At 48.0% G+C, this 125,494-nt stretch overlaps 2 protein-coding genes and 1 long non-coding RNA gene across 8 annotated transcripts; 1 reads left to right on the plus strand and 2 right to left on the minus strand.

Moving 5' to 3' along the window:
• Positions 1-8,976: 8,976 nt before the first annotated feature.
• LOC129050735 (uncharacterized) lies at positions 8,977-27,107 on the minus strand. Its single transcript, XR_008514454.2, has 4 exons — positions 26,970-27,107; positions 22,222-22,371; positions 11,799-12,073; positions 8,977-9,105 (listed from the first exon to the last, which is right to left on the minus strand). It is a non-coding gene; the product is annotated as an uncharacterized LOC129050735 (long non-coding RNA).
• Positions 27,108-56,932: 29,825 nt separating this feature from the next.
• KDM8 (lysine demethylase 8) lies at positions 56,933-75,304 on the plus strand. 2 transcript variants are annotated; one of them, XM_002826263.3, is made up of 8 exons: positions 56,933-57,100; positions 63,593-64,121; positions 67,124-67,290; positions 68,418-68,550; positions 69,492-69,536; positions 72,538-72,687; positions 73,929-74,021; positions 74,102-75,304. In XM_002826263.3, the coding sequence occupies exons 2-8, from the start codon at positions 63,624-63,626 to the stop codon at positions 74,264-74,266; spliced, it is 1,251 nt and encodes a 416-aa protein (XP_002826309.1). In that variant the 5' UTR covers positions 56,933-57,100; positions 63,593-63,623; the 3' UTR covers positions 74,267-75,304. The 2 variants fall into 2 exon arrangements, with proteins under 2 accessions (XP_002826309.1, XP_002826308.2); XM_002826262.4 differs by lacking the exon at positions 56,933-57,100 and adding an exon at positions 57,142-57,709.
• A 3,153-nt stretch (positions 75,305-78,457) lies between these two features.
• NSMCE1 (NSE1 homolog, SMC5-SMC6 complex component) lies at positions 78,458-121,675 on the minus strand. 5 transcript variants are annotated; one of them, XM_054533055.1, is made up of 8 exons: positions 121,559-121,675; positions 110,290-110,436; positions 88,562-88,683; positions 87,576-87,653; positions 86,388-86,534; positions 80,141-80,320; positions 79,190-79,310; positions 78,458-78,700 (listed from the first exon to the last, which is right to left on the minus strand). In XM_054533055.1, the coding sequence occupies exons 2-8, from the start codon at positions 110,423-110,425 to the stop codon at positions 78,621-78,623; spliced, it is 864 nt and encodes a 287-aa protein (XP_054389030.1). In that variant the 5' UTR covers positions 110,426-110,436; positions 121,559-121,675; the 3' UTR covers positions 78,458-78,620.
• Positions 121,676-125,494: the final 3,819 nt, after the last annotated feature.

Raw genomic sequence — 125,494 nt, forward strand, 5'->3', positions numbered from 1 at the left:
GACACCTATCTCCACCAAAAATAAAAAATTAGCTGGGTGTGGTATCACATGCCTATAGTCTCAGTTACTCAAGAGGCTGAGGTGAGAGGATCGCTTGAGTACAGGAGTTCAAGGCTGCAGTAAGCTATGATCACACCACTGCTCTCCAGCCTTGGTGATGGAGTAAGACCCTGTCCCAATAAAAAGAAAAAAGAAACTTGAGAACTTGAGACTCAGTGAGGATGTATCCATTGGCCTAAGCTCATTAAAGTGGGATTGGAATCCAGACAGCCTCACTCTACCATTGTCTTAATTCAGGCTGCTATAACAAATACCACGGACTGGGTGACTCAAACAACATTTAGTTCTTACACTTCTGAAAACTGAGAAGTTTCAGATCAAGGTCAGTGTCAGCTGTGTGGCCAAATCCAAAACCATGTGCCTACACATTTGGTGTCTGGTGAGGCCTCTCTTCCTGGTTTGCAGATGGCCACCTTCTTACCGAATTCTCACATGGCAGAGAGACACATCACCTTTCTTACAACTCTTTTTTTTTGGAGGCAGAGTCTTGCTCTGTCACCCAGGCTGGAGTGCAGTGGTACAATCTCAGCTCACTGAACCTCCACCTCCTGGGTTCAAGCAATTCTCCTGCCTCAGCCTCCTGAGTAGCTGGGACTACAGGTGCGCGCCACCATGCCTGGCTAATTTTTGTGTTTTTAGTAGAGACAGGGTTTCACCATGCTGGCCAGGCTGGTCTCAAACTCCTGACCTCATGATCTGCCTGCCTCAGCCTCCCAAAGTGCTGGGATTACAGGCATGAGCCGTGGTGCCTAGCCTGGGCTACCATGCCTAGCCTGGGCCACCACGCCCAGCCTTATGACTCTTCTTATAAGGTCACTAACCTCATTAATGAGGGCTCCATCTTCATGACCTAATTACCTCCCAAAGGCCCCACCTCCTAATCCCATCACTTTGCGGGTTAGGGCTTCAACATATGAATAGGGGTAAGGAGGAACTAACACTCAATCTAAAGCAACCATTCACGCTCATGACAGTGTCAACCTGAAATAATCAAAAGGATCAAAAACCAGTTTAAAAGTGTGTATTCAAGCACAAAGCTGAGAATGGTCATTTGAGTAACACAGACTCCAAAGAACTAGGTTCAGCGATTCAAGATGAAAAGTTAAGATCTTGCTTATACAGGCAGAAAACAAAGAAATTTAGTAGGATTATAACATTTTCTATACAAGGCTGGTTCATGAGGTACAACAATTTTATTAGTTATAGTTTGTTTTCTTTTCTATACAGCTTGTTTTCTTTTCCTTTCCAATTTAAGAGGCTGTATTTGACAGACCATCTTAGACAATGATAGCCAAGAGGTCTCTGTGTGATTCCAATCCCACTTTTGTGAGCTTAGGCCAATGGACGCATCCTCACTAAGTCACAAGTTTCTTTTTTCTTCTTACTGAGACAGGGTCCAACTCCGTCACCCAGGCTGGAGTGCAGTGGTGCAATCATAGCTCACTGTAGCCTTGACTCCTGTGCTCAAGCGATCCTCTCACCTCAGCCTCTTAAGTAGCTGAGACTACAGGCATGTGATACCACACCCAGCTAATTTTTTATTTTTGGTGGAGATAGGTGTCTCACTATGTTGCCCAGGCTGGTCTGGAACTCCTGGCCTCAAGTTATCCTCCCATCTCAGCATCCTCACTAAGTCGCAAGTTTCTGTTTTCTTCTTATTGAGACACCCAGGCTGGAGTGCAGTGGTGCAATCAGAGCTCACTGCAGCCTCAAACTCCCATGCTCAAGCAATCCTCCCACCTCAGCCTTTTGTGTAGCTAGGACTACAGAAAGGGAAGTTTATCTAAAGTGAAGATCAACAGTTAAGAGGGAAAGGGTCTTCTCTGGAGCCCTTTAGTCCTTTACAACATTAACAATACAATGTAAGCAGGAGAAAGGCTAATCTAACCAGAGAAACAAAGGTGACAGGTGCCCAAGTTACAACTGCCTCTCATGTGGTTCAGGTCCTATAATCACATTCCCTTAAGGCTCAAAATGCTTTAAAGTTCCAACAGCTTAGATTTGAATTACTTATTTTCACAACAGTAAATGGTAATAAACAGAGAAGTCAGGATTTGAACTCTCTGTTAGCCTGAAGCCATCAATTACTAATCTCTACTAACTCTTCCGGCAAGGCCTGCTGCCCATGTCAGGGTGATGATAAGGAGAGACTTGGAGCTGAACCTGGGACCCAGAGACCATGCAGGTTTGCAGACCAGGGCAAGGCGAGAGCACGGATTGCCCACCCCAAGCAAAAGGCAAACAAGCCAGCAGGAAGCTGTGATCAGAGGATTGAGTGCTCTCATTGACCAGCCTTGATCTCATGCCCATCACGGGGCTACACATCCCCAAGGCCAAGTTCAATGCTTGGCACAGATTAGGCACTCACTGAATACTTGCCGATTGTTTCAGTTTACTCTTACTTCATAGTGAACCACCCAAAGCACAGTGGCTTAAAACAACTGTCACTTTATTTAGCTCATGATTCAATAGGTTTGCTGGGCTGGCTCACTGGAGCTGGATGGTCTAAGGTGGTTCACTCACAGGTTAGCAGGCTGGTTCCAGGGGACACACGAGTTGGGCCAGCTCAACTGTGCTCCACAAGGTCTCTTGTCATCCAGCAGGCTATCTTGGGTCTCTTCACATGGAGGTCAAAGGGCAGCAAGAGAGGACCAGCCTCAATGTGCGAGTGCTTGCCCAGCCTCTGCTGGCAATGCACTTGCTAAGATCCCAGTGACTAAACGTCATCACGTAATCAAGCTGAAATTTCAGATTTGGAGAACTGGAATTCACTCCTCCATAGGAGAGGTGCATTGCACACACAGGCATAGGAAGCATATGTGCCATTTTCATTGCAGTCTACCAAAATGATGGAGTAAATGAGTCAATGAATGAGTACAAGGGCAGAAAGTGACTCACGAAAAGGTTCTGTGCAAGTTGAGCCCCAGAATTCCATCCAATCTCAGAACCTCTTAGATTCCTCTGTCCATGGCAGGAGGCAGAGAAAAGAGCAAAGCCTTCCAATGAGACTCAGTGGCTGGAAAGAGGACTGCAGGAGCTAGGAGCTCACCAATGGTTCCACGTGTTCAGCCAAACCTGGGCCTCTTGCAAACTCTCTTCCCCAGGGCCTGGCCCCAACTGGGTGGGAGAGGAAACATGTCAGTGTGGTCAGCTGGTCCCTCTGCCCCGGATCCCTGCTGCCTGCCTCTTGCCCTAGCAGCACCTGGCCCAACTGGGAGCATTACTCCAAATCCCCACTATGCCCCCATGTGACGCACAACGCTGGGAAGTGTAATTGCCGTAGTGATTACTTACAGCCATTACATTGAGTTTTAAAATGTTCCCTTCAAATTGAACAATGTTTTTTCAAAGTCAACAGCTGGTTCGCAGCTTGAATGCAACCGTTAGGATAAATTAAATAAAAAGGGTAATAAAATCACAGCCTAAATTTAATTTCTGAAGAGTGCATAGGCTCCAAAAAAATAAGCATTTAAAAATGCCTTTAAAATACAGCCAGAAAAGCAGAAGTTAATTCACTCCCTGATTATGTCAGCTAATGGACACACTGGCACAATTAACTACATAATTGCAGTGGTATACACAAAGCCCTGAGCTCATGCCCAGGTTCTGCTCTACAGGCCTCGGACCATGGGAAGGACTTACCAGATAGGTGGCTCGTATATGCAGATGTCCCTACAAACAGGCTCAGAAAAGAGCTCCCATCTCTAGAAGCAAAATAACACCAAAGATGATATCCACAGCCTCCAACCCAGCACATCTTCCTGTTGCCTGGAGCTACCTGGAGCCACCTCCCGGGCAGGAAGGCATGGCGGCAAGTTGCACTGTGTTTGCAAAATTCAGCTACTGAATCCTTTTCACTCAAGGCAACTTACTTTAGTGATCATCAAAAAAGACCCATCCAGCGTGTCTCCCAGGCAACCCTACCTTCCAAGCTTAGGAACCTGCCAGGACTTGAATCCCACAGCTGTCATTTATTTGTCACGTCACTTTGGACAAGTGATCGGCTCATTTCTCTGCGCCTCAGTCTCTTCCTTTGTAGAAAGGAAACTCATTTGTTCTTTCATACATTCAAGATATATTCAATATATATGTACTGAGCACCTACTCTGAACTAGGCCCTGGCCCAGGTAGCCAGGAGATAGCAGCGAAGACAGAGATCCCTGCCAGAAGGGGAGAAGGGGCATAGATCCAAGTAGCAGAGATCAACAATGAGCAAGACCAGGAAGTACTGTGTATAGAATGGGAGAAGATAATGCGTGCTTGGGGAAAATAAAGCAGGGAAGAGAATAAGGAGGGAGGGAAGGAGTGTTGTAATTTTAAATAAGGTGTTTGGGGAAAGCCTCCCTGAGAAGGGGAGGTTGAAATAATGGCCTGATGAAGTAGGGAAGGAAGCCAGCCACGTGGATATCTGGGTGCAGAGTTCAGGCAAAGGAAAAGTGCAAAGGCCCTGAGGCAGGAGTGCACTGAGAGTGGTCCAGGAACAGCAAGGAAGCCGGGGCGCCAGAAGCACAGAGACTGGTAGGAAGTGAAGTCTGAGGCCAGACGCGGTGGCTCACACCTGTAATCCCAGCACTTTAGGAGGCTGAGGCAGGTGGATCACTTGGGGTCAGGAGTTCAAGACCCACCTAGCCAACACGGTGAAACCCTGTCTCTACTAAAAATACAAAAATTAGCCGGGTGTGGTGGCACACACCTATAATCCCAACTTTTCAGGAGGTTGAGGCAGGAGAATCACTTGAACCCAGGAGGCGGAGGTTGAGGCAGGAGAATCACTTGAACCCAGGAGGCGGAGGTTGCAGTGAGCCGAGATTGTGCCACTGCACTCCAGCCTGGGAGACAAGTGCGAGACTCCATCTCAAAAAAAAAAAAAAGGAGGTCAGGGAGCTAACAGGAGAATAAGAAGAAGATCTAATTCGAAGGGCTAATCATGCATCCACTCAACTAGTATTCACTGAGTGCTTAATCCATGTCAGACAGAGAGTTGCTGTGAGGATTAAATCAGATAAAGGAAAAGCACAGGCAGCTCCCAGCACACAGTAAGTGCTCAATAAATGTCACCTATAAGAAGAGGACGCCCCTGCACTCTGGGCAGGTGGCAGCATAGACACTGCTCAGGAGAACCTGGGTCCTGGCCCTGCTTTCTTTCCCGGGGTAAGGGTGCAGCCTCACTGCTAGGGAACCTGGTTCCAAAACCATTAGTGGTCAAAGTTAGCGCCCAGGTTGCTAGGGAAGTTCCTCCACTGTCAGGTTCAAGCATGTAAGGTTTAGGCCACAGCAAGAGCTCTGCTGCTCTCTCGGCTCTGGAAAGGCCACAGCTACAAGGAAAGGGATGCAGAAAGCTGACAACCAGGGAAGGAGTCAGGGGAAGGTCATGGCAAATAAACGGACTTTGCTCCTGCTCTGGGGAACCATGCTTGTGCAGCCTTGGCTAAGGAATGGGTCACTTATCAGGGTGTGCATGCATGTGTGTATGTGTGCAGGCGTGTGTGTATGTGTGTAAGTGCGTGTGCACCCTCGTGCATGTGGGCACGTGGTCTCCTTTCTCTAAATCTGTAGCCCACCTGCAATGCTACAATTATCTACTCTTACACGCTCCTTGTTCCCACTCAGCCTGGGCACACGCAATACCCAGGTCGGCCACAAGGGGACTCTCAGCCTTCCCCTTCCCCCTACCTCCACCCATTAACGCACTGGGCGGCGGTTTGTGGTGGTGGTACACAAAGGGTTAAAAGCGCCACCTTAGCGGCAGGAGGATCGCTTGAGGCCAGGACTTCCAGACCAGCCTGGCCAACACAGCAAGTCCCCCATCGCTACTAAAAAAATTTAAAAATTAGCCGGGCAAACCATTCAAACCGTCTCTGATGGGCCAAAACTCGGAGATTGGCACAAGAGCCGGTTACAGTCTGTTTACACCTCGGTTTAGGTTACAGTTCACGATGTACGGAGAACCCTTTAGGCCAAACTTAAAATACGTAAGGAGGCAGCGTTAGGCTAAACTTGATTTAACCCATATGAATACATGCACAGGAAAAGACCTGGAAATGATGCTCAAAGGGGTTAATAGTGATAAACTCTGGACAGAAGGAAAGGAAGCTATTATTTTCTTAGTTATGCGTTATCCATATTTTCTAATTTTTCTAAACATGTAAAGATAAAATGGTATTCTTAAAAATAAATAAGACCTCAGAACAACAAAAAGGAATTAAATAAAATATAAAATAGAATATAATCAATACGCTGGGTGCGATGGCTCACGCCTGTAACTCCAGCACTTTGGGAGGCCGAGGCAGGTGGATCCCTTGAGGCCAAGAGTTTGAGACTAGCCTGGGCAACATGGCAAAACCCCATCTCTACAAAGAAAAAGAATAGAATCAATCACACACATACACACACACACACACACACACACAGATTGTCAGGGAAGTGCTTCTCAATCTTTGTAGCGCATATTAATGTCCTGGTCAAATTCAGCAGTTCTGGCATGGGGCCTGGGAGTCTGCATTTCTGACAAGCTCCTGGATGTCTAGGCAGCTGCTCCAAGAATCCCACTCCCTATAGTGGTAAGGCTAGGGGCTTATTGTAATTTCTATCCTAGTGGCTGTCACAATCCCCTTTCTCTTCCCTCTCAGGTCAGATATCTGTCATGCACTGAAGCATCATTTATAAAAAACAATACTTTGTTGTTGTTTTTTGTGTTTGTTTGTTTTTGAGACAGGGTCTCACTGTCGCCCAGGCTGGAGTGCAGTGGTGCAATCTCGGCTCACTGCAATCTCCACCTTCCAGGTTCAAGCATTTCTCCTGCCTCAGCCTCCCGAGTAGCTGGGATTACAGGCGTCTGCCACCAGGCCTAGCTAGGTTTTTTGTGTGTGTGTGTACTTTTAGTAGAGATGGGGTTTTGCCATGTTGGCCAGGCTGGTTTCAAACTCCTGACCTCAAGTGATCCGCCCACCTCAGCTTCCTAAAGTGCTGGGATTACAGGCAGGAGCCACCATGCCCCTCCATAAAAAACAATATTTAAAATAACTCAAGTATCCATGTATGGGAGACTGACTATCTGAACCTTGGTATATCCATACAATGGGTGGTATGCAATAGATGTTTAACAACCAGCTGTCTGAGCAGGAAGCCCTGAGGTAGAGAGTTTGCCCATTTCTGTCGTGCAAATACTACCGCTGTGGCCTGTTTCAAGCCACCTATGTGAAATCAATTGGTTCACAAAATTGCTGAAGGTTTAACAATCAGTTCTTTGGAGCAAGCACACCATCAGCCAGCTGGTGCCAGCACACCCCACTCTACAGCCATAAATAATACAAACAACAATGAGGAAGCTGTCTCTGCACTGATATGGAAAGATCTTCACAATGCAGTACACTGTAAAGTGGGGGGAAAAAAGCAGATGTAAACCAAAATTAAATTCTAAGGCCCCCTCCTAACCATCTGAATGGACCACTTCTCTCGGCCAGAGCATTCCAAAACTAATCCGAAAAACTAGTTCAAGGCCATGATGGGAAGAGGGAGCAAGACACTCCTCGTTATATCCTCCTCCCTTTTGGAATTATGGATAGACAGGCTCTTTAAGTCTGATAAGAAACATTTGTAATCTATTCTCTCTGAAGCCTGCTACTGGGAGGCTTCATCTGCATAACAAAACTTTGGTCTGGGCCAGGCTCGGTGGCTCACACCTGTAATCCCAGCACTTTGGGAGGCCAAGGCAGGTGCATCACAAGGTCAGTAGTTCAAGACCAGCCTGGCCAATATGGTGAAACCCTGTCTCTGTTAAAAATACTAAAATTAGCTGGGCATGGTAGTGTGCGCCTGTAGTCCCAGTTACTGGGGAGGCTGAGGCAGAAGAACTGCTTGAACCTGGGAGGCGGAGGTTGTAGTGAGCTGAAATCATGCCACTGCACTCCAGCCTGGCGACAGAGTGAGACTCCGTCTCAAAAAAACTTTGGTCTCTACAACCCCTTATTGTAACCCAGACATTCCTTTCTATTGATAATAACTCTTCAACCAATTGCCAGTCAGACTTTGAATCTGCCTATGACTTGGAAGCCCCCACTTCCAGTTGTCCTGTCTTTCTGGATCCAACCAATGTACATCTTGTATGTATTGACTGATGCCTTACGTCTCCTTAAAATGTATAAAACCAAGTTGTAGTCCAACCACCTTAGGCACCCATTAGGCACATGTTCTCAGGATCTCCTGGGGACTGCGTCATGGGCCATTGGTCCCTCATATTTGGCTCAGAATAAATCTCTTTAAATATTTTACAGTTTGACTCTTTTCGTCAACACAGCTTATAGAAGAGTATGCAGGGTTTGCTACCTGTTGTGTAATTAAGGAGGGGGAACATAAATACACACACACACACACACAGTTTCTTTTATTTGCATAAAAACAAAACAAAAAAAACTGGAAGGCCAGGTGCAGTGGCTCATGCCTGTAATCCTAGGACTTTGGGAGGCTGAGGCGGGTGGATCACCTGAGGTCAAGAGTTCGAGACCAGCCTGGCCAACATGGTGAAACCTCGTCTCCACTAAAAATACAAAAATTAGCCGGGTGTGGTGGTAGGCACCTGTAATCCCAGCTACTCGGAAAGCTGAGGCAGGGGAATCACTTGAACCCAGGAGGCAGAGGTTGCAGTGAGCCGAGATTGCACCATTGCATTCAGGGCTGAACAAGAGAGCAAAAACTCTGTCAAAAAACAAAACAAAACAAATCCTGGAAGAAGATACAACAAAGTACTAAATGTGACCATCTACGAGCAGGAGAACACAATGGAGAGTTTCCAAAAGTTAATGCTTTTTGGAAATATCTTTTTATGTTGTTTTGATTTTTTGAGCGATGTAAATATAGCACAGCATCTATTCCAAAAATCAAATTAGGAAAGAAAACACATAAAATGCAATCCAGTGACCTTGACATTCTTATTGGAGCCACAGGCAGGAACTGCTCTAGAACTCCTGAGGGGCAAACCATCCCATTTCTTTACATTTCTGAATCAAGTCGTTCCTCCATTAGTTAGTGTATTAGTCTGTTCTCATGCTGTTGATAAAGACATACCCAAGACTGGGTAATGTATAAAGAAAAAGAGGTTTAATGGACTCACAGTTTCACGTGGTTAGGGAGGCCTCACAATCATGGCAGAAGGCAAAAGGCACTTCTTCCATGGCAGCAGACAAGACAGAATGAGAGCCAAGCAAAAGAGCCAAGCAAAACCATCAGATCTCATGAGACTTATTCACTACTACGAGAGCGGTAGTGGGGGATCCACCCCCATAATTCAATTACCTCCCACCGGTCCCTCCCATGACACATGGGAATTATGGAAGCTACAATTCAAGATGAGATTTGGGTGGGGACACAGCCAAACCATATCAGTTAGCATAGACAGTGAGTTCAACAATGGTCAATTTCCAGAGTCCTCTTCTCTCTGCGGATCTTACAAGCATCTCAGGATTTGGTTCAAATTAAAAAGGATTGAGTCTTCAGTTTGTGTGGTCACCATCCGCACAGCCTCTGTTGAGGCCAAAGGGCACAGGGCCAAGAATGGACATTATAGCTTACTGCCTAAATTCAAACCCTGGCTCTGCCGTTCACCGGATGAGTGACCTTGGGCAAGTTGCTGAACTTCTCTGTGCTCCCAGTTACCTCATCTGTAAAATGGGGGTAATAGCATAACAAGACCTATGAGTTAGTGTATTTAAGACAGTGAGACTAGGGCCTGGCACTTAGTAAGTGATTGATCATATTTGCTACAGATATTGTTGCCCTGATTGATGCACAATGCCTGTCTCAAAAATCACCCTTTGGGATGGATGATATATGCCCCTCAAAGGTCCTCTCCACTGACACAAGCCTGTTTCAGGCACCGTGAACAATATTCCCAAGGCTTCAGGACTGAAAGTTCAGCTTGCACAGCCCTCACAGAGCCACTCCCACCTGAGACCTGCCACTTTGAAGGGCCCTTTGCAACAAAGCCCATCCACATCCCCACTCCCTCTGCCTCTGCTTCCCAGACAAGCCAGCTAATTCTCCTGCACCTTGTAGCCTCAAACACCCAGTGTTCTTATCACCCACATCAGAGTCTCTTAAGGTGTCCATTAAAAATGCAGAGTGCTGGGTCCACCTCAAAATCTAGGGGGCAGGAGCCCAGCCAGTTCCTTGGGTTATTATTACGCATACTGGGATTTAAAAACCACTGAGTTTGGAGCAGGGTCCTAGGGAAATGGAAGGCAAGATTTCTCTCATTTCTTTCTGATAAACAAAAAGCAGTGAGAAAAAAAGGGGGGGAAGACCAATTAATTTTCAATAATTCAGTTTCCTGCAATAACTTTGACTCAGTTTAACTTTCATTAAATTGTTCCTCAACATGTATTAAGCTACTTTTAATATCAAATGATGATGACCACCCTCACCACTAATAGCAGCCCCCACAAATCTGGGAGGCCAGTACTAGGGTGTGAGCTTTTTAACCTTCAGAAACTTTCTTGCCCACTCAACCTTGTCGAGAATCCTGAAACAGTGCATCTCATTTTATGCAAATTTGCATTGTGTGACTTAGATATGAGGCAATTTAAAAATGTTAATAAAGACATGCCGTATGCTCCAATTTTGAAATAATGCACGTCTTGCTTTACATGTATCCCTCTGGGAAATTTAGTCTTAAATAATGCATAGCTTCAGGAATGAATCCCTTGCATAAATCTGATAAAAGCTGATCTATTCAATGGAGAGAGGTGGAAGGCGCACCAGCTAACCGTGTCTTCCCCCTCCCTCTGCTGGAATCTTCTGCAGGAATCTATGGCCTCAGTAAGAATTAGGTGTTTTGTTTGTTTCTTTGTTTTAGAGACAGGGTCTCATCTGTTGCCCAGGCTCTGGAGTACAGTGGTGGGATCATAGCTCACTGCATTGCTGAACTCCTGGATTCAAGTGATCCTCCTGCCTCAGCTTCCTAAGTAGATGGGACTACGGGCAAATGCCACCATGCCCAGCTAATTTTTTGTAGAGATGGGGTCTCGCTATGTTGCCCAGGCTGGTCTTGAACTCCTGACCTCAAGCAATCCTCCTACCTCAGCCTCCCAAAGTGCTGGGATTACAGGTGTGAGCCACTATGCCTGGCATTCATTTAGGGTTTTTTTGTTTGTTTCTTTTGTTTTGTTGAGACAGATTCTCACTCTGTCACCCAGGCTGGAGTGCAATGGCATAATCTCAGCTCACAGCAACCTCTGCTTCCCAGGTTCAAGCAATTCTCCAGCTTCAGTCTCCCAAGTAGCTGGGACTACAGGCGCGCACCACCGCATCCGGCTAATTTTTTTTGTATTTTTAGTAGAGACGGGTTTTCACTATATTGGCCAGGCTGGACTCAAACTCCTGACCTCAGGTGATCCACCCACCTCGGCCTCCCAAAGCCCTGGGATTACAGGTGTGAGCCACTGTGCCCAGCCAATTTAGTTTTTTAGGTAAGATTTCTTGAACTGGTCACTCTGCTAAGATCTGTATGTCTATTTTCTCTATCCAAATCTGTTAGGTGCCTACTGTTTACTCACACTGGAATGTGAGTATGTCATGGTAAGATGAACAGCTTCCTTCCCTCATGGGGCTTACATGCTGATCTAGTCGCCCCGACAACCTGAGAAGCCAGTATGATTACTGTTCATATTTCAACATAAGGAAACTGAGGCTCAGGCTGAGATTACACAACCAGTAAGTTGTGCAGAAGCCAGATATGAATGAACCCAGGAAGTCTGATTCCAAAGCTTAACAACTGCTCCATATACTGGCTGACCAGAAGGATGTTTGGGAATCCCAGATCCTGGATGAATACCGTGCCCTCTCCTTGAAGCATCCCTCTGGGCAGCTCCACGAATGTGATCCCATTTCCAGCACTGCACTGAGAGAGGAGAGCAATGCTCACATCTCAATGGCCAGGTCTGTGTCACATGACCACCATCGCTGCAAGGGAGCTTGGGAAGGTACTTGCTGAATACCCATTTGACTGTCCTCCGCGACTCTGCAAAAACAAAAAAGCAAACAAACAAACAAACAAAAACATATACAAGTTGAATAGCCTTTATCTGACATGCTTAGAACCAGAAGTATTTCAGATTTTTTCAGATTTTGGAATATTTACAAATATATAATGAGGTATCTTGGGGCTGAGACCCAAGCCTAAACAGGAAATTCATATATGTTTCATACACACCTTGTACACATAGCCTGAAGGTAATTTTATATAGTATTTTAAATAATTTTATGCAGGAAACAAAGCTCAGACTGTGTTTTGACTGTGACTGGTCGCATGAGGTCAGGTATGGAATTTTTCACATGTGCCATCATGTCAGCGCTCAAAAAGTTTTAGGTTTTGGAGTATTTCGGATCCGACTTTTTGGATTAAGGGTGTTCACCCTGTGAACTGGACATATCATAAGGGGCTGGGCACAGTGGCTCACACCTCTAATCCCAGCACTTTGGGAGGCCAAGGCAGGAGGATCTCTTGAGCCCAGGAATTCAAGACCAGTCTGGGCAACATAGAGAGACCTTATCTCTACAAAAAATAAAAAATTAGTCAAGTGCTGTGGCTCATGCCCATAATTGCAGTATTTGGGGAGGCTAAAGCTAGAGAATCACTGAAACCTAGATCGAGGCTGCAGTGACCCATGATCATGCCAGTGCACTCCAGCCTGGGCAACAGAGCAAGACATTGTCTCAAAAAAATTAATTTAAAATAAAATAAAAATTAAATTTAAATTTAAAAATCAAAAATTACAAAATTAATATTGGAAGGAAGAAATGAATATTGGGTAGGTAATTTCAAGTGTCTGCCACAGAAAGAATGCTGGAGGAGGAGTCTTGAGGAACGAGTGGGAAGAAGTTGAACAAGAGTGTGGGAAAAGCCAAAGGGTCAGCACAGTTAAAATTCCAGGAATAGAAGGTGTGTGCTGACTTTGGAGACTCAGAGAAGAAAGTGGAGTGACTGAGAGCTGCAGGCAGACATCAGGATGGAAGCCAAGGCTCCTGGGCACCTGCCAGGAGGAAACATCACCAGACCCTCCCATTCCCAGCAGGCAGGGCCCCAAATAGGTAAGGGGCAAGGGCCAGTGCTTCTCACTGCACATGCATGGACTTTGCATATGCAAAACCGGCCCTATTTTCCAACAATCTGGATGCCCATAGAACTGAAGCTTAATAAACTGACATTTGTATAATAAGATGTGTCTGGGCCGGGCATGGTGGCTCATGCCTGTAATCTCAGCACATTGGGAGGCCAAGGCAGGTGGATCACCTGAGGTCAGGAGTTTGAGACCAGCCTGGCCAACATAATGAAACCCCATCTCTACAAAAAATACAAAAAATTAACCAGGCATGGTGGCAGGTGCCTGTAATCCCAGCTACTCGGGAGGCTGAGGCAGGAGATTCTTTTGAACCCAGGAAGCGAAGGTGGTGGTGAGCCGAGATCGTGCCATTGCACTCCAGCCCGGGCAACAGACGGAAACACTGTCTCAAAAAAAAAAAAAAAAAAGCCTGCTGCCGGTTGACCAGCTTCTCTTCCTTATCCCACTTGTTTTTCTTCCCCACTATATAAACCCCTAACTTTAGTTGGAGGGGAGAGATGGACTTGAGGTTTGTCTCCCTCTCTCCAGCTGACATCGCCTGTAATATGTAATATAAATAATATATGATAAATATAACAGTATAAACATTGAATATAATAAAGCCTTCTTCCATGGCAATACTTGTCTCAGTGATTGGCTTTCTGTGCAGCAGACAATGGGACCTAGACCAAAACCCTAGTGTTGGGTAACATATGGATGAGCCACCCCCACACTGATGTGTTGAGCTCCCCATGGGTTAAGCCTCTTATTCAAAAGGGCATGGCATTTCTTCCTCAGAGTAGCCTGTATTCTATGAAACATTATGTTTCACTTTGTTTCTACAAAACTGACCCAAAGATTTTCTTGTTCTTCTTGCTTTGAATTCTGCAGCTATTTAGAGCTCTGTACGCTACTGTGGATAAAGCAAAACGGCAAGTTGCACTGGGATCCTGGTGTTTGAGGTGAGTGGAGCATCCCTGCTCCATGCCTGGGAAACAGCAGATGTTGAGTAAATGATCATCGCACCTGGGGTGGGCTCCCAGGCCTACTTGCCTTGTTATCAGTAGTGACTTGGATTTACCTGCTTTTAAAAGAATCTTTGGCCTCAAGAGTCCTATTTTTCCACCATGAGTATTTAGGAGGTTACCCAAAGGGTACATGCATGTACTCACAAATACATGTGAGCCCCCTGGGAGCAGCTGCTACCTCACCAGGTACCCCCCATCACCCCATACCTCCCGACATCACTGCTGTGTGGTGCTCTGCAGCAGGGAAGGGAAGTAGGGGAGGAAAACCATTTGTTTGTTTGTTTGTTTTTCTTTTTTAGAGATAGAGTCTTCCTACTGCAATCATAGCCCACTGCAGCCTTGAACTCCTGGGCTCACTTGATCCTCCTGCCTCAGCCTCCCCGAGTAGCAAGGACTACAGGCGTGTGACACCACAACTAACTAATTTTTTTATGTTTTTAGAGACAGGGTCTGTCTGTGTTGCCCAGGCTGATCCTGAACTCCTGGCCTCACATGATCCTCCCACCTCAGCCTCCTGAATAACTGGGATTTGAGGTATGAGCCACTGCACCCAGCCAGATTTTTTAAAATGTACTATGTCACAGTGGCCTCATATCAGAGCCACTTGGGCCCCACGTGTTCCAGTGTCTGCTGAAACTGCTCTTTCTGTCTTTAATTTCAGCTCTCTCCAACCCTGGAATGAGACAGCCTCCCACAGGGTGGAGCTGCCAGAAAGAGCTGAGTAGCCTCTTTGGCTTTAATAATAGAAATTTTCTTGATTATGGTAGACCCTTGGGGATATCTGTTCCAGCTCAGGATCAGTTCTACTTCCCTGGAAACTGCCAATGGGAGGGACCTTATCAGAAATATTTGCACTGTGTAATTCTGCTCCCTGGACACAGTGATTAGACCGAGCATGGCCAACTGACCCAAGTTGAGCCAACCAGATTTATTTCTCATAAGAATTTAGTGCTGGGGCCAAGATAAACGGGGCTAATTTCTGCGATGGTTGAAGCTTGTAGCCTTGGGGGCTGTGAAATATGGCCTCCATATGAACAGAAAATCGGAGAAAGTGTATCCGTGTAGATGGACAGAGAGAAACAGAGATGAGATGTAGAAAGCCAGACACAGTGGCATGCACCCGTAGTCCCAGCTACTCAGGAGGCTGAAGCAAAAAGATTCCTTGAGCCCAAGAATTCAAGACCAGACTGGGCAACACAGCAAAAGCTGTCCCTCAAAGAAAAAAAAAAAAAAAACTTGGGCTTCTTTCTTAAATTTATTTTCAACCTAAGAAAGATGAATGAAGAAACAGCAACAACCACAACCCAAAAAAAAGAGAGAAAAATGGCATGCTGATGCCGTTCCACTTCCCAGCTCCAGGCCTTTCTTAAGACTTAGGGCTATTCCTGCCTTAACTTTCGTGAGACACCTCCGTATCCTAGTCAGAGTCGTTGGTTGCCAGCAACAGACTCCACTATGGTGGCTTTAGGTCACAAAGGCATTCATCAAAAGACATTCATCAAGTCTCCAGAAGAACCAGAGAATCAAGCTTGGAGCCCACAAAGCCAGAAGTCCCCAAATTACACTGCAAGAATACTGCAACCAGGCCCCTACAGCTACCCTGCCCACTGCTAGTGTGAGGCCTCTCCTCACGCTGTTCCTGAGAACTGGGTCCTGTACTCCTGCTGCAAGGAAAGCTGCAAAACAGCACTCCTGACTTCTGACATGGACAGGCAGGGCTCCTAAATAAAGAGACTTCCCACGGCTATTCAAAAGAAACCACACTGGCCAGGAGCAGCAATGCATGCCTATAGTCCCAGATACTCGGACAGCTGAGGCAGGAGGATCGCTAGAGCCCAGGAGTTCAAGTCTAGCCTGGGCAACATAGCAAGATCCCATCTCAAAAAAAAAAAAAAAAGGAAGAAAGAAAAAAAGAAACAACATAACCACATTGCATTACAAATGTCTGCAACATCATTGTGGTAACTTCTGGCTGCAACAGAGTCTTATGATAAAACTCTGTGCCCCAGCTCTGATCACTGGAACAAGCTGGACAGGTCCATTTTCTTGCCAGGGTGAGACCAAGGAGGTGCCCAGGATGGAAAATTTAAGGAGGCCCTCACTCTCAGGCTCGTTAAAGTGCAGGGTCAGCTCCTGAGAGTGGGGTCTCCTTAAATGTTGTGCCCTGAATGCCTCACTTGCCTTATCCTCCTCTGGGCCCTGCTTCTTGCTGCTCCTAAAGGCCTTTGCTCTCTGGATATTTCTCAGTCCTCCTGCAAATGCAGATGGTAGGCCCACACCTACTAGTGTTCCGGGGATATCCCAACATGCCCATGTCCACTTAGAATCCACTGGAATTTCTGACACATTTGTTTGATGCACTAATTAGTTAATAATGGGCCAGATACAGTGGCTCACACCTGTAATCCCAGCACTTTGGGAGGCTGAGGCGGGAAGATTGCTTAAGCCCAGGAGTTGGAGACAAGCCTGGACAACATAGTGAGACCAGCATCGCTACCAAAAAAAATTGTTTTAATTACCTGGGCATAGTAACTTGTAACCTTGGGAGCTCTGAAACATGGTCCCCACACGAACAGAAAATCTGAGAAAGCAAATCTGTGTGGGTGGACAGAGAGAAACAGAGATAAGAGGTAGTAATGTGGGCAAGATGGCACATGCCTGTAGTCCCAGCTATTCAGGAGGCTGAGGTGGGAGGATCACTTGAGCCTAGGAGGTTGAGGCTACAGTGAGCTATGCTTGCACCGCTGCACTCCAGCCTGGGTAACAGAGCAAGACCGTGTCTCTAAAAAAGATAAAAACAAAATAAAATAAAAAATTAATTAACAATGATAACAGAAAACACTTCTTGCACACTTACCTTGTGCCAAGCACGCAGGTGTTTCATCAACACCACAGCTCTAGGCAGTATTCACTACCATTATCCCTGTTTTCTACCTTCTAAGGCATAGACAGGTGAAGGGGCTTGCCAAGATCACGCAGCAAGGAGCAGAACCAGGATTTGGACCCAAATCTTCCCACTGCCCCTGTCAAGCCCCTTCAAGGAAAGCAGCTGCCTGTCTTTGAAAGGCAAGGAAACAGTGGAAATGACAAGTGTTAACCCACCCGGGGCATGTTACAATGACTGTGGAGCTATTGAATCCTGGGCCCTTAAATCCGCTAATTACAGTTACAATCAATGGCATTAGTGTAAGTGCTCATTCTATTACCGAGACTGTGACGATGGAGCCCACCAAGCCCACCCACTCCACCAACCACAGGCTCTTGAAATGAGCTGAAATCTGCCTGCTTCTGACCGGTCATTTGGGGCCGGATTCAAGCCTCCAGGCTCAGCCTCTCTTTCCTCTCTGTGGCCTGGCCGGGAGGACAGGTTATTTTCTTCAGAATCACCACCCAGACCCAAAAGACAACGGCCTTCCAGAGGCCCCACACAGCCTTGGCAATGGGAAGCAGATTTTTGCCATTTTCTTCTTTTAGCCAAGGGACATTTAATTAAGGCTCACAAAACCTGCCTAACATATGATCATAATTATATCAGTATATTGGGGCTGGGAAGCTTTAAAGCCCAGTTACAAGTTGGTCAAAGACAGGCATGCAGAGGCCTGGAGAGGGATGGGAGAGAGGGGAAAATGTACTCTCTGGTGACGCCAAAGCAAAACCAGTGAGGGAACGGTGGGTGGGATTTGCCTGTGGCATAAGGGAAGGGGAAAGGCAAAAGCTGGGCTCTGGGGCGTGTTTTGATATTGGAGAAACTCACACGTTTTACAGGATGCACTTCTGCTTAAAGCAACTGTTTAGGCAGGGAATGGTGGTGAATAAGGCATGAATGAGAGAGCCCAGTAATCGCTGATGATAGCAATGACGGAAAACACAAATCACAGTCCTTTTCATCAGCATGTTTTCATCTTTGGCATTTAACACGTGCCTAAAGCCCAGGAGAGACTCAGAAAGTGTTCGTGACTTGTGCAGGGTTGTATTGGTGCTGGTGAAAATATTGGTGATGGCGGCCAGGAACCATGGCACACAAATGTAATCCCAGCACTTTGGGAGGCCGAGACGGGGAGCATCGCTTGAGGCCAGGAATTCGAGACCAGCCTGGGCAACATAGAGAGACCCCATCTCTACAAAAAAAAAAGTTTTTTAATTAGCTGGGGGAGCGTATATTCAGGGCAACTTGAATGTATGCTCCCAGGTTACAAAAATTAAAAATAAAAATAAAAATTAGCCGTGCATGGTCATCGCACACGCCTGTTGCCTGGGTGTTTGAGGTTCTAGTAAGCTATGATCGTGCCACTGCACTCCAGCCTGGGCGACAGAGCAAGAACCTCTACCTTAAAAAAAGATAAAAAAGATAGGTGGGGGGACAACAGTGATGTCAAGCACAGTGGAATGATCGTGACAGGGCTGTGGGTGGTGAATGAAGTTGATCACTGAATGGTGGTGTGAATGGTGATGTGAACAGGCTCAGAGTCTGGTGGTGATGCTGACAGTGCAGGTGGAGATAGTGGCAGCAGAGAGGCAGTCATGGCAGGGGGATGGCAGGGTTGATGATGCTGGTAGCGGTGGTGATGAGGGTGTCAGGAAGACGGTAGACATGGAGACATTGACAGTTTGGTGATGGCTCGGTGGTGGTGGTAGTGCCCAGGGTGATGGTTATCGTCATGGTCATAATAAAGGACGGTGGGCTGGTGATGGGCTGGTGGTGACATAATATGAAGAGGACAGTGGTGCATAGCGGCCCATGCTGAATGAGGATGGTGATAATAGGGTGGTGGTGATAGGGATGGTGACAATGGTAAGGAAAGAAAGATGAAGGAGGATGGAGGAGGGAGGGAGGGAAGAAGGATCCTGGAGCACCGGCATCATCAGGCTATGGACAGGAGGTTAGTTCCGTTTCTTACCCTTTGGTCACTAGAAGTCAAAAAGCTCATTGTCTGCCAGGACAGGGACCCCTCCCCTGCCACCGCTTTGGCTGAAATGCACAATCCTGCCCTGCAACAACACCCTTCCTGGTGGGAAGATTGGCACAGACCGGGTTTCATGAATGCATACACACCCTCCCTCTCGCTATTGTCTAAACCATCAATTAAGTTCCCCGGGGAGTAAAGACAGCAGTACCGTGTGGTAGTTAAGAATCTGGGCTCTGGAGTCCTCTTCGATTTAAATTCTCGATGGTGCTGTGTGACCTTGGATGAGTTGCTTAACCTCTCTGAGCCTCAGTTTGTTCATATGTATGATGAAGCTCATAACAGCATCTGCCACTCAGGATTGTAGTGAGAAGGATGGGAGACAATGCTGCAAAACACATGGCCCATCGGGAGTCATGGCCCAGTGCCCCATGGGGAGTCAATGATGTTGGTTACCATTGTTATCATCTACCACTGCTTTTGGAAAAGCAGGAGGGAGGCTGGGCGCGGTGGCTCATGCCTGTAATCCTGGCACTTTGGGACACCGAGATGGGTGGATCACCTGAGGTCAGGAGTTCGAGACCAGCCTGACCAATATGGTGAAACCCCATCTCTACTAAAAATACAAAAATTAGCTGGGCATGGTGGCATGCACCTGTAATCCCAGCTACTCTCTACTCGGGAGGCTGAGGTAGGAGAATCACTTGAACTCGGGAGGCAGAAGTTGCAGTGAGCTGAGATCGTGCCACTGCACTCCAGCCTGGGCAACAGAGCGAGACTCTGTCTCGAAAAGAAAAGAAAAGGAAAGGAAAGGAAAAGGAAAAGGAAAGGAAAGCAGGAGGGAGATACAATAGAATCTGATCTCCAGGATTCTGGGAGATGAGGGAGTTGGCATCAAAAGTCCCCTTTTCCCAGACTCTGCAAGCTCTTCAGCGCCATCTGTCTGTGCAAACACACTCAGCGGGTCACAAGAGGCAGGCTACTTGCACAGCAGCCGCTGCAGAAGTTAGGCCGGAACCCCATCACAACGGGCATCAATGAGTCAAGCTGGTTTGCCTCTGGCTGGAAACAGTAGGGACAGGCTCTCCACTAGAGCAGTCTGGTGGTGTAATTTAAGTGCCCCACTTGCGTACATAGTCTCCAAATCTGATCATAGCCCTCTGGAAGTTCTGTGACCTATTGAATCATGTTGTATTCTTCCTGTACTTAAGTTTGCTGGTGTGGTTTCTGTGGTTTGCAACAAAGAATCTTGAGTGATAAAGCTGAGTTCTAGCCTGACTGATAAAGCTGAGTTCTGGCCAGGCATGGTGGCTTATGCCTGTAATCTCAGCATTTGGGAAGTCTAAGGCAGGAGGGTTGCTTGAGGCCAGGAGTTCAAGACCAGCCTGGGCAACATAGCAAGATTCTGTCTCCACAAATAAAAAAAACACAAAAATTGGCCAGGCATGGTGGTGCATGCCAGTAGTCCCAGCTACTTGGGAGGCAGAGGTGGGAGGATCACTTGAGCCTAGGAGAGCAAGGCTGTGGTGAGCTATGATCACACCACTGCACTCCAGCCTGAGCAACAGAGCGAGATCCTGTCCCCCACCAACCAAAAAAAAAAAAAAAAAGGCTGAGTTCTGGGGTTTCGAGTCTGTCTCCCTTGATCAGAAACTGTCCTTGTTCAAGCTGCAGTTTCATGTTAGCCCTAAACCCTCTGCAAGGGGGTGGCACTGTCTGGAGAGCCTTGGTAGGCCAAGCCCCAGAGGACTGGGCAGTAGTTACTGCTTCATTCATTTTCAATCAACCAAAATGTATGGAAAGCCTGTTATGCATCAAGTACCCCACAGTCCACTGGAAAAGTGTCACTATGGCATTAGTGTATGGTGCATGCTGTGACAGGAGCTACAGAAAGAATAGTGATAATGTCACCTGACACTTATTTAGTTCCTGCCATGTAATTCTAAGTACATTTGACTCTTAAACAATGCAGGTGTTGGGGCACAAAATCCCCAAACAGTTGAAGTCTTAGTATAACTTTTTTTCCCCAGAAATAGGGTCTCACTCTATCACCAAGGCTGGAGTGCAGTGGCACAATCCCAGCTTACTACAGCCTCCGATTCCTGGGCTCAAGGAATCCTCTCGTCTCAGCCTCCCAAGTAGCTAGAATTATAGGCTGATACCACCAACCCCGGCTAATTCTTCTTACTTTTTGTAGAGACAGGGTCTCACTTAGTTGTCCAGGTCAGTCTCAAACTCCTAGGTTCACGCACTCCTCCTACCTCAGCCTCCCAAAGTGCTGGGATTACAGCTATGAGCCACCGCACCCAGCCTCAACTGTACTTTAATTCACTTAATTTCCACTAAATTTAATTCCCACTTTATTATGAGATAAACAATATTATTATTCTCATTTTACAGATGAGGAAATTGAGGCAGAGGGAGGGTAAGCTACTTTCCCAAAGTCTCATGGCTTATTCGTGATAGGCCAAGACTTGAGGCCAAGCAGTCTAACTGGGTTCAGCTCTTAACTGTATACTGTTTCTCTAAGGCTATTTAGTGCCACATAATAGAGGCACCTAAGCTGGTCTTGGGGGACAGAGGAGCAAGGGAAGTTTGCCTGGAAGCACTGTTGTCTACCCTAAGGCCTAAAAGATCAGTAAGAGACAGTGAGGTGAAGAGATGGGAAAACAATGATCTTGGCAGAGGGAACAGGATGTACAAAGGTCTGGAGGTGAGAGAAAGCTACAGCTAGCACCACTCATTTTTCTGAGCTGTTTCACATATGAAAGTTTATGGAGAGTATAAAAATATAAGCTGGGTATGGTGACATGCACCTGTAGTTCCAACTGCTCAGAAGGCTGAGGCTGGGAGATTGCCTGGGCCCAGGAGTTCAAGGTCAGCCTGGGCAACATAGTGAGACCTCATCTCAAAAAAAAAAAAAAAAAAAAAAAAAAGAAAGAAAAGAAAAAAGAAGAAGAAAAATATATAGATAACAAGGGAATCTATCTTTTTTTTTTTTTGCTTACTATGTGCATATTAGTCAGGATGAGTAATACTAGCTGCTGTAACAAACAAACCTACTATGTGCATATTAGTCAGGACAAGTAATACTAGCTGCTGTAACAAACAAATCACAAAATATCAAAGATTTACATGCTAACTGTTCATTTCTCCCTTATGAAGAGTCCCACGTGGAGATTCCCAGCAGCCAGCCATGTTGAGCTTCCAATGCTGCTACTCACAAACCAGGCTCCTTCTATCTGTGGATCTCCCATCTTCTAGGGCAAGCATCAGCGAACATTTCTATAAAGGGCCAGATAGTAGAAGCTTTTGCCTTTGTAGGTCACAGGGTCTCTGACACAGTGACTGCACTCTGCCCTTACAGCACAAATGCACCAACAGGGAAGACACAAATGAATGGATGTGGCTGTGTTCCAATAGAACTTTACTTATGAAATCAGACCACAGGCAGGATCTAGCTCATGCACCATAGAGTGCCAACCCTGTCTTGGGTATTAGAGCCTTCTGCCAAATCCTCACATTCAGCCAGCAGGCAGGGGAAGAGTAGAAGGGGTCTCGTGGGGAAGGTTTCAGTAGGTCAGGTCTGGAAGTAATGACATTACTCATGCCTGCATTCTACTGGCCAGAACTTCGGCACATAGCCACATGTGACAGCAACGTGGGCTGGAAAATATAGATTATGTACCCAGGAGGAAAAGGAAAGGGACTTTGGTGAATGCACAGGAGTCCTTGCCATGCACACTTTATGTATTAATACATCCTCTCACTCACTAAGAGATAGGAAGGAAGAAGTTATAAGTGGCCCCATTATACAGGTGAGCATATCGAGGCTAGAGGAGGCCTAGAGACTAGCTGAGGCCACAGAGTCAGTGGAAATGTCTGTCTATAATTAACCTCCACAAGCAGAGTCTTGAGGGTGAAGATAAAAAGGCACATAACTCGGGCTGGGCACGGTGGCTCATGCCTGTAATCCCAGCACTTTGAGAGGCTGAGGCAGGTGGATCACGAGGTCGGGAGTTCAAGACCAGCCTGGCCAATATGGTGAAACCCCGTCTCTACTAAAAATACAAAAATTAGCCAGGCATGGTGGTGCGTGCCTGCAGTCCCAGTTACTTGGGAGGCTGGGGCAGAAGAATCACTTGAACCCAGGAGTTGGAGGCTGCAGTGAGCCAAGATCACACCACTGCACCCCAGCCTGGCTGACAGTGACAAAGTAAGACTCTGTCTCAAACAAAAAAATGGCAAGTAACTCAATCTTAGGGGAGGGGAACTCCACAAAGGACCATGAGTTTGGGCTAAAACCTGCCTAAGCCACAAACCTAGGTGCTGTGCTGATTTTTCCCTGTCCCTCACCTAATACAGCTTATAAATCCAGGCAAGAGGGGTCCCACACCTTGGAGAACACTGGGCGGCTCCCCGCTGCCCCCCACATCCTTAGCACAGAACCCAAGGGAGTCAGAAAAGACCTGATGCAAACCTGGCCTTCCAGGTCACTATGAAGAGAGATTTCTCAGGGCAGGAGGACAGAACGGATTTCATGTCATAGTGTTGTTACCTTGATGTATAACTTGTAAATATTGTACACAGGGTATGTGGACCTCCATTTACACACTGAGCCTCAACCTGCCAAGAGTGGGGTTGAGGGTTGCTCTTGGTCCCCCCAGGCACAAGGCAGTGACCCTGAAGCCAGACCACCTGGATCTGAACCTCAGCTCTGCCACTGCCCAGCTGTGGGCTCTCAAGTAATTTACTTAGCCCTTTTGTCTCAGTTTCCCCATTTTAAAATGGAGATAATAATAGTTCTAACCTCATAGGGTTGTGGTGGGGATTTAACTGAGTTAAAATTTGAAAAGCGACCCGGCATGGTGGCTCATGCCTGTAATCGCAGCACTTTGGGAGGCCAAGGCGAGAGAATCACTTGAGCTTAGGAGTTCAAGACCAGCCTAGGCAACATGGCAAGACCCCTGTCTCTATAAAATATTAAAAAATTAGCCAGATGGTGGCACACCCTGTAGTCCCAGCTACTAGGAGGCTGAGGATGGAGGATTGCTTGAGCCCAGGAGTTTCTTCAATCTGGCAGACAGAGCAAGACCTTGTCCTAACGAAATAATAATAATAATTTGAAAAGCATTTAGAATTGTGCCTGGCATGTAGTAAATGATCTGTTAAATAAATAAATCGCCCCCTGCCCAGCCCGCTGCTGCAGATCCCAGCCTCTCCGCTCATCTGGAGGGCAACATCAAGTGAGTAACCAATGTCATCAGCTTGTGGCGTTTCTTCTCTCTCTGAAAGTCATAGCCCTGAGATGGCAGTTACTGTCTCTTGCTGGTCCTGCAAAGCAACCTGTTCAAATGCCAACTGCCACATGTCACCTTAGCTGGCAGAAGTTGTTCCACCTGGTAATAGCCCAGAAATTATGATGCTTTGCTGTTCTACACAAAAGTACAGGCTGGGGCTATTTGTAAGCTTTGGCACCTGCCACTCTCGGCAAAGCAGATGGCAGAGATGAAAATCCAGGGCCAGGCAGGCTGATAAAGAGCTGGCCTTCATTACACAGGATGCGGTTGAAATGCATCAGATCTTTCCTGCTGCAGACGGATCCACCTGCCCTCCCACGCCTGGCTGAGGAGGGGTGCAATGGATGGAGTATATTATCTCTTCTGTCTCATTCAGCTTCTGGTGAATGGAAAGGGATGGGCAGGAGGTGACCCAGGAAGGGGCTCAAGGTCAACCTCAGCCTCAGTCCAACCCTAAAATCCTCCCCCAAATTCTAGACCCTGGACCCCTTCACTCCTCAAGTAAGGAGGAGATATTAATTGGTCCATTCTGGTTGAATGTGAATGTCATAGATCAGGTGGTTCTCAGGCAGGGCTGCATATTAAAATGACCTGGGAGATTTTTATAAAGTGCTTGTGTTCTGACCTTACTCCATGAAAGTGAATCAGACCCTCTTAGGGTGGGGACCTGACATTGGTCATTTTTAAAATCTCACCAGGTGATTCAAATGCGCAGTCATGGGTGAAAGCCTTGGACCTAGATTTTAATTCTGATTAAACCTTCACTATCATATACCTGCTCTAGCCAGGCTGTGGTATTTTATTTCATCCTCACAGATAATCTGACAAGATGGGTCTTATCATCTTGGTATTACAATAAACCAAGGCTCAGAAGAGAAGCAATTCAGCCAAATGCATGGCAGATGCACCTGAGAGCAAGCACTTAACTGGAGCAATACCCTGAGAATGACCCTATGGTCTAAGAAAAATGTGTGTTCAGAGTTCCAAGCTAAGGAATCTGGGAGTGGCCAACGTGCACATTCATTCCTTATCTACGAGGAACATCTGAACCCAGCCCATCCCATGAAACATAGGCCGTACGGGGGATGGAGGCTCTTTGTTTTGGGTTAAATGAAGGTTGTCAGGAGGAGGCTGTTAGGGGTGCTAGCACACTAAGTGAAATTGCTAGAGTGCTAAGTGGAAATACTATATAATCTGCAAGGTTTTTACAAATGGTAGTGGTTCTCCAGTCTAGCCCACCACCACTGGACTGCCCAGTATGTAAGTCCCCTTAATAAACCCTATGTCTTATTTGCTGGCTCCAGTTCTCTTCTTCAGCCTCTTTTTATTTTATTTTATTTTTTTGAGATGGAATCTTGCTCTGTCGCCCAGGCTGGAGTGCAATGGCAAGATCTCGGCTCACTGCAACCTCACCTCCCAAGTTCAAGCCATTCTCCTGCCTCAGCCTTCTGAGTAGCGGGGATGAGAGGTGCCTGCCAACACCCAGCTAATTTTTGTATTTTTAATAGAGATGGGGTTTCACCATGTTGGCCAGGCTGGTCTTGAACTCCTGACCTCAAGTGATCCACCCACCTTGGCCTCCCAACATGCTAGGGTTAGCATGCAAGCCACCACACCCACCTCTTCAGCTTCTTGAACATGGTCCCATCCCTACTGAAATCAATAGAAGTCTGGCACAACACCAAGGTCACACAGCCAAAAGTAACAGCAATAGTCTTAAAACTCCACCTTCAGGGCCCCCTGTCACCTCTAACGTAGCTTCCCACGCCTAGATTTTGGGAGCCTGATTGACAGTGTTCACCTTACTGTTCTCAGGTTTTTCCATTCTGCTTCTCCCCTCTTCTTCTGTGGAAGTCCAGGAAACACTGTGCTGAGGAATTAGGAGGCCTGGGATTGAATGCCAGTTCCACAGCTTTGCAACTATGTTAATAATATCTCCTTCTGGGGTTTAAATGGCATCAGTGCATGCAAAGAGCCTAGGCGGAGGCCACCATGTGGTCAGCGAATCTCATTTCCAGTTTCCTCCGGGGACCTAGATAGACTACACATCTCCCACCCTTCCTTGCAGTCAGGCATGATCATGTGACCGAGTTATGGCCAGTGGAAGTGAGCAGAAGTGACCTCATCACTTCCAGACCCCACCCATTAGAGCCTCCCACGTGAGCTCCCTCTCTTCCAGACTCTGCTGGTTGGATGAAGTGGATTCACTTTCCTCGTCTGTAAAATGGGATGATGAGGATCACGCACACAGTGAGGACGGAACGAGTGGATCACGTGAAGCACTTGTTCGCAGTGCCCTGCACAGTCAACAAGGTAAAAGGGTAAGCTATTATTATTCTCTCCACCCGAGAGAGGAAGCAAGGATGGACACTCTCTCCTCCCATGCCCCAACTATCCCTCCTCCTCAGATACAGCAACTCTGCAGGGCCAGGGATGTGCTTGTGAATGGGATTGGCTTCCCGGGAAAGGCAAACAGAGCGGGCAGTGGTGACCGTGGGCAAATTAACCTGTTTGGCCTTTCCTTCTTCTACTTGAAAAGAGAGAGAGAGAGAGAGATGATAGACCAGGTGTGGTGGCTCATACCTGTAATCCCAGTGCTTCGGGAGGCCAAGGTGGGAGGATCACTTGAGGCCAGGAGTTTGAGACCAGCCATGCAAGACTCCATCTGTACAAAAAAAATTAAAACTTAGCTGGGCATGGTGGCACATGTAATCCCAGCTACCCAGGAGGCGAGAGGATTGCTTGAGCCCTGGAGGTTGAGGCTGCAGGGAGGCAGCAGTGGACTTGCTGGCCAGGCACAGTGGCTCACCCCTGTAATCCCAGCACTTTGGAAGGCCGAGGCAGTCAGATCACCTGAGGCCAGGAGTTCAAGACCAGCCTGGCCAACATGGTGAAACCCTGTCTCTACTAAAAATACAAAAATTAGCAGGGTGTGGTGGCACAGGCCTGTAGTCCCAGCTACTCAGGAGGCTGAGGCAGGAGAATGAACCCAGGAGGAGGAGGCTGCAGTGAGCTGAGATCATGCCACTGCACTCTAGCCTGGGCAACAACGTGAGATCCTCTCTTTAAAAAAGAGAGAGAGATGCTAGACTCTACATAAGATTGTGACAACTGATCAGGGTAATTCTCTAAATCAGTGTTTCTCAAAGCATGGTCTCCAGACATGCAGCATCAGCCTCACTTGGTAACTTGCTAGAAATGCAAACTCTTGGGCCCCACTCCAGACCTGCTGAATCAAAAACTCTGGGGCTGGGCCCAGCAATCTGTGTGTTAACAGGCCTTCAGATAATGTTGATGCACACTCAAGTCTGAGAATATAAAGGGCTGACATGAAGGGCTTACCACTGTGCTTGTCCTGTGCATGTGACAAGCCCTCCTAAAAATTGTGTCTTTTGTCTTTGAAGGGGATAAGCTGGACCCTGAAGAGTAAGTAAAATACGGCAGCATCTTTGCATCTCATCCACAAATTTGAGTTGCTCAGAAATACATCACTTCTTAAAAATGTTCGGTGACTCACTGAATCTCCGACTCATATCCTCCACGTTGCTGCACTGGCATAAAAGTAAACTTCAGTCCTTCTTGACTTTTCCATGCCTTTCTGGGGTTGGGTGTTGGTTCTTGGGTTTCACACAGTGCTAAGAGGCGTCTGGGTCCTCCATCCACTTGGGTAACCACTAAGCTCTTCATCCTTGTTGCGGGAAGTCAGGGACCCCAAACAGAGAGACTGGCTGAAACCATGGCAGAAGAACCTGGATTGTGAAGATTTTATGGACATTTATTAGTTCCCCAAATTAATACTTTTGTAATTTCTTATGCCTGTCTTTACTGCAATCTCTAAACATAAATTGTAAAGATTTCATGGACACTTATCACTTCCCCAATCAATACCCTTGTGATTTCCTATGCCTGTCTTTGCTTTAATCTCTTAATCCTGTCAGCCTAGAAGGATGTATATCGTCTCAGGACCCTGTAATAATTGCGTTAACTACACAAATTGTACAGCATGTGTGTTTGAGCAATATGAAATGTGGGCACCCTGAAAAAAGAACAGGATAACAGCAATTGTTCAGGGAATAAGAGAGACAACCTTAAACTCTGACCGCCGGTGAGCCGGGCAGAACAGAGCCATATTTCTCTTCTTTCAAAAGCAAATGGGAGAAATATCGCTGAATTCTTTTTCTCAGCATGGAACCTCCCTGAGAAAGAGAATGCGCACCTAGGGGCAGGTCTCTGAACTGGCCCCCATGGGGCGTACCTGTCTCTTATGGTCGAGATTGCAGAGGTGAAATAAACTCCAGTCTCCCATAGCGCTCCCAGGCTTATTAGGAAGAGGAAATTCCCACCTAATAAATTTTGGTCAGACTGGTTGATCTCAAAACCCTGTCTCCTGATAAGATGTTATCAATGACAATGGTGCCCGAAACTTCTTTAGCAATTTTAATTTCGCCTCGGTCATGTGGTCCTGTGATCTTGCCCTGCCTCCACTTGCCTTGTGATATTCTATTACCCTGTTAAGTACTTGATGTCTGTCACCCACACCTATTCGCACACTCCCTCCCCTTTTGAAAATCCCTAATAAAAACTTGCTGGTTTTTGTGGCTTGTGCGGCATCACGGATCCTACCAACGTGTGATGTCTCCCCCGGACGCCCAGCTTTAAAATTTCTCTCTTTTGTACTCTGTCCCTTTATTTCTCAAGCCAGCCGACGCTTAGGAAAATAGAAAAGAACCTACATGATTATCAGGGCAGGTCCCCCGATACATCCTTCCTGTCCACATGACCCCTTCCAAAGTAGAAGCCTCAGCTGCTCTCAGAGCTCGCTTGGGTCCCCAGGCTCTTCACTGAAGTTGCCTTCAGCACCATCATCCAGAGCCAGAGACTCAGATGCCCAAAGGGACCAGGTTCATCAAGGAAACAAAGTGGACTGGCTGGCCGGGCGCGGTGGCTCACGCCTGTAATCCCAGCACTTTGGAAGGCCGAGGCGGGCGGATCGCCTGAGGCCAGGAGTTCAAGACCTGCCTGGCCAACATGGTGAAACCCCATCTCTACTACAAAAATTAGCCGGGCATGGTGGCATGCGACTGTAGTCCCAGCTACTCAGGAGGCTGAGGCAGGAGAATGAACCCGGGAGGTGGAGGCTGCAGTGAGCTGAGATCGCGCCACTGCACTCCAGCCTGGGTGACAGAGCGAGACTCCGTCTCAAAAACAAACAAAGTGGACTGGCTGTGACCCAGCAGCAAGAGGTGGGGACCGTGGGGACGTAGCATGTTTGTGCCAGCCTCACAGGCGCGCCTCTGGAAACACAGGCCTAGTGCTACCAGATCTCTTTATCCAGACAAGCTGCAAATCTAAATCTGAACTTTCAAGAGAAATTTGAAATAATCAGTCTTTTATTTTTGATGTTGTCGTTGTTGTTGCTTTGGTTTTCTGAGACAGGGTCTTTCTCTGTTGCCCAGGCTGGAGTGCAGTGGCATGATCATAGCTCGCTGGGCTCAAGTGATTCTCCCGCCTCAGCCTCCTAAGTAGCTGGGACTACAGATGAGTGCCACCACACCTGGCTAATTTTTTATTTTCGTAGAGATGGGGGTCTTGCTATGCTGTCCAGGTTAGTCTCAAACACCTGGCCTCAAGCAATCCTCCCACTTTAGCCTCCCAAAGTGCTGGGATTACAGGTGTGAGCCACCACACCCAGCCTCAATCTTTTAAATTTTGGAAATCCATCAGAAAAAATTAAAACACTACATGGGCCAAACCAAACGGCTGTGAGCAGGATTCAGCTCAAGAGGGGATGAGTTAGGGTTTCCGGGCTTGGGGGCAGCCTCTTCTCCAGGGTCCTGCTTCCTCCCCAGGGAGGTGCCAGGAAGCACAACCCCAAGACCCACAACCCCAAGACCCACAGCCCAGGATCCCACTATTCCCTCTCTCTCTTCTCTCTCCCCCAGCCACAGGAAGTCTCTCTGCAACTGGGGAGAGGAGTTCTGTTCTCCCCTCTGTGGCTCCAAAACCCTTGGTGGTACCTCAAATCCCCTCCAACCCCTTAGTTCTTCTGAGAACTCTCTAAATTCTCCTAAAAGAGAAGAAAAGCCGGAAGGATGTATGAGCTATTTCTTGTTCCCCTTCTGCTATATCCCTCCCCTGAGGCAACAGCTGCCTGTTTTGATGAGAAGGAAAAGGGAGAACGAGAGGAAAGAGAAACAACCGAAAAACATAAAGTAGTATATCAAAGCATTATGATGCTTTGTGCACAAAAGCAGATGGGAGGAGGGGAGGGAGGGGGACAGAGCACAGGGAAGTTAGGTCACAGGACCACAAATGGGATTGAGGCCATTCCTCCGAGTCCTGGGGCTCTCTGTGGAGGTGGGAAGATGGAGGGAGAACTGGGTTAGATGGGATGGTCGGGAAGTGACATTTGAGCCGAAACCTGAAGGATAAAGGAGCCAGCCATGCAACCAACCAGGAAGAAGGCCCGTTCCTCTGCTTCCTTCCCAAGCAGACGCTCTCTGCTGCTCTGAGAGCTCACCTGGGACCCCAGACTCTCTTCCAGGAACAGAAAGTGCAAAGACCCCAAGGCATTTTCAAAGGGAGCAAGGAGGCCCAGCACGAGACGGGAGAGGGAGGGCAGGTGAGGCAGGGGGCAGCCAGTCATGGTAGGGGGTTTGGGTTTTGATGTAATGCCATTTGCAGGTTGGTGAGCCCGCAAAGGGCATGAACTGATTATTTCATAGTTTTATGAGATCACGCTGGCTGCAGTGTGGAGAGTATCCTGTAGGGGGCGCAAGAGCGGCAGCTGGGACCCAGTTAGGAGCTGTGGGAGTTGTCTGGGCGGGAGGTGGCGTTGGTTCAGACCCTGACACTAAAGCAGGAACTGGAGCCTAGTGCTCAGCTGCAAGGCGTATTTTGGAAATGCTGCTGGTTGGACCCGCTGATGGAGGGCATGGAAAAAAAGAAGGATTCAGCGACGAGTCCTTGTTTCTTGCCTTGAATATTGTTGAGTGTCAACTTGTGTCATTCACTCATCTCTTTATTCAGCAAATATTTATTGAATGCCTACTACGTATGAGGCATTGGGCTGGATCCTGGGGAACTACAGAGATCAGGAATACAGGGTTGATGGCCCCAGAGAGCAACCCTTCAGTGACCTGGGCTTTCTGTGACCCCCGAGTTGCAAACAGGGAGAGTCAAAAGGGACAATGTGTTCTCTCAAATGAAAAATCCTGCATTGATTCAGCAAACATTTACTGAGCATCTACTATGCGGCAAGTACAGTTCAGGGGCAAACGAGACAGACAAGGCCCCTGCCATCATGAAGCTCCTATGGAACAGACAGAAAGCAAACATTTAAAACATCTATGTGTTTTGTTAGAAGGGTTCTGTTAGGGGGAAAAAGAAAACAAGAGAGGAGGTGCTAGGGTTTGAATGTATGTGTTCCCCCAAACTTCCTATGTTGACACCTAACCCCCAAGGTAATGGCATTAGAAGGTAGGGTCTGGAGGAGGGGATTACATCAGGAGGGCCCCACCCTCATGCATGGGATTACAGTGGTGAATGCCCCCATCCACGGTTTCAGCTCCCTGTGGTCAACCACCATCCCAAAATATTAAATGGAAAATTCCAGAAATAAATATTCATCGGATTTTTATTACACTATATTGTTATAATTGTTCTATTTTATTATTAGTTATTGTTGTTAATCTTTTACTGTGCCTAATTTATAAATTAAACTTCATCACAGGTATGTATGTATAGGAAAAAATGTAGCATATATAGGCTTCAGTGCTAACCGTGGTTTTAGGTATCCACTGGGGGTCTTGGAAAATATACCCCTGGGATAAGGCAGGGGCTACCGTAATACCCTCATAAAAGAAGCTTCAGACAGCTGCCTGGCTCTCCCATCTCTCTTGCTATATGAGGACAGAGCATTCGTCCCCTTTTGTCTCCTTCCACCATGTAAGAACACAGTAAGAAGGCACCGTCTAGAATCAGAGTGAGCTTTTACCAGGCACTGAATCTGCCAGCGCCTTGATCTTGGACTTCCCAGCCTCCAGAACCATGAGAAATAAACTTCTATTCTTTATAAATTGCCCAGCCAGGGGTATTTTGTTACAGCAGCACAAACAGATTGAGACCAGAGGGAAGTGGGTTGGAGAGGGAGGTTATAAGAAATAGTTCTAAGAAGTGACATTTGAGCATGGATTTGAAAGAGTGAGCCCCATGAAAATGGAGGATGGATGAGGAGAGAAGAGCCTGAGGGACCCCAAGGAGGAGGAGCACCTGGCATGTTCCAGAAGCAGCTGGAGGTGGAACTGCTGGTGCACACCTGAAGAGGCAGCAGAGAGCAGGGATACAGGGTGGAGGAATAACAGAGGCCACATTGGTAGTGCCTTGCAGACCATGGTGAGCTCTCTGGATTTCATCCTGAGCGACATGGGGACTCAGCAGAGGGTCCAGCTCACCAAGGTCCACTACTCTCCACTACTCCACTGCCCTCCATCCCATCTACCAAGCCCCTCAAGTCCCAGGGAGCGCCAGACACAGCCCCTGACTCTCAGGAGCTTCTCCAGCTCACCCAGATCATCTGGTGTCTCTCTGGGGCTGCAGCTGGCAGAGCATGTGATTTACTCGTCCCTCCCCGAGCTAGTGTATTTGGGGGCATCTGTTCCATTTTTACTGCTTTTGGCCGGGGCTTTGGTACTCCTTCACAGATCAAATCACCGCCTCCCTTCCCCACTAATCCCAACAGCTGGTTACCACTCACCGATTCCCCTGCTCTGATTGTCAGGGGAAGAATTATAAATAAATGTGTATAAGCAAACAGATGCTGTCATTTAAAAAAATCGATCCATCTAGCAAAAATGCCCCACTTAGGACTGAAGTGGCATACTGCAGAGCATGTGTCTTGGTGGCATTTTAATGAAATCAGAAAAAACAATGGCGGAGCTCACTAATAATAGATTCCAAAAGAGAAAATGGACAAGGACGGAGGGAGAGAAGTACAGACACACTGTGTGGCTCCGATGGCCGGGACCCCAGGCCATAGAAGACAGGCAAGTTTCCCTCTCTGTCCCCTACCTGCTTCTCACTTTCTCCCTTGTTCAGCCTTCCTCTGCCTCTTCAACCTGTTTATGACATCAAATCAGACTCATTTGTTATCTTTTTTGTGAGTCTCAGAAGCAGGTGGCAAAGTTTTTGCCCACCTTGTGGTTTCTAGAAACCTAAATCCAGCGTGAAGTCCTGCTTGTCCTCCTTGCTGTCCTAGGCACACAGCTCCCAGCCTTGCTTGTGGTCAGCAATGTACTGACAGACAAATGGAATAGGAACAGAAGTCACCATTGCCTGGTCTGTCGCATAATAACCTCCCACATGAGATCTGCCATTGTCTTACCTCAGTCATGGGCTGAAGGAAGAGGACTTGGAGACCTCTGCAGGGGTTAAACCCTCAGATGGAAGAAGTGCAGATCCCTGAATGACTGCACGGAGTAGAGCCTCCTTTCCATCCACATCAGGATGCGATGGGAGGGAGAAATAAATGTAACATGTCAGGCCACTGAAATTTTGGGATAGTCTGTTACTGTAGGGTTTATACTCTAATACACAATTAGTTCCAAAATTGATTCATTTGTTCTTTATTCACTCTGAGCATCTGATAAAAATAGCAGACATCACAACAATCTGGGGAAAGGAATAGCATGAGCCTATTTTTCAGATGGAGCAGCTGAGGTTCAGAAAGGTTAGGTAACCTGCTGAGATTTACGCTGCTGATACTTATCACAACAGCTGCCACTTACTGAGCTTTTACTATGTGCCAAATACTGTGCTAAATGCTTCATATACAGTATCTTCTTTACTCCTCATAAAAAGGTATTGTTATCCCTATTTTACAGGTAGGGAAACTGAGGCTTAGAGAGATTAATCCAGTTGCTCAAGAGATGGGGGTAGGGAGGGAGAAAGGGAGGGAAGGCAAGAGAAGGAGAGCAGAAAGGGGGCAGAAAGAAAAGGGGGACACAGGAGAGAAGGAAGGAATAAATAAATGCAGAAGTCAAAACAGAAAGCTAATACTGCCTGTTCTTCCAATCCCAAGAAGGAGTCTCTAGTAATAATCTAATCAAATTGCATCTTAAAAATACCAGCATGTTTCAAATCAGGCCAGCCTTAGAGAACTGGAGAACTACATACACACACACACACACACACACACACACACACACACACACACACACACAGAGGCACGCGCACGCGCGCGCGTGCTCCATAAAGGTTAAAACCATTACATCAAAATAAAATATATGGCCACCAAATCTGCATTTATTACATCTAATTGGAAGAGACACAGTCAAGTACATGAACATTTCAGCAGTTTCCAACATGCAAATCACCATGCCAGGACCCAATTACTCGCTAATCGGCACATGCCCGGCTTTTGGTGCGCTGGACGGGAACAACACTCCATCCTTTCCCCACTGGCTGCAGTGTCTGGGTGGCTTCTAATTCTGAGTCACTTATCATTTGCTTCTGCCTTTAAATAGCACCCTATGAACAGAAAGACTTGAAAACCCTCCTTCTCACCAGGTTATACCCTGGATTAATGTTTGGGGAATACTATGAGCAAAGGCAAGCTATTTGGTTCTAAAATCAAATGTAAAATTCAGATCTTTTAATGTAATCTCTGACCTAATCAACGTTAATGTAAAGATTTTGGTGATGTTGTTTAAGCCACAGGACATAGAATGAACAAATGGGAATTAATGGAGATTGATTTTCTGGCCAGTTCCCATAAAGGCCCGTGTTCCCATGCAGAGCGCAAGATGAGAATACAAGAGCAGTATTTTCCAAAAACACTGGTCATTTGGCCCTTGGTTGATCATTTGGATTTTTGCCCCCAGGATTCTTACCATGTCTAAGTATCACCAAACAAATTATGCACCTGATATTTTTCTTTGAACCAACTCCCTTTATGTTTATTTTTGGTAAATTTTGCATTATTATGTAAATATGAATTCTGTATCACTTGCCCTGTTTAGAAGGCATATTAGTGGCCAGGCATGGTGGCTCATGCCTGTGATCCCAGCACTTTGGGAGGCTGAAGCAGGCAGATCACTTCAGGTCAGAAGTTTGAAACCAGCCTGGCCAACATGGCGAAACCCCAACTCTACAAAAAGTACAAAAATTAGCCAGGTGTGGTGGCTCATGCATGTAGTCCCACATACATAGGAGGCTGAGGTAGGAGGATCACTTAAGCCCAGGAGGTGGAGGTTGCAGTGAGCTGAAATCTCACCACTGCACTCCAGCCTGGGCGACAGAGCGAGATCCTGTCAAAAAAATATGTGTATATATTAGGAAAGTTTAGTCAATGCAACAAAGACCACTGACCCCAGCCAGGTGTGGTAGCTCATAAATATAATCCCAACATTTGGGGAGGCCACGGCGAGAGGGCTGCTTGAGACCAGGAGTTTGAGGGTGCAGTGAGCTGTGGATCACACCACTTCACTCCAGCCTAGGCAACAGAGCAAGAGCCTGACTCTACAAAACAATTTAAAAATTAGCAGGGCATGGTGGTGCATGCCTGTAGTCTCACCTAATTGGGAAGCTGAGGCAGGAGGATTGCTGGAGTCCAGGAGTTCAAGGCTGCAGCAAGCTATAATCAAGCCATGCACTCCAGCCTGGACAACAGAGTGAGACCCCAACTCTAAAAAATGAAATAAAAAATGATCCCGAGAGTTCAAAGGTTTAACATAGCAAATGTTGTGCATCCAACATGGGCTGACGGAAGGCTCTGCTTCATTCAGAGACTCGGGCAGAGGGAGATGTCCTGAGACTGGGTAATTTACAATGAAAACAGGTTTAATTGGCTCATGGTTCCACAGGATATACAGGAAGCATGACAGCTTCTGGAGAGGCCTCAGGAAACTTTCAATCATGGCGGAAAGTGAAGGGAAAACAGGCATGCCATTTTTTTCTTTTTCTTTTTTTTATTTTGAGACAGAGTCTCACTTTGTTCCAGGCTGGAGTGCAATGGCGCGATCTCGGCTCACCGTAACTGCTGCCTCCTGAGTTCAAGCTATTCTCTCACCTCAGCCTCCTGAGCAACTGGAATTACACATGCATGCCACCATGCCTGGCTAATTTTTGTATTTTTTTAGTAGAGACGGGGTTTCACCATGTTGGCCAGGCTGGTCTTGAACTCCTGACATCAAGTGATCCACCCTCCTCAGCCTCCCAAAGTGCTGGGATTACAGGCATGAGCCACCACACCTGGCCTGGAAACAAGCAGGTCTTATGTAGCCAGAGCAGGAGGAAGAGGCAGGGGGAGGTGCTATACCCTTTAAACAACCAGATCTCGTAAGAACTCTATCACGAGAACAGTAGAGAAGGGGGATATCCGCCCCCATGAGCCAATCATCTTCCACCAGGCCTCACTTCCAGCATTGGGGATTACAACTTGACATGAGATTTGGGCGGGGACACAGACACACGCCATCAAGAGGCAATGCCCTCTCGGAACGCCTGGCCTCCTTGGTCACTGAACAGGAGATGACAGAGCTGGAGGGCCACTCGCTGACATTTAAATCTTCCACCCAGAGTCCATGGGCCAAGAATAGTCGTCATGTGGCCCTGCCTAACTCAGGCGACTGGGAGATGTGGGGGTGCACATGCATTCTGGGAAGTGGCAAATGTCTCTGCTGCAGAGCGTAACTGCAAAAACACATAAAGCCATATGATTAAATTCCACCTAGGATGCTGTACTGTAAGACTGCTCTGAGCCAGAACATTAAAAAAGAAATTAGCAAGAGTTATAAACATGGTAAAGACATTTGTAGCACCAAGCTGAGACCTTCTCCTTGACTCCAGCAAAGGGATTAGGAGAGAATTGAAAAGGAAATTACTTTCACAATATGACTCAATGTTATTTAATGTATGTCCCTGTATCAACTAAAATTACCTGCAGGAAAAACTAAACCATGGAAAGAAAGTCTCTAAGGCAAAACAGAAACCAGACAGGGAGGAAAGATGTGTTACGTAAAGTAAGAATTCTTGGGTGGACAACATCAGTGGTGTGACAGATGGTATTATCCAAAGATGACAACACCAATCTATCCCATCTCACAAGCTCTTACAATGTGACAATGACAGGCTTCCTTCAAAAGGGAAGGAGCAGTCTGCATCCTCTCCCCTTGATTCTGAGTGGGCCTGAGATTATGGCAGAAGAGAACCCCATGACTTTCAAGGCAATGTTTTAAAAGGTCATATACCCCAAGAGTATACCCCAAGAGTAATGAACACACCTAACACCTAGATCTTGATTTCTGATACCATTCTCCAATAAAAAAAAAAAAAAAAAAAAAACAGCCTTCTTGAAAAAAATGGCTGATTCCAGGACTGGGGCAGGAAATATACGTGATGAGCCTGGAGCATATTGTAGCATCAAAAACTAAGGAAGTACACACATACGTGCACACACACACCACAGGTGCCAATGTGAAGAAGCTTCCAATGGCCAAAGCTAGAACAATTCAAACAACAAAATTATAAGTCTTGGCTGGCCGTGGTGGCTCATGCCTGTAATCCCAGCACTTTGGAAGGCCAAGGCAGGCAGATCACTTGAGGTCAGAAGTTCAAGACCAGCCTGGCCAACAAGGTGAAACCCCATCTCTACCAAAAATATAAAAATTAGCCAGGCATTATGGTGCATGCCTGTAATCCCAGCTACTAGGGAGGCTGAGGCACAAGAATCACTTGAACCCGGGAGGCAGAAGTTGCAGTGAGCTGAGATCACACCACTGCACACCAGCCTGGGCAACAGAGCAAGACTCGGTCTCAAAAAAAAAAAAAAAAAAAAAAAAAGGTAGTCTTGGATTATAACCCAGAGTGCAAAATAAACAACCATGAGTCAATACAGGCATTAATAAATGATTACATAAATAAATAAATGGGAAAGAGAATGGAGAAATCTTCCATGCTGTATAATTCCAAATAATTTTTTAGATACCCCACCCTCCACCCCTGAGGAGACTGAAAATAACGTCACTCAGGTGCAGCGGCTCACACCTGTAACCTCAGCGCTTTGGGAGGCTGAGGCAGGAGGAACGCTTGAGCCAAGGAGCTGGGAGACCAGCCTGGGCAACACAGTAAGACCCTGTCTCTACTAAAAAAAAAAGTTTATGGCAGCTAAATAATGAGAACACATGGATACATAGAGGGAAACAACACACACTGGAGCCTATTGGAGGGAGGAAAGGGGGAAGAGGGAGAAGATCGGAGAAAATAACTAGTGAGTACTAAGCTTAATACCTGGGTGATGAAATAATCTGTACAACAAATCCCCATCACACATGTTTACCTATATAACAAACCTGCATATGCTGTACATGTACCCCTAAACTTAAAAGTTAAGAAGAATTTAATTAAAAATAAAATAATTTTAAAAAGACTAACATCAACAGTGGTAAGTCATGTTGATAGTATGTACCCTTTTTTTTTTTTTTTTTTTGAGACGGAGTCTCGCTCTGTTGGAGTGCAGGCTGGAGTGCAGTGGTATGATCTTGGCTCACTGCAACCTCTGCCTCCTGGCTTCGAGTGATTCTCCTGCCTCAGCCTCCTGAGTAGCTGGGATTATAGGTGTGCATCTGGCTAATTTTTGTATTTTTAGTAGAGGTGGGGTTTCACCATGTTGGCCAGGCAAGTCTTGAACTCCTGGCCTCAAGTGATCTGCCCGCCTCGGCCTCCCAAAGTGCTGGGATTACAGGCGTGAGCCACTGCACCCAGCCAGATAGTATGTACCCTTGATATGATGTGATGAGAAGGGTACTTCACCCCAAAATGAATAACCCCAGCCTAACCATTAGAACATCAGAAAAACCCAGCCAAGGGACAGACTACAAAATACCTGCCTAGTACTCAAGACCATCAAAGTCATGAAAACCAAGGAAAGTCTGAGAAACTCTCCCTACCAAGAGAAGTCTAAGGAGACATGGCCACCAAGGTAATGTGGTGTTCTGGATGGGATCCCAGAAGACAGAAAGGACGTGAGATAACAACTCAGGAAATCTGAATGAAGTATGAGCTTTAGTTATTTAAAAAAAGTATCAATATTGGTTCATTAATGGTGGGAGATGCACTATACCATGTAAGATAGTAATCACAGGGAAAACTGCATGCAGGATATATGGGAAATTTCTGTACTAGCTTTCTGATTTTTCTGTCAATCTAAATTTATTCTGAAATTAATTTTTTAATTTAAAAAAGTCATACAGTCTGAAGCCATCCTGTTGAACAGACCATGCAGAGAGAACACAGTGGAAACAGAGATGCCCCACTGGGTGTGATGGCTCACACCTGTAATCCCAACACTTTGGGAGGCTGGGGTGGGAGGATCGCCTGAGCCAAGGAGTTCGAGACCAGTCTGGGCAACACAGCAAGACCTTGTCTTTACAAAAAAAAAAAAAAAAAATTAATTAGCTGGGTATGGTGGCTCATGCCTGTAATCCCAGCTACTTGGGAGACTGAGGCAGGAGGATTGCTTGAGCCCAGGAGTTTGAGACCAGCCTGGGCAACATGGAGAGACACCGTTTCTACAAAATAGAAAAAAAAAATTAGCTGGGTGTGGTGGCGTGGCCCCGTGGTCCCAGTTACTCAGGAGGCTAAGGTGAGAGGATCGCTTGAGCCCAGGAGTTCAAGGCTGCAGTGAGCCTTGTTCACACCACTGCACTCCAGCCTGGGGAACAGAGTGAGACCCTGTTTCAAAAAGAAAGCAAAGTAAAGTAAAGGCAAAGCAAGGCAAGGCAAGGCAAGGCAGGGCAAGGCAGGGCAAGGCAGGGCAAGGCAGGGCAAGGCAAGGCAGGGCAAGGCAGGGCAAGGCAGGGCAAGGCAAGGCAAGGCAAGGCAAGGCAAGGCACAAGGACCCCCAGCTGTTCCAGCTCCCAGATATTTGAGTCTTCCCAGCCCAGGTGCCAGACATGCATGTGATGGGGGCCTTTCAGATAACTTCAGTCCCTGGGCTTCTAGCTCCCCAGCTGACACCAAGTGGAACACAGACAAGCTGTCTCCACCAATCCCTGTTCATATTATAGATTATTGCTCAAAATAAATGTTGTTTTAAGCCACCAAATTTTGTGGTTGTTACTCAGCATTAGATACATGGGACAACTGGTCTGCAAACCGACTTCAGTGGTTGATGTGTCTTCTGTACTGACTTCTGCTACATGCTGGGCACTGGTGACACAAGATTCATAGGATATGGTCCCTGCCCTTGAAGAACTCACATTCAAGTAGAAGAAATCAAGTGCCATGAGAGTAACGGCAAACAATGACAATACTGGATTACAGGGATCAATACAGCACTTCAGAGATGGAGAAATGAGTGGATGGCTCTAGGGGATCCTGGGGATACTGATGCCAGTGGCGCCCTGTTTGGAGCAGCCGCTGTGAAGACGCTGGCTGCAGTGGGGGAGAGGCAGCCAGGGCTGTGCACTCCACGGAGCTGGTGGGAGCCAGGAACAGGCAGGGCTCCTGCCTGCCCTGTTGTGAGTTGGTGGAGTGGGAGCCCCGTGCTCTTCTGGCACAGCTGCAGCCGCCCAGCCATGGCTCCAGACCAGTGCATCCCTAAGCTTTCAGGAGCCAGGGAAGCTCCCACCACAACAAGCTCAGAAGTTCCTGCTCCAACTGTCTGGCCTCTCCCTACTCCCAGCGCTCACTTCGATTTCAGAGCAAAGCTGTGGCCAAGCCTGGGGACTGTCACAACCCGGCCAGGTGTTGCACACCCGGGGCAGTGCTGACATACCAGCCTCCTGCCACCTCGTTCCCCTCCAGACTTTGGTCACTGACAAACATGGTAGGGAGGCCAAGGGGGAGCTGAGGGCAGCTTGGCACGGGCCTGCAGGAGCCCCTTTGCATAAACAGCCTGGGCACCGTGGATGACATGTATTAAAACAGATGGCAGCAGGAGGCAGACAGGCTCCCGGGCAGAAAGGGGTGGGTCTCCAGTGAAGCCCCACCTTCAAGCCAGGGACAGGCCGGCCTGAAACCTGGGGACTGGGCTGTCAGTTCCAGGTGGAGTCTGCAGCCCAGAGTGAGAACGGTGCTTTTTCTGGGCCCATCCATGGGCGGAACACACTTCCTCCCTTCTGAAGCCCGTTAAAAACCCCAGACTCTGCCAGACTCGCAGAGATGTCAGGACAACCTGCCTGAGGATAGGTGCTACCCACTTCGGGTCTCCTGAGAGCTGTACTGTTGCTCAATAAAGCACCTCTTCACCTTGCTCACCCTCCAGTTGTCCTCGTACCTCATTCTTCCTGGACGCAGGACAAGAACTCAGTACCCAGCAAATGGCAGGACTGAAAGAGCTGTAACACAAACAGGGTTGAAACATGCCCCCGTGCTTGCCAAATTGCGGGAGACGAGAAGGAGAGAAGAGCTGCAGCCCTTCGGGGAGCCCAGACCTAGGGGCTCCCTGAGCCAGAGCTGTGACACCCTCTTTGGGGCTCTACGGCATCTCCAACCTCCCGGGCACCACTACGTTCCCCTTGTCTAGATGCGGGTGCCCACAGTGGAAGCCACTTGCAGTGCATCAGACACAGCTGTAGGCTTGCACAGAGTCAGCACCTGTGCCAGCGCCTGGAGCTGCCCACCCTACCACAGCAGCCGGTGTGCCTAGCTGTGCACAGTGGCCGGACCCCATGCTCGCTCACTCACACACCCCTGGCTGCTCCATGCCTGGCTCACCTTTGGCCGGTGTGGGATCTGGTCCAGTAGCATAAGCCAAGTGCAGCCTGCCAGGCTGAGTCAGCAGAACAAGCCCACCCAGCAGACCCGAGCAAAACTCGGGCAAAGGTGCTACCAGCCACCGAGGCTTCTGGCTACAAATCTTACAACAATATGAGGAGAGAGGAGAGAGAATAAGCACTTATTGAGCACCTCCTATATTACACTGTTCTTTTTTTTTTTCCAGACAGGATATCACTTTGTCACCCAAGCTGGAGTGCGGTGGCACCATCATAGCTCAATGCAGTCTCACGCTCCTGGGCTCAAGTGATCACTCCCACCTCAGCCTCCTGAGTGGCTGGAACTACAGGTGCAAACCACTGTGCCTGGCCAATTTTTAAAATTTTTGTAGAGATGTTGTCCAGGCTGGTCTCAAATTCCTGAGCTCAGGCGATCCTCCTGCCTTGGCCTCCCAAAGTGCTGGAGCTATAGGCACAACCCACTATGCCTGGCCTACCCTGTTCTAAATATGTTACAACATTTATGTGAATTAATCCTTCCAATTAACCCTATGATGTCATTATTATAAATATTTCAGAGATGAGGAAACTGAGGCACAGAGAAGTAAAGAGATTGCTCAGGGCCTCCCAAGTGGCAGAGATGGGATTTGAAAGGTGTGCTCTAAACAGAACACATCTTTCCCATCTATAAAATGAGTGTATCAGACAAGATGAACTCCATGGCCCTTCCTGCCATCAAGGCTGGTGTTCGGGACATGTGTGGGTTTTGCCTGACTCACATCTGTTCTCTCCTGCTCCTAGTAACACCACCTCAATTTTGGTGAGTGGTACTGCTCAACTTCCACTCTCAGTTAAGGATGGACACGTACTTGGCCTTGGCCAGTCACAGCATCACAACCATCATGCACAGTGATTGGCTCAGGCATCTGCATGTGACATGCCAAGCATTGGCAGTCTTCTCAGGGACTTTTGCTAGAACTCTCAGGAAAGAGGCACTCTGTTTCCTCTGGGGTTGCTAAGCAAATATGGGGCTGTCAGGGGCCACCATAAGAAAAGAGTCTACCTGGGAATAAGGTCGGCTCAGAAGAAAGGAGAGGCCAGGAGATGACGCAAGAGTGGCGAAGATGTGACAACATCCTCAGCACCTAGATTCTGCCGTGCTTGAAGCCAGACCAGTCCTAAGATTTTCTGTCATATGAGCCAATAAATGTCTGCTTTCTTGCTTAGAATAACTTGAGTTGGATTTCTGTAATTTAAAACCCAATGACGTCTAACACAATTCAGTGATGATGACATGCACTAGGGTTTATGTTTTTGTATGTATTTTCCCTAGTAATGGTAATCTCCCAGAAGGCCTAAAGAGTACATTTTAATCTTTGTAGCTTCACTCCACCCCTAGCAGTGTCTAACAGTGCCTAGCACATAGGAGGGCTTGCGAAAATATTTGTGAAATTGCACAGATAGGCATCATTGATCACTTTAACCCCAGCTTCTCTGGTTCCATCGCTAGATATAAGTCCTCTGAAGACCTGAGGGCACTTAGCATTGACCTGATTCCTACAGAACATGAGGCTGTAAGTAATCAACAGTCTAAGAACTCTATAGTTTTTTCAACCAGCCACATCTAGTCATAGGGAATGGACATGACATGATGGCAATGCAATGGTTCTTAAGAGCACAGGCTTTTTTGTTTTGTTTTGTTTTGTTTTGTTTTTTGTTTTGTTTTTGAGACAGAGTCTCACTCTGTCACCCAGGCTGGAGTGCAGTGGCACAATCTTGGCTCACTGCAACCTCCATCGCCCGGGCTCAAGTGATTCTCGTGCCTCAGCCTCCTGAGTAGCTGGGATTGCAGGTACGTGCCACCACGCCCAGCTAATTTTTGTATTTTTAGTACAGAGTTTCTCCGTGTTTGCCAGGCTGGCCTCGAACTCCTGACCTCAGGTGATCCACCCACCTTGGTCGCCCAAAGTGTGAGCACAGGCTTTTAAATCAGACATATTGGCCGGATGTGATGGCTCACACCTGTAATCCCAATAGTTCAGGAGGCCAAGGCAGGAGGATCACTTGAGCCCAGGAATTCAAGACAAGTCTGGGCAATATAGTGAGACCCCAATCTCTACTAACGATAAAAAATTAGCCAGGCATGGTGGCATGTGCATGTGGTCCCAGCTACTCTGGAGGCTATGGCAGGAGGATTACTTGAGCCCGGGAGTTCAAGGCTGCAATGAGCCTTGATCGTGCCACTGCACTCCAGCCCCAAGTGAAAAAGTGAGACCCTGACTCAAAAAAAACAAAAAAACAAAAAAACAAAAAAAAAGAGAAAGAAAGAAAGAAAAGGGAGGGGGCCGGGCGGCGCAGTGGTTCACGTCTGTAATTCCAGCACTCTGGGAGGCCAAGGTGGGTGGATTACTTGAGGCCAGGAGTTCAAGACCAGCCTGGCCAACATGGTGAAACCCCATCTCTACTAAAAATACAAAAATTAGCAGGGCATGGTGGTGGGCACCTGTAATCCTAGCTACTCGGGAGGCTGAGGCAGGAGAATTGCTTGAACCCACTAGGCGGAGGCTGAAGTGAGCCAAGATGATGCCACTGCACTTCAGCCTGGGTGACAGCGTAAGACTCTGTCTCAAAAAAAAAAGAGAGAGAAGAAAAGAAATCTGACATATCTGCGGCCATATCTTTTCCCACGTCTTATCAGCTGCGTGACCTTGGGCAGGTTACTTACTGCCTGGGCTTCAGTGTCCTCCTCTTTAAAATGGAGCTGTTACTGCCAGTGTCTCCTGTACCCTGCAGAGATAAAACGAGACATTGTATTAATACATAGAGCACCTAAATCATGGTAAACTTCAAGAAATGGTGACTCTTTCTAGTGTTAAAAACAATCAGAGTCAATATCAAGGTCCCTTCAGTCCCCGTGGAAAACCAGCCAAGCTGTTTGTCTTTATGCACCCCTCCCACTATGAAGGCCTCTCCTGGTGGACGCAGGATAGGACAGGACATATGCTCCACCCTTACTTCTGCAGCCTCCACAGGATGAACACACCAGGTTGGATGCAGCTCCCAGAAACCTCCTGCAGTGGGGTCAGCAGGACAAAGAGGCAGCTGGGTAGCGCCCAATGTCTTTCCAATAGTGTCCAACGTGGAGGGGACTAGAGTGTTCTAGAATGCTAAGGACCAGGCACGGTGGCTCATACCTTTAATAATCCCAGCACTTTGGGAGGCTGAGGTGGGAGGATCACTTGAACCCAGGAGTTGGAGGCTGCAGTGAGCTATGATTGCGCCACTGCACCCCAGCCTGGGTGACAGAGCAAGATCTTATCTCTAAAATAAATAAATAAATACAATATTGAGGAGCAGAGGCCAGGTTGTTCCCTCTTGCTTTATGTTGCTATAAAAGAATACTAAACAACTCCATCTTGGATGCTAATCTGCCTTGTTGACTTCTGATTAATTCCAGTTCCAGGAAGGTCTCTAAGATTTCCAGTTTATCTGTTGTTCCTCGTGTAAGAACAGATACTTACTGTAAATCCTGCCCTTGGGTCATACAACCTTGATGTTAATCATACTTCAGTTTTCCTGCACATCCCTTCCGAACCACCCCTCCCCTACGGTAATAAGCCCTGGGTCCAGGGGGTAACTGTGTGGGGATCCACCATCTTGACCCACTGCTGCCCAAGATACAGACATGGCTTCTGTTTGTAACTCCCTATTAAATGTTCCTTTCTAAGAAACTGGATTTGTCAGCCTCTTTCTTTGGCCTCTCAGCTTCCTCAGACTTTGGGGTAGGTTTGCATAAACCTGTCTACCATGAACACTAGGTAATTTATAAGGAAAAGAGGTTTCATTAGCTCATGGTCCTGCAGGCTGAGAAGTTCAAGGGCATGACCCTGGATTCTGGTGGGGGCTTTCAGTCTTCATCAAAACACAGAGGAGAAGGCCAAAGGGGAAGGAGATACATGGGAAGGGGGAAAACATGAAGGGTATCTTGGCTTTGAAACAACCCACTCTTGCGAGAACTAATCCATTCCCAAGAGAACTAATCCAGTCTTGCCAGAGCAAAAACTCACTACCATGAGAACAGTGCCAAGCCATTCATGAGGGATCCACCCCCATAACCCAAACACCTCTCGCTAGGCCCCCTCCCAACACGGCCACACTGGGCATCAAATTTCAACATGAGCTCTGGGAACAAACCATATCCAAACCACAGCACCCCTCAAGACAGCCCAGAGCTTTAAGCTTCCTCCCTGTATTTGTCTGTTCTCATGCTGCTAATAAAAATATACCTGAGACTCAGTAATTTATAAAAGAAAGAGGTTTAATTGTCTCACAGTTCCACATGGCTGAGGAGGCCTCACAATCATGGTGGAGGGCAAATGAGGAGCAAAGGCACATCTTACATGGCAGCAGGCAAAAGAGCTTGTGCAGGGGAACTCCCATTTATAAAACCATCAGATCTCATGAGACTTATTCACTACCATGAGAACAGTACGGAGTAAACCACTGCCGTGATTCCGTTATCTCCCCCTGACCCCATCCTTGACATGTGGGAATTATTACAATTCAAGATGAGATTTGGTGGCAAAGACCCAGCCAAACCATATCACTCCCCTAACCTCACCCTGCCCTGCTCCAGTCCTGTCCAGGTTTTCAAAAGAATCCTGGTGAGCATTGGAGATACAAAAAGCACTGGGACAGGCCTGGAGGCTGCCAGACCTGAATCTGGTGCTTGCTGCCTATGGGGCAGTTTGCAGGGGTGTCGAGCAAGACTATCTGCATCCAGCCATCTCCCTGGCTTCCTGCCATGTGCCCACTCCCAAGCCATCTTCCCCTTTGCAATACTTGCCACATTCTGCCAGCCCCCAATATTATTTACTACTCCTCCTTATCTATTCTCAGGGGCATTTTTTTTCACATTTTAACATATGAAATTGGAATGCACCTTGCAAACAATGATGTCATGTCATCACTATAGACTAGGTGGCCATTGTAACATAGTTGTCATTGCCTGAACATGTGCAAACTTGGTTGAAATTCCTCACGGAATGACTGGACAACAGCAATCCATCAACACCTCCTTGGCATGGAAGAAAATGCTTCCCAGTCACCCTTTGTACCACCAGCAGGAGCATCCAGACTTTGGGGAATTTTGCTCTAAATCACTGCCACAGTCTCTCCTGCCTCCACCCCAGCAGACCAGCTGTTTTTTCTTCCTGGAAAAATCTCCCCTCCGTGGCGAGGTATCTGAATTACCCCCTTTCCAGTTATTTGTTGTGGTGCTGTCTTAAAACTTAGCAGGATACAATAACCATTAAACCATGCTTGCAGACTCTAAGGGTTGGGAAATGGCACAGAGGAGACAGCTTGTCTCTGCTCTATCATGTCTAGGGCTCAGCTGGGAAGAGGCATATGGCTTGGGGCTAGAACCTTCCAAAGGTTCATTCATGCAAGTGCCCAGCTCCTGGGCTGGGAAGACTCCTAACGAGGGAGTGCCAGGCTCCTGAGTGCTCCAGCAAACGAACAGAAGCTGCACCGCTGTCTATGACCCAGCCTCAGAATACCCACAGCCTCTGCCATACCCTACTCAAGCCTGCCACTCAAAGGGAGGAGCATCAAAGCATTTGCAATCATTTTTTAAAACTGCCACACCCTTCTTTACCTTTGATCTGAACCTGTGACATGTGCCTGTGGTTCTCCACATGTCACCTAACATGACACACTCCTCACAGTTATTGCTATTTATTATTTCTTTTTTTTAGAGTCAGGGTCTTGCTCTGTTGCCCTGGCTGGAGTGCAGTGGCATGATCATAGCCCACTGCTCACTGCAGCCTCCCTTGAAGTTCAGGGCTCAAGCAATCCTCCTACCTCAGCCACTCGAGTAGCTAGAACTACAGGCATGTGCCACCACTTCCAGCTAATTTTTTTTTTTTTTTTGGACAGAGTTTCACTCTTGTTGCCCAGGCTGAAGTGCAATGGCGCCATCTCTGCTCACTGCAAACTCTGCCTCCTGGGTTCAGCAATTCTCTTGCCTCAGTCTCCCGAGTAGCTGGGATTACAGGCATACGCCATCACGCCTGGCTAATTTTGTATTTTTAGTAGACACGGGGTTTCTCCATGTTGGTCAGGCTGGTCTCGAACTCCCAGCTTCAGGTTATCTGCCTGCCTCGGCTTTGCAAAGTGCTGAGATTACAGGTGTGAGCCACTGTGCCTGGCCGAATTTTTGTTAGAGAAAGGGTTTCATCATGTTGGCCAGGCTGGTCTCAAACTCCTGACCTGAAGTGATCCACCTGCCTCGGCCTCCCAAAGTGCTGGGATTACAGGCATGTGCTATCATGTCTGGCCTTTTTAAATTTTTTTGTAGAGATAGGGTCTTGCTATGTTGCCCAGGCTGTTCTCGAAATCCCGGCCTCAAGCAGTCCTCCTACTTCGGCCTCCCACAGTGCTGAAATAACAGGTGTGAGATGCTGCGCCCAGTGTATTTATTAATATTACATCTTTAATTGTCTAGGACTGTGAGTTCCTAAAATCTAACTCAGATCATGTCACTCTTCTGTTCAAAACTCTCCAAGGGCTTCCCATTTCACCCATAACAAAAGCCTAAGTCCTAACGACATCCAGTAAAGCCCTACAAGAGTTGCCCCCAAGTTATCTCTCTGACGTCATCAGCTTCTACTCCCCAACTTTTGCTCCCCACCACCAACCATGATGACCTCTGTGCTCCTTCTTTAGATGCCCAGCACACCTGCTGTTCCCTGTGCCTGGAACTGTCTTCCCACACATGGCCCCATATGACTTACTCTCACCTCCTTCAGGTTGCAGCTCAGGTGTCACCTTATCAGAGAGGGTCTGAGCACTCCATGCAAACCAGTAGCCCTCACCACACACACATACAGCCCCAATGTCCCCCTTCCCCTGCTTGAGTCATAATATATATAACAATGCATATAATTTTCTAATTTCCTGTTTCCCACCACGAGAACATGGGCAGGGATTTGTGTGTTTGTCCACTGCAAAAATCACACCAAAACTTGACATCATCCTTCACCCATATCCAAGCCTTCTGACATGTGACTTAAAGCCTCTCCCATCAAGTAATAGATTCTCTGTCAGCTGCCATGACTTATTCCTGTAATCCCAGCACTTTGGGAGACTGAGGCAGGGGGAACACTTGAAGCCAGGAGTTTGAGACCAGCCTGGGTAACATAGTGAGACCCCTGCCCTTGACTTCTATAAAAAAATTAAAATTAAAAACTGGCCAGGCTGGCAGGGTGCGGTGGCTCATGCTTGTAAACCCAGCACTTTGGGAGGCCGAGGTGGGCAAATCATGAGGTCAGGAGTTTGAGAACAGCCTGGCCAACACAGTGAAATCCCGTCTCTACTAAAAATACAAAAATTAGCTGGGCGTGGTGGTGTGCACCTGTAATCCCAGCTACTCGGGAGGCTGAGGCAGGAGAACCGCTTGAACAGGTTCTCAGGTACTGCTTCCGGATATTTCAATTCAGTCGTTCTAGAGTTAGGTCCAGCTACCAGCCAGCAGGCTGGCCAGGGTTTTGCATTTTCACTGGCTTTCCAGAAAATTCAGAGGGAGATGGCACCCACATTTTTGGAAATGTGGAGGTTGCACAGGAGCCAAGATTGTGCCACTGCACTCCAGCCTAGACGAAAGAGCTAGACTCTATTTCAAAAAAAAAAAAAAAACTAGCCAGGCATGGTGGCGTACATCTGTAGTCTCCGCTACTCAGAAGACTGGGCTGGGAGGATCACTTGAGCCCAGGAGGTTGAGGCTGCAGTGAGCTATGATCACACCACTGTACTCCAGCCTGGGCAACAGAGTGAGACCCTGACTCTAAAAAAAGAAAAGAAAAAAGATAGTGGATTCTCATTCCTTAACTTTGGAATCTGACTAGTTTTGTGACTTTGGCCAATAGAATGCTACTGGATTTAGCCCACTGAAGTGCTTTGTGCCATTTATGGGTTCAGAGGCTTACAGTTCCTGGTCCCCCTCTTGGAAGCCACTGTCATGTGTACAAGCCCAGGCCAGCCTGCTGGCTGGTAGCTGACTACTAGTCTAGTGGTCTCATTGCCCTAGCCAACAACTAGCTGATGCCAGACAGTGGAATGAGGCCACCCTCACATGAGCAGGCCCCACCAAGATCAACAAAGCCTGACCCAGATGAGTAAACTTCCCAGCCGATCCGTAGACTTTTGTTTTACACAGTTGAGTTTTGGAATGGTTTGCTACATAGCATTATTTCTGGTAACAGACAACTGATACAAGCACTTAGCCCAATGCCTGGCATGAAATAGATACTCAATAAATATTTACAGAACAAATAATTCAATAAATGAGAAAAAGAAAAATATGCACCTTATGGGGTCTTTTTTTTTTTTTTTTTTTTTTTTTTGAGACAGGGTCTCACTCTTGCCCAGGCTGGAGTGCAGTGGTGTGATCATGGCTTACTGTGGCTGCAACCTCCAAGGCTCAGGCCTCCTAAGTAGCTGGGACTACAGACGTGCACTGCCACGCCTGGCTACTTTCTGTGATTTTTAGTAGAGACAAGGTCTTGCTATGTTGCTCAGGCTGGTCTAGAACTCCTGAGCTCAAGTGCTCCTCCGCCTCAGCCCCCCAAAATGCTGGGATTACAGGCATGAGACACCACTCTCAGCATCTTATTTGTCACTTAATAAATGACCAAGCACATCAAGCACCACGCTTGACAAATATTTGTTGAATTAGTGAGTTGAGAGGCACTTTGGAGGCAGGTGTGGGCAAGCAAGATCTTTTGTCTTTTAAGGGCTTAAAAGAATGTCTCCTGGGGTGTGCTGGGGGAAGGTAGTAGTTTTGTAGTGTTTAGTCTATAAGGAAGCTAATGCTTGAGCCTGTCTTGACCAGGAGCTTTGGGCTGGCTGTGGCCTGGATTGTGGCTGTGGCTCCACGTGAGGACACAGGGAAGTACTGATGGAAAAGGGTCTTACAACGGCAGCCAGAGGACCCAGCCCCAGCCATGAAGCTCTGGGCCTGACCTTTAAGTCAGCTTTATGCAGTTTCCAGAACCCTATTCCACCCTTAGCTCCACTTCTCCAGGCATCGGCTACATTTCCAAAAATGTGGGTGCCATCTCCCTCTATGTTTTCTGGAAAGCCAGTGAAAATGCAAAACCCTGGCCAGGCTGCTGGTTAGTAGCTGGACCTGACTCCAGAACCACTGAATCGAAATATCCAGAAGCAGTACCCAAGAACCTGTATTTTAAGAATTTCCACACTGCCCACAGGGGTCCTTGGACACAGAACCGGAAGGGCAACCTGTGCCATTACCAGCAGGTGAGTGGAGGGTTGGAATAAATAGATTCTGGGACAGAGGGAAGAACAGAGAGTGTAGCTTGAGACATTTAACTGCCTTATCTAACCATCACTGCCTCCTGGGGAGGTCGGTTATCATACTGTGAAAGGAAAATAAATCTCAGGATCCCAAAATCGCTAAGCCAAAGGGAAAAGTCAAGCTGGGAACGGCTTAGGGCAAACCTGCCTGCTATTCTATTCCTAAAGAAGATGGCTAGTCAGATAAAAAAGCCACATACCTCCTCACAATTTGTCCACTCGGGATTTTCTTATGGACTCAGGACAGACAGAACTCACAGTCATCCCTCTGTTCACTGAGATAAATGCATATCTGACGGATTCCTTTGAAAAGGCTAATCAGAAACTCCAAAGAATGCAACAATTTGTCACTTATCCACCTATGACCTGGAAGCCCCTTCCCTGCTTCGAGTTGTCCTGCCTTTCCAGTCCAAACCAATGTACATCTCACACATGTTGATTGATGTCTCATGTCTCTCTAGAATGGATAAAATTAAGCTGTGCCCCAACCACCTTGGGCACATGTCATCAGGACCTCCTGAGGCTGTGTCATAGGCCCGTCCTTAACTTTGGCAAAATAAACTTCCGAAATTGACTGAGACCTGTCTCAGATATTTAGGGTTCACAATAGCTATTTCATGGAGATGATATAGAAGTTAAGAAGAAATCACTTAGGCAGATAGCCTTTTACCCTTTTAAAAGGCTTTTCTTTTTCATGAAAAGCAGCCCCAAATCATTTTCTAACAAAGAGCAGCCTGTAAAGTTGAGCTGCAGATATAGACAAGCAAGCTGGGAGCTTGCATGGGTGAATGAGGGCAGGAACTAACAACTAGACATTTTCAAGATGGTAGCTCCATCTTCCCTTCTCTGCCAGCCAGGTGTACTGTAAGGAGCAGACAAGATGGCGCTGATCAACTGGAAAGCCCATTTGCATAACAAGATTAGGGTGAGGTGACTAGCCTTCTGCACGCACTATGTAAACGTCACACCTGATCTAACCAATCTAGGAGCCCCATGTAAATCAGACACCGCCTCCTCAAACTGGACTATAAAATTTGTGCATTTGCTGCCAACCAGTCTTTTCCATTCAGACACCCCTCCCTCGATAGAGAGAGCTGTTTCTCTTTCTCTCCCCTTCTACCTATTAAACCTCCGCTCCTAACCTCCTCATGTGTGTCCATGTCCTAAATTTTCCTGGCTGCAACAATGAACCCCAGAGTATATATCCCAGACAACATAGCCACTTCAGAGGTGGACTCTGAGGCTCAGACAGAAAGTATCCTGGTCTGCCTGACTTTATGTTGGGGGCTTTTTGCTTGTACCCCAGGGGAATCCACTCAACAAAACACCTGGTATTTTGTTCTCAGTCTTTACGAAAGGTCATTTTAGGCTTACTAGCTCCCTGCTGAAGGTCACATGCTGAAATGAAATTGAAAGCACAGAATAACTAAGTGAGGAGGACCTCCACCTGGAAAATCCAGGTGGCATCAGTGGAAGAGCCAAGACGTGGGAGGTTTTCATGTCTATTTTTAAGCAATTGAAGTAAATTAAATGTCTCTTTCATGGCCAAGCTAAATGTTGTTTGCAAGTTTGGAGCTTTGTTTGCATGTATATATTTTAAATAAATTTGATAATTAAGTCACGAGTGTTCCCAGCACACTTGGATATATTTAAATTAAGGCTTCTGATCAAATGGAGAAAAATCACAAATATGGGCCTAAATGATGCCTTTTTCTGTTCAGTGCCTTTTGCAGCATTCACATGGGTCTGTCAGCTTAATGGCCAATTCTAAGGCTGCTGGGAATGACAGGAGGCCGGGGGACTGGCAAAGAGACTACAGGAAGTGAAACCCTGTGGTGAAAAATTGTGGTTCTTTTAAGAAAACATTTCATCTGCGCCTGTAATTCATTTCAACAAGCCAGTTTTGAAAACACAAACAAGCTGGTAAAAGGGGTGTTTGTCTCTGCCTAACTGGCAGCACTCCATACCCACCATTAACAGCCAGTTCCTGAACATTGTGGCTTCTGGAATCAGGGGGTCCCAGGTCGAATCTCCTTTGGCCCTTGCTGTGGTGCCTGTCTTGGCAAGTTGGAGATTCTAGTGCCTGCCCTACTGCAGTCTCTGTAGAGTAACTGCCCATCCACTGTCAAAACAAATTCAGATCTAGTAAAGAGTGGCTTTTCCCACCCCTATGTCCTGAATGGTATTGCCTAGGTTTTCTTCTACAGCTTTTATGGTTTTAGGTCTTACGTTTAAGTCTTTAATCCATCTTGAATTAATTTTTGTATAAGGTGTAAGAAAGAAATCCAGTTTCAGCTTTCTGCATATGGCTAGCTGGTTTTCGCAGCACCATTTATTAAATAGGGAATCCTTTCCCCATTGCTTGTTTTTGTCAGGTTTGTCAAAGATCAGATAGTTGTAGATGTGTGGTGCAATTTCTGAGGCCTCTGTTCTGTTCCGTTGGTCTATATATCTGTTTTGGTACCAGTACCATGCTGTTTTGGTTACTGTAGCCTTATAGTATAGTTTGAAGTCAGGTAGCATGATGCCTCCAGCTTTGTTCTTTTTGCTTAGGATTGTCTTGGCTATGCAGGCTCTTTTTTGGTTCCATATGAAGTTTAAAGTAGTTTTTTCCAATTCTGTGAAGAAAGTCAGTGGTAGCTTGATGGGGATAGCATTGAATCTATAAATTACTTTGGGCAGTATGGCCATTTTCATGATATTGATTCTTCCTATTCATGAGCCTGGAATGTTCTTCCATTTGTTTGTGTCCTCTTTTATTTCCTTGAGCAGTGGTTTGTAGTTCTCCTTGAAGAGGTCCTTCACATCCCTTTTAAGTCGGATTCCTAGGTATTTTATTGAATGGGAGCTCACTCATGATTTGGCTCTCTGTCTGTTATTGGTGTATAGGAATGCTTGTGATTTTTGTACATTCTACTATAAAGACACATGCACACGTATGTTTTTTGCAACACTGTTCACAATAGCAAAGTCTTGGAACCAACCCAAATGCCCATCAATGATAGACTGGATAAAGAAAATGTGGCACATATGCACCATGGAATACTATGCAGCCATAAAAAAGGATGAGTTCATGTCCTTTGCAAGGACATGGATGAAACTGGAAACCATCATTCTCAGCAAAGTAATACAAGAAGAGAAAACCAAACACCGCATGTCCTCACTCATAAATGAGAGTTGAACAATGAGGACACATAGACACAGGGAGGGGAACATCACACACCAGGGCCTGTCAGCGGGTAGGGGGCTGGGGGAGGGATAGCATTAGGAGAAATACCTAATGTAAATGACAAGTTGATGGGTGTAGCAAACCAACATGGCACATGTATACCTATGTAACAAACCTGCACGTTGTGCACATGTAACCCAAAACTTAAAGTATAATTTAAAAAAAAGAAAAAAGAAAAATCCTATTTGAAGGAAACAAACAAACAAACAAAAAAAAAGAAGAGTGGCTTTATTTGAAAGGATTATTGCAAGGGGCAGGAGGGACTATTATTTTCTTTTTTTTTTTGAGACGGAGTCTTGCTCTGTTGCCTAGGCTGGAGAGCAGTGGCATGATCTCGGCTCACTGCAAGCTCCGCCTCCTGGGTTCATACCATTCTCCTGCCTCAGCCTCCCCAGTAGCTGGGACTACAGGCGCCCGCGACCACACCCAGCTAATTTTTTGTATTTTTAGTAGAGACGGGGTTTCACCGTGTTAGCCAGGATGGTCTCAATCTCCTGACCTCGTGATCCACCCGCCTCAGCCTCCCAAAGTACTGGGATTACAGGCGTGAGCCACTGCGCCCAGCCAGGAGGGACTATTGTAACAGGGGAAGGGAGACTATTGCAAAAGAGAGTACGCTGTGGCCACTCGGGTTAGGACAAAAAGAGCTTTTCTTTTATAGGAAGAAGAAAACAAGGCTAGAAAGAACCTGGAAGTGGGGTGAAAGGGTGACATGAAGGGTTAGTAGATCAGAGAATATATCAACCTGAGGCCAGCCTATTCTGAGGAGGGGCTGTCTGCTGGCTCAGGCCCAGGATGAGCCAAAGTTCAGGGGCCTGGAGGAAGGAAAGAATCTTAACCAAAGTGGTTGACAAGTGTTTTATAAGGATTGATTAGTGGGACAAACAGTTCAGGTAATCACTTATAAGACAATGAATGAGAATTGGAGGGTCTGTGTCTTGTTTACCTGCTCTGACAGGTAAACAACGGGGATGGTGTCCTGGAGTCTTATCTAAGTTCTCTTGGGGGGTGGGGGGTGATTCTTTGCAGTAAACTTTTTTCCACAACACAAAAGGGTGAGAGCAATTCCTTTTATCTTTACTTTTTCCCAGGGACACAAGACTCAGGGAAAATTCAACATTGTCACTACTCAAGGGTGGTTACCTAGTGTAGCACATAACCATGAGGATTCTAAACCTGTGGCTGCTGAGTTCAAACACCAGCATCCCAGTGAGCCTGGTGGGTTAGGAGATCTTTCTGTGCTTTACTTGCTCCCTCCCTGATATGGTTTGTCTGTGTCCCCACCCAAATCTCATCTTGAATTGTAGCTCCCATAATTCCCACATGTTGTGGAAGGGCCCAGTGGGAGATAACTGAATGATAGGGGAGGTTCCCGCCATACTGTTCTCCTGGTAGTGAATAAGACTCATGAGATCTGATGGTTTTATAAGTGGTTTCCCTTTTCACTTGGTTGTCATTCTCTCGTCTTCCACCATGTAAAACGTGCCTTTCACCTTCCACCATGATTTTGAGGCCTCCCCAGCCATGTAGAACTGTGAATCCATTAAACCTTTTTGTTTGTAAATTGCCCAGTCTCAGGTATGTCTTTATCAGCAGCATGAAAGCGGACTAACATACTCCCTAAAATGGGGATGATCATGATCATTACAATAGCTACGATCTTCATATTTTTAAAGTATTTTAGCACAGTACCTAGAATCCACTAATCTATGAACTGATCTTGAGCAAGCCTGTTTCCTACTCAGACCCCAAGCTCAGTATGAACATAACTTTCCATGCCTCTGTGCAATGCTGCAAAAGGCCTGCATACTTGGGAGTCCACAGGAGAGTGTGCTCAAAACACAAAAGTCCCAGTGACCCCGCACCACTCAGCATCAAAGCAAAGGTGGCAGGAGTGTGTCCCCTGGCCACTTGCCTTCTCACTTGAACAGACTGTGGATGCAGCACTTGCTCGTGGGTAATTGTGGATCTGACTTTCCAAAAGTACAAGTATGTGGCCACTTTAATCACTGAGCCTCAGTTTCGCTCTCTGTAAGATAGAACTAATAATCCTAGCTGCAGGGATTAAATGGTGGATGCAAACAGCCTTGTACGAAGTTGTTATCTGTGCAGAGGAAAAAGCGGGTGTCACTAGCGTGGAAGGACCCAGAGGATACAGCCAAGCCTTTCTGTCTTCTCCATCCCCTGGCCTTTTAAACGGAAGTGGGGCGGGGCCACGGCATCGATCACTCGGCGCTCCTCCAGGCACTGCGTCGTGATCAGACGAGCGGTGAACGATCGATACTCCTATGCTAGCCTCTGACTCCTCAGGGGAGACAGCAGAGTGGTCGGACGAAACGCAACGAGTCGTCTCCAGCCCAAAGGCGACTCCACACCATCCCAGCTGAAGACAGGTTAGTCTGAGCAACTCGAGAGCGGAGTCAGCTCCATTTCCTCAAAAGTGGAGAGGCCGGGTTCAGAGGCATAAACCGCGCAGGCGTCATGTGAAGCAGCCAAGCGCGGCCTCGCTCGTGCGCCTTGGAAAGCCCCGAGGCTGGCTCGAATCGGCGCATGCGCTGTGAGAATGCAATTTAGCTCATCGCCGGCTTGTCCTGCCGGAGGGTAGAGGGAAAGGCTCCGCGCGTGCGTAGTGCTCGTCTTATGGCAGTGGTTTTGCGCATGCGTGAGGGCAGTCCCTTACTGCAGGCTGCTGTGCGCTTTAGCGGTTCTTGGCGTCGCTTTGGTGTAGCGTTAGTGCTCCTGTGCGGGTTTTATACTCTGCTGTGTGTGTGTCCGCTGCTTTTGGGCAAGTGTCCGCTGCTTTTGGGCAACCGTCCGCTGCTTTTGGGCAACCAGCCGCTGCCCCTGGGCCGCAGGGCCGGCTGGAAACGATTCCGCCGTCAGGTCCCAAATATGAGCCGCAAGAAATGCAGCCCCGGGGAAGGCGCTGAGGAGGGAAGGGGGTCTGAGGCCTCGGGGCTCAAGGCCAGTGCGGGTTACGGGGGACCCTCTGGGGCCTGCGTGTGTGGCTTCCCTAAGGAAAGGTGCTTGTAGCTCGGTAAGACTTAACGATGGGCATCGGTGCGTTTGCCAGCAACGGTAAGAATCGCCGTGCTCAGGAGGACTCGGGAGCAAGCCCGGGGTCAGGAGGTGCGCAGGCGTTGGGGCCACACGGACGACCCAAACACAAGACTGTGTGTCCCTTAGAGAGCCAGAGGGATCCTTGTGCCATGAATTAAAGCTTTCTGGAAAATGTTCCAAACTTCTCTGGGAAGTTTTACGAAGCTTTTTTTTTTGCACAAGTTTTGTGGAATACTGCCATAACATTGAAGAGATTAGAGAACTGGACTCCCTGTTCTTAGAAAGCCAGCTGTAGGCTGATCTGTCCTGGAAGCCCCCTTTGGGAGGCTTTCTCATGACCAGCATGGTGCTCGCAGAGTGCCCACCCTGAGACCCTCTGCAAATCACAGCGAGGCTCTCGGAGAGGCCATTTCACCCAACCACCTTAAAGAATACTCAGGGAGGTGCTTTAGAGGAGTTGATGTTTAAAAATAATGTAAGGCTGGGCGCAGTGGCTCACGCCTGTAATCCCAGCCCTTTGGGAGGCCGAGACAGGCCGATCACTTCAGGTCAGGAGTTCACAAGACCAGCCTGGCCAACATGGCGCGACCCCGTCTCCACTAAAAAAAAATTAGCTGAGTGTGGTGGTGCACACCTGTAATCCCAGCTGCTTGGGCGGCTGAGGCAGGAGAATTGCTTGAACCTGGGAAGTGGAGGTTGCAGTGAGCCAAGATTGGGCCAGTGCACTCCAGCCTGGGTGACAGAACGAGACTCCGTCTCAAAAACAATAATAAAAATAATTTGAGAGAATCCTAGGATGACAAGGCAGTGGCTTCCAAGAGGGATATATCCCATAACCTACCAGGAACCTACTTTGCCAGTTTGCATAGTGAATTCTGCCTGGATGGTGAATTTATAAAGTCCAGGCCTGAGTCTATTCCGGCTGTTTTAAACAGGTTATACTTGGCTCCTTTTTGCTTAGTACGACCAACAAGAAGCCTTTTATAAGATTCATTTTAGTCTTATTTATAAATCCAGGAGAAAAACCACTCAGAGGTTAGCACATAACAACCTATATTCTGACCTTCTGTGCAAGATCATTTCATACACCAGCAGACAAGACTTTATGTAAGGAGCATTTAGGGGCTGAATCAAGTCCACTCAAAAGCTGTTTTATGCAACCCACACTTGATCTCCCCCTGAAAGCTGTTCCAGGTTATGAGGCCAGTTCACAAAGCCCCGACATAAGCCCACTCAAGCTGTTTCTATACCTGACCGCCCCCCTCCCCACAAAAATAAATTAATAAAGCCTTCTCTGGGCTGGGCGTGACAGCTCACGCCTGTAATCCGAGCACTTTGGGAAGCTGAGCAGATCACCTGAGCTCAGGAGTTCAAAACCAGCCTGGGCAACAGGGTGAAACCCCGTCTCTACTAAAAATAGAAAAACTAGCCGGGCACAGTGACGGGCACCTGTAATCCCAGCTACTCAGGAGGCAGAGGCAGGAGAATTGCTTGAACTTGGGAGGCAGAGGTTGCAGTGAGCCAGGATCGCACCATTGCACTCCAGGCTGAGTGACAGAGCAAGACTCTGTCTCAAAAAATAAAAATAAAAAAAACTTCTGTGATCAACAAGAGGTCTTTGAAGGCCAATACCTGTTGAGCTTTGGGAGACTGACTTGTAAAGTGAACATACGAGGCCACTCAGGCTTTTTCATTTGGCCCACATTTGGGTTATGGTAGGTGTCAGTTTGCCTGGAATAACACCAGTTTTTTACTGATGCAGACATAAATATTAATAGCATCTTGGTTTGGATGACCCACCTATACCTGGCCACTAGAAGGCTATCTGTACAACTCCCAATAAACCCTCTTATGTGCATCTCTTGAAAGCCAGTCTGTGGCACCACTCAAAGACTGCTTCACACATCTTTTTTCTTCTTGCAGGGAACTGGCAAGTCACACATCTTATTCTTGACTCCCTCCTTTGGAAGCCTGTTTGTTTAATGTAAGCCTTTTGTGTGCGTGTGCTTTTTTTTTTTTCGGGAGGGACAGAGTCTTGCTCTGTCACCCAGGCTGGAGTGCGGTGGCTAGATCTCAGCTCACCCCAACCTCTGCCTCCCGGGTTCAAGCAATTCTCCTACCTCAGCCTCCCGAGTAGCTGGGATTACAGGCGTGGACCACCACGCTGGCTAATTTTTGTATTTTTAGTAGAGATGGGTTTTCACCATGTTGGCCAGGCTGGTCTCGAGCTCCTGACCTCAGGTGATCCACCCTCCTCAGCCTCCCAAAGTGCTAGGATGACAGGCGTGAGCAACTGCACGTGGCCTTAATATAAGACTTTATAAAACAGCAATTCAGTGAGGGGTTCTGGGAAGCCAACCAATAAAGCCAGGCCATAAGGCTACTCTGCCTAGTCCTTTCCTCTAGAAAACCGCTTGATACAACAAGAAGCCTTTTTATCAGACCAGTATGTGGGAAATGCCGGAAGGCTGATGAGCCTGGACCTGAGGCCATTCAGAAAGGCAGTGACCTGTAGCTCGCACCTGACCTTCCCAGGAGGGCCATCTCAAGTGGTTGGTGGTGTAAAGGCTGCTTCTCACAGCCCATGAGGCCAGCGACCCTGGAAGATTATTTCATACAGCCAACAAGACAGTGTTTCCCCAGCCAGACCAAGACTCCTTCTGTAAGGCCATTTTGCATGGCTAACAGGAGCCAATGTGAGGCTTCTCTCAGGGGGGTAGATGGACACAACAAACAACACTTTCCTGGCACAATGAAGGAACCACAGATCGATTTGTAAAACTAAGACAAAATCTGACTTCACCTGGTCCTTAGACAAGCCCCCATCTATAGGAAGGCCAGTTTTTAAAACAAGTTATAAGGGCCGGGCGTGGTGGCTCACACCTGTAATCCCGGCACTTTAGGAGGCTGAGGTGGGTGGATCACTTGTGGTCAGGAGTTGGAGACCAGCCTGGCCAACATGGCGAAACTCCGTCTCTACTAAAAATACAAAAATTAGTCGGGCGTGATGGCACGCGTGCCTGTGGTCCCAGCTACTCAGAGGCTGAGGCAGGAGAATTGCTTGAACCTGGGAGGCGGAGATTGCAGTGAGCCGAGATCGCGTCACTGCACTCCAGACTGGGTGACAGAGCAAGACTCCATCTCACAAAACCGCTTTGGAAGACTGTTTCCTATACCAGGATGTGGCTGTTTGATATGGCAACTACATAAAAGGCCAAATCATGAGAGGTTTGGGGAAGCCTACGCAACAAGGCAGAACACTGATGCGGCCAGAATGCCGCTTCACCATGCTGCCAACATAAGGCCTTGTAGGAGGCTATAGTTTTATTTTATTTTTTGAAACAGGGTCTTATTCTGTCACCCAGATGGGAGTGCAGAGGCACAAACACGGTTCACTTGCAGCCTTAAACTCCTGAGCTCAAGCAATGTTCCTGCTTCAGCCCCCGGAGTAGCTGAGGCTACAGGCGTGTGCCACCACGGCCAGCTAACTAATTTTTTAATTTTTTTTAGAGACAGGGTCTTTACATGTTGCCCAGGCTGGTCTCGAATTCTTGGGCTCAAGCAGTCCTCCTGTTTCAGACTCCCAAGTAGCTGGGATTATAGGTGCCCTGCTGGGGGATAGTGTATAATAATCTTGAGGCCTTTGGGGAGGCCATTTCAAGTGGCTTATACAGAGGCAATCTGAAATGCCATTTTGAAAACACACAGCCATCCTGAAGCCTCTGTCTCTGGAAAACCATCATATATTGTCAACATAAGTATCTCTGAAGGCCTTTTGATAAGGCTGTTCATTGAAGAACTCTGCATTAAAGAATAATCATAAGGCTATTTCATGTGGCCAAGGGCAGATAGTTTTGTACAGCCAACTCACACTATTAGGAGGCCATCTTTCCCAGAAGGCTGTGTCCATTGGCCTTCAATATGAGGTCTCTAAGGCCAATTTGCAAAGTAGCAGATAGGCTGCCTATGAAGACCAAATGTGAGGCCACCCTGGGAGGCCAGGTGACAAAGCAGCACACGGGGCCACTGGGGGAACCTGGCTACAAAGCCGCACACCTGAGGCCACCTTGAGAAGTTGGCTTGGTAAGGCTGATAGGCGCCCTGTGAGGGGCCATTTTATAAGGTCACCCTGAAACACCAATTTACAAAGCCTATAATCTGCATTGCAGGGAACAGGTTTATAGCCCATTTGAAACCCTCTGGGAGGCTGTTTTCTAAGGCCATCAAGAGACAGGTTTACAAAGCTGGTACGTAGAGCCCCAGTGGAAGCCATTTTTATAGTAAGGCAATAAATGGTCTCCTGGGAGGCCTTTCCACTGGCCTTTATGAGAAGCCAGGATATGAGGCCCCTGAGGTCTTTTAGATGCTCAAGATGAGACTTCTCCATGTTGCTATATAAGATTCATGTAAGCCACACAGGGGATGAGCCAGGAGGCTACCCAGGGAGGCCAGGGATGGGCCCATGTGGTGTCTTGTGCTGGCCTAATGGATAAGTCCATGCTGGAAATTGGACTGTGAAACACTCCAAGAAGGCTGTGAATGAGGCCAACACAAGCCTTCTAGGAGGCTAGAGGTAGAACCCACCCTGGCAGGCTGGGGCTCTCTGAGTCCTACCATACCCTGAGCTTGCTAGAAAGAATGTTCATTGTGAACCAAGGACGGAAATGATCTCATTGTGAGCTCAGCCCTGTGGATACAAAGTCCAAAGAGCTCACCCTTGAAGGCAATGAGTGTTCTGGGCAGACACTGCCACTCACTGTGTAGTTTGGGACAAATTGCTTCACCTCAAAATCTCAGTTTATTCATCTGTAAAACTCCCATCACAGGATTGCAGGGGACGTGTTAATCTGTGTCAAGCATGCAGCATTGACATGGCACACAGGAGAGGGTGCTGAGATCGGCCGGAATTTAAGCCCTGCTTCTGCACAAATGATTGACCGTAGGCCTCAGGGCAAGTCACTTCATTTTTGTTTTTTTTTTTTAATTTGAGACAGGATCTTGCTCTGTCACCCAGGCTGGTGGCATGATCTCGGCTTACTGCAACCTTTGCCCCCAGGCTTAAGTGATCCCACCACCTTTAGTCTCCCGAGTAGCTGGGACCACAGGCATGTACCGCCATGCCCAACTAATTTTTGTATTTTTTGTAGAGATGGGGTCTTGCCATGTTGGCCAGGCTGGTTTTGAATTCCTGAGCTCAAGCAATCCAATTGCCTCGGCCTCCCAAAGTGCTGGGATTACAGGCGTGAGCCACCATGCCGGCCTCCTCGAATACTCTTCAAAGTCTGGCACTCCTGAGTGACTGCCATGAGGCAGACTCTGCTTTTAGGTTCTGCGGAAACGTAGGGGAGAGCTACGTTCTTGCCCTGGTGGAGCTGGCAGTGCAGTGTTGGATAGACACACATGTAAGCAGGTGTTTTCATACATCCTGACAAGTACTGTAAGAGAAGCTCAAGGGCTGCAGGAACACAGAACACTGTTGGAGAGTCTTGGCAGGCCTCACATAGGGATATTTAAGATGGGCCTTAAAGATTGGATAGGAGTTGGCCAGGCAGCGGAGGGGTATGGGAGGCACTGCAGATGAGGACAATACACGTTCCTTTCTGAACAGACATTTATCCAGTGCTTGCTAAGTACCAGGTGTTGCAACAGGCCCTGGAGATACAGCGGTGACCTCAGACAGATGAGGGCCCTGCCCTCCAGAGCTTCTGCCCAACAGAGAAGACCGCTGTTGAATAATCCTCGCAGAAGAGATGCAGGAAGCTGCGGGAATGCACAGGGGATCAGGTCTGTCCTGGTGTCTAACTTGTTTCTCTCCACCTCCCCAGGCACGGGACTGAACCAGCTGGTGGTGGCCCAATGGCTGGAGACACCCACTGCCCCGCAGAGCCCCTGGCCAGAGAAGGCACTCTATGGGAGGCCCTCAGGGCGCTCCTGCCGCACAGTAAAGAAGACCTGAAGTTGGACCTCGGGGAGAAAGTGGAGAGGAGCATGGTGACGTTGTTGCAGCGAGCCACTGAGCTCTTCTACGAGGGCAGGAGGGACGAGTGTCTGCAGACCAGCGAGGTGATCCTGGACTACTCCTGGGAGAAGCTCAACACAGGCACGTGGCAGGACGTAGACAAAGACTGGCGCCGGGTCTACGCTATCGGCTGCCTCCTGAAAGCCCTGTGTCTGTGCCAGGCACCTGAGGATGCCAGCACTGTGGCCGCAGCCCTGCGGGTCTGTGACATGGGCCTGCTGATGGGGGCAGCCATCCTGGGGGACATCCTCCTTAAAGTCGCTGCCATCCTCCAGACACACCTCCCTGGAAAGAGGCCTGCCCATGGCTCCATCCCGGAGCAACCCTGCACAAAGGTATGTGGGGGAGATTGTCCCCAAGCACACTAGCCATCCAGCAACCCTGTTGTTCTAGAAATTCCGAGTCATCTCTCCCCTGGGGTGAGGCCTCGTGGCCTGCAACCCCTCTGGTGGAAAACAGCATCGCCATTGATTTTGGATTTCTGTTTGTTTTTGGAAGCAGCCTCCCGTTCTGTCACCCAGGCTGTAGTGCAGTAGTGCGATCTCGGCCCCTTTCAGCCTCCACTTCCTGGACTCAAGCAATCCTTCTGCCTCAGCCTCCTTAGTAGCTGGAATTATGGGTGCATGGCACCACACCCAGCTAATTTTTTTAGTTTCTTATTTATTTTTTACTTTTTGTAGAAATAGGGTCTCATGTTTCTCAGGCTAATCTGGAACTCCTGGCCTAAAGCAATCCTCCTGTCGTGGCCTCCCGAAGCACTGAGATTACAGGTGTGAGCCACCGTGCTCAGCCCCCATTGATTTTGGAAATGGAACAGCTCCATTCATTTTCTCTTTTTTTTTTTTTTTGCAAAGGCAGTGCCCTTTCAGCAGAGAGGCAGCAGAGAAACTTCGTGGTTCCTGAGGGAAACAGCTTAAAGCGATTGTGTGGGTGAGAGCTGCAGCCAGCAGCAGCCCGTTTCTTTCAGCTTCTTGGTGGGCTTGCTGAAGTCTCACCCAGGCGAGGCGATACCTCCGGCTGCTCCTGTCTCTCTGCTTCTGGGTTTGGATGAGATACTACAACTAGCTGATGTCTGTTTTGGGATCAATCTGTCCCACCCCTTGGGTCTATGTGCCTGTTCCAAAGAGCACCCCCAGGAACAGAGCATGGTTTACTCTGAAGGCTTCAGGTCCTGGTGCCGACACACAGGCCTCACTTACAACACACCCAAGCGAGTCACTTAACCTCCTTTGAGCCTCGGTTTCCTTGTCTGTAGAGTGGCAGAGTACTGACCCACAGAAAGAAATAACTAAGACTGTACTAGACACTCGGTAGTGGAATTATGGGATGTTTCTGACATTTTTCTAAATGCTTTGCTATGTTTTCCGAATTTCCTACAATGCATATTATTACTATTATTATTATTTTTTTATTTTTATTTTATTTTATTTTTTTTTTTTGAGACAGAGTCTCACTCTGTCACCCCGGCTGGAGTGCAGTGGCGCAATCTCAGCTCCCTGCAACCTCTGCCTCCCAGGTTCAAACAATTCTCCTGCCTCAGTCTCCCAAGTAGCTGGGATTATAGGCGCCCACCACCATGCCCAGCAATTTTTGTATTTTTAATAGAGACAGGGTTTCACCATGTTGGCCAGGCTTGTCTGGACCTCAGGGGATCCACCCACCTCAGCCTCCTAAGTGCTGGGATTACAGGTGTGAGCCACAAATTATTTTTATATAAGAAAAATGCAAGTGATTGACACTAAACACACATGCATGTAACCAAAATAAAAGAAAATCAAATAAAGGGAGAAGAAAAATTTTCAACAAATATGTCAGACAATGAATATCTCTATTACGTAAGGAATGGTACAAATCAATAGGGAAAAAATCTTGAGCCCCAGGAGGTAGAAGTCCAGGAACCTGAACAGACTGTTCACAAGAAGGAAATAGATCTGTTAAACAAATGTGCAGGAGAATGTTCAGCCTCACCTCTGATTAAAAAAATAAAAGAGAGAGATGCAAATAGCAAAACAGCATGTCATCTTTGGCTATTAAGTTAGCAAACAAGGCTTCATATGATACCCAGTGTTGCCAAGGGCACCATGTGGCCAAGGCATGGTGTGTGGGTTGCTTTTTTGTTTCATTTTTTTTACAGACAGGGTCTTGCCCAGTCACCCACGCTGGAGTGCAGTGGCACAATCATAACTCTCTGCAGGCGGTGCGTGGTGACTCACGCCTGTAATCCCAGCACTTTGGGAGGCCGAGGCCGGCAGATCACCTGCGGTCAGGAGTTCGAGACCAGCCTGGCCAACATGGTGAAACCTCATCTCTACTAAAAATACAAAAATTTGTCGGGCGTCCTGGCACACGCCTGTAATCCCAGCTACTCTGGAGGCTGAGGCAGGAGAATTGCTTGAACCTGAGGTGGAGGTTGTAGTGAGCCGAGATCATGCCACTGCACTCCAGCCTGGGCAACGGAGTGAGACTCGGTCTCAAAAAATAAATAAATAACAAAAAAATAAAATAAAACATAGCTCACTGCAGCCTCGACCTCCTAGGCTTAGGTGATTTCTCCCACCTCAGCTTCCCGAGTGGCTGGGACTACAGGCATGTACCACCACGCCGAGCTTTTTAAATTTTTTCTAGAGGCAGAGGTTTCTCTATGTTGCCCAGGCTTGTTTCAAACTCCTGGGCTCAAGCAGTCCTTCCACCTCGGTCTCCCAAAGTGCTGGGATTACAGGTATGAGCCACTGTGGCTGGCCATTTCCCAGCAGGTTCACACCTGTGGACACTGAGGCGCTCAAGCAGCAAGTAACTTACTCAGGTCACCCAGTTGGGAGATGGTTAAGTAAATGATGGTGCAGCCACTCCTAAGAAACTGCAAGGACCGGGTGGCCACCTGGAAACTGCTTTTGATAAATGATTGGAGGGGAGAGGCAGGGCTGCTGCTTCATCGTTGCTGTTACTCCCAGCGGGTCAGATATTTTGTGCGCGTGTGTGTGTGTGTGTGTGTGTGTGTGTGTGTGTTTCTGTAAGATGGGAAAAGAATATGTAGGAATGAGAAGACCTTAAGATGGTGAAGTTGGAGATAGTAAGTTTTCCTTTATTGCAGAATGTCTGTGAAAGCAGTTTATAATGAAACAAACATTTTTAATGAAATGGTTAAGAAAAAAACCACCTTGATCTCATGAGGAGCAAATAGTAATAGTAGCAGTAATAATAACAAACGTTGTCTATTGTTGTTACTGTACTCTTGACAGCTAAGCTCTCCTACCCCTGACACAGGTTCCTGGTAGAATATCTCCACTGTCAACTTCCTGAGGTGGTTGCTATTTTGTTCTGTTTTGATTTTAAACAGAAAGCAAGGGCGGACCATGGTTTGATTCCAGATGTGAAGTTAGAAACAACAGTCCCCCGGCTGCACCGTCCGTCCCTCCAGCATTTCAGGGAGCAGTTTTTGGTTCCAGGGAGGCCCGTGATCCTGAAAGGCGTGGCTGACCACTGGCCGTGCATGCAGAAGTGGAGGTGGGTGGTCACCGAGGGAGGTGAGGTCCCTTTTCCCATTTTAGCGTTCCCCAGGGCTCCCTGAATTCCTCCCGACCATCCGCAGGGAAATGCAGCCTTGCAGATGCTTCACTAGCAGCCCTTGACTGATTGCCAAGGGGTTAAAAAAGAGTGAAAAGTAAGGTGCTCTGAATTTATGCCGCAGGTTATGGGATTCTTACCTTCTACCTTGCTCTCCCTAAGCAGTTTTTTAATGAGTCCCTAAGTGGCAGTCCTAGGATGTGTCTGTTATGCAATTTTGCAGGATCCTAGCAATTTCAGACCATCTCAGGGGCCCTGAGGCTAAGCGCAGAAATAACCCAAGAGACAGCCCCTCTCTCTCTGAGGGAGTCTGTGGTCTCCTTGTGTTTGTTTCTAGTCCTTTCTCCGAATCATGATGGGGAGATCAGATCAGACAGCTGGAGCGTGGCTGTCATGCCGCGGCTCTGCATGAGTTTGGAAATAAGGAGGCATCTCTCCAGGAAGGTAGATAGAGTCAGCCTGTTTTGTGGTTTAGCGGAGGGAAGGGTACCCGCTGAGACATGTGGAGGAATTCTCATTGCAGGAGCTCTCCTCACAGCAAGGCTTCATTAAGCATTTTACTACACACCTGGCACTAGGACAGGTGTTATCACCACCCCCATTCTGTAAATGGGGATCAAGGACTCAGGTTCAGTAACCTGCGGCAGATCCCCTGGCCTGTAACTGATGAGGCCTGGAATCAGTCCCAGGCTAGATGGCAGAGTCCAGGAGACTGCCACCTGCCGCACTGCCCACTGTTTGTTCAAAGGTTTCTCAGCTTAGGGACAAAATGAGCCAAGAAAGAAGTGAGGAGGCCGTTGGCAAGCAGGGAACTAGAGCAGCCCAGCCAACCAGACTGGCCGGCCCAATCTGCAAAGCTGCACAGCACTGTGTATGAGCCACACAGCCTTGAACAGGGAGCCCCGCCTCTCCATGCCAGTTTCCTCATCAGTGAAGCTGGGGATGACAGTCCTTGTCTCTGCACATGAGGTTTTCCGAGGATGAAAGGGGACCACATGCAAAGCACACTTAGTACTATGCCCAACAGATATTAGCAGTGACGATGCCAATGTGTGTCTTTCTGCTAGTTTGGAGTATATCCAAGAGATCGCTGGCTGCCGAACTGTCCCAGTGGAAGTTGGTTCAAGGTACACAGATGAGGAATGGTCCCAGACACTCATGACGGTCAACGAGTTCATCAGCAAATACATCGTGAATGAGGTACATCACGGGGACTGCTTTCCCCTAATACTTGCAAGGGAGAGAGCATAGTACATTTAGGCAATAACCCTCCATGTGTTGTAATGGGAGGTTTTGGAGGAGCCAGTCTGTAAGTCTGTGGTCGGAGGGATGACCACAGCGAGGAAGGCAGGCTGCTCGGCCAGCAGACATGAGGGATTCATGTCAGGTCCTTTTTAATGGGCAGGGGAGTATAATTCAGTGGGTTTTTAGCCTATTGCAAAAGTTGGACAGCTAAGTCAAGAGTATGTGTATTTAAAATTTTAATAGCAGCCAGGCGTGGTGGCTCACACCTGTAATCCCAGCACTTTGGGAGGCTGAGGCAGGCGGATCACTTGAGCCCAGGAGTTCAAGACCAGCCTAGGAAACATAGTGAAACCCTGTCTCTATAAAAAACATAAAAATTATCTGGGTGTAGTGGTGTGTGCCTGTAATCCCAGCTACTCAAGAGGCTGAGGTGGGGCAAATTGCTTGAGCCCAGGAGGCAGAGGTTGCAGTGAGCCAAGATCAGGCCACTGCATTCCAGCTTGGACAATAGAACCAGGCCCTGTCAAAATTAGGACAGGACAGAACAGGATGGGACAATTTATTTTTCCCAAAAGTTCAATCACTTATACTTTCACCAGTAATTAACACAAGGGTCCGTTTTCTTACATCTTTGTCTGCACTGTTTGTTGCCATTTTATGAAAGTGTTTGCCAATCAGATGGATGAGATCAGTGCTTTAGAAACTGGGTACCCCAGTGCTGGAGAGGTTCTTTGAAGCTGCCCTAGGGCCTCTAAGGGTTGGAGAGGACCACTCAGGATGGAGTGGAAGGGTGGTGGGGGCTGGGGCTGGGGCCAGCTGGATAGCAGCAGCAGGAGGGCATCTGTCACGATTAACTGGGCTTTCTGTGTCGCCTCTGGTTTTCCCTGGTGGATTAGCCAAGGGACGTCGGATACCTTGCTCAGCACCAGCTCTTTGACCAGGTAAGTCTGAGGCCACGCTCCTCTGTCCCTCACCGTCTCACCTTCCCCTCTCCTCCCGTCCTGGGCTCAGTGCGGCTGGAGGAGTGGGCATGAGTAGGAGGGAGGCAGCAGGGTAGGCTGGGAAGTCGACAGGACGTGGGTGACGAGGAGCCATTTTCCTAAAGTGACAGGAAACACTGGGGGGGTCGCCAGTGCCCCGAGGATTGCAGGGGCCGCTGTTCAGAGATGAAGGGAGCAGTTGTCGGAGCGGGTGGCTGGCTGGGCTGTTGCTGTGGTGCAAGGAGAGGTGATGCTGGCAGGTGGAGCAGTTCAAAACAGGTGTGAACCACTGAGCCCTGGACGTGGGTGGATGTGTGGGGGAGGGAGGGAAGATGGGGGAAGATGCCCAGATTCAGGACCCCAAAACACTAAACAGATGGAGCTGGGGCGCCTAGGAGGGACCTGACTGGCGTGGTGTCTGCCAGGAGTGCCCAGGGAGGCAGCACTTGGCAGGATTCAAGGATAGAGCCAGGTGTGTGCCCTGAACGTGGAAGACTTGAGTCAGTCAGGGTCAGGGCTACAGCCATGGGTGGGCTGGGGCCACACCTCTGTAGCCTTTGCAGTGGGGCCCTGGGATACTGCTTAGCTGCTGTATCTACTGCTGAAGCCAGGACTGCCTCTCTGTCTCGATGGGGAATCCAGGGCCAGTAGGGGCTGTGCCAGGAGCCTTCATGCCGACATTAAAGGAGGCCGACGGTGTCTCTTCCCCAGGCCTCCCTATTAGGACTTGTGCATCCTGCGTCCTGTCCATGTCACTTGCTAAGTGAAGGAAAGGGGGATTCTAATTGATCAGGTCCCTACTGTGTGATCCCGAGACCCACCTTTCCCCTGACCCTGGTGATCCCGGGGGCATGGCCTCAGTGTGGGCTGGGGACCCTGGAAGCCATGGTTAACCTTGGCTCCCTATCCTGGAGCAGCTGTTTCATACTTTGTAGAACAGGAGGAGGAATATTTAGGAGTAGAAGGCCAAGTTCACAGTGACTTTCAAGATGAGCCAGGACTTGAAAGACATTTCGGGTAATGGAGGGCCGCCTGGGTGTTTACCTTGGGTCCCAGAGCTGAGTGTCCGCCATGCTGTGGAGAGGACCCTGGAGAAGTCCCAGCAGCCCACGCCCAGGTGTTATCATGCCGTGTGGCAAGGACAGTGTTATCATGCCGTGTGGCAAGGACAGGTAGAGAAGGAAACTTCTCTACCTACAGGACGCTCAGGGACTCCTACCAAATTCTTGTCCCAGAACCTCTTATTGACTTTTCTCCCAGGGACCCCATGTTCTAGAAGATTTTGGCCATCAGTTTAAGCCTGCCTCAATTATCAGTCACATCTCGGGAACACTGATTCCCTTCGGGTCTTTGCATCCTTGGCCAGTGAGTCTGATGACATGATCTGGTCAGCCAATCACCTTTCAGAAATCCTGATGATGTCATCAGGGACCAATCATAGTTTCTGCTCAGATTCCACAGGGCCAGTTCTGGTCAAAAGCAGCAGTGTCGGGTATTACCTTTGGGAGGAACCCCCCACAGCCCTGGGAGGGACCTCAGCTTGTGAACTTGTACTTCAGTCCTAATCAGCAGGCGCGGCTGCATTTCTGCACAGCTGATTTGAGACAGGTTCTTAAAGGTCTGAATAACAGTGTCTGGGACCAAGCTCCCTGCGGGGAGAACATTCCAGCTTTTCCTGGTACACACTGGTTTCTGAGCCAGCAGCCTGAAGTTAACGTCACTACTCCCGAAGGAATGGTAGTGTCTCCCTGCAGGTGCCTTCAGGCTGGGGAGCAGTGACTCTAAAAAGACCTGCGTCCCTCTGGCAACCTTGTTTTCATGCCTCTGAAGTTTGAAAAATGCCACCGGGTCCAACCAGGGTCCTGTGAAGAACCCTGGGGTTCTTGGTGGCCTGGGGGGTGTGGGCTGGTGGCCTGCTCTGGTGGGTTCAACCCCGGAGGTAACTGAGGTGCCTGCTAAGGGTCTGGATAGGAAGTGGACTTAGAGTGAGTGTGTTTTCACTCTGAGACCCTGGCTTTGTCTAAAGGAGGCCAGGGCCGTGTGCAGTGGCTCACACCTGTAGTCCCAACACTTCGGGAGGCCAAGCAGGACCAGCCTGGACAACATAGCAAGACCCCATCTCTACAAAAATAAAATTAGCCAGGCATGGTGGCATGCTCCTGTGGTCCCAGAAACTCAGGAGGCTGAGGCAGGAGGATCGCTTAGACCCTGCAGGTTGAGGCTACAGTGAGCCGTGATGGCACCACTGCACTCCGGACTGGGTGACAGAACAAGACTGTCTTTGAAAAAAAAAAAATTACAATAAATAAATAAAGGAGGCCAGGCCACCGCAGCCCTGCCCCACCGTGAACATCCAAGATCGCCTGATGTGTGGCATATAACTCTGTCGGAGGCCATGGGGAGCCGCCCCACCCTTACTGCATCATATAAAGCTCAGAGCACAGACCCAGGCCCACACCTGCCGTTCTTGTCAGGCAGTTTCTCTTCTCTGCCCAGCCTGTTTCTGCCAGGTATGGCAACAAATCCTCTGTGCCTACCCTGGCTTTTAAAACTAGGACAGCGAGGGCCGGGTGCAGTGGCTCACGCCTGTAATCCCAGTACTTTGGGAGGCCGAGGCGGGTGGATCAATTAAGTCCAGGAGTTTGAGAGCAGCCTATGCAACATAGCGAAACCCTGTCTCTACAAAAATAAAAATAAAAAAAAATTAGCCGGGTGTGGTGCATGCTTGTAGTCCCAGCTACTAGGGAGGCTGAGGTGGGAGGATCACTTGAGCCCAGGAGGCAGAGGCTGCAGGGAGCTGAGATCACGCCACCGCACTGCAGCCTGAGAAACAGAGCCAGACCCTGTCTCAAACACACACACATAATGGATATAGGTATGTGTTTCTGACTCTTCGTTGGCCTCCGGGTTGTGGTGTCCCCGGCCAGATCCCCATCTCTCGTGTCTGCTCTGCCACCCACAGATCCCGGAGCTGAAGCAGGACATCAGCATCCCCGACTACTGCAGCCTGGGCGATGGGGAGGAGGAGGAGATCACCATCAATGCCTGGTTTGGTCCCCAGGGAACCGTCTCCCCACTACATCAGGATCCCCAGCAAAACTTCCTAGTCCAGGTTGGAGCTGCAGCTGGAATAGTGGCCTCCTATCTCCTCCTGGCCCGGACACCTGGCCGGCCACATTCTCTGCCTTTAAACACCGGGCTCTTAAAAAGAAACAAGCACTGAAGGGGATGAGGACAAAAATATAAAACAAACTCACAAACGGCCCCAGGCCCGGGAAGGCCTCTGCAGTCGGCGCTTCCAGAAGCGGCTCCTCCTGCATGTGCTCCTCCCAAGATCCCTCACAGGGGAGCCCTCGGGAGAGGGAGCGAGTGCTGGTGTGGGTGCCTGCCACCCATCTGATCCAGACCAGCTTCCAAATAGGAGGCGGCAGGTTGGGGTGGAGTTTTCTCAATCACTGGGAGGTTTTTTCCTGAGACCCAGGCAGAGGAGCAGATGGGTTTGCTGCAAGGGGAGGCACCTGTCTACTGCTGTAAGACCACCTTGGTTTTCGCAGGCAAAGAGGTTTAATAAAGGAGAATATTCTCCTACCCCAGCAGACCAGTCCAGAGAGGCGGCCCAGGAGTGGGCTAAGAGCTGGCTTCGGGAGCCAGCCTGCCTGGTGCGGACAGCAGCCCTGCCACACCTCAGCTGTGTGAGCTTGGGCAGCTCATTTAATCTCTCTGTGCCTCAGTTTCCTCACCTGCAAAATGAGAGTGAAGATAAACCACCTCAGAGAGGATTAAACCAATTAACACATATAAAGCACTTAAGCAGTGCCTGGCACAGACAAGCGCCTAATAATTGTGGGCTCCAAAAATGAAGTTATATTTCAAAATGTATTTGGAAGAAAAACATACCTTAGGCCAAGTTTGGTGGTTCACACCTATAATCCCAGCACTTTGGGAGGCCAAGTCAGGAGGATCACTTGAGGCCAGGAGTTCAAGACCAGCCTGGGTAACACAGTGAAACCCAATCTCTACCAAAAATAAAAATACAAAAATCAGCTGGGTGTGGTGGGGCACACCTGTAGTCCCAACTGCTGGGGAGGCTGGGGCAGGAGGATCTCTGGAGGCCAGGAGGTCGAGACTGCAGTGAGCCTTGATCGCACCACTGCACTCCAGCCTGGATGACCGATTGAGACCCTGTCTCTAAAAAAATAGAAAAGCATACACGTGGAACTGTAAGCATGTGTGTGGTGGGGAAGGGCAGGCTGGGCCCAGGGAGCAGCATGTGGAAGGGCACAGAGGCCAGAGTGGGCTTGGGGCAGCAGCGGAGCAAGGCCACCAGCTGACTGTCAGGGTCTCTCTTCCCAGGTGATGGGGAGGAAGTACATCCGGCTGTATTCCCCGCAGGAGTCAGGGGCTCTGTACCCTCATGACACGCACCTTCTCCATAACACGAGCCAGGTGGGCACTGGGGATCTGGGGTGACATTGCAGGTTCTCCCCACTGCCCCTGGAGATGATGACGTCCCTTGCTTTCTTCAGGTTGACGTGGAGAATCCCGACCTGGAGAAGTTCCCCAAGTTTGCCAAGGCCCCATTCCTGTCCTGCATCCTGTCTCCTGGAGAGATCCTGTTCATCCCGGTGAAATACTGGCATTACGTGCGGGCTCTGGATTTGAGCTTCTCGGTCAGCTTCTGGTGGTCGTAGCCAGGATAGGAGCTGAAAGGGCCTGACATGCAGACAGCATTCATCTGTTCACTAATTTCCTGGGTCCTGGAATCTATAGAGACAAGCAGGACTGAACCTGTGTCCTGAAGAGCCTTCACTGCCCAGTGGCAGCCCTGGGGGGCTGAGCTCCAGCACTGGACAGGCACAGAGCGGGGGCTGCTCAGGAAGGAGCATACTCCAGGCCAGGGGTGCATGGCAGAGGAAGGTGGGGAGAACCCAGAAGGACATTGCAGGCAGACAGCCTGCATGGGGACTCTGGCATCAGAAAGCCTAATGTTTTTGGGAAACGGGTGGGTCACACGGGCAGGGGTGAAACGTGGGCTCTGAGGTTGGCTACTTGATTCAAACCCGGCCGCACTGCGTACCTGCTATGTGACTTGGCCAGGATCCCTCACTTTGATGTGCCCATATGGAAAAGAGGGCAAGGCCAGTCCTCACTGCCGAGGGCCAAGAAGGCGGTGCTGAGCCCCTGCTACTGCATGAACCTTAGCCGCTGTCACTGATCCCAATTACTCTGATCCTTTTGCCCTTCCTTCCCATAACGGCCTGCTGGATGCTACAGCCTGAATACTGGAGAGAGCTGGGTATTGCCCAGGTCACAGGAGAGAGTCTGTAGAGACCTGCACAGGAGCCCCGACCCCTGCTGAGCAGCGGGAGCTTTCTGTCATCCCCATGGCTCAAGGATAACCTACCTGCCTGCAGAGAAGTGCGAAGGTCTTGCTGGATGACTCTTCACCCTCACTCACTCAGGAGCAGGCTCCCAAGTGAAGAAACCACCGAACCATCACCAGCTCCTAGAAGCCTCCCTCCCACCACCTTCTAGTCACCATCCCCCAGAAGTAATGACTCTCAAACCTGGGGGATTTGAGGCCAGGGGGAGAGCCAGGCTCTATGCTTTCTGTAATTGTGTCTTGTTTGTGTGCACGCAGGTTTGTTTTATGTTTTGGCCATTAAGATTTTCCCCAGCCCACTGTTTTTTGTTTTTTAAACTAAATAGAGATGGGATCTTGCTATGTTGCCCAGGCTGGTCTTGAACTTCTGGGCTTAAGCGATCCTCCCACCTTGGCCTCCCAAAGTGCTGGGGTTACAGGTGTGAGCCACAAGCCAGCCTTGGCTTCTTTCTTCCCCCGTCTAAGATAGGCCTGGGGAAAAGAGCCCTGAGGGTTGAGCTACCATCCTGCCAGCATCCTGCCACTGGCTCAGCTGCTTGTCTTTTAGCCAAAAATCAAGCAGCCCCAGGCAGGATTCTGGTTGGCCAGGGGGTAGCTACCCTGGGGTAACTAGAAGGGGGATGGGAAGGTGGCCATGGGCAGCTGAACTCCAGCTCCTGATGCCCTCTACCTAGGCCAAGGAATTTGACTTTATCATGTAGGTCCTGGGGTTCTCAGCCTTTGAGCAGACACCAGCAGAATCTGCATTCTCGAAAGCTGGCTGTTGGCAGGGAGAGGCCATGATACTTACTCATCCTGGGAGTGGGCTGCCGAGGGGCCATGGGCGTGCTGGGGAGTGGCAAACACAAGAGCTATCTGGAAGCTGAGTCCCCTTGGCTCCGTGGGCAGCTGTTTGCAAGGACATTGTTTATTCCCTGCCATGGTTAATAGTGAATTACTTAATCTTTCACAGGAAGAATTTACACCAGATGTCAACACCCCTGAAAGTAGCAAGGCATAAAACAGGGACGCCCTTATGACTAGGTTCACCATTAGTGAGGAGGTGTGACGGCCCGGCCACCGTGGGCTGTGACTCTCGGCCCGCCTATGTAACTCACACCCCTTCCCCAGCTGAAGGACAGGCAGACTGTGGCCCCAGCTCCCAGTGCCTAGCCACTCCAGCTGGCAGGCCCCACGGCCCATCTGTAGTATAGCATGACAGAAAGCTGGGCACGGGAGGCCACGTTCATTAATGTGTGGTATCCTGGCCAGGCTTCAAGCAAATGTCCCTTGTCAGATGAGGAATGGGAAAAGGGGAGATGTCCTGCCCTGTGGGTGAGGACACGCAGCATCTGGAACTCCTCATGAGGGTTTTGAGTGAGTGCTAGTGTGTGTTGTGGGACGTTCATGTCGGTGTCATCATGCAGGGGTTGGAGGCAACAGAGACGAGCAGCAGGAGGGCTGGTGTCCCCAGTGGCCAAGTGCCCAGAGGCTTCCTGAGTCCCCGGCCAGGACTGACTCGAGCTCAAAGAATGAACAACCAGAACCACGGGACAACTGGGACAGTCCGGAGCTGCCCCGGCCCCTCCTGCAGGCAGTATTTGCTGGTTGGCTTTTTGCTTTCTGGCGTCCATCTTCCCGTCTTCCAGAACGGCATGCTGATTGCATTCTGGAGAATGACCTCTGCCCCAGGGATGTGGTCCTGGAAGGTCTGTACGTCAGCTCCTCCCTGGACCGGCATCTTGAGGGCGTGTTGGGAGGAATTCAGACAGGCTGGAGCCAACCCCGTGTGGCAGCAGCGCCGGCAGTGACAGAATTGTCTTGACATCCACGACCCTTATTCCAAGGTCTGCCATTCTAGACTGGTCCTGCCTTCCTGTCATTTCTGCAAGCCACCTCATACGTTTCCAAAAAACCCCTCTTTAGGTGAGGCCGGCCAGGGCTGGCACTGGCTGAATGCACTGGGCTTACCAATGGGCCTGTCTCTGCCCACTGATGAAGGACTAAGCTGGGTCCCCGGCTGCCTCCCTGATGGGAAGGTGGGCTTGAGGGCTGAGGAGCCCAGACCTGGTTCTGGGAGGGTGAGCCTCCCACCAGGGGTCATTGGTTCACTGAGCCTTGGATGCGTGCTCCACCCTGGGTTTATGGAGGTGAACAAAGTGGGGTGGTCCTGCCTGCAGCGGGGGAGGCCAGCCACCAATTCAGTGTCCAAGTTCACTCCCTGCTGCCCCTGAGGCTATTGAAGATGCAATTGCACCTTCGATTTGCTTAGGGAAAGGCCCCTGCTCCCTCAGCCACGTGGCCTGAGAGGGACGGCCCCACCCCTCTCTCCGAGGTGGGTCTGATTTTCCAATGCCAGCTGGATAATCCCATCCCCACCTCACAGGTGTCCATGTGGGAGCTGTGGGCCATGAGGATGCTTGCAAGGGTGTGGGAGCCCTCTTCCTCCTGATCCCAGGCATGATGCGTGAGGCCCAGAGGCATGGCAGCTATTTTGCTACCATGAAGAAAGCAGCTGGATTTCTAGGAAACCACCTCGTAGGCCCCAAGCATGCATGCAGCCAGCCCAGTGAAAGCACAGTAGACACAGAAATATGGCTGTCTGGTGACCTTGCTGGAGTCTCTGGACGAGGCATCTCCTCAAGACCCCTGTGGCCAAGTCCTTCCTTGTTTCAGCCAGTCTGAGTTGGCTTTTCTGTCATGACTGAAGCATCCTGACTGATGCTGGGGTTCAAGAGAGGGATGAAGATGGGGACTTAACAAGTGTGAGGATGGAGGAAGTGCAGGGAGCGAGGGGCTGACCAGTGCCAAAGGGTGAGCGGGTACTAGCCAGGAAACAAAGCCGGACACCAGAGGGGAGGGCGCGCAGGCCCAGGGCGCTCTGTGTAGAGGCTCCGGAGCTGACGAAGGAAGCGCTGCACCCTGAGCAGTGGGTGGGGGGAGGCGGTGGCAGACGAGCAGGGGCCTCACCAGGGGTCACAGCCCTGCTGCAGCAGTGGGGGCATCCAGGGGTCTTCTGTAGGGAGCACAGAGCAGGGTGTGGGCCGGGCTAGAGGGCTATTGGCAGCTGGGCTGGACAGGATCTGGTGACAGTGGATGCAGGAGGGTCAGGGAGAGGAAGCACTGAGGCTGACTCCCGGTCCCGGCTGGGGCAGCTGGATGGCAGGGCTGCCGGGCACCCACAGGGAGCAGAGGGTCCAGGGAGGGAGAGCACACGTCCCGCCCAAAGGCCCAGCCTCAGCCCATTCAGGCCAGGGGAGAGTTCAGACTAGGGAGCTGGGGAGGCCAAGGCTCACACATCCAGGTTCGGGCCAGCCCAGTCCTGCTGGGACAGCTGGCCACAGCTGGGACTGGAGGCAAGGCTGCCCTGGGCAAGGACAGTGAGCTGTCCTGAGCCGTTGCTGGGGCCTCTTGCTGGCTTCACCTGCTGGAGCCCAAACCCAGGGGGTCTGAGTGACGACCGAACTCCAGGAAAGGCAAGGCCACGACACGGAGCCTCACACACAGGCTTGACAGGGGCTGCAGCAACTTCCCAGAACGGTTTATTCCAAAGCTGTGGACAGTGGACATTAAGACGAAAGAGGTGACTCGCGTGGAACCTGAAACACGGACGCCTCTCTTCCAAGAAAGGCTGTGGCAATCAGGCCACTCAAGGCAGCCAGCCCCTCAGCAGGGCACGATGGCTAATGCTGCCTGGACCGCAGGGACTTTTTGTTCGATTTCGAGACACCAGACTCCCTCTCCTTCTCAGGGTCAAAGACTTCTGTAGACAGAAAAGGCAGGAAAGACACAGTGAATGGAGGGGCTGGCGGCACAGGGGCACCAGCTCGAGCCAGCAGCTACGTCTCCTGTGCCAAGGACTGTCCTAGGTCTACAGCATCCTTCACTGCTAACCCTCCCCAGCCCGTGAGGAAGACAGAGTTAGCCCTAGTTCAGAGAGGAACAAACTGAGGGAGCTGTGGGCATGGCTTTCATGTCCCCCTCCTGAGAGGGCTGCCAGAGAGAGAGCCTTGTCTAGACGAAATGCTCATACGCGTTGGAATTTCTGCTGGGCTCTAGAAAGTCCTCTGGAACGGTGCACGTAGCTCAGCCTCTACTTCCTGCAGTGGCTTCTTCTAGGATTCAAGCTGCTAACACGGACCCCCACACACCCTGGAGCCCTTCAGGGCCCTGTCTCCAAGGGCTTCCCTGGTGCCAGGCCCTGCGTCCTGCTGGCCCAGCCCCTCCCACGAGAACCTCAGGGCCTACGCACTTGGGATCTCATGGGGCCAGTAGTCGTTGCAGTGGGGGCAGCGCGGTTCAGCATTCGACTGGAAGTACTTGGCCACGCAGGGTAAATGCATCCTGATCCCACAGGTTTCGCAGCTTTGACCCTGAAACAGGAAAGGCCAATGATGGTGGAGCTGGTGCACACCTCCGTGTTCTGCACACGTCCGTGTTCTGCAAACCTCCGGGGAAGCCACAAGGAAAATGGGCAGCAGGTGGCATCGTGTTATCTTCTGGGCCCCAGATTAATACTGAAAATAATCCCAAACGCTTTAGTGCAGTGGAGTCTTTTGTTTGCTTGCTTGTTTGTTGCAGTGGGTTTTACTAAACAATTCTGAACACATGAACGCAGTGACAGAAGCCGAGGGCTCCCAAACTCCCGCACTCAGATCCTGCAGGTGGTGTGTGGACAGCCACAGCTTTTCAGAAGCTTATTTGCTAATGTGGATCAAAAGCTTTCAAAAAATAAAAGTGCACTCTGTCCCAGAAACTCCGCCCAAGGAAATAATCACCAGGTGCCCAAGGATACAGGTGTACGAGGCCCATAAGAGCAATTGCAATTACAAACAGCTACAGCTGCAAAACGATAGAAACTGAAAGACACATCAATGTCCACGCTGGTTCAGCGGTTGCAAAGTCCTGCAAACCGGCGTTAAGACCACTCCAGAAAGCAGCAATCGACAAGAGACACTCACTACAAAACTGCCAAGATAATGCAGGTTGCACAGAACACTCAGCCTTCCTGAGAAAAATAAAGTAAGCGAGGGCCCTTGGACCCCAACAGCAGAACCAGGGAGGAGGGAGGCAGTGCGTCCCTGCGGGGCACAGTGGGGAGGTGTCCTGACACGTCCTGGGAGATGGCCTCTGCCAGCTCTTGTGGGAGGATGCGCCAGCAGTGCGGGAGGGCTGGGCCCAGAGCCAGGATTCCGGGAAGTACCTGTACAGAGCCCCGGGAGCCAAGGGCCCAGTGATGAGCTCCTGTGCCCTGCCCCGCGGGTACCTGGATGAGGAGGCTGTGACAGATATTGCAGATCTTCACTGCGTCGGGGTACGTCTCCCGGATGTATTGCTCCATCTCCAGGATGGCCCGGCCGTGCAGGGTGAACTCCCCTTCCTTCTGCAGGGACACACAGGAGGTGGCCACCCTCAGCCAGGCCCTCTCCCCATTCACCACCTCTCTTCCCTCTGTGATCCCACAGCCCAGTGCTCAGGAAGACCCAAGGGTCTAGGCAGCTTTTCATCAATCCCAGCCAACGGGCATCAGCCACGTCCCCCTGGCAGAGCCTCAGCAAGGGAAACTGAGGCAAAGACCCACGACATGGAGGCGTGGCTCCCCGACACCCGCCTTTTCTCAGCATCTGCTGTGTCTTCAGACGTGACTGCTCTGTCTGCACAGCAGCCTCAAGGGAGGCAGTCACAGCCCTCCTGCAGATGAGGACGCTGAGGCCCACAAGGGGGTCAGTCTCCCCAGGGCTGCAAACCCAAGCACTCACTGCTGCCATCCGCCACCCATCCCACTCCCAAAAAGCAGCATCCCTGGTGCCTCCCAGCACTTCTGCCTCCAACTGCAGTAGGGACCCTCAGAGATCACTTCCGGCCACATCACTTTACAGATGGAGCTGGAAGGAGTCCGGAGAGGGCAGACAGGCCCCACCACACTGTGGGCAGTGGAGCCTCCTATGGAAGCCAGGCCTCCTGGTTCCCATGCCAGGGTGCAGTCCACCCGTCATGCATCCTGAAAACCCTGGGAGAGCCCGGAAGCACATGAACAATGCAACTCCCCAGGCCGACCCTACTGCCAGGTCACAGGAGAAAGGCAGCACTGAGGGAGACCCAAGGCAGGCAAATGACACGGGACCCAGGACACGGACTCATGCAGGCTGATTCCAGTTTCTCCACAGTCAGCTCATGCATCGGATATGAACCACACCAAGAGATGACGTCACTGATGCCTGCGAGTCACCTGAGTGCTCAACTGCCTTTTCTGTTATTTTCTAATTTTTAGAAGCAAGAGCTGTCACTCCCATTTTTTTTTTTTTTTTTTTTTTTTGAGACAGAGTTTTGCTCTTGTTGCCCAGGGTGGAATGCAATGGCATGATCTTGGCTCAATGCAACTTCCGCATCCCGGGTTCAAGCAATTCTCCTGCCTCAGCCTCCTGAGTAGCTGGGCTTACAGGTGTGAGCCACCACACCTGGCTAATTTTGTATTTTTAGTAGAGACGGGGTTTCGCCATGTTAGCCAGGCTGGTCTTGAACTCCCGACCTCAGGTGATCCACCCACCTCGGCCTTCCAAAGTGCTGGGATTGCAGGCATGAGCCACTGCACCCAGCCCACTCCCGTTTCTGACAGGTGGAACCCCCAACCCATTCCCACCTTCACCCCCACAGTGCAGTGTGGAGGGGGTGTGCTTGTGTAATCTGGGCTCGCAATGCGTTCACTCTGGAACACCAGTAGAGGGGCTGGGTGAGCACAGGAAGGAAGGCAGGGCAGAAGCGTGGGGTTGGGGCATGGACAGCCGCTGCGGGAGCAGTGGAGGGAGGCCGGGGCACCAGGCGCTTGTGCCCTGCACCATGGCTGTTGCTGGTGCACAGGGGCTTTGTGTCATCCAAGTGCTGTGGACAATGGGAGCATGTGACCAGCCCCAAGGCTGTCCTCGGTCCTCGGTCCTATGGCTGTTACCTTCCCCCAAAGTTCCCAAATCCATCACGGCACCCCACCTCCCTGGCCACCGCCCCTCTTCCAGCCTCCCCTCCAGATCCATCACGGCACCCCACATCCCCAGCCACCACCCATTTCCTCCCTCCTCCAGATCCATCATGGCACCCCACCTCTCCAGCCCCCACCCTCTTCCACCCTCCCCTCCAGATCCATCATGGCACCCCACACCCCCAACCACTGCCCTCTTCCGCCCTCCCCTCCAGATCCATCGTGGCACCCCACCTCCCTGGCCACCGCCCTCTTCCACCCTCCTCCAGATCCGTCATGGCACCCCACCTCTCCAGCCCCCACCCTCTTCCACCCTCCCCTCCAGATCCATCATGGCACCCCACATCCCCGACTACGCCCTCTTCCACCCTCCCCTACAGATCCATCATGGCAACCCACCTCCCCGGCCTCCACCGTCTTCCACCCTCCCCTGCTCCTGCTGCTCTCTGAGCCCACTCTCCTCCAGCAACGCTCTCGCTACAAAACAAGCCTGGCCCTATCACTCCCACCTCACCCCCACCCCAGGGCTTCCCACCACCCTTAGGTCCAAGAGCCAAGCCCCTAATGCGCGTATCTCCCAGGCTGCCCTTGTCTGCTCGCCTCAGCAATCTTTGTGCTCAGATCGCCCTGGCCGTAGCTTCTTGAGTGCACCTGCTGGCCACAGGGCCACTGCCGGGCTGATGATCCTCCCACCCCAGGCTCCAGGCAACTCCCACACAGCCTTCAGCTCAAGTGTCACTTCCTCAGCAGCTGAGGGCCGGTTCCTCTGGGACAGCTGTCATATAGCCATGTTTCCTTTCCATCTGTACCAGGACTACAGTGAGATGACCGTCTCACTGATCCCGGGCTCCCCCTCCAGACCATGGCCCCATGGGAGCGGCCACCAGCTCTGGTTGTGCTCACTCCTGTGGCCACAGCACCTGCTATGGGGCCCAGCACTTGGCAGGCCCGTGATAAACACCCACGGGAAGATGAAGTAGACCTTGCACTGATCCCAAAGGAATGCCTGACACTGAGCAAGTTCAAACTCAGACTGAGGCAGGAGCTGCATTTATTTTTTACATATTTATTTGAGACAGAGTTTCATTCTTGTTGCCCAGGCTAGATCATGCAATGGCACGATCTCAGCTCACTGCAACCTCCGCCTCCAGGGTTCAAGCGATTCTTCTGCCTCAGCCTCCCGAGTAGCTGGGATTACAGGTGCCCGCCACCACACCCAGCTAACTTTTTTATATTTTTAGTAGAGACAGGGTTTCACCCTGTCGGCCAGGCTGGTCTCAAAACTCCTGACTTCAAGTGATCTACCTGCCTTGGCCTCCCAAAGTGCTGGAATTACAGGTTTGAGCCACTGCACCCAGCCAAGCTGCATTTACCGAACACCTGCTATGCGCCTGAGACTGCACCCAAGGCTCACCATTCGTGACCCACTCAGTCCTCTGCGGGCCCATCAGGGGAGGGGCAGGAGGGGTGCCTTAGCCCTCAAAGACGACGACAGCCCAGGTGATCTCCCAGGCGCCTCGCCACAACACTTGGAAGTCAGGACCTCGTGTAGGGAGCAGTCCTGGGGTGTATGGAGGCACGCCCATCAGCAGACGCCCAGCTCCCATGAGCCGCGCTTGCTCTCAGAGGCCTCCCCGCTGACCCCAACCACCTACCACCCCTGGGCCTTCTCCTGGACCGGCAGCTGCCTCAGCACCTCCATGCTGGGCCAGTCTCGCACAGGACTGGCTGTCCAGGAGTGACGTGTCCTTGGGGTGGTATGACCACCTGGAAGGGCCTTGTCAGTGGGCCCCTGGCTATTTCTGTGGGAAACCCTGTGTCTGAGAGGCCAAGGATCAGACACTGCCATGTGGTCTCTCTGATCGAGGTGCTACCCTAGGAAGACCTGTCCTGGGTAAGTGAGCACCCGCCCCGGTTCTCAGCGGTTCCTCCAGAGTGCCGCAGACCTCAGGGCAACCCTTACCAGGCCATGTAGGTCAGAGAGCACTGGACCCTCACAGAAAACACCTGGAGCTGGCAATGCCCCCATCCTGCAGATGAGGAAACAGTCTCCGCAATGAGAAGCTGCTCACCACAGGCGGCGGAGGAACCTGGAGGAGTCTCACCACACAGCCCCTGCCACATTAGCTTTGTTCCTTCATCCTCCTGAGGGCCCCAGCAGGCCAGGCCGTCAACAAGAAGCCTCTCTAGGGCGACTGCCCAGCGCCAGTGCTGAGGGCCCCCTGCTACTTCTGCAGCGCTCCTGCAGGTGGCAGCTCCCGGATCCTCTGTCCACCCTCCCTGGAGCTCAGAGGCGCCCTGCAGAAGGTGGTGCCAGCACTACCACCGAACTGAGAAAGGCATAGAGTACAAGCGCCTGCAGCCACAGCTCACCCCCACAGACTCCAGGGCGGGGCCTCTTCTATCCACCACCGCCCTCTCCAGACACCAAGGGCAGACAAAGGGCAAGTCAAACCATAAAGATGGGAGCATGCCCTACAAGCCATGCACAATGGTGGCGGCATGTGCTAGGCACGGTGCTCTTGGGTGCAAAGCAGGGTGCAAAGTGTTGTGAACTGGGATGTTGGGGCACTCGGCTCTAGGGTCTGGGATAACAGGTGACTTCAGTGGGTTTCTTTATGCATCTCAACATGTTCTAATCCTCCTGTAATGAGCAGATATTTCCTGTAACATTTTTTGTAAGTTTTAAACTCTGTTCCTCTGCAACTTCATCCACCTGTCCAGTCATCCATTCAGCAAGCATTTACTGAGCACTTGAGGTACCAGGCACTGCATTCTGCAATGGGGACCAGCCATGAAGAGGTCATAACCCCTACCCTTAAAAAGCTTGGCCTGTCGCCGGGCACGGTGGCTCACGCCTGTAATCCCAGCACTTTGAGAGGCTGAGGCAGGCAGATCACCTGAGGTCAGGAGTTCGAGACCAGCCTGGTCAACATGGAGAAACCCCGTCTCTACTAAAAATAGAAAAATTAGCCAGGCGTGGTGGTGCATGCTTGTGATCCCAGCTACTTGGGAGGCTGAGGCAGGAGAATCGCTTCAACCCAGGAAGTTGAGGTTGCAGTGAGCCAAGATTGCACCATTGCACTCCAGCCTGGGCAACAAGAGCAAAACTCCATCTAAAAAAAAAAAAACTTGGCCTGAAGACGGGCTGCACGACAAGCGAGAATGGTCAGTTATAACCTGAGTAGCCCTAGAACATTCCCTAGTGCCAAATACAGCCCGGAGGGCAAGAACAACTGTGACAAAGCCATTGATGGGAGCTGCAGTCCCCAAACCGGGGCCTGAACTCGGCCCTGCCACTCTCAGGGTGTCCGACGTCATCCAGACCCCTGAGCTGTCAGCTAAAAACTAAGCTATGGAGCCACTGCAAGGCAGCAGGCAGCCTCCAAGACATGACATACAGGAACGTGCCCAGCAGATCCTGCACTCACCAGGAGCTCCCAGCCCTGCCCTCACCCCGTGACCTCTCCACCCTTTCTTCCCATCAGGTACCCCAGGAACTGAATTCGGGTCAGGTTCCTGGGACAGGCCCACCCTAAATAGAAATCATTAACTCAGAACACAAACTTCCCCAACCCAGACGCAAGCCTTCCTGAAAAGGAAGCGGAGAATCGCTGCAGCCACAAGCAGCAGCCTCTGGCCACGAGTCCGACCACCAAGTGAGGACGCGGGGACCCGGCGTGAGCGCGTCCTCAACACACATGGGCACGAGCACCTGGGAGGCACAGCTGTGGTCAACTCAGCAAACACTGAGCTGTTGAAAATAGGGGTGCCTTTTGTGGAAAAAGAACTGAAACGTGTTCTGCTCCATTCAGCAGGACTAGACGTGGGGGTGGGGGCAACATCTAGAAACTGGAGCTGCAGTGGGGCCTGTCCCAGATGTCACAGCTCCTTTCCTGAAGCAGGTCTGTGCCTCTTCTAAGCACCGGCCCTGAGGAACTCACTGCTGACAAAAATAACAGTGGTAACGTCACCAATTCCTCTGCCGCCTCCCCCGCGAGCCAGCCAGCCCAGCACCGAGCACATTACTGTGAGGTCCCATTCCTGCTCCTGACACACCCAGCCCCGAAGGGGAAACGACGACTCCCCTCTTACAGGGAACATGAGGTCACCTGGCTCAGGGTTCAGACCCGGGTTAGATGTTAGAGCCACATTCTCAGCCACGGAACTGCCCTGCCTTGCAGTCTGTTGGCTAGAGGCTTGATCCTGGGGCCCAAATCCCTGGGTGCGGCTCCTGGCTCTGCCATTCTGGCTGTGGCATCCTGAACACATCATCTGGGTGAATGGGGAGTGGGAGGCAGGAGGAGTGAGGCCCAAGTCCTCCCCACAGGGTCACTGCTGGAATGCATGAAAGCAGGTAAGGGATCCGAGAAGGCCGGGCTCCACAGACATCAGTTGGCTACAAGTACGATTTTGGAGAAAAAACTGTTATTCACTTGAAAAAGTGAACCAGGCTGGGAAAACCATGAGACAGTACCTCAATCAGCCACTTGTTTTGGACAAACTTCTGCAGCACCTGCTCTGCTTCCTTCTTCCTCATCTTCTTGCCTTTAAGTTGATCAACCAGGTTCAAAATGTTTGTGGAAGACCCAAAGCCGGTTTCTGAGTCAATAATCAGTTCCAGCTGGAAGAAAGAGCAGGTATCATGCTCATCTATTAAAATGGCAAAAATAACTTTTAAATGGTAATACCAAGTCTGGCAGGGGCGCAGTAAAACCACTCAGATCACAGGCAGAACTGTACACTGGCATGGTATTCCGGGAAAACAATTTAATATGCATCAAGAGCCAGGACTGTGCTCAGTTCTTTTGACTCAGAGGTCACTTCTATAACATCCTCCCAAATAAATGATCTTAACATCCCCAAATCAAAGAGGGTCGCCTTGCCTCACGGCTGGCCTTGGAGGCAGTGAGAGAGAGACACGGCAGGCAGGAACCGCTGGGGAAGACAAGTTCCTGCACACGCAGGTGTGTGCTCAGCTCAGCACCTGCTCCTCAACCTTGGTGGCTAATAATCCCCAGGAGAAGATCTAAAAGGAATGATTCCAACGCCTGGTTCTCAGAGATTTGAATTCAACAGATCGCGAGTGGCGCTGAAATGTCTGAATTATTTTTCACCTCTGCAGTTATTATCATTGCATCTAGGCCTGAGAACCACTCTTAGCCATGTGTTTGACCAGAAGGCTGAGCAAATAGCTCTGAAGCCTGGTAGAACAGTGCCTCTCAAATGTGCACGTGCAAATGATTCAGTGGGCACCTGGCTAAAATGCAGATTCAGACTCAGCAGTCTAGAGTGGAGACTGGGACCGGGCCTTTCTAACAAGCTCCCAGGCGATGCTGCTGCTGCTGCCTTTCCCAGATGGCACTTGGAGCAGCCAGGCAGGAACGCCTGTTACTGCCAGTGAAGCCCTGCTCTTGCCCATCCAGTTGGGGCTCACACCTGGCCCAGCACTTCCTTCCCAGGCCAGCCATGGGGACCCCCTGACAGCTGTGAGTTCCAGATGGGTAGACAGTGACATCTCCCTGCAAAGCCTTTTCTCAGACGGCAATGGTGGCCCATGTCCCCCCAGTGATCCTTGAACACTGCAGTTGCCACTTCTAATGACGGAGACAGAACTTTCCCATAAGAAGCCTAGCCAATGGGCAATGGAGATTACTCTACTTACAGCCTTTCTGAACAAATCCAGTTCATTCTCTGCAAAATCTGTAGCCATTTTGGAAATTGAAGTTGTAGCAAGATTCACCTAAGAAATAAGTCAGCATGACAGTCAGGCTGTGCTCTTTGCATGTTGGTTAACGTGTCGCTGGCTCTCCCTCCCTCCCCTCCTCCATCTCTGGCCAGTCACTGAGCTCCTGTATCCAGGCACTGCGGGCCGCAGGGATGGATCTGTAACCAGGCGTATATTATAGACTTTATTCTTTAGCTCAGTCAACATGCTGGACCCTCAGAAGTTTCAGAACTCCAAAGGGTGTGCAGTATTTTCCAAACTCAGATACATCTGGGAGATTTGTCTGCATGTTAATGGAGCTTCAAATGCAAAAAAAGCACTGAGAAGTCCGATAGCAAGGAAATCTGCTTTGCCACGTCTGACCAGCATTTCCACAGTTCTTTGACTGTGTAATGTTTTTTTCCAGGGAATTGAGTTTGGGAAACCCTGGACTAGAGTGCCCCTTTCTGAGTGTGAGCCTGGCTGGGAGCAGCCAGATGTCCTCTGACCAGCTGAGGTGTCTCCTAGCCAGGGATGGGGCATGTCAGCTTCCCACTCCTGTATTTCACCCTGGCTGTATTTCACTCCTGGCTCTGCCATTCTGGCTGTGGCATCCTGAACACATCATGTGGGTGAACAGGGAGTCGGCGGCAGGAGGGGTGAGGCCCAAGTCCCTACCTGTGAGTAAATCTGAAAACCACTGAAGGCCCCACCCACATGGGTGCAATCCTCGACACTCCTACACAGTTTCTTTTCATAGCTTCTAAGTCTTATTCTAAATAAAAAACCATTTTCTCCCTTTATTCCTAATATTCTATACATTTGGAGTAACTTCTTTGCAAAGAACTGTCCAAAAGAGAAATCAAACCAAAGCAAACACAGGCTGCCTGGGCCCTGTTCCAGCTCCTCAAAAATGCCACTAGAGGGCTCTGCCGGGCACTCACCAACGCATAAATGGGTCTCCCGTCATCTTCCGTGACTCCTCTCTTTATCTCAATATACAAGGACTCCAAGACACTGTTAATGTTGTTGATGAAGTCCTCCAACTTATCTACGGTGGCATTGCCTGGAAATAAACAGACCAAAAAAAGGGAGGTGACCAGGGGCCTCATCAAAAATACGTGGCTTGCTTTAATCATTCCATCCCATCTCAACACAGGGGACAGCAACCCCAGACACGGGTGGAGGCTGCAGCCTCTTGGGTGAATGCCAATGCTGCGTGGCTTCTTTCTTCCTGGAGTACTTGGAAGACAAACAGACAACAGATGGAGGGCGTTGTGAGGCAGGAGGGCCGGGGAGATGCTATCTGCAACCACGGAGGCTGCCGTGGGCTTCCTGTCTTTGCTCGCTGCCTCCTGATGAGAGTCCCGATCAGCACCTTCAGCGCATTACTCAATGATGTGCTCAGAGCCTGCATGAGCTCCCGCTGCACACACATCCCATCCCATCTCAGCCGTCCCCAGTGCCCCGCGAGAGGCCTCTGTCCCTGTACGTCCCCACACGTCTCAGGTGGAGCTTTATTCCTTTCTCTTTTTATTCAATGTCCGGTTATCCTCACTTACATGCCAGGCTTGTGCTGGGTCCTGGGCTGGAACAGTAAGAATAACAACAAACGGGGTGAGAAGGGTGCTTGCAGCGAGCCCTCAGCATGGAGAGGCCCTGTCCTGGGCACCTTTTGTCGTCATGAATCCACCCTCCAGCAGCTCTCTGGGCACAGGGGAAGAGGCTGAGACGCAGAGAGGTGAACTGACTCGCCCAGAGTTGCACCACAAGGCCAGGGCTTTGACCTCTCTGTCGCCCACCTCCCCTGGCCCTGCCAGCAGGATGCTCACAGCCCAGGGGCCACCATCCAGGTCCATCAGTCTGAGAAGGGGCACCCACAGTATTGCCGGGGGCTCAGCTGAGGAGGACAGAGAGGCTGCGGTGAGGACGGGAGCCTGTGGCCGGGGACAGCAGGGCCTTTCTCCTGCGGCACCAGGAAGCCTCTGAGCACTGGAAGCAGTGGAAGAACATGGCCAGCATTGTGTCCCTTTTATGCTGTGAAACTTTTTTTTTTTTTTTGAGACAGAGTCTCGCTCTCGCCCAGGCTGGAGTGCAGTAGCACAATCTTGGCTCACTGCAACCTCCACCTCCTGGGTTCAAGCAATTCTCCTGCCTTAGCCTCCCGAGGAGTTGAGATTACAGGCATGCACCACCACACCCAGCTAATTTTTGTATTTTTAGTAGAGATGGGGTTTTACCATGTTGGCCAGGCTGGTCTCGATCTCCTGACCTCAAGTGTTCTGCCCACCTCTGCCTCCCAAAGTGCTGGGATTATAGGCGTGAGCCACCACGCCCAGCTTGTCCTGCAAAACTTTTTAAAGCAAGAGTATGTATTATTGTTTTCACTGTTTTTATGTATTAAAATAAATAATTTCAAAAGATTCATGCCTTAGAAAATCATTCTGGAAAGAAAACTGCAAGAAAAAACAGACAATATGATACATTTATGTGTGAAACAAAAATAGAACCAATGAAACAGTCCCACAGGAAAAGGCCCAGCAGGTTACCCACTGGACTGACGACCAAGGCCGTCGCCAGGAAGGGACTAAACGAAGGGTCATCACAGGGCACTTGTGCTGTATGTCTGTGTTTGATTTCTTATAGACAGAGGCATTTCTAAGCTACCCGTACAACTCAAGATTCATAAAGTTAAAAAAAAAAAAACAGAAGATCATGCTGGTGACAATGGAGGACGTGGCCATGTGAAAGAGTCAAGGAAAACCCAGGCCAATGAGCTCTGTCAGAGGATCAGACTGTGGGGCCCAGAAAAGCTGAGAACAAAGCCCAGGGCAGTGATATTAATGGGCCATGCTCAGCGAGGAGCTAATCTTCCATTTCAGTAAAGTTTTTAAAATACAGTTTAAATTAAAAAGTAGTCATAATAAGTGGGTGGAACATGGACGTGGTGAGATCATAACATATGACAATGACATCTGGCCTCCGCGGCTGGAGAGCAGGCATCAGGAGGGAGGCATGGCCTGACTTCCTGCCTCCAATCCCCTGCTCACGGGCCCCTCCTTTCTGAAAAGCTCTCTTCCACTGCTGCAGCCATCTCGGATGGCCTGTTTTTCCAGGAAATGTTCTTTTCTGCCCCCAGTGCTGTCTTCCTCTTCCATACCATGCAAGGCAGCTCTTTGCTGGCGTGGGAGCCAAGCTGTTCCGTACCTGCCTGTGCCGGTGACTCGGCCAGACACACTTTTCCACCCCCAAGGGGAGCCAACGCTGGGCAGCTCAGGTGAAAGAGGCCCAGACATCAAAAAGCCTCGCTCAGTACGGAGTGAGTGACAGGAACCCTGTCCACCCAGTGTGACACTGGGGCAAGTCCCACCTCTCTCTGAAAGTGACAACTCACATTTTCCACTAACGAGGCCCCTCCTGGGTATCACTGAGAACAATGTGCCCTGTGGGCAGATGAGAAGCATTCTGATCTATTGGACTTTCCAGACACCCCGTTGCAGGGAGGGAGCCAGCAGCCCTCTCTGCCCTTCCCCTCTCCACACCGCCTCTGGTTTGGCGTCCGGCCTCATTTTTCAGAAACCATGAATGTTTTGCTGTATTTTCATCTGACCAACCACTTCCTCCTACTGTACTCGCTCACTGCACACACCAGCCACTGCTTGGGCGCTCCCGTTCTCTCCGCTATCGCCCTCCTTCCTTCCACACGCTTCCTGCGTCAGGGTCACGTCCACGATCTCCATCGCTGACCCTGTAACTGTTTCTCACGGAGGCCCCGCGCCCTTGCAGCTCCTCTTAATCGTGACCTGAGAAGAAACTTCTCTTACGCTCAGCACCCCCAAACCCTTCAACTGACTCCTTTCAGCAGCAACAGAGGTGGCGTGGTGGCATGGGGCCAGAAGCAGAGGTGTGGGCTCCAGCCCATCCTGCCCTCCCGCTCTGTGGGGCCCCGCGTGAGCCTCTCCCCCACTTCTCATCTCTAACAGCCACACACAGTCTCGCCTCCAGCCTCTCCCATGTCCAGTACCCTCTTCCCTCCCGCCACTCTACCACCACCCCTGGCCTCCTGATCCTCTGGTGGCCTCCCGTACAGGCCTTCCCCGACCAGATAAGCTGCATTGCCCAGCTCTGTCCTCCCACGGCTCCGGCACTTCCTTCCTCATCATATGGCGCTGGCGCTCCAGTTACTGTGCCCAGCCACCCCGAGACAGCAGTCAGCTGGTGACGCCTGCCAGCCCAGCAGCCACGTCCCTCCCTAACGAGACCTTCGCCTTTTTTCTTTCTTTTTTTTTTTTCACAATTGTCTTTCCCTTGCATTTGCGGTTTTGGTGAGAGAGTAATTCCAGGTACGATATTCAGGGAACCAGAAAGCAGAAAGCTGAAGGGACCAGAGATTAGGGCAGCCAGGAGTAGACAGAGAACCCCTATCAGCCAGACCCTCTCCCAATCTGAGCAAGGGACAAAAGGAAGCTTGGAGGTGGCTCCAGCCCAGAAGCTACAGAGGGCCAGCTGCTCTGGCCATGCGGTGATGCCATGCTTCCTGCCTATCCCCGACTGTGCACCTGGCCACCAATCCACCAATGAGTCCTATGTGTCCCTCCCCCAATAGCATCCCAACACATTTTTTTTTTTTTTTTTTTTTTGAGATGAAGTGTCACTCCATCGCCCAGGCTGGAGTGCAGTGGCACAATCTCAGCTCACAGCAATCTCCACCTCCCAGGTTCAAGCGATCCTCCTGCCTCAGCCTCCCCAGGCACTGGGACTACAGGTGTTTCACCACCACACCTGGCTAATTTTTTGTATTTTTAGTAGATATGGGATTTCACTATGTTGGCTGGGCTGGTCTCAAACTCCTGACCTCAAGTGATCTGCCCACCTCAGCCTCCCAAAGTGTTGGGATTACAGGCATGAGCCACCGGGCCCGGCCCTGACACGTTCCTAAGTTGACCAGAACTGGGGTCTCTTGCTTGCTCCCAAGATCCTTACGATGTCCACTAAGCGCTAAGGTTGCACCAGATCGCTGCTTCCCAGCCTCAGGTCTTCAGGACAGCTAATGTCCACAGCTCTGCCCCTGCTCTCTCCCCTGATCCTGGAGCCCTGGTGGAGAAGCTACAGTTTGCCAATCTGTAGGGAAACACTAGGCTAAAGGCATGTCTGAGGATCCTGTTGAGCTCAATATTCTACGAGCCCATGGTCATGATAAAGAGTGTGGAATAAAGTCCGTATCGTGGGATTCTGAGACAACTACTTTCAGTCTTAGAAATACCACTTTGAAGATTTAGGAGCTAATTAACAACACCACTCCTTTTCAGAATCCAGAACCAACTGAAGAAAAAGACACACCCTTCAGTAAATATCAAAACATCAGGTTTTCTGTAGGTAGAGCTGGATCAGAGGCTGCTTCTCTGCACACCACCAACCTCCAGTCAGTGATATGGGAGGCCCTGGCCCTAGCACAGATGTCTCCTCTAGAGGGAAAGAGATACCCTAGCCAGGACAACCAGCAACATGTCTGAATCAAGCAAGTTGAACCTCTAAACCTCTAAACACAGTGCCACCTGTGTTTTCTCCACTTCGAAGAGGCAGGGTGTGTCTGGATTTCTTAAGGGCTGTAGTAAAGTAGCTCATGTTAGGCTAAAATCAAGGGGCCCGCAAATGTGTGGCTATGATTCACCTTATTATGTGCCAGCACTATGCATTCACATGGTTCATTTCATCATGACAATAACAGTAACTCCATAAGGTGAAATCACTAATATCATCTGTATATACAGGAGGCTTGGAGAGGTTAACAACTTGCTCATAGTTTCCGTAACTTAGAAGGAAATGGAGCCCAGGCTTGCCCGACCCCAGATCCTAAGCTCCCAGGCACTAAGCCCCATAGGCTCCACAGAGCAAGCCTGAGGACATCCTCTATAACCAGACCCCACCGTCATCTCGTCTACACCCTCCTGCACCTGCCCTGTGCTTCAGAGTCACCGAGAGAGACTGGGCCAACAGGGAAGGATGGAAGGCATCTGGGCACCTGATTAGGACACCAGAGGTGGTACCCAAAGAGGAGCTGCACTCACAGAGGAGACGCATCGGATCAGCCCAGCCTGGCCCAGCCCAGCATTCATCATCCCCTCAGCCCAGCCCAGCCCAGCATCCATCATCCCCTCAACCCAGCTCAGCCCAGCATCCCTCATCCCCTTGGCCCAGCCCTGAGCACTGGGCCAGGTCCAGGGTGCAGGGACAGCATGCAGGGCAGCAAGGGCAGCTGAGGAAAACAAAGACCCTGGAGCGGACAGAGCCACTCTTCCTTTAGCAGGAAATGCCCATCAGTGGTGGCAATTGAAAACGGGCCTCCAGGCAAGTGACAAGCACTGAACAAAACAGGACACTTCTCCCCTAAGGAGGAGGGTTGGCTCAAGTCATCTGGAGAGATTTTTTTTTTTTTGGACTAATTCTGTATACAGTTTCTCCTTTTCTTTTAAAATTCAATTTTAAGGCCAGGTGTGGTGGCTTACACCTGTAATCACAGTACTTTGAAAGGCCAAGACAGGAGGATCGTTTGAGGCCAGGAGTTCAAGACAAGCCTGAGCAACGGATCAAGAGCTCATCTCTACAAAAAAATTTAAAAATCAGCCAGGCATGGTGGCATGTGGCTGTAGTCTCAGCTACTTGGGAGGCTGAGGCAGGAGGATAGCTTGAGCCCAGGAGTTGGAGACTGCAATGAGCTATGATCACATCACTGCATTCTAGCCTGGGTGACAGAGCTAGGCCATCTCTCAAAAAATAAAAGAAATGATTAAGTTACATTGGAATGTAATGTTACCAATGAGCCTCTTCTTGCTATAGCAGGGTCCCTGCTTCCCAGAGGCTACTGGAACCTAGGATTCACTGTGCACTTGGGCAACAGGAAATTGGGAAGTCTACTGCCCTGACCTCTGACCAACAAATAGTTTTGTTCTAAACTAGGCAATAAAAATATAAAATGTTATTTTTAGGCAGAGGAAATAACAGCCAAAAATAAGACTCCAAGGGCCCAAGCCACTGTGAGCCAACTTACCCTCTGACAGCCCTCCTGACAGACAGGGTGGACAGGTGGTCCTGCTAGCACAGCACTGAGGACAGGGCAAGGCAGGTCCTAGATGAGACGGGGGTGCAGGAGTGGAGCTGGCCCAAAAGAGCAGACCCTGGGCTGAGAAGAAGGAAGGGCTGGTGGGCAGGACACGGGGCTGGGGAGGTTTGTGAGGGGCCGCAGGATTTCACCTCTCAGCCTGTAGCTCTCATCTTTCCCCCAACCACCTGGGGAAAAAGATTATCTGGACGTTCAGGCATGCAGATGCAAAGATGAGAACTGCCATGGGCACTCCGAGCATGGCCAGTGAACAATGCTGGGAAGAGCAGGGTGGAAGGAGAGTGGCTGGTCCGTGGTAGATCACTTAAAGACAAACCGTCCTCTCCATCGGTGCACCAGCTCATTCACTACACGCTGCGGCGCCGCTCCTCACCTCTCAGCAGACCCTCAGCAACCACTGCAGAGGCGAGCCAGAAAGGATCGCTGCTTCTCTTTCTCAGAGGTCAGAGAGATGAAGGACATACCTAAGACGGGACAGGAAGTGACAAAGTCCAGACCAGAAACCAGATGTCTGGCCATTAGCTGGATGCAATCACGAAAGGATGTGGGCATTCATCAGAAAAAAATTCTTACATATACATGCAATGATGTTGAGAATACCTCAAAATAACGTGGGTAAGCAGGTACAAACATAAAACAAGATCAGTCCTGCGTTCATCATCGGAACTGAGTGATGGCACACAGGGCTTCACTGCATCAGTCTCTCCACTTTTCTGTTTGACTTTTTCCATAATAAAATGTTGTAAAAATACTTCAGTGCTCAACAATCATATAACTTGACTCCTTGACCCTCAAGAATCTCAATCTAAAGAGAAAAATGAGTGTCGTGTGACAAGGTAGATTAGCTCAGCACTCTGACTGTAGAGAAGAAATAGGATTTTAATAACGTACGGTTTTAAAACCTATTGTTCTGAGATCTGTACACAGAGTTCTTTTCTTCTTAAACTCAAGAAGTTTATTACAATCAGAAGTTTATTACAATCAGAAAGTCTGCTCTTTAGCCTCACTCAAATGACAGAGCATAAAACTTATTTTATGTTACTGGGCACAGTACCTGCATCTCAGCTGCATGCATTTATGGTACTAAAACCTATGACACCACTGCAGGAGTGGTGATGGGGACATCCACTTGCTGTCCCTATCTATGCAGCATCTATGAGACCTTCCCCTGGCTGGAGGTCTATCAGTCAGGACTCCCACTGGCAATAAAGCAGTGCCCACTGGTTTATCACGGTAAAGTTCTGGATCATAATGGAAATCGTCATGAGAAACATAAACTACTATATATTTTGCTACTGATGCTGTTCATACACATTTCATCTTAATCACACCCACTGAAAACAGTTGGTCCATCTATCCTTGAGATGAGTGGCAGCTCTTACACCTTCTGTGGCGCTCTGGTCCCCACCCCTACCCATGCAGGAGCCCTCACAGAGCTGATACAGGGGCTCTGCAGGGGACGGGAGAGGAGGCTTCCGGTCACCCCAGCCCCTGAAACCAGAGCAGTTCTTCCTGATCCTTGTTGGGTAAGTTTCCCCCTGCTCAGATTGCACTGAGCGAAGTGAAAATGGACAAATCCGATGCCTACAGAGGCAGGCAGGAAGCACAGCTGCAGACAGCTGTGGGCACAGCAGGGAGCTGGCGGCATGCGTTCTACCAAAGAAGGCAGCACTGCTCTGCTCCAGCCAAGTGCCCGAGCTTTGGGTGTTTACACAGAATCTCCTGGCGGTTGTTTTCTGTTTAACCTGGTAATTCTTAAAAATTACAAACACTATAGTGCAAACAAACAATGCCTGTAAGTTATATACCGCTGACAGTTCACCGTCTCCCAATTCCGATGTGGGCGGGAAACCTGCTGTCATGAGACACGGTGATTAACGAGGTCACTCTGTTCCCTGACCCACCAGCTAAGCAGTTACTATTTCTCTCACAGGCTGGACTGTGAGCAGCTCAAAGGAATGGACCGTGTTACACTCATTCTTCTGAGAGACTGAACATACGAACGGCCAATGGGCTGCAGCCAATGGCCAGACCACGTATAAAAGCGGAACTCCAACCCAAAATCTACATCAACTGCCCAGAAAGCCAGCCCACCACCTCTAAGTCAGACCTGCAGGAAGCCAGGCCAGTCCCCTAGCAACCAGTCCAGAAGCCAAAACTAACCCACAATCATGGCCCAAAAGGACCAAGGCAGGATCAGTAACTGATACTACCCTAATTGATTTTATTTTATATTTTAGAGATGGGGTCTCGCTCTGTCATCTAGGCTGGAGAGCACTGGTGCAATCATAGCTCACTACAGCCTCGAACTCCTGGGCTCAAGTGATCCCCCGACCTCAGTCTCCCCAGTAACTGAGACTACAAGCACGAGCCACTATGCTCAGCTAACTTTGTTTTTTTCTGCAGACCCTGAGGTCTCGCAATGTTGCCCAGGCTGGTCTCAAACTCCTAGCCTCAAGTGTTCCTCCCGCCTCAGCCTCCCAAGTAGCTGGGACTACAGGCATGTACCACCATGCTCGCCAGCTTCCTTAATTTTTATCCCTGTTTCTAAGCGACAACAAACCAGAGAAAGCCACATATGCACTTCTAACCAATCACACAGGACGCCCCACTTCTGGTTAGCTGTCTCCACCTTGCCCTGGCCAGCAGCCTCCACTCAGGGCACACCTGAAGCCTCCCCACTCCTCTGCCTACCTGGAGTCTCTGCTAAACCCAAGTGGAGGCTGCCTCCCTTGCTGGAGCAAGCTCTAAATAAGCAGCCACTGCCTGTTCTGCTGCCTGGTCTCCGTTTGTGTTCACACTTTATCCGTGAAGGACTCAATTTGGTGCCCATTCTGGGCTAAGCAGGGGCTAAGAAGTGGCTGGTATGAAGACGGCTGACTGGAGTAGCTCTGACAGGCGCACGCCCTTCCCTTTCCCCACTCACTACAGTCTGAAGCAGACAACAGCCTCCAACATTCTCCTGGTGTCCCCTCTAGCCTTCTCCATCTGTCTGTCCTCCACATGCAGCTGAGTGGAGCCAGGTCCTGGCACTCAGCCTGGAAGCTGTCTGGGGCTCCATTCCCTGACCTATGTTGCCACCTGCCTTTCTGTTCGCCACTCCCCCACACCAAGCTCCTCCCCATCTCAGCCCCTTCACTCATGCTGCCTTCCCCTTGGAAAGCGTCTCCCGCGTATCTCTGCAGGGCTGCCCCTCATCACCCGAGCATCGCCACATATGGCAGCTCCACAGAAAGGTCTGAGCAGAGGCCCTGGCCAAAGCCACACCCCAGGCCCACTCTACCGAGGGACTCAATGCTTCCTTCCAGCACTTAGCACCCCAAACTACCGCACTGTCTGCCTCCGAGTTGCGGTCTTTCTCTTTCTAAGCAGAATGCCAGCTCCCTGAAGGCTGGGATCTGCTCATCCTATTCACCACAGCACCCCAACATTCAGCTGACACTCAAGACATATCTGTCAACGAACCGAGGAAGATGCATGGTACAAGTGGTGACCATGCTTTGTGAATTTTCTAGGAAAACCCCAACAAGAGAATTCAGCCCTGTGGTCTATACAATAATTCCTATCACACTATCATACCAGCACCATGGGTCTTCTGATAGTCACCCCCCACCACTCACCCCCAGCAATTGGGATTAGATGGCAAGTTAAGGGGCAGAAAAGGAAGGAAGAGGCAGTGGTGAGCATGAAGTGAACATGTGCCCACAAGTACTCTGTGCCAGGCGCTGAACATACATTCCCTTGCTTAATCCTCAAGACTTCCATGAAATGAATGTGATGTCCCTTATAACACAGAAAGCTGAGACTCAGAAAAGTAAAAGAACTTTCCCCAGACCCTGGAAGAAACAGGACTTGAATTCATGCCTTTGAAAAATGGCTTCCCTGTTCCAGCCAGCGGGGTCTGTGGTAATCCCACTGGATCCATTCCCAGTACTTCCACCCATCAGCACATAACCTCTCTCATGTCTGGGATCCAGTTCCAAATGCATTCCCAAACACATGATGTGTGCGCTTAGGGGAGCATGAAGCGCACAGAAATCCTGGCTCAGCAACTCCATGCTGGCCTGAAAGGGCTGCAGTGGAGCCATCCAGCCTGGACCCCCATGCTGCAGACAGGAAGAACGGGCAGGACTTGGACACATCTAGGCCAGCAAGAGCCAGAGACACAAAAGCAACATCAATCTCCTTGTGGTTACAGAGCTTCTTGAACCCAAAGATTCCTGTCTAAGCACTTAATAACTGCCGGCTGTCAATTCTGTATGTTGAGAAATTCATCAAGTCACACGTTAGATGTTACTTTTCACACTCATTTTTTGCCACTTTTCAGTTATGATCCCAGACTTTATCTCCCTTGATTAACTGAAAGGCAGACCGGCTCTGACAGCGGTATGCTGATTAACTGTTCATCATGGCCAAAGGGGAAAACTATAAATGAAATCACTAAGAACAGAAGGAAAATGTACTTGGAGCCAGCTTCTAATTATGACTGAGTCTTCCTTGGAAAGAGAAGGTGCTTACAAATAGGACCACAGACAGGATGGAATACTAAACCAAAATGTTAACATCGCTGATTCACCATCAACGCACGTAGCCTGATGATGTATAGGAGGCCAGTGTGAGACGACAAAGCAGATACAGGCATGTCAGTCAGCACGCTAGGAACAAACCCGGGATGAAGGCAGATAAGAGAGTTGACAAAAATGGAAAATCTTTATCAAACCCCAACGTGACTATGATACTTGATTCACTCATCTAGTTTTGACACATGTATTTCAGCGACCTGGTTTTTGCCCAAACATCAAATTATTTACTCTGCTCACTGAAGTATTTCTAAATCTAAATTTTTAAATCTAAAACTTCAGACATTTTTACCTAACTTGTCCTTAAAACAACAGATAATTTAAAACTTCATAAAAATTAACATTAAACATAATAATACAGTATAATTAGTTCTAAAATGTTAGTGCTAGAGAGTATAGAACTGTACCTCATAGCAATCTGGCAACCATAAAATAAGAATGAATCCAAGGAAGTATTTTAAAACTAATAGGTAAAAATGGGATGAAAAATGGGATTATTTTTTGAAACAGGGTCTTGCTCTGTCACCCAGCTGGAATGCACTGGCACCATCTTGGCTCACTGCCACCTCTGCCTCCTGAGCTCCAGGGATCCTCCCACCTCAGCCTCTGAGTACCTGTGATTACAGGCTCACGCCACCAGGCCCGACTAATTTTTTTATTTTATGTAGATACAGTGTTTCGCCATGTTGCCCAGGTTTGTCTCAAACTCCTGAGCTTGAGTGATCCGCCTGCTGCAGCCTCCCAAACTGCTGGGATTACAGGCATCAGCTACTGCACCGGGCCAAGAATGAGATATTTACCTTGTCTCTAAGTACCTCCCTGCAATATACTTATTAATCACAGAGAAAAAGAGTAATTGTACACTGGAGAAACCTGGCTGACCCCATCAACACCGTAGCCGACCTGGTAGGATGCAGAGAGAACACAACACCACTTCCATATTATATCTGCAAAATTAAAATTCCTAGATCTAATTAGGAGGAAGCTCCAGACAAACCTAAGCTGAGGAACATTCTACAAATAGCACATGTGGCTACTGAGCACTTAAAATGGAGCCAGTCTAAACTAAGTGTAAAATACATATTGGATTGCAAAGACATATTTCCGTCACCCCCAATATGGTTTGGCTGTGTCCCCACCCAAATCTCATCTTGAATTGTAGTTCCCATAATCCAAACATGTCGTGGGAGGGGCCTGGTGGGAGGTAATTGAATCATGGGGGCAGTTACCCTCATGCTGTTCTTGTGACAGTGAATGAGTTCTCAAGAGATCTGATGGTTTTATAAGGGTCTTTTCCCCTTTTGCTCAGCACTTCTCCTTCCTGCCTGCCACCATGTGGAGAAGGATGTGTCTGCTTCCCCTTCCACCATGACTGTAAGTTTCCTGAGGCCTCCCCAGCCATGCTGAACTGTGAGTCAATTCAACTTCTTTCCTTGATAAATTACCCAGTTTCGCGTATGTCTTTAATTAGCAGCGTGAGAACGGACTAATATACTCACCAAATTTCCTTGTGCCTCTTTGTAATCCCTCTCACCTACCCATCCTATCCCTCCTCTATGCCATCCCCATGCAACCACTGAACCATCCTGTCATTACAGTCAGGTACACATTGTCTAGAATTTCACATAAATGGCTTCATATGGCCGGGCACGGTGGCTCACACCTGTAATCCCAGCACTTTGGGAGGCTGAGGCGGGCAGATCATGAGGTGAGGGGATCAAGGTCATCCTGGCTAACAGTGAAACCCCATCTCTACTAGAAATACAAAAAAATTAGCTGGGCATGGTGGCACACACCTGTAGTCCCAGCTACTCAGGAGGCTGAGGGAGGAGAATCGCTTGAACCTGGGAGGCGGAGGTTGCAGTGACCGGAGATTGCAGTGACCGGAGATTGCGCCATTGCAATCCAGCCTGGGCGACAGAGCAAGACTCCGTCTCAAAAAAAAACAAAAAACAACAAAACAAAAAAAAATTGCTTCATACTCTTTCACCTCACTTCTTCCACTCAGCAAAATCATTCTGATTCATTCATATTCTAGCATGTAGGAAGAGCTCACTTACTTTTATTGCTAAGTAGTATGGATTTATCAGTCTGTTCATCTGTTCACCTGCAAATGGACAATTAGGTGTTCACATTTGGGGCCATTACAAATAAAGATACTCTATCTCTGCACAAGCCTTTGTGCGGGCATATGGCTTCATATATCTTGAGTAAATGCCTAAGACAGGAATGGCTGAATCAGGAAATTGCCACACTGTTTTCCTAAATGGCTGTCCCATTTTACATTCCCAACAGTAGTATATTAGAGTACCGGTTCCTCCATGTTCTCACCAATACTTGCCTTGCAGAGTCTTCTTCATTTTAGCCATTTTAATACACATGCAGTGGTAGCTCACTGTGGTTTTAGTTTGCTTTTTTTTTTTTTTTTTTTTTGAGATGGAGTGTCGCTCTGTCCCCAGGCTGGAGTGCAGTGGCATGATCTCGGCTCACTGCAACCTCCGCCTCCTGGGTTCAAGCAATTCTCCTGCCTCAGCCTCCCAAGTAGCTGAGACTACAGGCACCCGCCACCAAGCCTGGCTAATTTTTGTATTTTTAGTAGAGACAGGGTTTCACCCTGTTGGTCAGGATGATCTCAATCTCCTGACCTCGTGATCCGCCCACCTTGGCCTCCCAAACTGCTGGGATTACAGGTGTGAGCCACCATGCCTGGCCTGCATTTTTTAAATGTCTAATGATGTTGAGCATCTTTTCATGTGCTCATCTGCCATCTGTACAACTGATTTGCAGTGTTCAAATATTTTGTACACTTCTTACTGGGTTGTATGTTTTTCCTTTTCTTTTTCTTTTTTTGAGACAGGATCTCCCTCTGTCACCCAAGCTGAAGTGCAGTGGCACAATCTCAGCTCACTCCAACCTCTGCCTCCCAGGCTCAAGCAACCCTCCCACATCAGCCTCCCAAGTAGCTGAAACTACAGGTGCATGCCACCATGCCTGACTAATTTTTGTATTTTTTGGTAGAGATGGAGTTTTGTCATGTTGCCCAGACTGGTCTCAAACTCCTGAGCTCAAGCAATCCACCCGCTTCAGCCTCCCAGAGTGCTGGGATTACAGGTGTGAGCCACCACGCCCAGCCAAGTTGAATGTTTTCTTATTTTTGAGCTTTGAGAATTCTCTATATATTCTGAATACAAGTCATTCATTAAATATATTATTTGCAAATATTTTCTCTTAGTATTTTGCTTGCCTTTTCAGTCTCTAAAGCGTATTTTTTAATGTAAATTTTTAATTGTGAAGTTCAGTTTATCGAGTCATTCTCTTACGGAGCATGCTTTTGGAGCCAAGAAATCTTGGACTAATCATAGGTCACAGAGGTTTTCTCCTATGTTTTCTTCTGGAAGTTTTATAGTTTCAGGTTTTACATTTAGGTCTATGACTCATTTTGAGATAATTTTTGTATTTGGTGCAAAGTATGGCTTGCAGTTCATTTTTTGATTATGCATATCCAATTATTCCAGCACTCATTTTGGAAAAGACTATTTCCACTAAATTACCTTTGCATTTCTGTCAAAATTCAGCTGTCCACTTATGTGTGGGTCTGTATCCAGCTCTCTTATTTTTTTCCCTTCATCTGTTTGTCCATCATGACATGACTACCACACTGTCTTGATAGGACAGCCATACAGTAAGTCTTGAAATCAGGCAGTGTTCCTCAAGTTTGTCTTTTTCAAAATACTTTTGGCTCTTCTAGGTCCTTTACATTTCCATGTGAATTTCAGAATCAGCTTGTTAATTTTTATAAAAAGCCTTGCTGGGATCTAACTGGGATTTCTTTGAATCTATAGATCAATTTGGGGAGAATTGATACCTTAACAATACTGAATTTCCCAGCCCATGAACATGCTATGTCTTTCCACTTATTTAAATCTCCTCTGACTTCTCTCAACAATGTTTTGTAGTTTTCAGTGTACGGGTCTAACACATTTTTGCCAGATCTATTCCTAAGCATTTCTTATTTTTAATGTTATTATAAATGGTGCTATTTTTACATTGCCATTTCTGATTATCCATTGCCAGCATATAGAGAAACAATTGGTATTTGGATGTTGATTTTGTATCCTACAACTTTACTAAACTCACTTATTAGTTCCAGAAGATTTTTTGTAGATTCCATCAGATTTTCTACACAGATGATCATGTTGTCTGTGAACTGACAGTTTTATCGTGTCGTCCTTTCCAATCCAGCTACCTTTTGTTTCTTTTTCTCGCCTGAGTACACTAGCTAGAACGAAAAGTGGTGAGAACAGACATTCTTGTCTTTCTCCTGAAAGAAGCCTGGGAGGCTTTTTTGAGACTTTTTTGAGACTCTGTCTAAAAAATAAAATAAAATAATAAAATAAATGAAATTAATTTAATTTTTTTTTTTTTTTTTGAGATGGAGTTTTGTTCTTGTTGCCCAGGCTGGGGTGCAATGGTGCGATACCAGCTCACTGCAACCTCTGCCTCCCGGGTTCAAGCAATTCTCCTGCCTCAGCCTCCCGAGCAGCTGGGATTACAGGCATGCGCCACCGCGCCCAGCTAATTTTGTATTTTTAGTAGAGACAGGGTTTCTCCATGTTGGTCAGGCTGGTCTCGAACTCCCGACCTCAGGTGATCTGCCCACCTCAGCCTCCCAAAGTGCTGGGATTACAGGCGTGAGCTACCGCACCCAGCCTTAATTTTAATTATTTAAAATATATATATATATAAATAAAAATAAAACTCTGTAGAGTTCAGACTCCTCACTTGTGCTGTAAGCCTATTTATCCTACTTATCCCCTGCTACTTAGGATCCCTTAGCTTCCTATAAAAAACTTTCTGGTACATCACACCAGGGCAGACATGAGATTTTGTCAAATACTTTTTCTGTACCTACTGAGATAAACACAAGATTTTTCTTTTTTAGCTTAATATGGTAAATTACACTGATTTTCAAATATTAATACTAAATCAACCCTGCAAAATCAGGATAAACCCTACTTGGTTATGTTGTACCATCCTTTGTAAACATTGTTAGATTAGATTTGCCACAATTGGGTTTAGCATGTTAACATCTATGCTCATGAGGAGTCTTGTTTGGGGTTTTCTTTCCTCGCAATGTCTTTGTCTGGTTATGGTATCAGAATCATGCAGGTCTCATAGAATTAGTTGTAACATATTCTCTTCAATTTTACAGAAGAGTTTGGGTAGAAATGGTGTGAGTTCTTCCTCAAATGTTTGGGCCGGGCACTACTCCCAGCTCTGTGAATAGCTGGCATTGTTTTCTCTAATCCTTCAACTAGTTCTCTCCCTGGCCTTAAGAAGTTTTCTTGCTCATCAGTTCTCAGCGGGATCCTTGAGTGGAGGGGCACTTTGGACATCTCAAGTTTTCTCTCTGTGCACCTCTCGTCCACCTTATACTCCACTGTAAGTACTCTGTCCTGCAACCTCTACCTGCCTTAGTCTCCCTGAACTCTCATCTCCATCTCCTCAACGCAGGGAGGCTGCCTAGCTCTGCCTGGGTTTCCCCTGTGCGACGGCCTAGAAACTTTCTAAAGGCACTGAGCTGGGGCAGCTGTACTGCTCACTCCCACTATCGCTTGTGGCAGAAGAAAGTTACTTGGTCTTTCCCCCAGGTTCCTGGTACAGAGCTTCTAAAACTCTTAGAATTCCCTGAGTCATATAGGTGATAGAAGCATCTTTTGCTCTAATGAGGCAACTCTTGGTAGGCCCCTAGGATGGGGGCTGGTCACCAGAATGACCAAGTCTCAATAAAAAACATGGAACTTTCAACCACTCCCCATATCTGAGGAGAAGAGAGGGACTGGAGATGGAAGGACTCGTCAACAGCCAGTGACTGATCAATCATGCCTGTGTAAAAAAACCTCCATAGAAACCCAGGAATGGCCAGGCGCGGTGGCTAAATAAATATTTCAAATCATTTCTAATGGTGGATTCACAATTTTGTGGGATTATTTTTCTTAGAGTGTGCCAAATTCAATAATCAACAGGCTCTATAAAACCTGAAACTGGGCTGGGTGCAGTGGCTCACACCTGAATCCCAACATTTTGGAAGGCTGAGGCAGGATGATCACTTGAGCCTAGGTGTTCAAGACCAGCCTAGGCAACAGAAGAAGACCCCCGTCTCTACAAATAATTTAAAACTTAGCCGGGCGCGGTGGCTCATGCCTGTAATCCCAGCACTTGGGGAGGCAGAGGCAGGCGGATCACCTGAGGTCAGAAGTTCGAGGCCAGCCTGGCCAACATGGTGAAACCTCGTCTCTACTAAAAATACAAAAATTAGCTGGGCATGGTGGCTCACACCTGTAGTCCCAGCTACTCAGGTGGCTAAGGCAGGAGAATCGCTTGAACCTGGGAGGCAGAGGTTGCAGTGAGCCGAGATCTTGCCATTGCACTCCAGCCTGGGCGACAAGAGCGAAACTCTGTCTCAAAAAAAATAAAAAGAAAAAGAAACCCTTGAACGACAGGATTTGAAGAGCTTCAGGTTATTAAGCACACAGAGGCGTTGAGACGGTGGTGCACGTAGAGAGGTCACGGAAACTCCATGCCACCCCCACTTCCCACAGCTGGCCCTGTGATCTCTCCTATGTGGCTGTTCCTGAGTTGTAGCCTTTATAAAAAACCACGTAAGTCAAAATGTAAGTAAAGTGTTTTCCTGAGTTCTATGAATCATTCTAGAAAATTATCAAACCCAAAGAGGGAGTTATGGGAACCACTGATGTGTAGCCACTGGTCAGAAACACAGGTAGCCCGGGACTTATAACTGGTGTCTTAAGTTGGGTCAGTCTTGTGACACTGAGCCCTTTAACTTGTAGGATCTGATGCTAACTCCAGGCAGATAGTGTCAGAATTAAACTGAATTATGGAATGCCCAGTTGTTATCTAGAGAACTGGAGAAGTAGTGTTAGAAAAGATACCACATCAAGTGTCAAGAGAAAAAGAAACCCTCATTGCCCATCTCTCGAAAGATCACTGGCCTTGACTGACGAATGTCCAGTGTTTTATACTTTGTCTATTTTTGAATTGTTTCAGGCAAGAAGGTGTACTGAGCCCTGTTGCTCCATACTGGCCAAAAGTGGAAAACCTCAAACCCAAGCCTTCTCCACCACCCCTGAGGCCTCCTGTGCCTACTTCTGTCAAGGAGGCCTATATTGGAATCATCTGACCCCTGCTGTATGACTCATGAGAGCCACGGTAAAATAAAAATTTAATCTCTGAGTCACCAGTCCCTAGCACAGAGGCCTGGCTCACTTGAGATTCTAGGGAAGCTTTGCTGGTTGAATAAACGTATGTGTGGATGCAAGTGCTGACTCAAAAATCTAAGGTCCTCTAAGAACACAGGTCCCCGGCGCCATTCTGAAAGGCTCGACCCAAGGCCTGCACTGAACTTGAGAACAAAATCTAAACTCTTCACTAGCCAGGAGAATTGGGGACTTTGTTTCCCCTTAACGACAGTAAGAAGAGAACCCAAACCAAAGCCTAGAATAAGAAGTGATTTGATAAACTGGACAAACACCCTGGGAAATGGCAATTAGAATGACTTGCAATTTCAATCACTCCTTTGTTTCATAATTTTCCTAGAAGCTAAATATTTTTCTAGTTGGTACAAGGGGACTTTCCTGGCCATCTCTTCAAAAGATAGGAAAATAATAATATTGGGTCTTGCGAGTATTCACTTAAGTTTAGATAATTTCTGTCATTTCTTGTTTAAAATCTCCCTAATAACAAGAAGATGCAGTAAGAAATTTTTTGGCATTTTTCTTAAATGAGGATAGGAGAAAACAGATTGTTTTACCCTGTTCACCCTGGCCATAACCATATCTAGGTGCAAAGAAATGGTACACAGTGTGAAGAATAAATCAATTCCTAGACACATTCTTCAGGACTTTCCTAAATTAGATCATAGCAATTTTAAAGGTCAAATAAAGGCAAAAACACTTTCAGTCTTAGTACCAAGGCATCATGTGGCTCCTTGCAGTGAGCTATGAAACTTCCCCACCAACATGAAAGCTTACAGTCAAGACTCACGGGAGAAAAAAAGAGAAAAGGACTAAATTGTCATGTAAATAAGAGATTTAGGATTAACATAATCATTCTTTTATTTTTTTGAGATGCGGGCTCACTGTGTTGCCCAGGCTGGAGTGCAGTGGTGCAATCTCAGCTCACTGCAACGCCCACCTCCCCTGCTCAAGGGATCCTCCTGCCTCAGCTTCCTGGGTAGCTATGACCATAGGTGTGTGCCAGCACACCTGGCTAATTTTTTGTACTTTTGGTAGAGACTGGGTTTCACCATGTTGCTCAGGCTGAAGACAAGCGTTCTTATGTCCATTTCTGGAGGATATTGAGGGGTAGGTTTAAAATCCAACCATGCTTTTTTTTTTTTTTTTTTTTTTTGATACATGGTCTCGCTCTGTTACCCAGGCTGGAGTGCAGGGGCACGATCTCAGCTCACTGCAGCATGTGCCTCCCGGGTTCAAGCAATTATCCTGCCTCAGCCTCCCAAGTAGCTGGGACTACAGGCATGCACCACCACACCCGGCTAATTTTTGTATTTTTAGTAGAGATGGGGTTTCACCATGTTGACTAGGCTGGTCTTGAACCCCTGACCTCAGGTGACCCACCCTCCTCAGCCTCCCAAAGTGCTGGGATTACAGGTGTGAGCCACCGCACCCGGCCGCTACTATGCTTTTTAAAGAGCAAGAGAAACTAGCTTAACAGGTATAACATCCCCTTTCAATACAAAAGTCTCTCACCAAAGATCCTTCTCTGCTGGTACAACTGCGGCACATCTACTTTCACCACGGGGATGATTCTCAAACCTAAAACTGTCTCTCTCACTCTCTGCTTTGAATACTTCAAGAGGTCCACACTGTCCGCAGAAGTAAAAAGCCATTACTATGGTGTATAGGGTTCTTCATGATCTACAAACCTACACACGAAAAGAATGTATTCTCTTCCCACACATCATATATTCTTGTCTAGGGTTCCCAGTGTAGGTTATCAGTAGGTCAATTAGGTTTGGATACACAGAATTAAACACAGTTCAACGGGCTAACTTGTTCCTGGCATTACTGAGCTCCCAGAACTCCCCATGGAACACCTCCATGGACCAGTGCTCTGGAGAATGCAGATGCTACTCTCCAGAGACTTCAAACTGCTTCTTCTCTGTCTAACACGCCACCTTCTTTCATTCCTCCTTCCTTTGCACACCTTGAAAGAATATTTGTTTCTGTTCTGTCTCCCCCTTCTTATTCCCGTTCACTGCTCACCTCTCTGGGATCAGGCTTTGAACTCTAACATGCTGCAGAAACTGCAGTGCTCCAAATGTGGCACCTACCTTTTCTCATGTCCCTTCACATTTTGAAAAGTATAAAACGATGTTCATCACCTTTGAATGCATTTGCATGCAAAGGCATAAAAGTGGCTGGGAAGAAGATGTAATGCACTCATGAGGTGTTTGCCTTTGGGGACAGGAGGGACACCTTTTCTGGTGTCCCTTCGCCCTTTCACAGCTCACTGCAAGGAGCTACAGGATCCCTGTGGACTAAGAATGAAAGCATCTTTTTGCTTTTTTGTGTGTCCCTTCACGTGTGTGTACTTGCTCCCTGTGTACCTGTACACGCCCTTTCTCACACCTCTTGGCTTGGCTCACTTCTATGTCATTTTTTTATCTTTTTCTTTTGAAAATTAAAAATACAGAGAAAGGCAGAATAAGGCAGAACAAAAACCAAACACCTGCATTCCCATTCATCAGAGGTGACAACCATTAGACTACACTAATTAATGTCATGTTGTTAGGCTAATAATGTCACGTTGGCTTCAAGACTTTTCTTTTTAATAAAAGAACATAAGAGGATAAAAGTGAAGGGTCCTGTGATCTCTGCTGACAGCCCACTCCCACTCTGCTTCTCCTCACAAGCACCTCACAAGTGTCCTGCGTCTTCTTCTGGTCCACTTTTATGCCTTTACATGCAAATGCATTCATAACCAATGAAAATCATTTTGTACTTCACAAAAAAACAACATAATCACATCATACAATAAGCATAACTCATCACCTTTGTCACTGCATAAAATCTAATCAGTAAGATCTACCCATATTGGCACACAACTCAACAATATCTGCCAATGCTAATTCAACTGATCTGTCAACACTGATTCTACTGTTTCTTCCGCCATCTCCAGTTACTTAGAACTTAGCACCAGGCCCTGTCTCCAAGGGCTTCTTATTTGCCCCTCCCAGTGGCTCCGTAAGATGCCCCAAATACCTTCAGCTGACACAGGGCAGGGACACACTCTCCAGGTCCGGCCCAGTCTAAGGCTGTGCCCTTAAGTGTTGTGCTAAGCTCCCCCATTTTTTTGTTTTATAATTTATTTTCTTTTTTTTTCAAATAAAAAAAATAGAGAGGGTCTTGCTACATTGCCTAGGCTGGTCCCAAACTCCTGGCCTCAAGCTATCCTCCCACCTTGATTCCCAGAGTGCAGGGAAACAGCATGAGCCACCGCACCCAGCCAAGCTGTCCTGTGTCCATCAATAGCCCACTAGGCACTGTCTCTGCACTAGGTGTCTTGTACATACCATGTCTCTCAATTCCCTGAACTACGCACTTACTTATGTGTTAAGTACAATTACTATCCTCACTTTACAGATACAGAAACTGAGGCTGGGGCAGGTCCTGGAGGCTTGGTGTGAACCACAACGATACAGCTTTAGATTCTAAGTTTTTATCCATGGGGCTAAATGTCAGGTTTACTTGGAAAAAAAATAAAAGTGGAAGATGAAATTACAAAGATGGGCCCGTGTAAAGATTGTGAAGAGGCTTGAATGCTCAGCTCAGGAGTACCGGTTAACAAGTTACATGGTATTGTACCTATGTCACTGGTCCCTGATCAACACAGCACCAGAGTGCCCTGGGAACAGGGAAATGGTACTCACGGTCATGGACCTTGTAGCAGTGCCTCTGCAAGCGCTTCACGTCCCATTCCTCTAGCACGCCATGGGTCATCAGCAACTGGAGGAAGCGCCGGTGGACATCAGTCATGACGCCCATTCTCCTTGTGCTGCCCTGCATGTGGGAACGAACTGAAAAGGAAGTAAATGACACTAGTCATCCCCAAGCACATCAGAAGCAATGTCCTGGGTCTTGTACTAATTTACATTAACAAATATAAATTTGCTATCATTTTTAAAAGTCATTCTTCATGCTGATTACTACAAAGGTGAGAAGAAGAACACGAGTCACAGCAAATCAGGACTGGGCAGTGGTAAGAGGTGTGGATTCTGGAGCTAGAATGCCGGGATTCAGGGCCTGGCTCTCCCACTTACTAGGCGTGTGAAATTCAGCAACTTAGTCCCCACAGGCTTCGGTTTCTGATCTCTAAAGTGGGACTAATGATAGAAATGTCCTCTGCAGAATTGCTACGGAGATTAGATGGATTAATACATGTAATAGCCTGATAACACAGTAAGCACTAAATAAGTCTGAGCTATTTTTACTATTAGGCAATTCTGGGTCTAACCCTTGGCTGAGCCTTTTTACCAGATCTATGGCCTTGGAGAAATTGAGCAGAGGCCCCGTTTTCTCACCATAAAATTATAATAAAGTTCATTACTGAGAGAACTACTAGTAAACACTAATAAATGTTAGTTTCCTCCTCTCCCCAAACCGCTAATAAAACAACTATCATGGCAGGACTTCAGACTATTTTCTAAATCTCCTGCTCGCTAACAAAATGGGATCTTTCCGCAAACCACAAAGATCACAGTTAATAAAACTATTCCACAAGCCCTGATCCAAACGCTGGCTACTGCCATGGAGCACGCAGTGCAGGGGCTAAGAATGTGAATTTGGAACTAAACAGGAAGCACTGAGACCAGAAAGTCCCAGATCTGCCTGATCCTAAGAATTTCCTAATGTGCATTTTAACAATACAGATTCCCAAACCCTTTCCTGGATGTTCTGACTGCAGTGGGTCCTGGAATTCTGAGGTGTTTACATTCATTTTAGGTGGTGTCAAGATCTGACAAGAAGTTCACTGGTGCCTTGGGCAAATACAGCACGCAAACATTTTTAGCTAACAATGCTCAGCCTCCCTAAGGCCTAGTCTTTTCATCTCTAAAACTGGGAAACTACTAGCTATCTTAAAGGCATAGAGGAAGCCTAAATGAGTCACAACTACCAAAGGCTTGCAAAATACCTGGCACATAAGAGATCCACAAGACTGCTAATTACTGTTCTTTTGTTCTTTTTTTTTTTTTTTTTTTTTTTTTTTTTTTTCTGAGATGGAGTCTCGTTCTGTTGCCCAGGCTGGAGTGCAGTGGCGTGATCTCAGCTCACTAAAACCTCTGCCTCCCAGGTTCCAGTGACTGTCCTGCCTCAGCCTCCCAAGTAGCTGGAACTACAGTGCCCGCCACCATGCCTGACTAATTTTCGTATTTTTAGTAGAGACGGGTTTCACCATGTTGGCCAGGCTGGCCTCGAACTCCTGACCTCAGGCGATCCACCTTCCTCAGCCTCCCAAAGTGCTGGAATTACAGTGTGAGCCACCACGCCCGACCAGTGCTGTTCTTTAACAACATCCTCAACTGGACCTCAGGGCTGAGAAAATGCACCATCTCATAACCAGTTCCTCCAATTGCCTGCTAGAAAAACATCCTCCATCTCACCAAATCTGCACCTTAACAAAGCCTACATTAGACTCATCCTCTCCTTCTACCTCCTTAGCCCCTTTCCTCTCCCAAGTCCTTCTTTTTGCAAATCCTCTGGTGTGGACGGTGCAGTCCACACAATCATACCACACACCTGAGCATCGAACTCTGGTCCTCCTCTCCTTAAACCTCAAATTCAGCCAGTCATCAACTTTATTTCCTATCACTAGGGCCATTCCATGTCAATGTACTTAGCACCCCCGTATTTGCCAGTGGTTGTTCTGGGCACAGGGTTAGAATGTGCTAGGCTAAAAAAAATGGACTTCTAGCCTGCAAACGAAGGATCTCTACAAACTAAGGGTCTTGGAGCAGGAAGATGGTGTTGCCCAGCTGTGTTTTAGGAAGATTATCCCCTTTGGCATCATGGAGGTGTAGAGGAAAGAAATGGGAGGCAAAGACTTCAGAAAGCAGTCTCCTAAAAGGATCCTACAAAAGGGGATGAGGTATCACCGAGGCTTGGCAGTGGGGACAAATGATATGTATCACTGCCATTGTGATCCCATCAAATCTCAAGCAGAATAAACTCTAAAATATCCACCTAGGTACATCCCAGTAAAAGCACACAATACCAGAGATTAAACGCAATCAAAGAAAAAGTCAGATGACTTCTAAAGAGCAACAAGTAGACTGCCATCACGATGGCAACAATGGAAGCCGGTCACAGTGGAAACATATCTTCTATGCTGGAAGGGGGTGTCTCAACAGAGAATTCTATAACGAGCTGAAGACTGAGGGTAAGACAAAAACATTTCCAAACAACAAAAAACTGAAAGAGCAAGTGACCAGCAGATGCTCCCTAAAGGAAATTCCGAAGCACACAGTTCAGGAAGAAAGAAAGGGATACAAGGTGGAAGGTCTAAAATGCAGGGAAGAATAAAGAGCAAAAACAGTTGGTAAATATGTGGTTAAATCCAAGTTAACTGCATAAAACAGTAAAAATCAGAAGAAATGCTTCTATCTTTAAAAAAAGTTTTTAATACCATAGTAAGAAGAGTGAGGTTTTTAAAAAACTAAATACACAAAAATAACAACACAAATGGGAGGTGAGCAATCACTGGGATTAGTGTTCTAATAGCCTTGTGCTGGTCAGGAGTAGAAGCTGGACAAGAATACATTTTACATTTGCATTTTACAATTTCTAGAGTAACAACTTTTAAAAAAACAAATAGCGTATTAACTTCCAAACAGTAAAGGGGAATAATGTAATGAGAAAAAATAATCACTTAACCCTAAAGATGGCAACAAAAGAAAGGAAAAAAAAGCCAGGATAGGAAAAACAAACACAAAAAAACAAAGTAAGTCAGGAGAAATAATCCAACTAGATTAGTAATAACAATGAATAAAAATAGACTAAATGTTCCAGCTTAAAGACAAGGACTGTTAGACCAGATTTAAAACCTCATCAAATTAATAATGAATAAAATCTACCTCTATATTATAAGAGTTCCTTATAGGCTGGGCACAGTGAGCCCAGGAGTTCAAAACCAGCTTGAGCAACATGGCAAAATCCTATCTCCACAAAAAACACAAAAATTAGCTGGGCATAGTGGCACACCTCCGTAGTCCCAGCTATTTAGGAGGCTGAGGTGGGAAGATTGCTTGAGCCTGGGAGGTCGAGGCTGCAGTGAACCGTGATCACACCACTGCACTCCAGGCTGGGCAACAGAGTGAGACCTTGTCTCAAAAAAAAAGGTTGCGGGGGCTGGTTGTGGTGGCTCACACCTATAATCCTAGCACTTTGAGAGGCCAAGGCAGGTGAATCACCTGAGGTCAGGAGGTGGAGACCAGCCTGGCTAACATGGTGAAACCCCATCTCTACTAAAAATACAAAAATTAGCCAGGCATGGTGGTGCGTGCCTATAGTCCCAACTACTTGGGAGGCTGAGGCATGAGAATCGCTGGAATGCGGGAGGCAGAGGTTGCAGTGAGCTGAGATGGCACCATTGCACTCCAGCCTGGGTGACAAAGCAAGACGCCATCTCAAAAAAAAAAAAAAAAAAGAAGCTATAAAAAGAACTACAAATTAATTCCAAAGAAAGGTAAAATGAGAAAATAATAAAGGGCAGAAATTAATAAAGACTGAAAATAAGCATCTATCTAAGGTCAACGAAACGAAAATTATTCTTTGAAAAAACATAATAAAAGTGAAAAACTTCTGACAAGACTTTCCAAGAGCTAAAACTTATAAATAAACAATATTTGAAAAAAAAGGAAATTAACTGCAGATGAGACAAATATCTGCAATTAAGATACTTACAAATATTATCAATAATTTATAATAATCTGAAATTTAACTATGTAAAAAATCATAAGAAATTTATTCAAAACTAATGAATGAATTATCTGAAAACCTAAACACTCCTATAACCATTAATGACATTTTATAGAAAATCCATCTTCTCACAAAGAAAACTTCAGGTCCCAATGACTTTATCAAGAAGTTCTACCAAATAGTCTAAAAACAAATCATTTCAAATGTTACACAATCTCAGCGCCAGAAAAAAAGCAAACCCTCCCCAACCCATCTGATAAGGCTAACTTAATTTGGCCCTGAAACCTAACAAGAATGTCAAAAGAAAGGAAAATTACAAGCCAGTATCTTTCATGAACACAGCTGCAGTATGTCCTAAGCAAAATGCTAACAAACTTAATCCAGATATGTAAAAGGAATGACATATCATCACTTAGGTTTATTCCAGCAATGGTTTCACATCTAAAAATCAATCAATGTGAGTCACCACATTAATAAAGGAAAAAGCATTTTAAAATTCACACAGGGCCAAGCTCGGTGGCTCATGCCTGTAATCCCAGCACTTTGGGAGGCCAAGGCGGGCAGATCACCTGAGGTCAGGAGTTAAGAGGCTAGTCTGGCCAACATGATGAAACCCTGTCGCTACCAAAAATACAAAAATTGGTTGGGCGGGGTGGCGCGCGCCTGTAATCCCAGCTACTTAGGAAGCTGAGGCAGGAGAATCGCTTGAACCTGGGAGGCAGAGGTTGCAGTGAGCCGAGATCACGCCATTGCACTCCAGCCTGAGCAACAGAGCGAGACTTCATCTCAAAAAAACAAACAAACAAACAAAAATCACATGGAACCAAAACAGAGCCTGAATAGCCAAAGCAATCCTAAGCAAAAAGAACAAAGCTGGAGGCATCACGTTACCCAACTTCAAACTATACTACAGGGCTAAACAGCATGGTGCTGGTACAGAAACAGGCACATACACCAATAGAACAGAATAGAGAGCCCAAAATTAAGGCCACACACCTATGACCACCTGATCCTTGACAAAGATGACAAAAACAAGCAATGGGAAAAAGACTCCCTATTCAATAAATGGTGCTGGGATAAGTGGCTAGCCATATGTGAAGACTGAGGCTGGACCCCTTCCTTACAGCACATACAGGAATCAACTCAAGATGGATTAAAGACTTAAATGTAAGACCTACAACTATAAAATCCCTGGAAGACAACCTAGGCAATACCATCCTGGACGTAGGAACGGACAAAGATCTCACGACAAAGACACCAGAAGCAATCACAATGAAAGCAGAAATTGACAAATGAGATCTAATTAAACTTGAGAGCTTCTGCACAGCAAAAGAAACTATCAACAGAGTAAACAGACAACCTACAGAATAGGAGAAAATATTTGCAAACTATTTACAAGAGAAAATCAAACAACCCTATTAAAAACTGGGCAAAGGACATGAACCAACACTTTTCAAAAGAAGACATACATGTGGTCAACAAGCATATGAAAAAAGCTCAGTATCACTGATCGTTAGAGAAATGCAAATCAAAACCACAATGAGATACCATCTCACATCAGTCAGAATGGCTATTATCAAAATGTCAAAAAATAACAGATGCTGGCAAGGTTGCAGGGAAAAGGGAACCTTACATACTGTTGGTGGGAGTGTAAATTAGTTAAACCACTGTAGAAAGCAGTGTGGCAGAACTACCATTTGACCCAGCAACCCCATTACTGGGTATATACCAGAGGAATAGAAATATTCTACCATAAAAACACATGCACGGGAATGTTCACTGCAGCCCCATTCACAGAAGCAAAGACACGGAATCAACCTAAATGCCCATCAATGACAGACTGGATAAAGAAAATGTGGTACATATACACCATGGAACACTATGCAGCCATAAAGAAGAATGAGATGATGTCTTTTGCTGGAACATGGATGAAACTGGAGACTATTATCCCCTGCAAGCTAACACAGGAATAGAAAACCAAATACCACATGTTCTCACTTATAAGTGGGAGTTAAATGATGAAAACTTATGAACACAAGGAAGGAAACAACAGACACTGGGGTCTATTTGAGGGCGGAGGCTGGGAGGAGGAAGAAGAGCAGAAAATATAACTATTGGGTACTGGGCTTAATTCTTGGGTGATTAAAAAAGCTGTACAACAAACCCCTATGACGTGAGTTTACCTATCTAATAAACCTTCACGTGTACTGCCAAACCTAAGTTTTTTTAAAAAAGCATATGATCATCTTAATGATGCAGAATATACAACTGATAAAATTCAACATGTACCTACACCAAAAACAAATCTGGAATCGAAGAAAACATCTTTTATCTACTAAGTGACATCTACAAAAAACCTGCAGCAAACATCATACTGAAAAATGAAATGTTGGCAGCAATCACTTTAAAAACCAAATTGACCCAATGCAATTGAATCAATGCAATTACAGTCAAAATCCCAACAGGCTTTGTGTATGTGTGTGTGTGATTTGACAAGATGATTCTAAAAATTTACATAGAAAACACAAAGGCAAAACAGCAAAGACATTCCTAGGAGAAAATAAAGGCAGAAGGACTTGTCCTACCAGCTATAAAGACTTCTCATATTTGCTGGGCGTGATGGCTCATGCCTGTAATCCCAGCACTTTGGGAGGCTGACGTGGCAGACTGCTTGAGCCCAAGAGTTCAACACCAGCCTGGGCAATGTGGTGAAACCTTGTCTCTACGAAAAACAAAAATTAAACAAAAATCGCTGGGCATGATGGTATGCGCCTGTAGTCCCAGGTACTCATGATACTGAGGTGGGAGGGCTGCTTCAGCTCGGGATGTCGAGGCTACAGTGAGTCATGATTGCACCACTGCACTCCAGCCAGGATGACAGAGTAAGACCCTGTCTAAAAACGAACCAAAACAAAAAAAGCACTTCTTATAAAGCTAGAGTAATGAGTACAGTGTGGTAATGGTACAGAGATAGACAAATAAGACCAATCAATGGAACAGAACAGAGAACTCAGAAACGGAAAGGTATACATATATGGATACTTGATGGCAGATGAAAGCAAACTTTCCAATAAAAGGTGCCAGGAAAACTTGTTATCCATATGTAAAAAAATGAATAAAATTTGATTCTTACCTCACACTATATACAAACATCAATTCTGAAGGGATAAGGTCATAATAAGGAAAAATACTATAAGACTTTTAGACAATATAGAGAATATATTTATCACCTAAGGGTAGGGAAGATTTCTTTAAGAGATACAAAAAGTACAGGTCATAAACGAATATACTGATAAATTTGACTTTTGTTAAAATTAAGGGCCTCTATTCACCAAAAATACCAGAGAGGTGGGGGTTAGGGGATACGAACTGGAGGGTATTTAAAACAAACATAAGCTACAAAATACAAAAGATTCATATTCAGACTATATAAGGAATTCCTACAAATCAGCATGGGAAACACAACTGTAAAAGAGAAATGGGCAACAGAAATTTTAAAAAAGAGGATGCATAAATGATGAATAAATACAGAAAAAAGATGCTCAATCTCAATGTTATCAGACAAATGATTATGAAAACCACAGTGAAGGAATGTCTTAGCCACCACCAGATAGGCAAAAATTTTAAAAGAATGGCTGAGGTTGAAACTTTCATCTGCTGCTGGAAGAGTATAAATTCTTTTCCTTTTTTTTTTTTTTTTTTTTTTTTGAGACAGGGTCTCACTCTGTTGCCCAGGCTGGAATGAAGTGACAGTCATAGCTCACTGCAGCCTTGACCTTGTGGGCTCAATCGATCCTCTGACCTCAGAACCCCCTAGCAACTGTGACTACAGGCACACACCACCATGCCCAGTTAATTTCTGTATTTTTTGTAGAGATGGGGTCTCACCTGTTGCCCCAGCTGGTCTCATACTCCTGGACTCAAGCAAGCCACCCACCTCAGCCTCCCAAAGTGCTGGGATTACAGGTGTGAGCCACCACTCCAGGCTGAGTATAAATTATTGTAACCATTTCAGATAACAGTTGATATTACTAGCAAATTTGCATACCCCCAGAAATCTACTATTAGGTATTACCTTACAGAAACTTCCACATTTGCCCTAGGAAATATGTTTTTACGGAAGCATCTTGTAATAACAAAAGTCTGGCAACAGTATAAATGCCTACCAACTGAAGAACTACATTAAAACAATATAATCATCCCATAGAATTCAAATCAGCAATGAAGATAAAGTAGAGCTCCTCACATCAACACGCATACTTCTCAAAAAGATAATGTTAAGTGCAATAAGCAAGTCACACAAAATATATTTTAGGATCCTATTACATAAAATCGAAAACTCAGCAAAAGCATACATTTATTCATTAGAAATACACACATACATGGTAAAAACTACAAAGCAAAACAAGGCAACAAGTAACACAATATTCAGGGCGGTGGTTATCTTTGAGGAGGGAAGAAAGGATTCAGTGGGGGGTTTGGGGATCTGAAAATGTCTGTTTCTTAACTTGGTGGCAGGTACATGAGTGTTCATTTTATTTTTGTTCTTCAAACTTACACTTCCACACAATTGTATAGGTATGTTACATACAATGTTTTTAAATGTGATGGGCTGGGCATGGTGATTCACACCTGTAATCTCAATACTTTGGGAGGTCAAGGCGGAAGGACTGCTTGAGGCCAGGAGTTTAAGACCAGCTTGGGCAACATAGCAAGATCCACTCTCAACAACAACAACAACAACAAAAAAGTAATGTGAATATGTTAAATAACAGCCAAAATAAATGTAAATGAGAATGAGAACAGGATAGGATTGAATGCTATAATTTGGTAGAAAAGGGGTGGGAAAGTAGGAGTGGAAGAAAGACAACCATAAGTTTGTTTATGCATATTATGTCCCTTGTCTCTATGAGAAGAGACTGTAGGGAGAATGGTGGGATTAGCCATAGACATCTATTACCTACTTAAATAATTTTATTTTATACAAAAATCAGCCAGGCATGGTGGTGCACGCCTGTAATCCCAGCTACTCAGGAGGCTAAGGCAGGAGAATCGCTTGAACCCAGGAGGTGGAGGTTGCAGTGAGCCAAGATCGCGCCACTGCACTCCAGCCTGGGTGACAGGGCAAGACTCTGTCACAAAAAGAAAAAAAAAATTACTCTTTTTTTTTATTAATTAAAACAGTTTATTGGCTTTAAATGTACATCAGTAAATTTTTAAATGCTAAAAAGTTATGATAAAAGAATACAGAACCAAAACATCAAAGAAAATGAGGCTCAGCAGCATGATTTCAATATATTTTCCCAGATAGATTTTTTTTTAAGTATATGCCTTTTTATTCAAGAACAAAAACTCCTAAATTACGTTTAGAATTGAATTTTTTTTTTTTAACTAAGCCCAGAAAACGGGCTCATAAAATAAGGCACATGTGGGCAGCAAAAGAAAAAAGGAGAAAAAAATGGGAGAAAAATTGGTTTTAATCCCATGTATAACATAGGTTGGCTGGTTTTGTTTTTGTTTTAGTCAATTTAAGGCAGAATTATCTCTCTGCAACCCTGCAGATAAATCCTAGTGTTTTAGCTATAAGTTTCAAGAGTTCAGCTATACAGATAAACCAATTTAAAAAACCTTTTCTAAGGCTTTTGAAGCATTATATAAATCTTTAAAATTATTATCACCCACATTTTAAGAAATACATCTATACTTTTAAATTTATTATTAAATTAATTAAATGCATTAATTAATTAAATCAATTTATTTAAATTTAATAATTTTAAAATAGAAATGTTTGTGGAATAAGTAAATCTCAGTCACACCACTCGTGCGGGTGCTAATACAATTCCAGTGCTTCACATGCCCGACCTCATTTAACCCAAACCAGAACAACCTTATGAGCAAAGGGTCACTGACCCCATCTTACAGATGAGGAAACTGAGACTAAGAGGGCACAAGGTGACACACAAGAGTTGGTGGCAGAGATAGACGTGACCATACAACAGCACAGTTCCTGTTTTCAAGGACACTCTCTATCCAGCGAGAGTGAGAAAAGTGAGTGAACAGAACAACTACAATCCAGGTCCCTCATCTGCAACCCTCAAATCTAAAAAGGTATGAATACTAGTGGATGATCGGATGCAGGGGGGAAAAAAAAAAGTCTGAATACCAAAACTTGTTTCTTAAATTGGAAAACTTGACCTGACTTAAGGTGAGGCTATTTATGGTTATTTATCCCAACAGTGTAAATATATGCATTTTTTTTTTTTTTTTGAGACGGAGTTTCGCCCTTGTGGCCCAAGCTGGAGTGAAGTGGCACGATCTTGATTCACCGCAACCTCCGCCTCCCGGGTTCAAGCGATTCTCCTGCCTCAGCCTTCCGTTTCAGCCTCCCGAGTAGCTGGGATTACAGGCACGCACCACCATGCCCGGCTAATTTTTTGTATTTTTAGTAGAGACAGTGTTTCACCATGTTAGCCAGGCTGGTTTCGAACTCCGAACCTCAGGTGATCCGCCCCCCTCAGCCTTCCAAAGTGCTGGAATTACAGGCGTGAGCCACCTCGACCAGGTCAATATAATATATGCATATCTTCATATCTTTAGCTGTGGAAAGGGTCGTGTATTTGATTAGAAGCCGCTGCTCCAGCCCCCTCTGAGGGTGAAACCTAACATAGAACATAGGGACTTTACCTTTCCAAACTCCGAAAACTCCTCGATTTTAAACACATCTGGCCTCGGGGCTGTAACATAAGCGGCTGCGGACTTGTACAAAGTAAGAAACTCCGTACACAAAACAGAGAGCACAGAGGGCGGCGGGACAAAGAGAGTGGTCGGCAAAGGCTGTATTTTCCATAGATGTAATCACAGTTTGAATCGAATTTTGTATTTTGCTTTTTCACCTGTTACAATGAAAAGTATCTTTGCCTGTTAAATCGTAATTACGATTAAAAATATTTTTCACTAAATAGTACGATTTTTAGATGTCTCCGTGTGTGTTACGGGAGGAGATCCCAGTCCGCTGCCTTCTGCGGCCCCTCTCTGGGCCTCAGTTTCCCCATCAAGAAGGGGGAAACCCCAAGACCCCCGTCCCCGAGTTCCACAGCCCACAGGGACCGACCCCTGGGCCGGACCCCACTGCCTCTCTCGCCCACCCCACCTTCGGTCCTCCCCTCGCCTTCCTCGAAGTCCCTCTTCTTTCCCCTCTAACCCCTGACTCCCCACGTTACCCACCAGGGAGCCCAAGCGCATCCCAGGCCGCGCTAGCGGATACGGTCGCAAAGGCGGACTCTTCTTCCTTTGGGGCGGGGCGAACGCGAACGCGGCGTTCCCATTGGTGGCCTGCGGCTTATTCTCCCGTCCGTTGAGTGACGCACTTCCGGTTATCCGTTTGCGCCATTGCCCTGGTGTTTCCGCCTGGTGGGTTAAATCCCAAATTACGCCCGCTCTCGATCCTTAATAATGGGAAGGGGCTTCCACTTGTCGCCCTCTGCCTCCTGCACCTCAGTGACTTCCCTGACCAAGGAGGAAGAATCGGCGTGCAGCCTTTGCTTCCCTCAATGGCCACGATTCCGCTGGCACAATGTAGTGCCCTGCCCCGGGCCTCAGTTTCCCCATCTGTGGAACTGAGTGTGGCCTCGACGTCAAAAATGTGGACTCTGGTCCGGTCGCGGTGGCTCACGCCTGTAAGTAATCCCAGCACTTTGGGAGACCAAGGCGGGCCAATCACTTGAGGTCAGGAGTTCGAGACCAGCTTGGCCAACACGGTGAAACCCCGCCCCTACTAAAAATACAAAAATTAGCCGGGCGTGGTGGTGTGTGCCTGTAATCCCAGCTACTCAGGAGGCTGAGGCAGGAGAATCACTTGAACCCGAGAGGCAGAGGTTGCAGTGAGCCAGATCGCACCACAGCACTCCGTCCTGGGTGACAGAGCTCAAAAAAAAGAAAAAAATGTGGACTCTGTGGTCATAGAGCCTGAGCTAGAATCCTGGCTCTGCCACTTACTAGTTGGCAGGCGCTTGGGCAAGTCACTGAGCCTCAGTTTCCTCTTCCATTAAATGGGGATATTCGTCCTTGCAAAATAGTGTTGGTGAGATTTACAAGAGATAATAACACCTATATCAGGTGCTTAGCATAGCCATTGAAAAGTGTCACATGGGAGTGCTGATTATATGTTAACTATTATCTTACCTAGGGATTGTGAGAAAGCAAGTGAAATTACTCGTGGAAGTGAATGGACTGCTTTGAGTCTTCAAGGCATTAATTTTCCAAACGTTTGAATTCCATCCCTAGTGTGAGAGCTAGGGATGCAGCCTAGCAAGGGAAACAGGTAACTAATATAGAACAGCAGTACCTGCACATATCTGTCTCTGTGAGGATAGCTCAAATCCAGGCTTGGTCACTCACCACCCCTGTGATCCTGGACAACCTCTTAACCTCTCTGGGCTTCAGTTTCATCTGCTAAGTGGGAAAGCAGTGGTGTGTGGTGATTAAAAGCTTCAGCTTTGGAGCTGGATGGTCAACATGGAATCCTGGGCCTTAAACTCAGTGTCTCTGAGACATAGGACAAAGTACAGTCAGCCGTCCACGTTTACAGGTTCCCCATCTATGGACTGAAGCAACTGTGGGTGGATAATATTTGTGGGGAAAAACAGTAAAAAATAACAATACAACAATAAAAATAATACAAATTCTGAAAGCAATACAGCATAGCAATTACTTACATAGCATTTACATTGTATTAAGTATTATAAGTAATTTAAAGATGATTTTCAATATACTGGAGGATTTGTGTAGGTTAAATGCAAGTATTCTGGCATTTTATAAGCGCCCAATGGTTCTCCTTGCCTGCTTCCTAGACAGAACCAATTTATTAAGACAGGGGAATTGCAATAGAGAAAGTTTAATTCACACAGAGCTGGCTAACAGGAGACCACAGTTTTATTATTACTCAAATCAGTCTCCCCGGAAATTCAGGGTTTTCGAGGATAATTTGGTGGGTAGGAGGCTGGGGATTAGAGAGTGTTGATTGGTTGGATCAGAGAGGAAAGGAGTCAAAGCTGTCCTCTTGCACTGAGTCAGATTCTGGGTTAGGGCCATAGGACCAGATTAGCCAGATTACAGGGCTGAGTGGTGTCAGCTGGTGCATTAGAACACGGGTTCTGCAAAATATCTCAAGCACTGATTTTAGGTTTTAGAACAGTGATGTTACTCCCGGAAGCAATCTGGGGAGGGTCAGAATCTTGTAGCCTCCAGCTTGCGTGACCTCCTAAACCATAATTTCTAATCTTTTAGCTAATTTGTTAGTCTACAAAGGCAGACCCGTTCCTCGGCAAGGAGGGGATTTGTTTTGGGAAAGGGCTATTATTGCCTTTGTTTCAAAGTTAAACTATAAACTGAGTTCTTTCCAACATTAATTCTACCTATGCCCAGGAATGATCAAGGACAGCTTGGAAGTTAGAAGCAAGATGGAGTCAGTTAGGCCAGATCTCTTTCACTATCATAATTTTCTCAGTTATGCTTTTTACAAAGGTGGTTTTGATTTTACATAAGGGACTTGAGCATCGAGAATTTTGGTATCCGTGGAGACTGAGGTACCAATCCCTCACAGCTACTAAGGGATGACTGAGCTCAAGTTTTCAGCCTCAGTTTGCTCATCTATAAAGCAGGTTTAATAATAACACTTTGTTGATAGTGTTATTCTGAAGATTAAAGGAAGAGTAAACATAAACTACTTAGAAGAGTGTCTGTGGCACATTGTAAGCCCTCAATAAGTGTGAACTAACACCACTAATAAGTTCTTTATAAACTGCCTAATAAGTAGTCAAATAAGGGGGGAAATAAAGCCCTAAGGAGTAATATTTGTGTTTTGTTTGCCCTACACGGTTTTGTGAAATTTTCTATTCATTATCAATACTTAAAGTTGGGGTTTTCAATCTTTGACTGGGCACGGTGGCTCATTCCTGTAATTCCAACACTTTGGGAGGCCAAGCTGGGAGGATGGCTTGAGCTCAGAAGTTTGAGATCAGCCGTGGCCAACATGGTGAGGCCCCCATCTCTACAAAAAAAAAAAAAAAAAAAATACATATGTATACACACACACGCAAAAATTAGCCAGGCATGGTGGTGAACACCTGTGGTCCCAGCTACTCAGGAGGCTGAGGTGGGAGGACAGCTTGAGCCAAGAAGGAAGAGGTTGCAGTGAGCTGAGATTGCATCACTGCACTCCAGCCAGTGTGACAGAGCCAGACTCTGTCTCAAAAATAAATAAATAAACTTGGGACATTTCACATAAAACCCTACTGTAGCTGACTGCTCTGGAAAAGTGGGGAAGTCTGACGACAGTGGGCCAGCTTTCCCCCATGGCAGCACTTGTTCAGAGCTTGGGAGAGACCGTCCCCTTTTGTGAAGCATGTGCTTCCCTTGTGTGTGGAGAGTTAAAAGAATAGAAAACGCTGGGAACACTGGCATTTCAAGATCAAAGGGTCAAGAAAAAAAGTAGAAAGAAAAGAAAGATTCACGACTGAGCGGGTTGGTCTTTCACTTGAAGACCATAGAAGTGATGGAAGACCAGGAAGAAATGAGAGAAGGTTTGTATTTTAGAAAAAGAACTTGGGTGTATCTATTCTTTTCAGACATGCTTGGAACATTTACAGAAATTGATTACTGGGCCACAAAGGAAGCTTCAAGAAATTCTCAAGAATCTATAGGTGACATTCATGAACCACATGCTGTGAAAGTGGCATCAGAGGCACATAGGAAGACAGACTTTTGAGAAGGAGGATGTGGTCAGAATCGTCAGTGCTCTGGAGTGGTCAAGAAAGATGCGCCACTGATTTAGAATTTGATGGCCAACAAAGGCCATCTTAATAGAGAGGGAGGAAGCCAGATCGAACTCCAAGAGTGAAGAGTGGAAGTTGAGGAAGTGGAGAGGGAATACTGACTGCTCTTTTGGGAAGTATGGCTTCAGAAGGGAACACTTGAAGACTCAGGAGCAGAGATAATAATCCATAAAATAAAAACAGGCAGCCGGGTGCAGTGGCTCACATCTGTAATCCCAGTACTTTGTCAGGCCGAGGCGGGTGGATCATGAGGTCAGGAGTTCGAGACCAGCCTGGCCAATATGGTAACACCCTGTCTCTACTAAAAATACAAAAATTAGCTGGGCAT

Source organism: Pongo abelii, chromosome 18 (assembly GCF_028885655.2).
Source record: "Pongo abelii isolate AG06213 chromosome 18, NHGRI_mPonAbe1-v2.0_pri, whole genome shotgun sequence".
Taxonomy (NCBI): Eukaryota; Metazoa; Chordata; class Mammalia; order Primates; family Hominidae; genus Pongo; species Pongo abelii.

Excerpts from the sequence above, each read along its gene's own strand:
- KDM8 (XM_002826262.4), top strand. The coding sequence starts at position 57,348 with ATGGCAGTGGTTTTGCGCATGCGTGAGGGCAGTCCCTTACTGCAGGCT. Across the intron at positions 64,122-67,123 it reads CGGAGCAACCCTGCACAAAG|AAAGCAAGGGCGGACCATGG; the intron begins GTATGTGGGGGA and ends GATTTTAAACAG. Across the intron at positions 74,022-74,101 it reads TTCTCCATAACACGAGCCAG|GTTGACGTGGAGAATCCCGA; the intron begins GTGGGCACTGGG and ends TGCTTTCTTCAG.
- NSMCE1 (XM_063717062.1), bottom strand. The coding sequence starts at position 110,425 with ATGCAGGGCAGCACAAGGAGAATGGGCGTCATGACTGATGTCCACCGG. Across the intron at positions 88,684-110,289 it reads CTGCTACAAGGTCCATGACC|GCAATGCCACCGTAGATAAG; the intron begins GTGAGTACCATT and ends GTTTATTTCCAG. Across the intron at positions 87,654-88,561 it reads GGAGACCCATTTATGCGTTG|GTGAATCTTGCTACAACTTC; the intron begins GTGAGTGCCCGG and ends CTTATTTCTTAG.